Source organism: Pinus tabuliformis, chromosome J (genome assembly GCF_031772625.1).
Source record: "Pinus tabuliformis cultivar Carrire ecotype Pingquan chromosome J, CPIR1, whole genome shotgun sequence".
Lineage (NCBI taxonomy): Eukaryota > Viridiplantae > Streptophyta > Pinopsida > Pinales > Pinaceae > Pinus > Pinus tabuliformis.
In genome coordinates this window covers 917,101,298-917,245,476 of record NC_142295.1, presented here as the reverse complement: position 1 = coordinate 917,245,476, position 144,179 = coordinate 917,101,298, and the positions used below count along the sequence as shown (strand labels likewise).

Sequence of the window (144,179 nt, the reverse complement as noted above, 5' to 3'; positions counted from 1 at the left end):
TTTCTTTGATCGACACATTCTTCGTCTCCGGAAGGAGAAACTAGGAGGGACATAATGAACACCACCCAACAAAGAAGAAGAAGATGTCGTATTTGAAATTGCAAAGCATTGACAGAAACGCATGTGCAACACCAAATGTGAAGAGCAGATTCACGCACACCGTCACGCTCTGTCCAGCAGATCTTGTTTCCAGGGGAAACGTTTCGCTGGGAATCAACCATCCGAGAGGTCCCCATGACCATGCAAACGATGACACGAAAATGCACACCATCAACACTATCAAAATGGTTGTGGTTTGAGAAATATGTTTCCCATGCTTCATTCCTATCGCCAAAAGGATTCTAATAATGGCTTGCAATTTTCATACTCTATATCACAATTATGATTCACCATTTTGGAATGGAAATGATCTAACTAGCTACAAACAAAGCCCAATGGAAGAGAAATGAAGGAGAAGAGCAAATGGGGATAACCTGTGAAATGAACATTTGCATTCCTGATTCAAGAAGAAACACTCTTCGACCAATTTTGTTGATTGAGTAGATGGAAATAACAATGGATATGATATTGACTACACCAGTAATAACTACAGAGTAAAGTGTAATAACCAATAAATTTTTTAGATTACTTCACCAAATAGTCAATTTTTTCATGTTAAAGAAAGGGAAACGAGATCAAATTGGAAGGAAAAATTTTGGCCTTCAACAAAGTGAAAAAAAATACTATAATGCAATCATTTTTAAACAACTGATAACCATAAAATTTTCGGATTCCTTCACAAAAAAATAAAAAAATTCTTCACAAATATCTTCTTTGAGTGCTATATATGCGTCAAACTCCTCCATCCTCCTCCCTAGTTGAGAATTATCTCTTTTGTGTTGGTCTCGCCCCTAATATTTTCCCTTATCTCTCAACCACAATGGTGTTGTTCTAAGTCATTGTGGTGCCATATTGTCTGCCCCTTTTGTCATTTACTTCTCCCCCTATCTCTTCCAACTACCCACGTAACTATGTTTAGACAATCCTTGTCCCTCTTTCCAAAGCGACATGGCTTCTCATCCTTATTCCTCAGCTTCATTAATTCAAAAGACTAGTCCATTTAAGACACACCAACTAGCCTTCAATGGGTGTTAAAAATAGTTCAGATCTCTGGCTACAAGGAAACCTTAACATCCCAAGCAAGTAACCTCCTGAGCTCTAGAATCAGTGTCCCTTGACTCAACCCATTTTCTTTTTATCAAATATATACATTGTATACATAAATGTAAAATAATAAGGGTTGTCACACTTGATTCCTTGTTTCCTTCACCATCATCATTGATTTCACTCCCCACCATATTTATGACCACCACATTATAAAAAAATATGTGATATGCAACACTCAACGTGAAGCTCATGGAAAATTGCATCATCCAAAAATTCAATATTCCATCTCTTCTCCATTATTGTATGATCATTTTGTTTCATGCGGGTTGTATAATTTCACTGATACACTTGGGTTCACCACCCGCTAATGTTCTACTCGTGTTCACCATGACACATGAATATAAATACAATAATCTCAAAACATATTGTCTTTACTAATCCAACATGCAATGTAAGCTAATTAGTACCTATCCATATATGATAATTTTATATCACAAAATTGATATATCTATATCTATCTATATATATATATATATATATATATATATATATATATATATATATATATATATATATATATATATATTGTAAATAAAAATAATAATAAAAAATATGCTAATTTTTTTAAATTTAATATATTAATTATTATTTGTTTGATTATCAAAACCAAAGTATAATTTTTCAATTTAACAATCCTATGGACATCTATGGCTCGTTATAAATCCTTTAATCACTTTTAATAAATCATTCATACACATTAAAATGTTCAATTTCAATCATTTAAGTCTTAATTAAACTATGATGTTGTCTAACCATTATTTTGGGTGTACAAAATGTTGTAGGATGCATGATGACTAATGCAATAGAGTAAAAAAAATATAGTGTGGGGAAATTCATATAAGACCCATCCATACATGGTTGGAATTTAAAAACATACTCATCCATCAAATTTGACGGTTTTCATACTTCTCCATCAATTTCACGGTTTCAACTAAAATTGTTGATGGTTTTACAATTTCTTTTTACTCTATTTGATGGGAAATTTTCCCATCAAATTCCATCTCGAATCTATGTTTAATCCATTACATGATATGAAAAAAATATCCAGTCATGAGTGTCACGACATGACTATGCTGGTAATTTGTTTTCTTTAAGGCTAAGAGAAATATGTAATGGGATGTGTCATGACTTATGCAAAAAATGAACAAATATTTTAGTCAATTCTACAGGACAAAATCTAATATTCGGTAAAAAGCACTACAAGAAAAAGGTCATTGGTGGGGGTCATGCATGCGACGGACCTTTAAGGTTTGTCACCAATGTCACATATGGTAAGGATCTGTAAAAAAGTGTCGTTGTAAGTGCATATAGTGATGGTCCTTTAAGGCTTGTCACCAAAGCCATTTTTAGTGACACTTTTGATGAGGGTTGTTAAAGGCCCATCACTAATTCTCTCTTTGGTGACACTTCTAGTGATGATCTTTTGTTGACCCTCACCAATGCTCTTTTTGGTTACTTTTGGTGACGGTCAAAAAATGTTCGTCACCATTGATCATTCCAATGATTTTTTTATGAGGCTATGTGCATGTTACTATATTTTTTGTCAAAAGATAACCATTTAAGACCATTGTTGTGGAGTCTTTTTCATTATATTTCCAATTCCATAGTGGTTAGAGTTAGTCAATTTGTTAAGAAGTAATTAGGGTGTATCATTTCCCTCAAGTAATGAGAATATAGTTTTCCTATGGGTCAATATACATGATTCATCTTTATTAGGTTTATTACCTAACAAATTCCCTTTAGATAAAGTTCCACTAGTGTGTGTGGGAACTATATTATTTAATACATAATCAAGCTCTGTCAATTCTATTAATGAGAGAAACCTAGCACTCCTCAACACTCTTGGCCCACACTAAAATTCCTTGGCACCTCACATGTCTTGGAACATCTTTATACCTAGAACATCCATCCATGACTAGGACACCCAAGCACATGTTGGCAGACCCTATCATAACATAGCACTCTCCTAGCATGTATTGGCATGCCTTATAGTCCCTACCATGCCCTAGAATACTTTGGCATGCATTAACATACATTATTGGCACACATTGGCACTTGGCATGTATTGGAACCAATTATTAGTGTGCATAGCATGCCCCCTTTGCTTATTAACCATCTTATGTGTTCATTTCCTTGCATTTTAGCTTGGTTCTTCCTTTTGTTGCCTTGAAACTCCTTGACACATATTGGCATACCCTAACACCCTGGAAATCCTAGAATGTCTTAGAATTTGGCATGTATTGGCATGCCCTGATATTCCCTAGCATGCCTTATCAGTGCTTAACATAACTTGTCACTCCCTCCTTGGCATGCTAGCTTGCACTCGTTGACACTCCATGGCACACCCTCATATTCATTAACTTACATGCATTTTGACCCAGTTCTCCCTTGTGTTTCCCTAGTACTCCCTAACACTCCTAAGCATGCATTAGCACTCTCTAACACACCTTAACACTCTTCAACATGCCCTACCACTTCATAACATGTGTATCACTCCCTAACATACATTGGCACTTAGCACGTGTTGGTGCTTGGAAAGTTTTAGCATGTCTAGCATTCATTGATATGCTTTGGTATGCTTTGGAATGGTTTAATATTAAATTTATTTGAGAACAATTATTGGAAAGTAGATGAGAAGTAACAGAGGAATATTTGGCGCTTTGGAACCTAGTGTTGGTGTGCCTAGCATTCCCCTCTTGGAAAAGGTAAATTGATGACTTATTAACCCTCTTATGTGTTCATTTCCTTGTAGTTTAACTTGTTTCTCCTTTTTGTTGCCTTGATAGTCCCTAGCACACATTGTCACACCCTTGCACATCTTGGCATGCCTTAGAACTTGACACATCTTAGCATATTTGACATGCCTTCGAACTATCTGGCACATGTTAGCATTCCCTAGTATGCCTTGACACTCATTCCCTCACAACTATCCCTACATTTTTTCACGACTTGGGAACACAATCAAGTCCTTAGCTATTGAAGTTCATGTGACATTGCCCTGCTTCAGCTGCAACAACTTGACCAATTGCACCTACTATAGGTAGATTGTGCCTTGTTCACCTAAGAACTTCCTATAACGCATCTTAGATCACTCATGCCGAAGCTCAACTTATCCCACTTAAGAAATTACCAAGACAAACATCACATCTAGCCATGTCCATAAAAAAACTAAGCAACATAGCTTACACAAGAAATATTTCACATGTATGTCCAGTTCATATAAACAGTAAAGAATTAACTGAGAGTTTGCAAGAACCAAAAGATGCACAAGACACACAAGATATAAGTTGGCACAATTCGAGTGCCCAAAACTTATACACAACAATGTACAATATGAAATTGTCTAAAATAGTTTAAAACATGAGAATTCAGCCAAAGTGTGCCACATATCATATAAAAATAGTAGATAAAGGAAAAAAAAATATTGTGCCCAACACAAAGTCTCCCTTTGTATAAAACTGCTCTGTCAAGCACTTTATTGCAACCGTAGGCTTGCCTCTTGCAATCCTATTATGAAATTCTTCTAACACACTTCATCCTTGGCACACTTGAATTCACTGACACTCCCTGGCACACACTCTTATTTGTTCATTTCCATGCATTTTGACCTAGTTCTCCCTTGTGATGCCTCAGCACCCCCTAACACTCCTCATCATGCATTGACATTGTTTGGCATGTGTTAGCGTGCCTTTTCATTCCTTGGAATGCCCTAACCCTCGCTAGCTATCATGCCCTCACAACTACCCTTACTTAATTTGCATCTTGGTAACCCAACAAGTCCTCGCTTGACTACAAGAGCTTGACCAAGTTACGATTACTACAGCTAGACTATGTTGTTTAATTGTGTAGCTTGGGAGGTACTCCACAAGCCTAGTGAGATGGGCTTGTGAGTTTGGTCACAAAAGGATTTGTGGGCAAAGAACCCAAGTCAAGGGGTTTTGGACCCAAGATGAGGTTTAAAATCTAAAAGAAAATTAAAACGTAAAATTAATATTTCCTAAGGTCTAAGTGGATAAAACCCGTAAGTTCTAGAGTGTTCCTAAGAGGCCTGGATAGGAAAAGATATTTAAGGAGGCATTTATACAAAGGCATGAACATCAAGTGAGAAGGACCTTATTTGATCAAGGAGGCGAGGAGAGATGTAGTCCTAAAGTAGGTCAAGTTAGAGGGTTGAGTAAGGGTTTCTAAAGGGAGGCCATGATCATCCACGAAGAGAAAGATCATCATGAGAGGGTTCACAAGAGTGTCTTACCTTAATGGGTTTGAGATAGGAAGTATGATGGCATACTGTTGGTTCTCTTTTAGTAGATCGAGCTCAAGAAAGGTGGCTCATGAGAATTTGGGCATGCGATTTCAGTGGTGTTTCTGTGTGAAGGCTGCATCAAATTATGAAATATCAGAGAGGGTTGAGACCCTGTCTTGTGGTGGTTAGTAGGCCGCAAGTTTTGTGATGAAGATGAACGCAAGTGGAGGAGCCCTGCACTGGAATTTAGGGCTAGAACAGAAGTAGCCACAGGTGTAATATTGACTAAGGTAATCGTAGTTTTAGGGTTGTAGAGATCTAAAGTTCAGGTCAAGATTCAGTCAAAGAAATTCCCATAATCTATGGATCCATATGAGCTAGGTTGAGTCTCTTATGGAGGCAAGAGTTGTTGTTTTTTCTATGGGTGGATAGGGTTTGTTCTAAAGCAATTAGAAAAAAGGTATAATGCCTTATTTAGGGTGGTTTCCTAGCATGTTCAGTCCATAAGGTATTCCCTTAAGACTGTGACAAATATGCATAGAAGAAGAGGGATCGTGACCCTTAGAGCGAGGTTTATCTCTACAATATAGACCAAAGATTTGGAAGATGGTTTGTAGAAGTATGTATGGAGATAGCAGACCCAAAGGAGGGTGGAACTTGAGTAGACAATTAAGCAGAAGAAATGTTCCATATGAGGAATGGATTGACATGAAGAGGAGTTGATTTTGGTGGACTATCCATAGAGTTTTGGACAAAGATCTAAAGTAGCCCATAAATAGTTAGTCAATAGATTGCTAGTGGATTATTTGTGACCCTAGTTCAGTCATCTACAAATTGTTAGAAGGATGATAAGAGTAGTTCAGATTTGTTTATATAACAAAGAAATTTATACACAAGAATAGTGATTTTGAGAGGATTCAAATCACTATTAGGTGGCATATTTGAAGAGCCCTAGATGAGGGCAGCATTGTGGGCCCTAGATTAGTAAAATAATTGACTGTGGTTGGGAAAATTGGTGGAAATCCAAGTAAAGTTGAAGGGTTGTTAGGTGGTTGTCAAATAAATGCCATAAGTCCTGTACTTGTGAAGGATAACAAGACTAGTAGAAGGGTAGGTGTATTGGGCCTAAGGACATGCAGACTTTGAAGGACTAAAGTAGTAGTAAAGTGACCTAGAAAAATAGCCCTAGTTCATTGTATTGTAGAGGATTGAGTCAGTGAGAAGAAGGGAAATATCCATATCCCTAGACTTTTCATCTTGGAGCAGTAGTATGGAAAAATTGGGTAGACCAAAGAGTTGTTCAAAAACGAAGTTGTGAACAGTTAATCAAAGACCCTAAGTGTTGCAAACCTTGAAGGAAAAAGGAGGTAGATAGAGGGAAACGTTTTTTGAGCCGAGTTCGATAACCTAAAGGAGTTGATTTCATTGATAGAGGAAGATTGAGGAGTTGCAAAATGGGAGGCAAGAGGACCTACCAAATGTGTTCAGGACATGTGGACTGAAAGGGTTGTGTGTGGCCACCATCAACAAGTAGGTCAAGTGTTGTCTTGTTCAAGGTAGATTGGTTGTCAAAGGATTAACACCAAGTCCTAGTTGTATTCCTTGTATTAGTGTGATTGTAAAGGGCCATGATCCCTAGTACGATAGCTCTATCCTATCTTAGTATAGTTTGTAATATAACGAAGAAGGGTTTGAAAAAGTTAAAAATTGTCATGTGCACTAGTTGATTCCCTACGTGTGTATATTTTGTTATGCAAAGTAGATGCGTTGGGGAACTTCAGTGTGTTTGCATCAAAGATTCTAAGACCTACCCCAGATTCTCATGTGTCACGGAAATTCAACATATGACTTGTTGACCTAACAACTACATGTAACTCATCTTAGGATACTCATGTCCAATCTCATCTCATCCCACTTAACAACTTAACAAGACAAGGCTCATCACATCCAACCATGGTCGTAACAACTAAGCAACACAATTTATATCATGGCATGCCATAGCACATGGCATGTATTAGAATTACTTGGCACTATGTGACATGTGTTAACATCCCCTACATTCCTTGGCATGCTTTGAAACTCCCTAGCACATTGTAGCACTTCCTGACATGCCTTGGTAATTTAGCATACCTTGGCACTACCTAGAATATAACCTTGTCACTCCCTCCTTAACACACCTAGAAATAGTTGAAACTCCATGTAACACACTCTTATTCATTCATTTCCATGCATTTTGACCTAGTGCTTCCTGATGTTTCCCTGAAACTTCCTAACCCTCCGTAGCACGCACTGGGACACCCTAACACCTAGCGCATCTTGGATTGTTTCCCTAACACTCTAGCATTCTTGGAACTACCTATCATACCTTGTCACTCTCTCCTTAGCACACCTAGAGCTTGTTGACACTCTTGGTCACAAACTCTTATTCATTCATTTCCATGAATTTTGACCTAGTGCTCTCTTGTGTTTCCCTAACACTCCTTAGCACTCCTTGGCATGTTTTGGTACACCCAAGCATCTATGACAACTTGGCATGTCACCCTGGCATCTAGCATGCCTTAAAAATATCTAGCATACCTTGACACTCCCTCCTTAGCACACTTGGAACTCATTGAAAATTCTAATCACAAACTCTTATTTTTTCATTTCCATGCATTTTGACGTAGTGCTCCCTTGTGTTTCCCTGACACTCCCAACTAACACTTCCTTGCATGCATTGGCACATCTTGGCCACATGTTGCCCTAACACTCTAACATTCCTTAGCATTTCCAAGCATGCCTTATCAATCCTCCTTAGCACACTTGGAACTCGCTGACACTCCCTGTCACACACTCTTATTTATTCATTTCCATGCATTATGACCTAGTTCTCCATTATGTTTCCCTAGCACTCCTTAACACTCCTTAGCACACATTGGAACACCTTGGCACTTGACACATCTTAGCATGCTTTCCTAGCACTCTATCATGCCTTGGCACTACCTAACATACCTTGTCACTCCCTCCTTAGCACACCTATAACTTGCTAACACTCCCTATCACACACTCTTATTCATTCATTTCCATGCAATTGAAACTAGTCCTCCTTTGTGTTTCCCTGGCAATCCCTAGCATGCATTGGCGCCACATCCTATAACCTAGCACATCTTGGAATGCCTTGGCATGCCTAACATTCCTTGTAACTTTCTAACATGTGTTAGCACTTCCTAGCATTCCATGCACACCTTGTCGCTCCCTAGTTGTCATGCCCTCATAGATAGCCTTACTTTTTTGCGACTTGGGAACCCAACCAAGTCATTGAAAAAATAGTGTTGTGCTTAGCCAAAAGTATCCCTTTGAATGAAACTACTTTTTCCATCCCCTTATCGCAATCATAGGCTTTCCTCCTACAAGTCATTTTCTAAAATTATCCTAACACACTTCGTCCATGGGACACTTGGAATTCACTGACACTCCCTCGCAAAATCACTTATTACTTCATTTCCATGCACTTTGACCTCATTCTCCCTTGTGATGCCCTGACACTTAAAAACACTCATCAACATGCATTGGCACTATATGGAATGTTTTAGAATTCCTTTTCATTCCTTGGCACACTCTGGCACTCCTTAGCTATCATTCCTTCATAACTACCCTTATTGTTTTTTAGACTTGGGAACCCAACCAAGTCCTACCTCAACTACAACAACCTAACCAAGTTACATTTATTACAACTAGACTATGCCTTGTTCACCTAAGAATGGCCTATAAATCATCTTAGGGTTCTAATGTCCAATCTTAACTCACCCCACTTAACAAGTTACCAAGTCAAGGTTCACATCCAACTATGCCCATAAAACAACTAAGCAACATAGTTTACATCTTGACATGCCATAGCATCTGGAAAGTCTAACAATCCATTGGAACTACATGGCACGTAATAGCATCCCCTGCATTCCTTGGCATTATTTGGCACAACCTAGCGCACCCTACAACTCCCTGACATGCCCTAGTAGTCTAGCACGCATTGGCATGACTTAGCATATAACCTTGTCACTCCCTCCTTAGGATAATTGGAACTCGCTGAAACTCCCTATCACACGCTCTTATCTGTTCATTTCCATGCATTTGAACTAGTTCTCCCTTGTGTTCCCATGGCACTTCCTAACTCTCCCTAACAAACATTGGCACATCCCGGGACTTGTCACATCTTGGCATTTCACCCTGACACTCTAACATTCCTTGGCACTACCTAGAACACCTTGTCTCTCCCTCCTTATCACACCTAGAACTCGTTGAAAATCACTGTCACACACTCTTATTCATTCATTTCCATGCATTTGAAACTAGTGCTCCCTTGTTTATCCCTAGCACTCCATAACTCTCCCTGGCATGCATTGGCACACCCTAGAACCTGGCACATCTTGGCATGTTTCCCTGGCCTCTAGCATGCCTTAGCACTACCTAACATACCTTGTCACTACCTCCTTAGCACACCTAGAACTCACTGACACTTCCTGTCACAAACTCTTAATTGTTCATTTGCATGCATTATTTTCACCTAGTGCTCCCTTGTGTTTCCCTAGTACTCCCTAACACTTCCTAACATGTACTATCACACCCTAACATCTGGCACATCTTGGTTTCATGCTGCTTTGGAACACTAGCATGACTTAGCACTTCTTAGCATACCATTTCACTCCCCCCTTACCACACATGGAGCTCACTAACACTCCTTGTCACACACTCTTACTCATTCATTTCCATGCATTTTGACCTAGTGCTCCCTTGTGTTTCCCTAGCACTCGCTAACACTCAACACACATTGGCACACCTTGGCACTTGGCACATCTTGGTATGCTTCCCTAACACTCTAAGATGTCTTGGAATTGCCCAACATATCTTGTCACTCCCTCCTTACCACAATTGGAACTCATTGACACTTCCTTTCCATTAATTTGAAACTAGTGCTCTTTTGTGTTTCCATGACACCTTGCCCTAACACTCTCTAACTTGTGTTCATGCCACACCCTGGCACTTGGAACATCTTGGCAAGCCTTAGCACTTGGCATGTATTGGCATGTGTAACATGCCTTGGAACTATATAGCATGTGTTAGTACTTCCTCGCATTCCATGCTACACCTTGGCACACTGTAGTTGTCAGGCCCTCATAGATAACCTTATATTTTTACGGCTTGGGAACCCAACCAAGGCATTAGAAAAATAGTGTTGTGCAACCCAAAGTCTCCCTTTGTTTGAAACAAATTTCTCTAGCCCCTTATCATAACCATAGGCTTTCCTCATGCAAGTCCTATTATGAACATCTCCTAGAACACTTCATCCTTGGAACACCTAGAATTCATTGACACTCCTTGACATACACTCTTATTCATTCATTTCCATGAATTTTGACCTAGTTCTCCCTTGTGATTCCCTGACACTACCTAACACTCCTTGGTATGCATTGACATTGTCTGGCATGTGTTAGCATGCCTTTTCATTCCTTGGCATGCCCTGGCACTCCTTATTTATCATGCCCTCACAACTACCCTTGCTTTTTTGGGGACTTGGGAACCCAACCAAGTCCTTCCTCTACTACAACAACTTGACCAAGTTACAATTACTACAACTATACTATGACTTTTTCACCTAAGAACTGACTATAAATAATCTTAGGCCACTCATTTACAATTTCAACTTATCTCACTTAACAAGTTACAAGTTTCAAATTCAAGGATCACGTCCAACCGTGGCCATAAAACAACTAAGCAACATAATTTACATCTTAACATGCCATAACACCTTGCACGTCTAACAATCCCTTGGAACTATGTGGCATGTGTTAACACCCCCTACATTCCTTGGCATGATTTGGCACTCCCTAGCACACCCTACCACTCCCTGACATGCCCTAGAAAGTACAATCCCTCATCTCCCAAGGTGAAAGAGAAAGGTTTTGTCTTGACGGTGATGAATCCTCCCGTCCTTTCTGCAACTATCTCGATTTCCCCTATTATCTTGAAGACTCCGGCTCCAAACCTCACTATGACTGTTTCTATCATCGTTGATAGGGCTTCCATAGAGCATATATTTGATCAACCACAACTCTACTTATCCACTACTCAACGACATCGCCCAAAGGTACTCTCTCTTCATTTGTATCTTTATCTTCTTTTGTTAGTTGCATTTTGGATTTGGGAAAAGATTGAAATATAAAAAAACATGCACTCCCTGTATATATGTTATTGAAAGCAATTATAAGCTTGTGTGGCTAGGGTCATGTGGTAGATATCAACTTCTTCAATGAGTCCTAGAAGTCACATTCCTTGGGTAGGTGACTTCAAGAACAAACCGAATCTGCCTTCCGTTGCAACTAATAATTGGGCATGGTTAGCTTGATAGGAAAAAATGGTATTGTAGGAAAGTCTTATTCATTTTTTATAGCATGATTAGATCCATAGATCAAATGCCATTTGTACATGTTTATGTAGAAATTTGATGGTGATGAAAAAAAGTCTTGAAGTCAAAACATAAAAATCCTATTGAGCTTAGATAACCCAATATGGGAGTGCCGTCATTTTGCTAAAGTTCATGGTTCTAACAAATAAAATGCAACATATGAATATCCAAGATGAATGTTGAATCCATAATTTGAAGATGTTTATGAAGACACCAAGTATATTCATGACCCTAGAGAAATATGTAGGGAAAATTCTTTAGTCACATGTACCATTACTTTTTGTTGATTATTGTAGCCTTGCAATGAAACATTTTTTGATATAAAGGGCATTCTTGGGTTTGTTTGATATGGCATGCTGTAGCTAAAAGGAAAATATAGCAAGAGGTTGTATCTCCTCTAGCTGTTCATTGATGAAAGGTTGTTTAATGAATGTGGTGTCATAAGTCCTTATATTAGTAGGTATAAAGTATAAGACCAATTTGGATGCATTCATTATCAATAACATTTTCCTAGAGAAACAATGGGAACATTATTTGGGTACATAAGTGTCTTGATATATGGAAGTATGTTCATAAAATGCATTATTATTCAATGTTTATAGTTAGGTTGATGTTAGACCCTATAATACAATAAGTTCCTAATTATTTTGTGTGGTCCTAATGTTTGGCCAAAATGTTTGATTGGTCTCCAATTCGTATGTTGTTTGAGATGAAAATCCTATAAGTAAATCATAATGGAGGATCATATATGAATAATTTGTTGTAGAGATGCTAGAATGTTTCTACAATGAATAAATAGTGGTTGGTTATTATAGTGGTTGAAGATGAATTGAAGCAATATTCTTTATGCCCAGTGTTAATGGTATATATTTCTTAGTTGGAATTATGAGTTTTCAACATGGAGGACATAATGATGTTATAGACATAATAAATATTTTTTGGAATTTCATCCAAAATCATGGCAATGTTATTCCTTGTGGTAGCAATGGAGATTGGTTGGAGATGGATAAACAAGGTACACCTTTTGTTATATTGAATCAAAACCAAGACCATGTGGAAAGATGAACCAAATCTTATATTTGAGGAAGTCTAACATGTTGTGTGTAGATTATGTATATTGGTAATTGATGTTTTTGAGCTTGGTCTTAGCTAGAGTTGGTACTTGGGAGGAGTACTGTAATAACACACAACATTATAAAAGCTTGTACTTATTGCCTGCATGATATGGAGCATGTAAATAGTATGTAACCATATATATCTATGCATTATGTAAAGGGTGTATCATTGTATGACTCTTGTAAGAAGGCATACCCATTATCCATGTGTCCCTGATGATTGGGATAACTTGTTTAATATAGTGCACAACCTCTGATAAAGTATGGGCCATGTGTCAGTTGAATTCTCTATGAGTGGATTATGTTGGTTGTAAACTCTATGGGGCATGATAGGTCTAAAAACCTGAAGTTTCCTATACATTTAGGTGGAGTTCATTGAGAATATGAATGAACCATGTACTTAAAGGAGATCTTAGTGGGTTGGTAGTTGCAATAGTTAGGCACCCATGTATTTTAGTGGATTGCCACTCCCTTATGTGAACTTAACAATTTGGTAATGTCTACATGATCGAGGAATGATACGAAAATGTTGAGTTAGATCATATATATACTTTATTGATCAAGAGTGTCTATGATGCATTGAACCAATGGAAGATGATGATGAAGACTTACCTAACAAAGATAAAGACATGTCCAACTCACTAAGGGTGAAATTTGGGATTATTAAATCCTACATGTTATATAGAATATTTTGTGATGCTTATGATCATACATGAAAGGTTTGTGGTTTGTTAATGTATTGATCATTTTGATGTAGAGTTGGTCTCAACATGTTTATTCTTCTTATGTGTTTTTAGGAGGTTGTTGGATCATGGCTTGTTGAAATATTTTTGTCAACAATTTTCTTTTAGTTAGTGCATAATTGAAATTTCCTCAACAAGTTTTTAATCTACTAAGATAACACGTCTATCTCAAAAAAAACTCTTATTTATTTATATATGTACTATTACATTGTTAAATAAACTGAACACACGTAATTTTGGTGTATAAAATATATTCACTCTTGTATTATTTAGATAAAAATTTCAAATATTAAAAGTTTTATTTTTTTTAAATATATATAAAGTAAAAAAAGAAAAATTAATCTTACATGAATTGCATTCTATCACATGCATCCATAGGTTATTCATCCATAGTACCTATGCAAACCCATGAAAAGAGAACTCTATGGTTAGGTATATCATGATCCAGACAATTTTCCTTGTTATTGCTCAAACAAGCCTTGTTGGGAGAAATAAGTGGGAAACAATTAGCGTAAGCCCACAATCCACATGGATTCATATGTTGATAGAGCGGGTTCACTTTAACATATTGATGTTACTTTTAGAGATGGTGTACCAACTACCCTCTATAGAATAGAGATTGAAAATTTAACAACCCATAGGTTTTTTATTGTTTTATCTAGATGGGAAAAGAGAAAAATATCATGCATGAAAAATAGTATGTAGGTCTCTCCGCCATGAAGGAGGCATGTGAACAAAATGTAGCAGAAGAAAACAGGTGATATATGCATTATTTTCATCGACAATATCTCCTCCCTCTACTCTTATCAACTTTCATTTACACCTTTTGATATAATTGCTAATTTTAATAGGTTAAAAGATTAGATAGATAAACAACATAACAACTATTTTGACATTAACTCACATTAAGAGGAAAAAATAATTATTTCCCATTAAAAGGGAAAAACATCCCTTTATCTTAACTTTTTAATGAATTTTTTGAAATCTTCACATCTTTGATCCAATTCATGGCGGTAATTTTTTTTTCCCTCCTATCACCTACTTTCAAACCCTTTGTTTATGCCGTTATAGTTTTTATCTATGGGACATTTAGGAAACTGTGGATTCCTTTTTATGGACACCCAACAATTGAAAATCTGAAAATCTTCGCTCTATCTTCACTATACTACACCGATATTGTGTTTGATTGCTGAGGAGCCTAGCAAAGCAGGTGTCCTCAACAAAATATGAAGCATATGCTAGGGTTTTGAACACTCACAGTGCCTGGTAAGCAAAAGGAATCCGATCCCTCTCCTGCAAGTCCTGCAATTCCTTCCCCTTCTACAGTCATGGGTTCAACTAGCCCAACTAGGCAGTTGAGGTCGGTGTAATGCATTGAGCAAGGAAGTTTAGAATGGACCTAAGGCCTTGTTGCTCTTTAGCTAGTCAAAGGGCATATGGGCATCATTTCTGTCTGCGACCGAGGGCTTCAAGGGAAGAGCTTCATTTTAAATCAGGTTCATGGAAAAATCCACCACTCTAGTGGTGGAATAATTTAAAATAAAAACTCCACTGCGTGTTGCCAAGGCCTTTAGGGATGGAACATGAGGTATGCATTCAATATGCCTATTTCTTTGCACTTTTCTGCATGCTTTTGGGGGGGTTATATATATATATATATATATATATATGAGACGGGCATTGTATTTCAGAATTTTATAATTTGGATTTGATGGCCTCCTATTATCTATTACTAGTGATGTTGGTATTTATTGAGGATGTTACAATTTTTTTATCTGTTTGAAGGGCAGTAGAAACATCAAATCATATCAAAGAAAGACCATATAGGGATTATAAAAGCCACAAAAAAAGATGTATGATAAGACTAATATGTTGAACCATCGAGATTATATGAGCCAAGATTATGATGCCAAGACAGAGACACACTGTGTGATGATGTAATATGATTGAGATAGGCTTAAGCAATTGAACAATGTGTCATTCCACTGATCATTGTAGAGAGAACTAGATGAAGGATGCAGAATATGAGAGACAAATCAAGAATAAGCCACCGTTTCTTGAGACGTAAACCATTCTACAATGTCTTGAGTGAGCCTTACATGTCAATAGACTCAATTTATCAAAATCAATGTTTTAGGCCTTAACATAGATGCAATAATTTCATTTATCAAGGGTACCCATCTTGTATTGAAACCATCTTGAAGTGACTTTCACGAGGGTCATGATGCAAGACAACCATCACTAGGTACATACTACCAATGTTATTACAATATGCCATTTCCTGTAGGCTATACTCTAGTATCACTTGACTTCAAGGCACATGCCAATATTAAAGTGATGTCTAAGGTACTGTCACTTAAGTTTACTGTTATGACAACCCATTCTAGATTTGAAAAATACTTTAACATAAAGTCAAGATGTTTAGATGTTCATACAGATTATTGTAACAAGTCATTGTTATAAGAATTACTTGTAAGCTATCATATGGCAACTTCCATAGCACTGTTGTATAGTAAATCAGACCCAATATAACTACAATAATTGTATATTTGAGTTCAAGTACTCCCTACAACTTGCAATATCTTAGCGTGGCTAAAAGGTAGGACCTTGAATAAGAAGGTAACTCTTGTAAAAAATTAGATAGGTTTCCAAAATTACCAAAGCCATCAACTCCCTCTTCAAACATTTTCCTGGACATTTCTTCAATATAAAGCAATGTTAGTCAATAACGTATGTATAAACAAAAGAGAAAATATTATGGTACTTATCTTAATAGAGAAGGAAGCAATCAGCTCTCACTTAACCATATAACAAATGCATATAGATTGACAATATTTCAGATCCTTCTAGTGATCACATTGATTCTTATTGGAGAACGACCCAACTAGGGTTTCTTAAAATAATTACTGATCATACCCTATTCCAAATCCTAACTTCTTGAAGCTTATTCTTCCTGCACCTTGATGGTCCTCTTGATCACATGCTCATTCAAGAGGTTAGTGAACAAATAAAATATTTGTGTAGGAAGAATAAATCTCGACAAGAGTAATGTCATCAACACAATTACTTGGAAATACTTTCCTACTAGTTGCAGGAAGCTATCTTCTCCCTCTTGATCCTGCCTTCATAGAACATTACTAGTGATCACATGTCAGCTCTATCATGTATTATGATTTCATCAGCAGCCAAGACCTACTCATTAAATTATTGATCTTGATTATACCCTCTCCTAGGGTTTCTCTAAATTATATAAATAGCTCAAGGGCTGCTTCCTAATTCCTTCTCATGTCAGGCCTTACATCAAAGGTTACTCCTAGGGTTTCTGTCAAACCCTACACAAGTTATCTCTTGAAACCCTAATCCAGTATGAAAGATCAAGATTTCTCTATGGTTTCCTTCAAACCCTAGCTTTCTTTTAGGTCTCTGCACTCTGCTTTTTCCTCTAGGTTGTCTGTTGGGACGATATTTATTGACTTTTCTTCTAGCCCAGCTCTGATACCATGTTAATTTTACTAAGAGTGGAATTGTTCTTTGCTTTGATAATTGCATTTATATCATTTACATATTCATATACCCCATAAATTTGTTAGCTACATATGCAATTTAATAGAAAGAACAACATTATCAACATTGCAGTGGAGATAAAAAGGAACATCAGAAGAAAAGCACAAACATTGAGACAATAGGATTGGCCAGAGATCAGGGTGAAACCCCACAAGGGGGAAAACCCAAAATTCTTTCTTCTGTTTCTATTGGATTTCATCAATAGTTCAGATGAGTTACAATGTATCGATATCATGAGACATAGTCCTACTTACCAGATTACCTAGGGCCCATATTTGACTTGTTCATAGCTTCGCTTGTGAACAAGTCATATCGACATAGCTGCCATGTAATGTTGTCATCAATAACATGTCATATTAAGATTGGGACTGCAATAAGTATATGCTATTATTGCTCCTGTACAATAAAGATGTCAAGATAATATGAGAGTGAAAAGGTCAATATTGTGAGTCAAGCCAGAATTTTCCCATTTCTTCATATATAATGATTAGGGTTTCTGTGATGCCATACAACAGTAGTGCCATATATTGCAATTGAGATGCTCGTTTCCAAACACAATTGTGATAACTGTGAATACAACCGAGATTTACATGCCAAACATAACTGAGATTCATGTTCGAAATATAGTTGTGAATACAAATGATATTGAAGTACCAAACATAATTGAGATCAAATATGACTACACATATTATACTGATAAACCACAGCCAAGAACCATAACTATATGCAAAATACAATGTAGGAGTGTCATCAAGATGCTAACAGAAATCTATACAATGTGAGGCCAACTGAAATGAAATACAATAGTGTTGTCATAGAGTGAACTGCAAAGATGCTATAGAGCTACCATAGAGCGTACACAGAGATACCATAGTGAGGATGACAAGACTACTGTGATAGAGAGAAGGAATATTGAACCATAAATAAAATCTGTCGAGACTGTAAGATGTGAGTTGTAGAAGTTAAACCAAGATCATTGTGCCAAGGAATATGAACGTTTTAGTATAGTGCGAGAATCATAGTGATGCCATACTATGTGAGAGAGAGAGACACTATGCCATGTGTGCTAGAGATGTTATACCATGTGAGAGACAAAGATACATGACCATGTGAGCCTCAAAACAGACACTTACCATGTGAGTCTTGTAGTAGAGACTATACAACATATATCCTTCTAATGCGAGCTTCAAAACAAAGACTTGCCATGCGGTGGCAAGTAAAAAAATCAGAGACACTAAGATGCATGTGCCAAGAAAAGACAAGAAAGGAAGACCCTGTGCCGAGACCATGTGTCATACAAGTGAAGATTGAAAATATCAGAGTAATTTTTTCCTACCGAATACATCAACTCGATGGAATTGGCACTTGGCACATCTTGGTATGCTTCCCTAGCACTCTAGCATGGCTTGGCACTACCTATCACACCTTGTCACTCCCTCATTAGCACATTTATATCTCGTTGACATGTCATTTCCCTGACACACTTTGGTATTCCCTAGCTGTCATGCCCTCATATATAGTCTTACTTTTTTTGCAACATGGGAACCTAACCAAGTCATTGGAAAAACAATGTTGTGCCCAACCCAATGTCTACCTTTTTCTAAAACTGCTTTGTCCAGCCCCTTATTGTAACCATATTATTGCCTCCTAAAATTCCTATTATGACCTTCTCCTAACACACCTTATCCTTGAGACACCTGGAATTCGTTAGCACTCCTTGGCACACACTCTTATTCGTTCATGTCCATGCATTTTGACCTAGTTCTCCCTTCTAATTTTCTGGCACTCCCTAACACTCCTCAACGTGCATTGACACTATTTGGCATGTGTTAGCATGCCTTTTAATTTCCTGGCATGCCCTGACACTCCTTAGATATCATTCTCTCACAAATACCCTTACATTTTTTGGGACTTGGGAACCCAACCAAGTCTTGCCTCAACTACAAGAAATTGCCCAAGTTACGCTTACTACAACTAGACTATGTTGTGTTCACCTAAGAACTGACTATAACTTGTCTTAGGCTACTCATGTCCAATTTATAATTGTCACATTGTCACTCCCTCATCAACACACCTAGAACTTGCTAAAGCTCCCTGTCACACACTCTTATTCATTAATTTCCATGAATTTGAAACTAGTGCTCCCTTGTGTTTCTCTGGCACTCCCTAACACTCCCTGGCATGCATTGGCACACCCTGGCACTTGCCACATTTTGGCATGTTACCCTATCCTTTAGCATGCCTTAGCACTTCTTAGCATACCTTGCCACTCCCTCCTTAGCACACGTGGAACTCACCGATGTTTCATGTCACAAACCCTTATTCATTCATTTCCATGAATTAATTTCACCTAGTGCTCCCATTTGTTTCCCTAGCATTCCTTGACACTTTCTAGCACACATTGGCACACCCTGGCACTTAGAACATCTTGGCCGCATGCTGCCCTGGAACTCTAGCATGACTCAGCTAGCTGCCTACCATACCATGTCACTCCCTCCTTAGCACACCTAGAACTTGTTGACACACCTTGTCACACACTCTTATTCATTCATTTCCATGCATTTTGACCTAGCACTCCCTTGTGTTTCCCTAGCACTCCCTAACACTCCTTAGCATGCATCATCACACCTTGGCACTTGTCACATCTTGGTATGCTTCCCTATCACTCTAGCATGCCTTGGCACTGCCTAGCATACCTTATCATGCTCTCCTTAGCATGGAAAATTTTAGGGGCTAATATTCACAAGTGGGCTAATTTTCCATGATTTTTCCAAAAAAAGGATTCGCCAATTTCCATTTCCTCTAAAAATGATTTGCCCAAATTTTACAGTATAAAATTATTTTACCCTAAAATTGGCCAAAATTATATGAGCTCTACCTATAAAGTAATTATAAATTTGGATATTTTTATAAAGATATCAACAAACATTTTATAGTTTTCATATTAGACACTAGTGAGATTCGCCAAGATTTATAAACTTTAAAATAAATTTCCATCCTTACAATTTTCTTTACTCCTTAGCACAATTGTAACTCGTTGACACTTCATTTCCATGCATTTGAAACTAGTGATCCCTTATGTTTCCCTAGCACGTGGCCATCACACTCCCTAGAATGCATTCACGCCACACCCTAGCACCTGGCACATCTTGGCATGCCTTAGCACTTGACTTGTCTTGGCATGCCTATCATGCCTTGGAACTTTGGGTGATTGCTTTCCTAGATTCAAACCTCTCCATTCAACTCCTCCATATTTCACTAAATCAAGGGCCCATGATGAGAGCATTTCTCCCCTGATGAACTTTTCACAAGTAGGGCTTTCAAATCACAATAAAACAAGGTCAAATTCACATGATAAAAAATATAAAAACATGAATCCTTTTTAATGACATGGCCTTCATTTTCCCATAGTGGGTGACAATCATGCCACATGGATGATATTGGAGTTTCAATGGTATGTAGTGGGTGAGGGAAATAGCAGTATATTCTGTCTACCACTTGATGCATACATTCAAAATCTTGCTATGCATACAAGGAATGTCTCCTCGGAATTATCGTAGTAGCTCTATGGTTTGATATGGCAGCTTGCTCATATAGGAGTCATTATCTCATAAATAAGGTTCTTGTCTGGATTGGTTTCATGGTAAAGACAATAGCTCCAACACAAGGACATATAACTTTCTATAGAAACTCGGGAAAAAATCCCCCTATTTTTTGGTTAATTGAGATCATTTGCATATTTCGTGGTTGGTTATCCAAGATACAAAGATTTTTTGTTATATAGAATTTCATTATGTTCCTTTCTAGTTTAATTTTTTGGGTTTACAATCCACATGGAAATAGTATCTTCATTTTGATACTATAAATAGAAAAGAAATAGGGCTAGAAGAAAGAGCACAATTAATTTTCCTTCCTCTTGGCAATGAAATCAGTCATTAAACTAGGTGATAACTTTAGAGCCTAAGGATATGTTTTCAAGTTCTGGTTAACCTTGCAGTTTGTCACTAGGTAGTTCTCTTTGTTTACTTCTATCCCCTTTAGTTTTCTCTCTTTTGTCTCTCTTTCTGTTTTATTTATTTGTTTGGATTTTTTTAGGTGGAAGCTATTCCTTTGAGGCCTCATTTTGAACTTCTAGTCAACTTACTGTGTTTAACCCATTGTTTCCTTTGGATAGTGCTTAGAGAAGGTATTTTTTGTTTATTTTTTCTGTAGGTATTCTTTGAGTCTCCTCTTGTGTTTCCTATGTGGGATCATTTTGTTTTCATCCTTCTTTAGTTCTTGACTCCTTACCTCTCTCCTTGGCTCCTCGTGTAAACTTTCTTTTAGTGATTTGTGCTTAAGCTTTTCTCCCTCCTCATTTTTAATGTTATAAGTTGGTCCTTCTACAACTATGGTTCATCTTAGCCATTCTTGAGGTTGCAGGGAAAGGAAGAATCAGTTCAATCTCTCCAACTCGTGGGCCCAACATTTGGTAGAAAGGTTTGTTGTTGTTTATGTGCACTCCACCCCTCCTTAAATTTGAAAGGAAATTGAACAAGAAGAGTAAGAGGCTAGAATTGAATGATGTTTCATCATTGATGTTGATGTAGAAGAAGAGGTTGGTGAGTGGGTGCCAGATATTGGAAACACCGGGACTAAATAAACAAGATACTTGAAAATTGTGGACATTTAAACCATAATGAGAAAAGTTCTAGTATAATGCTCAAAAACCAAATAGGAGACCCTTTTATACATTGATGAAATGCAATGGAACTCAAGGAAGCTAATTGAAAAAGTGTCAATCCCAGCTAAGAATTTGGAAGACATTGAGTTCTTTGCCTTCTATGAGGAGAGTGATATACCTAACACTATGCACGTCGATTTTTTGTCGAAGTAGATGTTCTTAATATTTTTATTTACTATATATGATAGTAGTAGGCTAGTTATGATCATAGGTGTTGTTAGCTCTGGTTTAGTTTGCAAATTGTTAAACTATTTTTGGCTACATTATCTTCTTGGTTTTGTTATCTAGTTCATACAATTTATATGGACAAAATTTGTATTGTTATGCTACTGGGTTGCTTTCCCTGGTGGCAGACCAGTAGGTATCAAATATGATGTATGCTTTTTATTGCTCAATTAATATAAATGATTTTCCCATTTTACAAAAAAAATGACACGGTCTTCATTAATTGCAACTTGCTACTTCCTTTCCTTCACTGATTGAACCACATGAAGAGCTTCCCATTTACCAATTCCATCTTGACCTTTATAACTCATCCCAACAACTTTTAACACATGCAATGAAATGATTATTCTTCCCACCATGAGCTCCAAACCACAATTTTATGAGGATTGAGAGTAGGACCCCTTAGTGTGGTCAATGGGAATCCCAAAATTTCCATCTACAAGGTGACAATAACCATAGTAATCAAAGATATGCTGACCTTCAGTAGGATCATCTTTAGAGTCAACTAACTACACATTTTCTCCTATACTAGTTATGGTTTCCTTAGCCCCTTCCTCCCTCCATAAATAATATGGTATGATTTTATTTTGTGTGCCCAAGGCTAACATTCATCGCATTACTACATATGATTTACAACTTTGCGTTATTTTTTGGCAGGATATTTTATTAGATTTTGCCAAATTTTTTTGTATATTCAATATTCTTTCTTGGATCTGTTGAGTTGTGGTTTAGTGATTGAGATAAAAACCATCAAGTTATTCTTTGATAGTTTAAATAGAGCATAGTAATATTAGTCAATTAGGTATAGTCTGCGTCGTTGAGAGAAGTGTCTTCCTTATCACCTAGGATAATTTCTCACAAGTGATAGGTTGAGCCTGTTAGCACTCAGGTTGTTCCCTTTGACTCCCAAGCGAATACGGCCGAGGTAACCACTAACCAATCTTTGGGTCACAGGTTCTAGCCTACCTATGACCAGAGAGGGCTCTCTCTTTATGATTTAACTTTGTTTGTATACTATTTTAGGCTAGTTATGATGTTCAAGGTTTTGTTTTGAGTTTTGCTAGGTGATGATTTCAGTCAAGATAGATATATGTTTTTCAGGGTGTTCTAGGCCATTGGGCATGGGGTCAGTGATGTTTAATTGCTTGATATGTCTGTGTTGATACAATGGTGATGCTACAGAGCCAGATAAGTGTCCAAGGAACAATTTTTTAAAACCTGTAATTGGGTGTGATGTGATCAGGGCATGAAAGGCAATTAAGGGTCTTTCAGTAAGCTGATATGGAGAACAGTGGGAATATTACTTAGGAGCACTGAAGAATTCCTGCATAATATTCATATACGTAGAATTGATGTAAACATGAGCAATTAAGAATTCATGCTCATGATTAATTCTGAAGAAAACATTTCAAACAACACAGATTGAGTAAACAAACATATCCTGTACTATTATTTCTCTCTGTTATTAGATTGGTGAAACATGCATATGATTCAAACAAGCATAGAAATATAAAACATGGAATAAGGAGACTTATTGTTCCATTAGACAGCACAGGAATTCTGCAACAGCACGCAGAGCATCATTGAGACATCAAGAATCCAAGAAACACTGAGCTTTTCCAGCCTTTTGCATTAGATTATCTGAAAATATACAATACATTTGCCTCAGAGTGAAAATCACCAACCCCTAATACGTTGCCAGGGGAGGTATATATACAAAATTTACATCAGAAAATATCTAGCTAGTGAGTTAATGGCTCATTAATATTGTGCCAACTCCTGGAGCGTTGTAGCTGAGAAAATAAATGCTGTAGTAACTTCTGAGTGTATTAGCTGTCCAAAATGGTCAGAGAATGTTGACTTTGTGACCGTTGGAGTCGGCTGAAGATGTGCTGCCCAAAATTTGCGCATTTCCTATGTTTGGCTTGCTGTCGCTGTCTTTGTGCTGAGTCACCCTTTTCGGCTGCCTTGTGTGCTGTCTTCATTCTGCTTTTTGCTCTTTGCTGAGTGGAGGCTGACTAGGATTGATCAACTGAGATCACTGAGGCAAAATTTGCAGCATTGCCTGCCACCAATCCTCTTTGGGCAGCTGGTGTCTTCGAATTTTCACCAAGGTTTCATCTGCCTCTGTATATCTATAAAAATTTGGAGGAACTTCAAATAAGTGATTGATTTCATGTTCAATAAAAAATAGATTTTCAAGCTTGTCATATAGGCCCTGCCCTGTTGGAGGCCCTGTTTCCTCAGAAGTGCTGGCAGATGCAGTAATTTGATTTTCAACAAAATTTGTCAACCTGGTAGCATATTGCTCACGAGGGAGCAGTCTTCCTGTGCCAGTTAGTAGGCTGGGCAATCCCTTTCCTTGCAGTGCTCCTATTTTGAGCTTGTATTCATCCACCTCAGCTTGTATTTCATGGCATTTTCTCTCTACAGTTTGTACAAAATTTCTGAGAGTCAGCACCTTTTTAGCTGTAAGGACAGCATCCGTTCTGCTAACGATATTGAGGGCGGCCAGTTCTTCCTTAGTCTGATTGTTCAGAAAATTTATCATTCTACTGGCCTGCTCAGGCCTGTTCCCTAGTACTGTCCTGGCCTTTTGGATCTCAATTTGTGCTTGGCCAATCAATTCCATTTGTTCATGCACAGTCTTGATTGACTTCCATTGTCTAGTAATGGATTGGTCAATCCGGGCCCACAAAATTATCTTTATTTCTGCCAGAGCGTTTTCTAGTTTGAGCTCCTTTTCTAAGGCCTTTATTTTGTCTTTGAGGGCCTTAATTTCTCTGGACTGCTCTGCTACAGTCATCTTTGACTTGTCATATTTGGCCTCTAGTTCTGCCAATTTTTCCTTGGCCTGTTTGATCTCAGTAGCTTGGAGCTCCAACTCTTTGATAGCCTTTGTCAAATCTTCCATGTTCAAGCTGGACTCAGGAGTTGTTGTTGTTGCTACTGCTTCTGTTGCTGCTGTAGTAGTTGCAGGGGCTACTGCTGCCTCTGTAGTGGTGGCAGTGGTTGAGGTAGTTGGAGGAGGTTGGGATGTGGATTCTCCCTATTTGTCCTGCAGTGCCCCTTCTAGCTCCTTCTCCAGATCAATAACCTTTTGATTGAGCTGCATGATTAGATCAAGTTGCTCATCGGCTTCCTTTTCCTTCTGCAAATCTGCTGTTTGGGGGTGCTTAGTGGGAAGCAGTTTCAGCCTTTTCTTCAATGCAGCAAGATCATCATCCTTCTTTTTCATGAGGGCCCTCACGCCCTTTGGGTCCTTAGGATCATGTCCTAGGTCTATGATGATGTCCTCTAGTGATTTAATCCTGTTGTCCTTGGCCATGGAGGACATTCTCTCGAAATCCAACTGAATGTTGGTATTCTTCAGTGATTCTTTTAATTCATGGGCCATTGTGGCCCTGTCTACCAAGGTGGCATAGACCATTTCCCCCATTTGTTTGTGCAGCTCTATCTGGTCCATGGGGTGAATGTCCTTTGCCATGACTTCCACCCTTGTTCTTACAAAATCTGCAGCTGATTTAGGCTGCGGCACCTTGGGTTTGAAGTGACTGAGGATCATCTTCTCCTCTTGTATGTCATACACTGACATCAGCCTCTCTTGCTTGGCTGGTGTCGCTTTGAGGAATTGCTTATATACTTCTATTCTCAACAGCTCATTTTGTGCTTTTATTTCTTTGAAGGAAGCCTTGGTGCTTGAAGGCTTCTTGCTGTGTTGAGTGGAGGAGGACACCTCCATGCCAAGCTGTAATCCCTGCTCTTGCTGAAAAGAGCTTGTGGCCGTTTGCTGACTGTCTTCCCCTTCTTTCCTTGGGCTCTCAAGGACTTCTTCACTTATTTCTTCTATGACTGGGGAGTCAACCTTTTGCCTCTTGGCCTCAGGTTGCTGGGAGGATCCACTAGCAGGAGTGGACTCTTCTCTGTCTCTCTTCTTGCCCCTCTCCTCATGTGCAGGGGTCTGCAATATAGGTGCTGTTGGTGGTTCTGTTTGTGGTGGAGGTGTTTGCTCTTGTTGCTGCCCAATTGAGGAGGCAGGGTTTTCTTTTGCTATCTCTTCTTCAGCACCCATTATTCCTTTACCCTTATCTGTGCCTGATGCCGCTGTCTTTGGCGCCTGGGTGGCTGGTGCAGTTGTTGTAGTTGAAGTTCCTTCTCCCACTGGATGCGGTTGCTTGAAGACTACCTGCTGCACAGAATCCAAGTCAAGAGTTTTTTCCAAATCCTTGACATTTTTTTGCATTATTTCTTCTTCAGTTAGTTTCTCAATTAAAGTATCTTGCAACCATTCTTGCTGATTGGCATACTGCTCAATATGTGGAAATTTACAGTGCTCATAGCCTAGCAGCCTGTACTTGACCCTTCTAGCACAGATGAAGCCTTCAGGGTCATAAGGGACCCACCGGAAGCTTTTTGATAGCTTGTATTTGTCTTTGAGGATTTGCTCAGCCTCTTGCCATCCCTCTTTTTTGTTCATGATAAAGGGGCCCAGGTGGTGTTTAAACTTGAGGTGGGCTTTCTTCTTAGCACTATGAAAGTGGGTGAGGTCAGAGTGAATAAGCTGCCTATAGTACTCACAGGAAAACAGTCTCATTGGTACATATTTTGGGAGCCTGTATGGACAGAGCTCACAACCATAAATTCTGATGACTGTATGATCTTGGTATAGGTACCAATCACCTATTTTATAATTTTTAGACAGCTGCAGAGTTTTCTATATTTCAAATGAGACTCTGGGAGGAGGGGACCTCATCAATAGGCAAGAAACTGGGTATACAAATTGATCAATAAATTCACAGTATGAGTATGGTGAATCTTGGACTTGGTGATAAACTGATGTCCAGAAGATGACAGACCTTCTTTCCCCCTTAGAATCCAGCTTTTTGATAGGGCATTGAAAGGCCTCAGATTGATAATAGATGAACAAATGGTATATGTATGATGAATATTTGAATATGCCCTCCCTGTCCACTTTGAAAAGCTGGTCATGTATCTTGTTGGCTATGAATTTAGCAAAGTTATACTTGTAGGCAGGAGGCTGGCTTGGGCTGTAAGCTGCTAACAACACCAGCACTGTCTCATCAACATGCTCACTGGTTTTATAGCCCAACACATAAGAAATCATGTCAAGCAGAAGTTTGCCTACATCAGTAAAATGGACATACAAGAAAGGAGGAGGCCCTGTGGGCTGGCAGTCAGCTCTCATAAATATCTTGGTGATCTTCTGAATGTCATCAGTGGAAAGCTTGGCACCTTTATCCAGCAGATAATTCATGGAGAAGGGATACAGCAGCTGAGTTTGTTTGAAGTTGAGAATCTGGTTGATGGACTCAGCATTGATGTGGAAGAGTATGCTCCCAGATGGAGACTTGACAACTCTATGATTTGGATCATAGTTCTGAGCACATAAGCGGATAATTTCCAGAAAAATGTTAACAGATGGGAGAAAGTAATAAGGCAGATTTGATTCCCATATCCCATATGTGTCATTGTTATTCAAATACTTATCCCTCAATTCCCGAAAGGTCTACAAATGGTTTCTGCCACCCACCAGGTCTTGAATGAGGTAGTCTCTATCAGCAAGAGGCAGGGCCTCAAGCTCTTTGTTGGGTGGATTCATGGGTGCAACACTGAGAGCTGTGGGTGCAGGTGCAGCCATTGTATAGCTTTTGGGTGCTGAGTTTAAAATGCATTTATGAATGCAACAATGTGGGTGCAATAACTTGCAAATCTTTCTAGAAGTCAAGTGGCAGATTGAATGCAGGCAATGCCAGATATGTTCTTCAAATTGGAGTAGGTGAATTGAGCAGGCTTGCCTCTGTTCTGCTCTGGTGAATTCACAAGGATTGTGAATAATGAGGATGAATTACAGAGGGAGGGCAGGACTATCAGCTAATGAAATACAGTTCTTTGATTATGTACCCAGCAAAAGGGAACAATGCCGGGCAATTGGAGGGTCAATTTGCAAATTAAGGCCGAGAATGGCTTTTCAATAGTGAATTTTGAAGCAGGGGGCAATGTAGGTGGTTTTGGGCCAGCAACTATTGAATGACAATCTTTAATTTAGGATTTACCAGGTATTAATGGATAATATTGCAGAGAAATGGCATGAACACGGGTAAAACAGGTGAATTTCGGCAAATACCTGGACCAATAGCACTGAGAGCTGCCGGGTTGAACAATGGATGAGAAATGGAGCTAAATTGGCAAATGATGGTGTCCCAAGCTTTGAATTTGCAGCGTAGAGGCAATTTTGGAGCGAACGAAAAACAACGGCTCTGTCTCTTTTCGAATGAAAATGACATAAAACGGCTAAAATGCGCGTTTATAACGACAAATTTGGAAAATACAGGCGTTTGGCGCTTTTCTGCCGATGACGTCAGCATGACCTCATGGCGGGCCCGGGTACGGATGGTGACGTGGGTGCTGAGCTGGAGGCCAGCATGGTAGGACACGGTGGCGGGATGTGGGGGCGATGAGGTGACGTGGAAGGTGACGAGGCGCGGTAGCGGGGGCCGAGGGTGTGACGTCATGATGATGCGGGGGTGACGTGACAGGGGAGGCGGGTTGAGGGAGGTGGTTTCCGGTTTCCCCGCACCGCTTTTGGGAGAAGGCGGTATAGGGGAGGGGGGCTTCGAACACCTCCGCCGGCTGCCACGCGTCCAGCGTACGGGAGAAAAACCACCCGCTCCTCGGACGCTAAACCGCGGCAGGTTCAAATTTGAAATCGCTCGCCCAGCGTTGGATTGAGGGCGACGGGAGATCGACGGCCGGCAGGCGCCCCGACCCAGCGTGCAAGTTTAGGTGGGGACCCGCCGGCTAATAAAATATTCATTTAAATATTTTGGGTTTAAAACTTTGGTTAGGGGGGTTTCGTGGGTTTTGAAGTATATATAGATTAATGTGTCGGGGTCCCACAATATGTGACCTTAGGTTTGAGCGCGGGGGGGGGGTTTCATGGGTTTTTTCAGAAAAAGGGGAGATGAGGGTTTAGTGTAGGTTATTAATCTAACCAGGGGTTAGAGTAATCCCAAAGCAAGGGTTGACTATAGTCCCTGGTGGACTAATGTCTCCCATAGAAGTGCTATTTAGCTATAATGCTAAAAGGGGGGGATATTTATACATTTTTTGGGTTTTTTGCATATAATGCTATAATAGTAGGGGGAGGGGTAGCACTTAGGGATTTATATAATAAAATTAGAAATTAATATGAATTGGGGATATGAGAGAGGGGTAAAGAGCTAAGTTTAATGAGTAAACTTAGTTTTTAGAAGCAGATGGGAGTGAAGAGAGATTTTACACAAGAAATGTGGCTTCTTTTCAAAGAGAGAAGTCACTTCTGACATGAAATTTTTACAAATGAGGAGTGTAAGGAGGACTGATCAGGCAGATCCTGAAGTGCTCAAGGGATGTTAGTAAGAAACTTTTGAAGGGGATGAGGGAAGTTAGTGATGGTTTGATAGTTTGCCAAATAGGCCATTGCTCTTGCCTTTCTCCTGCTGGTGAGATCATATGTGAGTTTTCTCATGTTGTATGCTTAGATCTTGTATTCTGCAACCTTCAACTGCCTACCCTGCCTAATATGCCTAACATTTTTTCTTCCTTTGGATGGGTGCACTTAGCCTTGCAAACCCTGATCATTCTCTTTTCTTTTTGCTGCCCTCCTATCTAAGTCTGCCCTTATGACTTCCAAGGGCCCAGATTAAGCAGTTGGGCTTCCTCCTTTCTCTATCCACCTAGTCATTTGTCAAGCTTAAACTGTTTGAGCAGGTACTTCCTTTCTAGTCTACAACATGCAATTTAAAACATGGTGAGGCCCAGCTTGAGCTGTTGGACCACCCATCAAAGTAGCAGTGGCAATTTGGACTAGCCACTTTCATGGTCTTTGTTTGGGGTTCATTTGTTTTATTTTTTCTTTGACCAATTCATTTTCTTGCCTTTTGATTATTCTTTTAAGGCATACCCTCTTTACATTTTTTAACTGTCTGCTTGCCTTCACAAAAATGGAACCTTAGTAGCATGGAAGGTGAACATTTTTGGCACTTCCACTGTCAATCATGAGAAATGAAAACCTATTGGTATAGGAGGCTAACAGTGGCTCCACTTGGGGATGGCTTTTCCAGATGAAAAGCCAAGAATAGCAGGTCAGAATGCCTAATTTCTCCATTCTTGCAGCAGTCTGAATTTTTCTGTTGTTGGAGACTATTGATTAGGATCTTGGATACTTGCAGGCAGTACCCAGTGAGCTGATTTGCTGTGAATTTGCAGATCTGTTTTTTACCTGTTTCTCAGAATTTCTCCTCATCACTTGATAGTTACCCTGTGTTTTTCTTTGCTTCCCAATGCTGGGATCAAAAACTTATTCCAAAAAAGAAAATAGTGCAGCACCCTGGTCTTTCTCAAAATGTGCTCCACTTGGTGCTTTATTTATCTGCTGTAACTGAAAATATTTGGAAAATACAAATATTTATGTACAATATATGCCTGTTCAGTGTTTGATCAAAGGGAGTCAAAATAATGCTTGAGCATTCTCCCATTGACTGGGCCTTCCTCAGTGTTTGAGCCATCCAGACTCCTTAGGAAATAGGTATTATTACCTTGTATAGCAATAATGATATAAGGTTCGTTCCATAAGAAATCAAACTTACCATGTTTGCCTTTGTCCTCCCTCCTGGAATCCCATCTTAGGACTTTGTTTCCTATGAAGAAATCTTCAGCTTTGGTTCTTTTGTCAAATATTCTTTTGAGCTTTTCTTGCAGTACTTGGGTTCTTTGATAGACTTCCTCTCTCGTTTGCTGTAAGTGAATTGTCTGATTGATTCTTCTTTGAATGTCATTGGGCTCAGCTTGTATTTCTTGCAGCAACTTGATCACAGGAATTCCTAGAGATGTAGGAAACTTTGCTTCTAGCCCATAGACCAGTTCATATGGACTCATGCCAATTGATCTCTTGGTGGTCAGCCTGTCTGCCTATAATGCATTTACCAACTTCTTATGCCAATTCTTTTTGTTTTCTTCCAAAACTTTCTTAATGATATTGATGAGACTTTTATTGGAAGACTCAGCTAGGCCATTACCTTGAGGATAGTAGGCAGTGGAATGTCCTAGGGTCATGTGATACTTGTGACAAAAGTTGATCATTTTTTTGGATTTGAAAGTAGCAGCATTGTCTGTAATAATTTTATCTGGACAGCCAAACCTGGACAAGATGTTGGTTTCTAGGAATTGTATGATAATGGAGTCATTGGCTTGCCTACAAGGGATGGCTTCTATCCATTTGGTAAAATAGTATGTGGAAGTGAGAATCCACCTATGCTGGCCAGAGGATGGAGGGTGAATTTCACCAATGAAGTCTAGACCCCATTGCTAGAATGGTCTCTCAGTTGAAACTGGTTTAAGTGGTAAAGGCAGCAGCTTCCTCTTGCCCTAAAAAATTTGGCATTTGTGACAAGACATTACAAATTTCTTCACATCAGCAAACAAGGAGGGCCAATAAAATCCAGCCCTTAGGATTTTATCAGCTGTGGACTTCCAGTATAAGTGTCCTCCACAGTCACCTGCATGAAATTCTTTGAGGACATTGTCAATTTCTTCTAATGTTAGGCAATTGAGTAAGATCCCTTCATGATTTCTCCAAAATAAAACATTGTCAATAATACAAAACTTTGATGATTTCATTTTCAAGAATCTTTTCTTGGTTCTGGACAACCCTGGAGGAGCTTGCAGGTTTAATAATACAAAACATATATCAGCATACCAAGGGGATTGCATAAAGGCTTGGTTGATCTGTGGAGTCGCCATCTCCTGTTCGTCGTCCAGTTCATTAATGTCAAGGGCTTGAAAATTAGTTTCAGTCATTAGTTTGGCTAGGCCTTGTCCTTTTATCAGTTTGGTAGGTTTAATCTCAATGTCATATTCTAAGATATTTGCAATCCACTTGCCCCTCTTGCCTTCAATTCCTTCTTGGGTTAGAATGTCTTTGACCACTGCATTAGGAACATAGGCAATTATATGAGAGTACAGGATATAGATTCTGAATTCCTTGATGGCCTTTACCAATGCATAGGCTTGTTTTTCCATGATCTGATATTTCAAGGGAGAATCCCTAAGGGCTCTGCTAAAAAATGCAATGGGTTTTTCACAGCCCTGGTCATATTTTTGTAATAGAACACCAGCAATTGTATGCTCAAAAGCAAAAGAAAAAATGATAAAATCTTGATCAAATCTAGGGCTTGTTAGGACTGGTGTGTTTGTCAATGCTCTTTTGATATCCTCAAAGGCTTGTCTAGCTTCCATGGTCCATTTGACCTTGGAATCCTTTTTCAGCATATTATTTAACAGTCTTATGAGTTCAGCCAGATTGGGAATGAACCTCCTCAAGAAGTTGATCTTTCCTAGAAAGATTTGTAGTTCTTTGATGTTTCTTGGATGTGGTACTTGTAGGATAGCTTGAATTATGTCTGGGTCAATCCTAATACCATCTTTTGAGATTATATGCCCCAAGATTTTACCTTCCTCCAGCCCAAACAGTGATTTATTTGGGTTTAAAAGATATGACATACTTTCTACAAATTGTGAAAACCTGCCTCAAGTGTTCCAAGTGTTCTTGATCTGATTTTGAAAAGGCAGTGAGATCATCGAGATAGATAACTAGGAAGTCATGAATTTCTTTGGCAAAGGCAATATCCATTGCTCTTTGGAACGTGGCCCCTGCATTTTTGAGCCCAAAAGGAATTTTGACATATTTGAATGTTCCCCAAGGTGTTGTGAAGGCAGTTTTGTCTTGATCATTCGGGTGTACTAGGATCTGATTGAATCCTAAGAAACCATCTAGTAAGGAGATCCTTGAGGCTCCCACTACCCTTTGCAAGATATGATCCATTTTAGGTAAGGGATAATGGTCTTTGAGAGATACTTTGTTCAGATTTCTTAGGTCAACACACAATCTGATTTCCCCTGTCTTTTTCCTAGTAGGGACTAGGTTTGAGATCCACTCTGAGAATCTGATTGGGGCAATGATCCCTGCTTCATACATACTTTTAACCTCTTTTTCAATAAGGGGGGAGGAGGACTGGATTGACTCTCCTAAGCTTCTGTTTGAAAGGCTTTTGGTTTTCTTTTAAAGGTATGGTGTGCTGGATAACTGATGTATCATAAGATTTAAGGTCCTCATAGCTCCAGGCAAAGACATCTTGAAACTCTTTGAATAACTCAATGTATTTTAGTTTTTTCTCAGGTGGTAATGCTTTGGATAACTTAACCATTTTGGGATTTTTAGGGGTCCCAATGTTACAATCTTCTATTTCAGCATTCAATGGTTGCATTTTTGGTTTTCTTGAGATATCATTTGAATCAAACAGATCCTCCAAAGGGGTTAAACTTGTGGGCAGGAAATTATCCTTTAGCTCAATTACCTCATCTTCTGTTTCAGCCATTTCCTCTTCATCTGATTTTTTCAACTCCCGTATGGTTTCCTTGTCAAAGGTGGTAGGATGTAAAACCAGATCAGCTGTTTCAGCTGATATTTTCTGCGCAATTGTGCATGCCTGCGGTTGATCATCTCTAGTGCTAGTGTCAATGTTCATGCCAGAAAATTCTTCCTTTAAAGTGAGGAAGTTATTTATCTGTGTGTTACTCTCGAAGACTTGCCAATTCTTGATGTTGTCCAGAACTGAAGGTCTGTGTTTGATTTCAGCAGTAAACGTATGATTGGTTTTGAAAGGCAATTTACAAGTGCTGGCAAAGGTTGCCAAGCTGTGAGCATGTAGATTGAGTTCTCTGGAAATTTTAGTCAACTGTGATTGTGAGAAGCTCTCAAGTACCTGAATAGCTGCTCCCTTATATGCTCTCAACCTTAGATCATTTGTGGTAAAGTTTCCTTTCATCTGTTGTATGACCAGATCTGAATCTCCTAAAATTGAGACTTTGGTTGCACCTAGATTTTTTATGAGTTTCAGACCTAGCAGGAGGGCTTCATATTCAGCCATGTTGTTTGTGCATCGAAAGTTTAGTCTGTATGCATGGCCCTCAGCTTGGTCATTGTGCATATTGTGGATCCAGACTCCTGCCCTAGCTCCTAGCTTATTTACAGAGCCATCAAATTCTAAATACCATAAGGTTTCATGATCAAGATTTGGATTGAGGTTACTAGAAAGTTGGACCATGGGTAGGTTGGTTTCTTGCAAGTTACTTGCTACATCATGTTCTTTTGTCTCGCCAGCTATACCCACAGTCCCTTGGTCTTTGAAAGCACATTGCTCATCTAACTCCTCGGTCTCTACTGTCATCAATAATTCAGAACAAGCTTTGTTGCAGATGTCGGCATTGTAGAGAATAAATGAATCCATGTCTGAGTGTATTGAATAGATTGGAAAGTTTTGGGGTTTCTCTTGACTGCTTACCACATATTTCATCAAAGTTTCACGGTATAATCTCTTTGGCTGCCCAAAGACTGAGATAGTTGCACATGACATATCTAATTTCAAAGATCCTTGAAGTTTGGCCCCCCAGGATCTGGACAAGAGCATGCCATACTTAGGGGGTATGTCAGCTACTACTACATCCATCAAGATAGTTTTGGTTGGGTATTGAACCAGGGAAACACATAAGTCTTTAATCAGGCCCAAGCACCTGACTTGGCTTGAATCAAATGAGAATAGATCTTTGTAAGGTCTTGTGATGTCTAAGTCAAGTTTTTCCATTACAGATTTGGGCATTAAGTTGTGTGAAGCCCCAGAATCAAACATTGCATTATGTAGGACCTTATCATGAATGTTTAGACTGACATAAAAGGGTGGAACCCCTCCATTTTCTGTTTTTCCATTAACCTCAGGTCCGAATACCAACTCTGGTTGGTCATTGAGGACATTCACAACATCTTTATTGTCTGATACTTGGATTGACTTAATAATCTGCTGCCTGTATACCTCATGTTTGGCTAATTCCGAAAGAGGAACTGATATCTTTAGCTTACTTATTTCTGTTTCCAAGTTAAAAGGTTTTTCCATTTGAATTTTGGCATTTAGTGCAACAGATTTTTCCTTTTCAGCTGAGTTATCAGTGATCTTTTGTTCATGGTTGATATTGTCTTGAGTAAAATTGGTACCATGTTTGCTTCCAAGGCTATTATCTGACTTTACCTTTGCTGGTTGGAGTGAGGCTGGCTGGCTTTCAGGTGTCTGATGCTCTGAAATATCCTCCACAGTGACTTCTGTGGTGTTTGAGTTTGAATTGCCGGCTGATTGTGGGGGAGTACTCTTATCATTGACCTTTTTTGGTTGCTTATTTTCCTTTGGTTTGAGGGATGTAGGTACATCTATCGTTCTACTCCTTAGTTTGTACTGTTTGTGTACCTCATACACAGCTGCATCATAACCTTCTTTAAAATCAAATGATTCTCCTGACTTAGTATGGAATTGGTTGTCGTTGTAGACCTCTTGGTCTTCTTGTGTCAGAAAGACTTGATTTTCACTGTCCAAACCCATTAGGTTGATGTGAGGGTCCTCATTAGGTTCACTAGATGTGGAAGCCTCAGCATAGTTTTCTTGGAAAGGAGGTCTGACATGCTGGTCAGGATCAGTCCTTACAATATTAGGATTTTGATTCTTTCTGAAGTTTGGGTTTCTAATATTGCTTGTTTGACCTTCCCATGATGATTTTCTTTCTATGGTTTCCACCCTGTCTCCAAGTCTGTCCATCCCTTTGATGATTGCATCTAGCTTTTGTTCAAATGATGAGGGGTCCTATTTAAAAGTAGTTCTTCTTTCAGTCCTTGCCCGGTTCCTCTTAGCAATCAGATTTGCCTCCACACTTACAGCTATGTTTTGCATGTCTACTAGGGTTGCAGGGGCTCCTTCTCTCAGTTGATATGCCATGTCAGCACCAAACCCATCCGGGAATTTAATCAATGCTAGATCAGGTGGGGGCCTAAGATTTTGAGGAACGACATTATAAATAGTGTTGAATCTAGTGCAATAGTCTAAGACAGTTTCTTGTGGGCCTCTCCTTATGGTATCATATTCAGATAAAATGTGTAGAGGGTCCTTTTTCTTTTCCCATCTGTTCAGGAAGGACTGATAAAGGGCACCCGAATCAGCTATAGAATTTGCAGCCAGCGCCCTGAACCAAGTTCTTACTTCACCTGTTAAACTTTGGACAAAAATTTTCATCCTTACATCATCATCATCTATCTCATAGTTTTCAAAGTAGTCTTGCATTTTCTTGGTATGCTGTAAGGCAGTGTATGTACTGGTTCCATCAAAATAAGTAATCTTGCCTTGGTAGTCCTGAGGCATGGCCCCAGGATTACCCGGTAAGTGAAGGGGTGCATAACGATTCGCCATGTTTGGAGGGATAAGTGGGACAACTGGTAGAAAGGGAACAACTGGGATAACAGGGACAACAACAACAGTTTGTGTGTTGGGTGTAGACAATATGTTTTGTGAAGTGGATGATGAAGAGGGGGAAGAATGAGTTGTATGAAGGTGGACTGATGGTTTAGCAGGGGTTGGAATAGAACTTTGCTGAACTGCCTCAGGGCTAGATTCAGGAGATTGTTCTGGTTCCTTCTGGTTCCTAAGAGTTTTATGGATCAAATTTGGATTATCGAAAACAGGTGGGGGATTTGGGTCAGGATTTGACCTGGTGTGCCTAGTTCTCTTTTTAGGAGCCAGCTTCTGAACTTGTTTTTGGTATTTTTGAGAATATTTTTAGAACTGTTTAAGGGACTGTTCAAGTTTTTGGAACCACTGTCTAGAAACGGACAGCAATTAAAAATACGCTCTGGTCCCCAGCGGAGTCGCCAATTATGTTAACACTCAGGTTCTTCCCTTTGACTCCCAAGGGAATACGGCCAAGGTAACCACTAACCAATCTTTGGGTCACAGGTTCTAACCTACTTATGACTAGAGAGGGCTCTCTCTTTATGATTTAACTTTGTTTGTATAATATTTTAGGCTAGTTATGATGTTCAAGGTTTTGTTTTGAGTTTTGTTGGGTGATGATTTCAGTCAAGATAGATATATGTTTATCAGGGTGTTCTAGGCCATTGGGCATGGGGTCAGTGATGTTTAATTGCTTGATATGTCTGTGTTGATACAATGGTGATGCTACAGAGCCAGATAAGTGTCCAAGGAACAATTTTTTAAAACCTGTAATTGGGTGTGATGTGATCAGGGCATGAAAGGCAATTAAGGGTCTTTCAGTAAGCTAATATGGAGAACAATGGGAATATTACTTAGGAGCACTAAAGAATTCTTGCATAATATTCATATACGTAGAATTGATGTAAACATGAGCAATTAAGAATTCATGTTCATGATTAATTCTGAATAAAACATTTCAAACAACACAGATTGAATACAGGGTGTAAACAAACATATCTTGTACTATTCTTTCTCTCTGTTATTAGATTGGTGAAACATGCATATGATTCAAACAAGAATAGAAATATAAAACATGGAATAAGGAGACTTATTGTTCCATTAGACAGCACAGGAATTCTGCAACAGCACGCAGAGCATCATTGAGACATCAAGAATTCAAGAAACACTGGGCTTTTCCAGCCTTTTGCATTAGATTATCTGAAAATATACAATACATTTGCCTCAGAGTGAAAATCACCAACCCCTAATACGTTGCCAGGTGAGGTATATATACAAAATTTACATTAGAAAATATCTAGCTAGTGAGTTAATGGCTCATTAATATTGTGCCAACTCCTGGAGCGTTGTAGCTGAGAAAATAAATGATGTAGTAACTTTTGAGTGTATTAGCTGTCCAAAATGGTCAGAGAATGTTGACTTTGTGACCGTTGGAGTCGGCTGAAGATGTGCTGCCCAAAATTTGCGCATTTCCTATGTTTGGCTTGCTGTCGCTGTCTTTGTGCTGAGTCACCCTTTTCGGCTGCCTTGTGTGCTGTCTTCATTTTTCTTTTTGCTCTTTGCTGAGTGTAGGCTAACTAGGATTGATCAACTGAGATCACTGAGGCAAAATTTGCAGCATTGCCTGCCACCAATCCTCTTTGCGCAGCTGGTGTCTTCAAATTTTCACCAAGGTTTCATCTGCCTCTGTATATCTATAAAAATTTGGAGGAACTTCAAATAAGTGATTGATTTCATGTTCAATAAAAAATAGATTTTCAAGCTTGTCATATAGGCCCTGCCCTGTTGGAGGCCCTGTTTCCTCAGAAGTGCTGGCAGATGCAGTAATTTGATTTTCAACAAAATTTGTCAACCTGGTAGCATATTGCTCACGAGGGAGCAGTCTTCCTGTGCCAGTTAGTAGGCTGGGCAATCCCTTTCCTTGCAGTGCTCCTATTTTGAGCTTGTATTCATCCACCTCAGCTTGTATTTCATGGCATTTTCTCTCTACAGTTTGTACAAAATTTCTGAGAGTCAGCACCCTTTTAGCTGTAAGGACAACATCCGTTCTGCTAACAATATTGAGGGCTGCCAGTACTTCCTTAGTCTGATTGTTCAGAAAATTTATCATTCTACTGGCCTGCTCAGGCCTGTTCCCTAGTACTGTCCTGGCCTTTTGGATCTCAATTTGTGCTTGGCCAGTCAATTCCATTTGTTCATGCACAGTGTTGATTGACTTCCATTGTCTAGTAATGCATTGGTCAATCTGGGCCCACAAAATTCTCTTTATTTCTGCCAGAGCGTTTTCTAGTATGAGCTCCTTTTCTAAGGCCTTTATTTTGTCTTTGAGGGCCTTAATTTCTCTAGACTGCTCTGCTACAGTCATCTTTGACTTGTCATATTTGGCCTCTAGTTCTGCCAATTTTTCCTTGGCCTCTTTGATCTCAGTAGCTTGGAGCTCCAACTCTTTGATAGCCTTTGTCAAATCTTCCATGTTCAAGCTGGACTCAGGAGCTGTTGTTGTTGCTGCTGCTTCTGTTGTTGCTGTAGTAGTTGCAGGGGCTACTGTTGCAGGGGCTACTGCTGCCTCTGTAGTGGTGGCAGTGGTTGAGGTAGTTGGAGGAGGTTGGGATGTGGATTCTCCCTGTTTGTCCTGCAGTGCCCCTTCTAGCTCCTTCTCCAGATCAATAACCTTTTGATTGAGCTGCATGATTAGATCAAGTTGCTCATCGGCTTCCTTTTCCTTCTGCAACTCTGCTGTTTGGGGGTGCTCAGTGGGAAGCAGTTTCAGCCTTTTCTTCAATGCAACAAGATCATCATCCTTCTTTTTCATGAGGGCCCTCACGCCCTTTGGGTCCTTAGGATCATTTCCTAGGTCTATGATGATGTCCTCTAGTGATTTAATCCTGTTGTCCTTGGCCATGGAGGACATTCTCTCGAAATCCAACTGAATGTTGGTATTCTTCAGTGATTCTTTTAATTCATGGGCCATTGTGGCCCTCTCTACCAAGGTGGCATAGACCATTTCCCCCGTTTGTTTGTGCAGCTCTATCTGGTCCATGGGGTGAATGTCCTTTGCCATGACTTCCACCCTTGTTCTTACAAATCTATAACTGATTTAGGCTGCGGCACCTTGGGTTTCAAATGGCTGAGGATCATCTTCTCCTCTTGTATGTTATACACTGACATCAGCCTCTCTTGCCTGGCTGGTGTCGCTTTGAGGAATTGTTTATATACTTCTATTCTCAACAGCTCATTTTGTGCTTTTATTTCTTTGAAGGAAGCCTTGGTGCTTGAAGGCTTCTTGCTATGTTGAGTGGAGGAGGATACCTCCATGCCAAGCTGTAATCCCTGCTCTTGCTGAAAAGAGCTTGTGGCCGTTTGCTGACTGTCTTCCCCTTCTTTCCTTGGGCTCTCAAGGACTTCTTCACTTATTTCTTCTATGATTGGGGAGTCAACCTTTTGCCTCTTGGCCTCAGGTTGCTGGGAGGATCCACTAGCAGGAGTGGACTCTTCTCTGTCTCTCTTCTTGCCCCTCTCCTCATGTGCAGGGGTCTGCAATATAGGTGCTGTTGGTGGTGGAGGTGTTTGCTCTTGTTGCTGCCCAATTGAGGAGGCAGGCTTTTCTTTTGCTATCTCTTCTTCAACACCCATTATTCCTTTACCCTTATCTATGCCTGATGCCGCTGTCTTTGGCACCTGGGTGGCTAGTGCAGTTGTTGTAGTTGAAGTTCCTTCTCCCACTGGATGCGGTTGCTTGAAGACTACCTGCTGCACAGAATCCAAGTCAAGAGTTTTTTCCAAATCCTTGACATTTTTTTTGCATTATTTCTTCTTCAGTTAGTTTCTCAATTAAAGTATCTTGCAACCATTCTTGTTGATTGGCATACTGCTCAATATGTGGAAATTTACAGTGCTCATAGACTAGCAGCCTGTACTTGACCCTTCTAGCACAGATGAAGCCTTCAGGGTCATAAGGGACCCACCGGAAGCTTTTTGATAGCTTGTATTTGTCTTTGAGGATTTGCTCAGCCTCTTGCCATCCCTCTTTTTTGTTCATGATAAAGGGGCCCAGGTGGTGTTTAAACTTGAGGTGGGCTTTCTTCTTAGCACTATGAAAGTGGGTGAGGTCAGAGTGAATAAGCTGCCTATAGTACTCCAAGGCAAACAGTCTCATTGGTACATATTTTGGGAGCCTGTATGGACAGAGCTCACAGCCATAAATTCTGATGACTGTATGATCTTGGTATAGGTACCAATCACCTATTTTATAATTTTTGGACAGCTGTAGAGTTTTCTGTATTTCAAATGAGACTCTGGGAGGAGGGGACCTCATCAATAGGCAAGAAACTGGGTATACAAATTGATCAATAAATTCACAGTATGAGTATGGTGAATCTTGGACTTGGTGATAAACTGATGTCCAGAAGATGACAAACCTTCTTTCCCCCTTAGAATCCAGCTTTTTGATAGGGCATTGAAAGGCCTCGGATTGATAATAGATGAACAAATGGTATATGTATGATGAATATTTGAATATGCCCTCCCTGTCCACTTTGAAAAGCTGGTCATGTATCTTGTTGGCTATGAATTTAGCAAAGTTATACTTGTAGGCAGGAGGCTGGCCTGGGCTGTAAGCTGCTAACAACACCAGCACTGTCTCATCAACATGCTCACTGGTTTTATAGCCCAACACATAAGAAATCATGTCAAGCAGAAGTTTGCCTACATCAGTAAAATGGACATACAAGAAAGGAGGAGGCCCTGTGGGCTGGCAGTCAGCTCTCATAAATATCTTGGTGATCTTCTGAATGTCATCAGTGGAAAGCTTGGCACCTGTATCCAGCAGATAATTCATGGAGAAGGGATACAACAGCTGAGTTTGTTTGAAGTTGAGCATCTGGTTGATGGACTCAGCATTGATGTGGAAGAGTATGCTCCCAGATGGAGACTTGACAGCTCTATGATTTGGATCATAGTTCTCAGCACATAAGCGGATAATTTTCGGAAAAATGTTAATAGATGGGAGAAAGTAATGAGGCAAATTTGATTCCCATATCCCATATGTGTCATTGTTATTCAAATAGTTATCCCTCAATTCCTGAAAGGTCTGCAAATGGTTTCTGTCACCCACCAGGTCTTGAATGAGGTAGTCTCTGTCAGCAAGAGGCAGGGCCTCAAGCTCTTTGTTGGGTGGATTCATGGGGGCAACACTGAGAGCTGTGGGTGCAGGTGCAGCCATTGTATAGCTTTTGGGTGCTGACTTTAAAATGCAGTTTATGAATGCAACAATGTGGGTGCAATAACTTGGAAATCTTTCTAGAAGTCAAGTGGCAGATTGAATGCAGGCAATGCCAGATATGTTCTTCAAAGTGGAGTAGGTGAATTGAGCAGGCTTGCCTCTGTTCTGCTCTGGTGAATTCACAAGGATTGTGAATAATGAGGATGAATTACAGAGGGAGGGCAGGACTATCAGCTGATGAAATACAGTTCTTCAATTATGTACCCGGCAAAAGGGAACAATGCCGGGCAATTGGAGGGTCAATTTGCAAATTAAGGCCGAGAATGGCTTTTCAATAGTGAATTTTGAAGCAGGGGGCAATGTAGGTGGTTTTGGGCCAGCAACTATTGAATGACAATAATTAATTTAGGATTTACCAGGTATTAATGGATAATTTTGCAGAAAATGGCATGAACACGGGTAAAACAGGTGAATTTCGGCAAATACCTGGACCAATAGCGCCGAGAGCTGCCGGGTTGAACAGTGGATGAGAAATGCAGCTAAATTGGCAAATGATGGCGTCCCAAGCTTTGAATTTGCAGCGTAGAGGCAATTTTGGAGCGAACGAAAAACAACGGCTCTGTCTCTTTTCGAATGAAAATGACATAAAACGGCTCAAATGCGCGTTTATAACGACAAATTTGGAAAATATGGGTTTTTGGCGCTTTTCCGCCGATGACGTCAGCATGACGTCATGGCGGGCCCGGGTACGGATGGTGACGTGGGTGCTGAGCTGGAGGCCAACATGGCAGGACACGGTGGCGGGATGTGGGGGCGACGAGGTGATGTGGAAGGCGACGAGGCACGGTAGCGGGGGCCGAGGGTGTGACGTCATGATGATGCGGGGGTGACGTGACAGGGGAGGCAGGTTGAGGGAGGCGGTTTCCGGTTTGCCCGCACCGCTTTTGGGAGAAGGCGGTATAGGGGAGGGGGGATCCGAACACCTCCGTCGGCTGCCACGCGTCCAGCGTACGGGAGAAAAACCACCCGCTCCCCGGACGCTAAACCGCGACAGGTTCAAATCTGAAATCGCCCGCCCAGCGTTGGATTGAGGGCGGCGGGAGATCGACGGCCGGCGGGCGCCCCGACCCGGCGTGCAAGTTTAGGTGGGGACCCGCCGGCTAATAAAATATTCATTTAAATATTTTGGGTTTAAAACTTTGGTTAGGGGGGTTTCGTGGGTTTTGAAATATATATAGATTAATGTGTCGGGATCCCACAATATGTGACCTTAGGTTTGAGCGTGGGGGGGGGGGGGGGGGGGGGTTTCATGTGTTTTTTCAGAAAAAGGGGAGATGAGGGCTCAGTGTAGGTTATTAATCTAACCAAGGGTTAGAGTAATCCCAAAGCAAGGGTTGACTATAGTCCCTGGTGGACTAATGTCTCCCATAGAATTGCTATTTAGCTATAATGCTAAAAAGGGGGGGATATTTATACATTTTTTGGGTTTTTTGCATATAATGCTATAATAGTAGGGGGAGGGGTAGCACTTAGGGATTTATATAATAAAATTAGAAATTAATATGAATTGGGGATATGAGAGAGGGGTAAAGAGCTAAGTTTAATGAGTAAACTTAGTTTTTAGAAGCAGATGGGAGTGAAGAGAGATTTTACACAAGAAATGTGGCTTCTTTACAAAGAGAGAAGTGACTTCTGACATTAAATTTTTACAAATGAGGGGTGTAAGGAGGACTGATCAGGCAGATCCTGCAGTGCTCAAGGGATGTTAATAAGAAACTTTTGAAGGGGATGAGGGAAGTTAGTGATGGTTTGATAGTTTGCCAAATAGGCCATTGCTCTTGCCTTTCTCTTGCTGGTGAGATCATATGTGAGTTTTCTCATGTTGTATGCTTAGATCTTGTATTCTGCAACCTTAAACTGCCTACCCTGCCTAATATGCCTAACATTTTTTCTTCCTTTGGATGGGTGCACTTAGCCTTGCAGACCCTGATCATTCTCTTTTCTTTTTGCTGCCCTCCTATCTAAGTCTGCCCTTATGACTTCCAAGGGCCCAGATTAAGCAGTTGGGCTCTCTCCTTTCTCTATCCACCTAGTCATCTGTCAAGCTTAAACTGTTTGAGCAGGTACTTCCTTTCTAGTCTACAACATGCAATTTAAAACATGGTGAGGCCCAGCTTGAGCTGTTGGACCACCCATCAGAGTAGCAGTGGCAATTTGGACTAGCCACTTTCATGGTATTTGTTTGGGGTTCATTTGCTTTATTTTTTCTTTGACCAATTCATTTTCTTGCCTTTTGATTATTCTTTTAAGGCATACCCTCTTTACATTTTTTAACTGTCTGCTTGCCTTCACAAAAATGGAACCTTAGTAGCATGGAAGGTGAACATTTTTGGCACTTCCACTGTCAATCATGAGAAATGAAAACCTATTGGTATAGGAGGCTAACAGAGCCCTTAATAAGTATATTGTTGTATTAGAATTAAGCCCCAAAGAATCCATTTTATCTCAGGTACCATCTTTAGAATGAGGGGATTTTCCTAGTAGATTTCCTTAGGATATATATATTTGATGGAAAAAAAGAGCATAGCAATATCAATGATCAAAGTTCAACCTTCAACATATATAAAATTCTAAATTGATATGAAATGTTGATTTAATTAAAAAGTTTCCCTTCTTTTTTGTAGGAACTTTTGATATTCACAACAACTTTATTTTGGTTTGAAAAACCTCCACTCTATATTTGCAATCCCCTACCCATAATAATCAAGGCCAACATACTCGCCCCTACTGTTGGGCACCATACTATCCTATTTCCCATAAAAAACACTCATGTATGGATGATGGAGCTAATCACACCTATGCTATGAGACTATAAAACTTGGAGTGTTGTACTTCTGTACTGTAATATATTTCCATAGATATTTCCTAGGAGACAACTCTCCATAAGATTTTTTCTACCTATGGTTTGTGAAAATTGTAAATATTCTTCAATTCCCACTGACCTTTCTCTTTTGGCATGTCTATTGGTTTCCACTTATTCTATGGGCTCCCCTGGGTTTGTTTTTTCTCTATCCATAAGAATCTAAAAACCTTCTCTTCTGGTTTCTCTCTAAAATATTTTTGGTATGTATGCTAAAGTATGTAAAATGATTGGAATTTCCTCAATAACTGACTCAGCCATTGCCAACATGCCTCCACTGGAAAGCCATGTATTGCACTAGTTGTTTATTCTTCCCTCAATTTTTCCCATCAACTGTTCCTAGTCCTTTTTCCCATAACCATTAGGCTTAAGTGGGAACCCCAGATATTTAAATCCTTTGTTAAAATTAATACATTTAAATGGAAAAATATGCAAGACTTGTCTCTCTACCTCAACATTTAGACTAGTAAAGGAAATGTCAAATTTTATAACATTTATTTTCATACCTGTAGTTGTACTGTTTAGATCCATAATTTCTTTCATCTTTCTTTCCTCCCTCAACGTTCATTTAAAGCATAATATAACATCATCCTTGAATAACAAATTAGATGAATATAAATCCCTTCCCATCTTAAGTCCATACATTGTCTCTCTGCTTTTGGCTTCTGAAATTGCTCTATTTAAGCCTTCAGCAATTATGAGAAAGGGAAATGGTGAATGTGGGAATCCCTGCCTCAGCCTCTTTGATGGGTTAAAAAACATTGAATATGAACCATTTATGAACACACCGAAGGATGCTGAAGTCAACAACCCCACTATCCATTTCAACACAGGCATGCCAAATCCAACTTGCAAAAGTACCAGTCTAATATAACCAGTTGGATCTATTGGGAGCTTTAAATAAGTAACTCATAACCATAGTCGGGGGATTTTTTGTTTTCATCGTATGAATACCTTCATGTGTTGCTCATATTGCGTCATGGATTGGCTACATTCCAAAAACCCATATTGTTCCTTAAATATTCCTTCTAAAAGGATCCTTTTGATTCTAACTACTGAAATTCTAGACAATGTCTTATAAATACATTTTACAATGAAATTGGCTTGAACTGTTGAAAACTTTCAGGGTTATCCTTTTCCATAATTAAATCCAAGAAGGTAGCATTGAATGACCCAGGAGTGTTATTGATGCTCCTGACCTCCTCAATCACCCTTACCATATCTTCTTTTAATAGCTAGTAGAATCCTAAATAAAATTCCACTGGCCATCCATTCGGCCTAGGGCTTTTATCTCTTTTCCTGGATGCCATGACCACTTTTAGCTCATCCTTGGAGACCCCTTCCATAAGAATTTGATTCCCCTTCTCTGCTACAAGTATTGGAAACTATGATGAGATTTTTAATATCTCAATAATATTTGCTTTGTTAGGATCTGTGAATAGGTTTGGAAGTAAGACACTCCCATGTGTGCTATCTCTAGGAATGTCTTGGCCTTGCTACCATCTTCTTTCTTCATCTCCCATATTGTATTGACCCTTTTCTTGTGATTTGAAAATTTATGGAAAAATGCAGTGTTTTCACCACCTTTTCTCTAACCATACTCCCCTACTTTTTATTCTCTAGCTTGCCTCCCTTCTTTCCAATAAGTTTTACCTTGCATTTTCCAACGATTTCACTCTTTCCCTTTCTTCTTCTATGAAGAGCCCCTTGCATTCTACTCATATAATGAAGATAGGTTGTCTTCCGTCCCCTTCAATTCCTCATTAGATTATTTGAATTTTTTTGAGGCCGATGCCATTTTAGCTTTTTTTCAATTTTTTCAGTGCATGTAGAATCCCTCAACGTAGGATCAAAACCCCTTTCTTTGTCCTTTACCAACTTGATGCATTCTTCATCTTTTATCTATTTAGGTTTAAACATAAAGGGGGTAGCTAGTGTAGTATATTTTTTATCTATCTATAGAAGGACAGGTAGGTGATCTGATCCCCCACCTACTTTAACCCACATTCTAATTTTGCCTACCTCGATTAGAATATCTCAAATACTAGGAACTTGTCCAACCTCTTTGGGTACCAACTTCCCTTATTATATTATTTCTCCAAGTGGGAACCTTCTTGATGGGTTCGACATCAATCAACTGAACCTCCTCAAGATTATGTCTCAAAATAATCAACAAGTCTATCTTATCTTGCAATTTGTCCCCAGACCTTAGAATTGCTTAGCTAAAGTTTAAGTCACCACCTACAATGACTTTATCCTAATTGATTACTTCTTGAAAAAATATTTCATCCCAAAATGGCTTCTTGTCATCATAGTGTCCATAGCAATTAATTACTCTTATTTGTCCTAATTCCTGAAACATGAAATCTATACATTACCTGCTGCAAATAGTAACAGCCCTGGTGAAAATCTATGTAAAAAATATATAAATACCACGGATGATGGGACATGTATTTCAAGTTGAATGGTGGGCAAGACATCCTAGTGTGTGTTCATTTGGTTGTTTATGGCTAAGGAAATTGGCAAAGGAAATGGCTAAGGCATTAAAGAGGCAAAAAATGTATTTTGGCACATTTATTTATGAAAATAATGGAAATTGGGAGAAAAAGAAGGTGAAAGGTTACAGGTTGCATGTGAGGAGGAAATTGAAGGAAAATAATGGAAAATGAAGAAAATAGAGGCCTCATTAATAAAAAGGCTTTTGAGGTTCAGTGAGCAAGACTTGGTTAATTTAGCATTGGAGCTCTCTCATTATTCTCTCTCTCTCATACTCTTGGACACTTAGAGCTTTTTTTGAGCACTTTGGCATTGGAGAAAGAAGTAAAAGAAGGCAAGAGGAAGCAAAGATCAAGAAGGGAAAGGAAAGATCAAGCAGCTACAACCAACTTCATTGCAGGTATCAACTTGCATGTGTATTTTCCTTGCTAGATTTGGCATGCATGGGATTGCATGTGTTTCTTTTCTACCATGGCATGGGTTTTTCCAGGTGTGACATTATTTTTAGCCTAGCCTTGCCATTTCTTGATATCTTTGATGAGATGGGTTCTCTCATGTGTTTTGTGGGGGATGGCCGGATTGGATTCGAAAGGCGAGTGGGGTGGATCTCCGAATTGACAAACACATAGTGGTAGCGGTCCCTGAACTAGACTAAGGATGCATGAAGCCGCTATCCTAGTAACCCTTGAACCCCACTGTGGGTTGCATTAAAGCCAAATTTTGTGCCTCGGTGGGCCTAGCAATCCTTGCCGGTGAATGGTGGGATATACGGTAAAGCCAAGAGGTGGATTTTCTCTCTGTTGGGCCTACTAATTCTGGGATGGAATGCACGACAAAGCCTAGAGAGTATGTCTTGATGTAGGGCCTAGTCATCCTTGGATCAAACTACGGATGCATGGTAAAGCCTGAGAGACTAGGAGGAACTCAAATTCCTCACGGTGTAGGCAGAGAATTTCGGTGGCATCCACATTGATTGGTGTTTTTGATGTGTTCTAAGAGTCCCACATTCATGCTTGGAATATGGCACAGGGGTGATTGGCTGAAGAGAGACTTGGCTCAACCAATCTATGGTTGGGTGGAACGTGGTAGTCCCATCACTGTTGGTTCATTGCATTTATTAATGAAAAATTCATTCCCTTGATTTTCATGTGCAAATGTACTGATATATATATATATATATATATATATATATATATATATATATATATATATGGATTTTGGTGACTTATATGTTTATTGAATTTATGTTCCTATTATGTTGGTTTAATTGCACATTTACCCTGGAGGGTGTTACAGAGTGATATCAGAGCATGGTTCAAACACTTGGACTAGATGGGCTCTATCATAGGTGAAATGAAGAACAAAGGTTAAATTTTAGACCTTTCTGTCATAACTTTTCTTCTGTGGTATATTAGAAGTTGAAAATTTGTCCATATTGAAGGTAAAACCCATTGATAATGTGGTAAAAAGTTTCAGATATTGGTTCACAATACTTTTGGAATTATGATCTAAGGAAGATGACCTTCGTGAATGCACCTTTAAATAGGTCATGTTGGAATTTCTGCAATAACTCATCTTCTGTAGGCTTTCAGAAGCTGAAAAATTGTCCACATTGAGGGGACATACCATGGATTATGTGGTAGAAATTTCAGATATTAGGTCACAATATTTTAGAAGATATGAGTAGAGGGAGTCGGGTCTTCTGAATGCTCCTAAAATCAGGCCTAAAACAGGTCACGCTGACTTTTTGTTATAACTTTTCGTATGAGAACTTTTAGGAGTTGAAATTTTTTCTACAATGAGGGGAAATCCCACGGATATTCTGATAAAAATTTCAAACATTTATTCACTAGATTTTAAGATATATGACCAGTGGAATTCGAGCTTTCTGGATACTCCTAGAATTGTGCACCAAATAGGATTGCGTTGGTATTATGTTATAACTTTTCATCTCTGAAATATCATAAGTTCAAACTTGAACCATAGTGAGGGAAAATACCACTGATAATATGGTTTAGTTTCCATAACTTGCACTACTACAGTTTAGGATATATGCATTGAATCATTCACTATATTAGTTTGAAAGCAAAGTGTTTGATGAAATTCTTAAATGGTTCAATGATTAATTGCATACAAACTGCTTGATAAAATGCCCCAATGAGTATGTTGTTTGTGGTTGAGGACAATATTGATGTGTAATATTATTGCTGTATTTGATATATGCTTACTTGTATGCAAATAGTTTGCTATATTAGTTTGCATGTAAAGTGTTTGAAGAAATGCTTACACGCAAATGTAATAGTATAGTAGTTGTTTGAAGAAAATGTAAAAGTATGGTAATTGTTTGAATAAAATTTTATTTTTTAGATGGGATAGTATTGTAGTATGATAATATGGATGCAGCTGATCTATGCCTATTTTCATGCAAATAATTTGAAGAGTCGTATGTAAGGAATTTGAAAGGTTGCATGCAATAATTTGAAAAGTTGCATGTAAGGAAATGGAAAAGTGGCATGTTTTTAGTTATTATGTTACAAGTGGAATAAGTGGAATGTTTTGACTTAATATCATACAAAATGTATGAGAAATAAAAAAAACAATTTCTTTTCAAGTGTGGTTAAATTTAGTAGTGCTTCGGATATCTCATTTCCATAATTGGACATTGGAGATCGGGCCATTATAGTAGCTTCCTCCTTCTACCTTAGTGTGGACCATAAATAGTAAGGGGGTATGCTTATAGGTTGTTGGTATTGGTGAATGCTGATTTCAAATTAATAGACACGATGTCTTGATTTTTGGAACATGTGACTGACTGTGTATGAATTATATGTTGCTTACATGTTGATTTCATGATACCTACTTACATCCTTGTATGTTAGGTTACATTTTTTAATATTTGATTACATGTATCAGCCTTGTAAGCTGATTCCAAGAATTGATCACTTATGTTTGACTACATGCATTTATGCATAGGTGTAGTTGATTTGGAATTGCTTATGCATACTATTGGTTGCATGTGGCAATGTGTACAATGGAGTAATGGTTGTTGTCATGCATGAGGTCATGGTTTGTGTACTTGATATGGTCATGCATTGATGACTGGACTCTAGCTAGAATGATGTGTATATGGTTTTGTACTCATTTGTTATGTGTGTATATGTAGTTGTTATTCATTTATGGTCGTCGCTATGATATGCATGTGTAGTAGGTCAAACATGTCCTGTGAAGTCATTGTATGCAATTTAGGTCATCATGATGCTATTAGTTGTTATGATGCTAATGAGGTAGTTGAGATAGAGCAAGGGATGCAAATCATCATAATGAGGTTGCAACATTAGACTTTGGGATAAGAGCATATCGTCATACAGGTAGTGTATGTTTGGCATGCAGGTATGTAAGTTAAGGATTATTATATGCATTAGGGTTATATACATTAGGTTTATGAACATGTATTTGATTTTATGGTTACATTCATGATAGATGTTAGATGATTAGTGTGGTTATATGCACATGTGTCGGATAGTCAAGAATGATAGTAACCTATAGTTGTATGCATTGCTATTGTTGTTTTATATTAGATAACCTGATGATATATAGCTTATTGTTGTTATATGCTATTAACTTCATGATTAGGGTTATTTCATTGAGATCTAGATGTTATAATTTGGATTGGTCATATGCGTGATGGTTATGTTCATTGCCTTGAAGATCTTGATGTTAGATATTGTGTTAACCTGGTTTGACCTATGCATATGGTTATGGTTGTGATATTCAGGTATGAGCTGACATATTTGTGATATGGTGTCGTACTAATGTAGATTGATCATAGATATGTGATTTTCATGAATGAACGACAAATGTTTATACCCTTATGATGTGAACATATTAGTTAATTAGGGATATTATGATTTATATTTGAGTAGATATGTTGTGAAGTTGTATTGTGCTAACCTAGATTGATTGTGTAGACAATATAGCCTCCCCTGAGGTACACTAAGGTATGAGGTTTCTTATGTAGTATACTTGGTGCTTCATTCTTGATTATGTTGTCTATTTGATGTTGAATGTTTGGTGTCTATTATGTCGTCTAGTTAATTTATTTAACATGGTATGTTGCAAGTTGGTATGAATGTTTGATGAATTGCATAATATGATTATGTGTTCAAATGATCTTGTTTTAGGATGATTGTACTAAAATATATGTGTTGAGACAGTTGATATGTACTTGAGCATAGTAGGTGATAGTTGTAGTATTATGACTGATGACTATGAGTTGACTATGGATTATGACATGATTGTTAGTCTTGGTAACAGTTGATTTCAAATTAATAGATATTATTGTCTTGATATTTGGAACATGTGGTTGACATGTGTGAGCATGATGTAGGGAGTTGCATGGCAAGAGAGGTTGCCATGAAATCTTGAAGAAGGCTCAAGTTGAGCTTTCCCTAGGAACCATGGGGATTGATTCATGGTGTTTGTTGTTAGTCTTGTGATTTTGGTCTTTTATAAATTGTTGAGATTGATTTGCGGCTTTGTTTATGTCTAGTGTATGGCCATGCCACTTTGTTTGTTCTCTTAACCTAGACCTTATGTTATCTGGAAATTTTGTTATGATCATGATTATGTTGATGTTTATATATGTATACATGTATGTATGTAGGTATGTCATTGTTTGACAATATCATGATTGTTTTATGCTAACATTTATATATGTATGCATGTATCCATGTATATATGTTACTGTCTGACAGGGTTGTCAGGGATCATCGTGTGGAGGAATGATTTCTTATGTAGGAGAACAACATGAAGAGGTTCCTGGTCTTACGAGGAATCAATTGGGAAGACTATTCACGAAAAATATATGAGGTCAGTATCATGTGGATATGATTTGATATTGTATACTTGTATTATGCCTATGTTTATGTTATGACAAGTAATGTTGAAGGATACATCAGCAAAGTGAAAGCAGTGTGGTTTGCGACATGCTAGGGTAAGCATGGATAAGACACGAGAAGCAAGGTTTCTTGGTAAGGACAGTATGGTTTTGGATGTGTGGTACTACTGTTGTGCATATATTGTATATGTTGTACATGTTTCATATATGATGTGTGCACATGCGGTGTTGTGTATATATAGTGTGTGTACATGTTGTTTATGCAGTGTTATGTACAAGATGGTATAGATAGTGTTGTATGAATGTTACATATTCAATACTGGGTATAGATGGTGCTATGTACATGTTGGATATGTGGTATTGTGTACATATTGTACTGTGTGCATGATGGATATGCAGTGTTGTGTGCATATGGTGCTATGTGCATGTTGGATATGCAGTGCTGTGTACAGATCATGTTATGTACATGTTGGGAATGCAATGCTATGTACAAGTGGTGTTGTGTGCATGTTTTGCATGTGGTGTTATGTACATAGAGTGTGGTATGCATTATTGTATGAGTGGTGTTGTGTGCAGGTGGTGTTGTATACATGTAGTTTCACGTATATGTTGTGCATGTGGTATTGTGTACATGTGGTATTGTGTACACATTGTACATTGGTGTAGTGTACATGTGGCATTTTGTACATGTTGTCCAGGTGGCACCATGTACATGTGATGTTGCGTACATGTTGTGCAAGTGGTGCAGTGTACAGGTGGTACTGTGTACATGTTGTACATATGGTACTGGTGCACGTGTGGTATTGTGTGCATGTCATACATGTTGTGTTGAGAGCATGTGGTATTTTGTTATGAAACCAGCTCACAAAAAGATAGAAAAGAGAGATAAACGCCTTAGAATTTAGCCTCTTCGAGAGGGCAACCTCCTTTACATTACACAAATGAAAAATTCTTGGATGATACAAATGACAAGACCTCCTTTCTATATATAGGAGTCTAAGGGGTCATAACATAATCAGAGACAACATAAAAATAATAATGTAAGGGCACAATAATAACAATATGGGGACTACATGGGTACAACAATATAATAAGGGGGTTGTACTAATAACAATAAGGGGTTACACTAGTAGTATAGGGGCCTAACATGCCCCTCTCCTTCAAAAAGTGTTGTCCTCAACGCTTGAGTAGTTATTGATGCTTCTGTATAAAATTCTTGTTCTTCCATGTGAAATCTTTAACAGGTAAGTTCTTCCACTTGATGAGATGCTTTGAAATTGATCGATTTCGTAGCTGTCGACTTCTCGGTTCTGTAAATGCTTCAGGTTCCAATATGCTTTTTCCTTCCTTGTCAAGTTCTGGTAATATTGTTGGAACTGGGATATTCAGAAACTTTTGAATGAGTTCCCACCCTGCTTCACCATTCTTCCATTCATACCTTCCTTTATTTATCAAATTTGGTTGGATAATTGTACTAACCTCTACCATTTCTGCAACCATATGTTCAATTTCACTCCTTTGGGCATATGGATATCTATAAGGCTTGACGTTTAGAGGAACACATCCTGGAATAAAATGAATAGCATGATCATGATCACGAATATGTGGGAGACCTTTGGGAGTCTCAAATACCTTGGAATGATTGTCCAAGACATTTTGGAGATATGGAGAAATACATGATTTCGATGTGTGAACAGTTAGTGAACATAATTGTGCAATTACGCCTCGTTGTTCTTTCTTTAGAAGCTTTGTCATTCCGTTAGAGTTGATTATCTTTCCTGGTTTCCCTGTGATACCCCTTAATTCAACTTCCTTTCCTTCCAAAGAAAATTTCATAAAACGTTCTTGAAAATTAAAAGCTATTGTACCCAAGGATTGTAGCCATTGGACTCCTAGTACAACATCAGCACCACCCATTGGAACGGAAAACATTGGGCTATTCAATACATATTCTCCCATGGATAGCTTGATATTATGGCACTTTCTAGAGAAATTTATGGTTCCTTCATTTACAACCGTCACTTGACACTGTGGTGCTGGATCTAGGAAGTAATTCAAGTCCTTGGCTATATTACAATTAATAAAATTATGGGTACTACCCGAATCAATCAACACTATTACCTTTTTCTTCTTGATATGTCCTTCTATCTTTACAGTTTGAGGAGTGGTAATTCCGACGAATGCATTACAAGATATGGTCATATTCATTTCTTCTTTCTCTGGGGTTGGTTCTTGGTGAGTATCCTTTTCTTTTGATGTTTCTTGATACTTTTCTTCCTGATATTTCACTGTTTGAACCTTCTTCTTCTTGATATGTCCTTCTATCTTGAGATTTTGGGGAGTGGTAATTTCTTCCAATGCTTTACAAGATATGGTCAGATTCATTTCTTGATGCTCGATGTGATCTTTCACTTCTTGAACATTTTTCTTCTTGATATGTCCTTCTATCTTGATAATTTGAGGAGTGGTAATTTTTGCCAATGCATTACAAGATATGGTTGGATCCATTTCTTCTTTCTCGATGTGATCATTCACTTCTTGAACTTTTTTCTTCTTGATATGTCCTTCTATCTTGGTAGTTTGAGGAGTGGTAATTCTTTCCAATGCTTTACAAGATATGGTCGGATTCATTTTTTCTTTCTCTAGGGTTGGGTCCTGGCATATATCCTCTTCTTTTGATGTTTCTTTATCCTTTTCTTCCTCCTCCTCATACTCTATGTAAAATAATTTCTTCTGAGCACACTTATGACCTTTAGTGCATTTTCTATCACAATTGTAACAAATCCCTTTTTCTCTTTTTTCTTCCAATTGCTGTGGTGTAACCCTTGTAGGTTGTGCAAGGCTAGGAGAAAAAACACTTCCATCCTTATAGTTGTGAGGGGTAGAATTCCTTGTTGCCATAATTTTTCGTTCCACTTTGTAACAAAGACCTTTTTCTCTTTCTTCTTCCAATTGTTGTGGTGTTGCTCTAAAGAAGGTGTTGCTCTTTGTATTCTCATAATGTGCTATAATTTCCTCCGTGAAAATTGACCACATAACAAGTTGTTTATGAGAACAAAGCCCTTTATACCATAAAAATTGATCTTGTTCTAAATATGAAGATGAAATACATATCTTTTGTAATAGTGGTACACCATGTATATCAAAATATTTCTCCATCTGTAGTATCCAATTTACCGGATCCTTGCCATCAAACTTCCTCATCTCGCCTTTTCTTGATTTTAGGAACTCGAACTTGAAACAACTTTAGCTCTGTACTTTTAGATATTTAAGTTTTGAAATGGCAACCTATAGTAGTCCTCTGTGTCCTCTTTCCAATTCCACCAGTCTGATAGAATTCAGATTCTCCAAGAAATAGTTATGCACAATCTCCCAAGATGACCTGATTATATACCTTTTCAGAAGAGCGAACTTGTATGAAGTGCCACGTGTCACTATTTTTACCTTCGGGTATAAAAACCATACAAAGGAAACTACAATCCGTCCTCTTTCTGTAACTTCTTATGAAATTGCAATATGATGCTCAAAACAAAAGTTATGATGATTTTCCCAAGGTCACCTGTTTGGAATGTAATTCAGGAGTCTGTAAAAAGACCAACTTCCTCAGATCATATCTCCACAAATATAGCATGAAAAGCACTGAAATTCAGACCAGTGGTTCAATGAGATTTCATCTCAAATGGGTTTTTTCATTCTCTTCTTAAACGTCGCAGAAAAAGAGTTATAGCGAAAATGCCACGATGACCTAATTGGAGCAGCGAAACCCTAGAATCCAAAGCTCTGATACCAAATGTTATGAAACCAACTCACAAAAAGATAGAAAAGAGAGATAAATGCCCCAGAATTTAGCCTCTTCGAGGGGGAAACCTCCTTTACATTACACAAGTGAAAAATTCTTGGATGATACAAATGACAAGACCTCCTTTCTATATATAGGAGTCTAAGGGGTCATAATATAATCAGAGCGGACATAACAATAATAATGTAAGGGCACAATAATAACAATAGTGGGCTTCTATGGGGCACAATAATAACAATATGGGGACTTCATGGGTATAACAATATAATAATGGGGTTGTACTAATAACAATAAGGGGTTACACTAGTAGTATAGGGGCCTAACATATTTATTATGTATGTGCATCATGTATTCATGGTATTGCGGCATGTGTACTCGTTGTGTGGTACTCTGTGTATGTACATGTATTGGATGGTATTTCACATCGGGTATAGATGGATGCATTGTATTGTATATGCTAGGTGTAGGTGTATGTGTTGTATGTCAGGTGTAGATGAATGTATTGCATGGTGTGGTATTCCGTGTGGTTGTATGTGTGTGATCCACACTATGTTTCTATGCACATGGTTGAGGAGAAGGCATTGGGATATTGTCGGGTTTGGAAACTAATCCAAGGTGCATACAGGATAAAGACAAAGGCTGAAGTAAGGATCAATGAAGGATAAGTATCAGTATTGTATTTCATTTTTATTATACATGTGATTTATGATTCTAGTATATGATAATTATATGTGATTTATGACTTTTGTTTATGATGGTTACATATAATTTATGATTTTGATGGCTATGTTTTGAGCTAACCTGATCTGATATCTTTATACAAGTTAATCTGGTAAAATACGCTAGTTTGACTTGTTGTGATGGGAAGTGAACAAGATTGCAAATATACCTTATTGATGAGATATCAATGAGGTATGATGTGAATTTATTTAAATTTATTTTAAATCTAATGGAAGTTATGTTCTTGGTACAGGAATGCATGAACATGCCCAGTTGAGTGGCTAAAATCGACTGCAAGAATTAGCAACAGCAGCAAAGGAATTGAAACAGGAAGAAGTATGTTGGTAAAGCACTTCAGGAGTAGGGACATTGTGGGACACTGGTACCCAATAATCTCCTATGATTTCCATGAGAATTCTATGACCGGTATGATGTGTTAAGGCAGGTATATGCCTTGGTTTTTGTATCTTCCGATACAAGGAAGCCTTGCCAGGGGATGGACTACCTGGGATGGGGATGCCAATAGAACTTGGAAGGTGAGTGACTGCATGGAAGGGGCGACCGGATTTCCTGAGGGACTGTGTAGCAGAGAAAGGAAGGTCACAGATGGATTTTTTTGGTCATTAGCATTACTAGATTGAATCAGATGCACATTGGGAGTGCGCCCTGGAACAATGAGCCGGTGACTATTCACTAAGAGGACAATTGACGCGAGATTATAGCGCTAGATATTGGGTGCAGATCTAACTTTGCAGTGGATTATGGACTTCTTGGAAAGGAGGTGAATCCTGGTATTACTTGAGGGTGGAGGTGTGAGCCTTTGGATTCCCTTGTTGCAGATATAGGCATCATATATTTTTATTTGCTGGTTGAGAAAATGTGTATGTGTATATGTGATTATTGTAAATACCGTAATGAGCTATGTTATAAAGCTCCAGTATGTGGTATATTTTCATGTTGTCATGATGTTTTTATTTTGAGTAGATCTTTCATTGTAAATACTGCAACGACCTATGTTATAATGCTCCATGGGTAGTATGTTTTATTTGCAGCAATCATGTTGGTTATAGGTGTCATTGAACACAGAGGATGGTGTTCCCCTAAGGGGGATGGTTCTGTAACATCCCTGGTAAAAATTCCATGTAAAAATATATAAATACCATGGATGATGGGAGACGTATTCCAAGCTAAATGGTGAGCAAGACATCCTAGTGTGTGTTCATTTGATTTTTTATGGCTAAGGAAATTGGTAAAGGCAATGACTAAGGCATTAAAGAGGCAAAAAAGGTATTTTGACACATTTATTTATGAAAATAATGGAAATTGGGAGAAAAGGAAGGTGAAAGGTCACAGGTTGCATGTGAGGAGGAAATTGAAGGAAAATAATGGAAAATGAAGAAAATAGAGGCCTCATTAATAAAAAGGCTTCTGAGGATTAGTGGGCAAGACTTGATCAGTTTAGCTTTGGAGCTCTCTCATTATTCTCTCTTTCTCTCTCATACTATTGGACACTTAGAGCTTTCTTGGAACACTTTGGAATTGGAGCAAGAAGGCAAAGAAGGAAAAAGGAAGCAAAGATCAAGTAGGGAAAGGAAGGATCAAGCAGCTACAATAGGATTCATTGCAAGTATCAACTTGCATGTGTATTTTCCTTGCTAGATTTTCCATGCATGGGATTGCATGTGTTTATTTTATACCATGGCATGGGTTTTTCCAGGTGTGACAGTATTTTTAGCCTAGCCTTTCCATTTCCTGATAGCTTTGATGAGATGGGTTCTCTCATGCGTTTTGTGGGGGATGACCGGATTGGATTCGAAGTTGAGTGGGGTGGATCTCCTAATTGACAAACACATGGTGGTAGTGGTCCTTGGACCAGACCGAAGATGCACGAAATCACTGGCATAGGAACCCTTGAACCCCATTGTGGGTTGCGGTAAAGCCAGATTGTGTGCCTTAGTGGTCCTAGGAATCCTTGCCGGTGAATGGTAGGATATACGGTAAAGCCAAGAGGTGGATTTTATCTTTGTTGGGCCTAGTGATTCCTGGATGGAATGCACAGTAAATCCTAGAGAGAATGTCTCGGTGTAGCACCTAGTGATCCCTAGATTAGACTACGGATGAACGGTAAAGCCTAAGAGACTAGGAGGCACTCAAATTACTCACGATGTAGGAGGAGAACTCCGGTGGAATCCACATTGATTGGTGTTTTTGATGTGTTCTATGAGTCCCACATTCATGCTTGGAATATGGCATGGGGGTGATTGGCTGAAGAGAGACTTGGCTCAGCCAATCTATGGTCGGGTGGAATGTGGTAGTCCCATCACCGGTTGGTTCATTGAATTTATTAATGAAAATTTCCTTCCCTTGATTTTCATGTGCAAATATAGATATGGATTTTGGTGACTTATATGTTTATTGTATTTATGTTCCTATTAAGTTGGTTTAAATGCACATTTACCTTGGAGGGTGTTACACAAGTGAAGACTACAATTAGTCTTTCCACCTAGTAACTACCCCACCTGATATCCCATTTGGATGAAGTGCTAAAACATCCTATTCCCTAAGGATTTTACCTAATGCTTCTACCATCTTCTTCCATTTCCCCATTGTTTCTTGCAATAGAATGACACCTGGCTTTGTTACTTCCACCAGTCTTGGTAGGGATAAGCTTTTTGATGGGTTGTCGAACCCCATAAAATGATCACAGATTAACCTTGGAGGGTTTCTTTCCTACTTTAAGGACCCATTTCAAGGATTTTTGTTTCCCTTGTTGAATCTCCTTCAAGGCTTTCTCTTAGGCATGGTACAAGAAATATTTTCTCCCTGGGTTATTTGAAGGCAGTTCTCGAATAGGGTTATCCCCTAATACGTCTGCTTCACTCTCATCCATTGTTCCTTCCCCCGATTTCTAGATCTAAGTTGATATCTTAAAGAGGTTTGTTTACTTATGAATTCATCAAGGTTGGAATTTTGAGGTATTGTTTCACTGGATGAACTGATCCCATACCCCATTAAGGCTTATTTTTCAAGAGAGTTATATGTATTATCATTTGACTTAACATTTTTTCTTCCTGAAGATCTTTAGCTTTGGTATCCAACGTTTCCTTTTTTGGCTTCTTCTATGCCCTATGAATTCTTTTGCACATGCCCTTGATCAGGTTTAGATGCTACTTCTCCCAACTCCCCCTCTATAGGGTTCAAGTTCCCCTTCACTTCTTCACTCCAACGAGGGACTTTCTTTCTCCACACTTTTTTTCAAACCTCAAAATGCATTATTCTGCAATGTTCCCTTAAGAATGGAATCTAACAAATTTGAAGAGTATTTTTAAATAATCAATAATTATTCTATGCATTTGTACGCTTATTACCATTTCATTGCAGTCCAGAATTCCTTCCCTTATGTCTACCTCTACAAGGATTTTTGCCACTACTCTCTACACACTTGTCTTATTTGCAATATTCACAACCAAAGTCTTCCCAAAGATGTCACCAATACTTCTGAGAAATTTAATATTTATTGAACCAACATTCTAGGGGTAGCCTTAAAATATTTTCCTAGACTAGGAATTTTGATATAGGCTCCACCTTTGGATCGAAGCATGGATGCCAGTTTGACAATGTGAATATGGATGAACCCCAATACCACTTTTTCCTCATAATTCTTCCCACATATTCCTCCACTCTCATTATGAACCCTAGCCATCCCTAAGGCATCATGTCAAACCTGGGAGAATAACCCAAAAATGGAGCCTAGTTTTCCCTTCACCATTTTATGAGTGTTCCTTCTATTATCTGCCACCCATAGATTTGTCTAATTAAAGCGAGGCCTTGATATTTTTCAATTTGTTCAAGGTACAAATCCTCTCCAACCACCATCCTTACTGCTTCCTTCCTTTTCTTAATACATTTAATTCTCTTCCCTCTTCCTTGCTTCTACTCACTAACCCCACAAAACGACTTAATGACTCCAAATCCATAATTCTACCCAAAAATCCTAAGTTTCCATCTGCTGCCCCGAGTTTTTTTTCTAATTGTGTTTCCCCTCTGTAATGAAAAGAATAATTCTGAATTGGACTATTTTGAGGGTTCCTAAGTTCTACTCCTAACCCTTTTTGAATATTATAATGTGACAAGAGTGCCATTAACTTCTACCTCCTCGGGCTTGTCTCCCATGCACTTAGTATTAGTCCCCTTTTTTAGACTTCAGGTGTGATGTGACTAGCATGCAATAACACTGCTAACCCTACAGTCCTTTCCAATGAGTCCCTTTTGGGTTCCATTCCTAAGGTTCTCAGGTCCTGTTTCTGTTGTACTATTCACCCCAAGCTCTTAACCCCATGGGTTGAATCCTGAGGTTTGGATGAGAGTAAGACATCCAAACCTTTGTATGGGTTTTCTGAGTAGTCTAGGAGTTGAACTGCCTCAGATTTCATCTTCGGTACTTTCTTAAGATGGTTATCTCAGTTATTTCAATGTAAGGGAGTGCGAAGGTGAACTTGGTTGGAGGAAATAATATCCTAGTCTCCAATAGAACTTTTTCTTCATGGTTTTCTTGGGATTCAGACAAAGATCAACTCTATAATGGAACCCAAATTGTATCTTCAAATCATACCTTGCCATAATTTACTCATGCTAAAAAAATATTAAAATATGATTCCAAATTCACTTCCGTTGGTTCACAATCTTGATTTTATATGATCCCTGCACCATAAGATACCACCTTGTGGTGATGTTATATCACTGAACTAATTGTCTAATTCATAGCATTGATGTGTGACACTAAAATAGTGTATGGAGTTGTCAAGGCCAATATTAGGGTATTCATAAGTCTTTTGAAAAACCCTTTAGAAATCATGAAGGCAAACAGATTGATATTATTAATTAAAGCATTTCTTTCAAATAAGAAGCATTAAAATCCAACAAATCCTGGAAAGCATATACATTGAACACATGGACATCATATGGAATGTGGTGATGATTAATAACAACTACCTTATTTTACCAACGAAGCTAAGGTTTTATTATGCTAATGTAGAGTTATTTAGTATTCATTGATAGCTTGGTTCTTGTAGCAGATTTATAATTGTTGCCTGTTGGTTGGTCAGATCCAAAGTTTACTATGTAAAATGTTGTTATTATTTTACTATTGCTGAATTTATTGCTTGTTATACTGTTGTACTTATATTTACCCAATTTTTTTTATTTTTTCCATAGTAACTAGTTGCGCTAAATCTTCTTCTATAGAAATATTAGCTTATTGTTAGTGTTGTCTCTTGGGTTAATAATAGTTTGGGGCTCATAACAGTGGTGTACAAGGCCCAAATAACAACATAATTCACATTAGATTTTAGTTTAAATAAGATATTTCAATTTTCAAATTAGGCTCTTTACAGTGTATTGGAGCCACTTCCTTTGCCTAATGGGTCAACACTAGCAATATCTGATGGAAGACTTCTAAATGCAGAGAAGTTATAAGAAGAGAGGTAAAGTATTCACTAAAAGCATTGATGAATATATAGGCTTATGTGAATCTTATAATAAAGATTCTCTTGAAGAAATATTCTCAGAGCATGTTCAACTTTATGAAGAAAATCAGAGAGAACTTTGAAGATTTTATAGGAGAGAAATCTGCAACTGACAAGGAAACTATAGATAATGTTGATGACCATAAGGCTGAAATTAACATCCTTGTCCACAACTCTAATGCTCTAGAATTTGAGGGTGCTTTATCAACATTATTTTCAATGTTTTTTAAGGATGATGAGGAAGAAGAGGATTCAGCTGAACCATCAAGGGTTACAACATTGCATACGTGAAATACTGTTGCTGAAATGATCAAGTTTTTAATTTTAATCTTAAACCTGCATCTAAGGTAGTCCTGTTACCCCTCATTTCAGGAAGGGTACATAGAGATTTTTGTCATTTTGCATATCACCATTGTAAGCCCAAGAATACAAGTTAAAGCCTTGTAAAGTTGATGTGAGTCTTTTTATTTAGGTGTTCTAGGCCTTGTTATGGTCGAACATTGCTAGTCCCTTTGGGATAATAACAAGGTCCCTTTGTCCTAGATAAGATTGGAGGATTTTGGATGGATCTCATTGGGACACATGCTTTATGAGACCCTTGGTCAATGTTGCAAACATCAACATCAAGATAAAATTGGAAAGGGTTTGGAAAATGAAAATACATAAAAGTCAGGAAAATATTGGTAAAAATTGGCAAACATTGGTCACGCCAAAAAATCACGATTTTTCCATTTTATCAATATAAAATAAGGGATGTTTGCAACATTGCCCTTGGCTATGTAGGGGATCACCAGTGTATGGTCCAATGTAGCCCGCATCAAGGTGCAACTATGTCTTACTGCATGGTTAAGTGTCATTGAGTCTGTATGTGTGAAATCTCACAGTTTCAGTTCACATTTCTCAAGGTAGTACACATTTCTTGATGCATGTGATCTTGGAAATAAAAAATTTAACTTGGTCTCAAAATGCTTGGAATGAAGAGAATATGACATCCCACATTGAAATTTTTCCAAAATGTGAAGATTGTTAAAAAACAAGTAGTGAAAGTTGGTCCTGTGGCATGTGGGGGTTCCAAGTGGCAAAATAGGGGAAAATATTGACATTTTGCATTCAATATGTCAAAGGTGGTCTACAAATTTAGTAGGATAAAACCTAGGTGACAGATTCTCCAAATTCTCTATGGTGGTAGAGATCCCCGTTATTGCATGATGACATGGCATGCATGGGTGAATTTGTGACAGTGCAGGGGTTGGTCTAGCCGATGGGGCTAGTGGCACATGGAATAAAGTAAAAAAATCAACTAAATAAATATCAAAGAATGAAGGAAAAATAACTAAGGGTATTGAGGATCTAGCCAAGGTGGCCAAGTCAACCCTCTTACTAGCCATTAAAGTCTATTCAAGAAAGATGATACAACATCAAACTAGTTGTTTGAAGGTCAAGCTAGTCATTGCAACTCAAATGGACAAGAAAGTAGCCATTAGAAGGTCAAGTCTTCATCCAAAGGACCAAATTGAACCACCAAGGGACCAAGTTGAGTCAAGTCTTCATCACATATAACATTTCATATCAATCAAGAAGATAAGGTTTTAAGAGGTTCTCTTGTTCATGCCCTCTCATGTCACAAAATTCAACAACATGGTTGTCGTGTGTCACAAATTTTCCCATTACTCACTTATGCCTTACTAGCCCCCTGTATCTTACACTGCTACTACCATTCCTTGGTATATCTGTAGCCTTTTATGATTATAGGCTTGAGGGTGTGTTGATTGCTAGGTTGTCTTGAAGAGAGCAAGAGTATATGAAAATGTTGTTCTTACATAAAATGTCTTTGAGGAAATCTAGCCTTTTTGTGAAAGATCGTTGCCTTTAAAATAGGCTATGATGAACTGAATGGAAAATGATATGCAAAGTATAGAGTATAGAACACATATGACATTATTGGTTTGCTTTTGTGCTTATCAACATATAGAGCACACACATCATAATCAAGTAGAAGAAGATGGTATTAATAGCTTGAGATTCAAGAAGAATGACATTTTGCAATGAAGATAACTTATCCAAAGCCATGACCATAGTGGCTTGCTTTGACTCAAATGCTTCCTGAGATGAAAAAATCATAGAGGAGCTTTGTGCTAGGTGATTATGAGTTTCCTAAAGCTCCTCTTGTTAAGTAGTGAACTCAAGCTAGTGCTAGTGAGCATTATCAGCAAGCTACTATACTGATACTTGATTTATTCAAATGCTTCAATGTGAGTTTGTGTAAGAGTATCAAGGCCTTGCAAAGAAACACTTTGGCCATCTAGTAACAGTTTCTGTTGACCCAATGACAAAGTCACTATTGAATATTGTCTAATTGAGATGATATAGTGCTAGCCACTTCAGTGATTTTCTTGTGTTTGTGAAGTTAATTTTTGAAGGAACCCTATGTCTTCTCCTAATATTACATAGAACTTTTGAAGATCAACCATACTAGTATCCACAATCTTCTGCATATCAAACTACTACTCTTGCAACTTACATTGAGTGCCAATTATCTGATGAGCCGCTAAAAAGAATGGAATTGGACTGATCCATAACATTGGTGATTTTAGGCCCACGGGGATTTGGATTGACGGTGAATGGGTGTACTGATAAGGCACTACTTGCGATAGGTCACCGGATCAGACCCCCGTGGGTGCTTAGGTAGTATTATATAGAAAAAAAAACATTTGTGATTTTATCTTTTACAACCTTTGATCTTGAGCTAATAGTTATGCTTGAGAATCAATAGAGTCTAGGGAATTATGGTTTTCATTAGAGTGCTCCAACAGAGAATTTGATTGCTACTCTATTTTATCCAATTTCTTCACTATCCGATGAGTGGATGACTTCAACTCATTCACAACCCTTTCTGCATCTTTCTTGAATGCATTGCTTTGAAAATGATGGCACATAACATTTGCGTCGATGAAGAAGGATAGGTACACTTTGTGGGAAGAATCATCTAATCCCTTGAGACAGTTGAGCATAAGAGTTGAAGTGGGACATTGTGAAAGTGGGCACCTACTAGATTTTCTCTAAAAGCAGTTAGATATATGCCACGTGAGTCTTGATTTCTTCTCGTCATCATGCATGATATGTTTGAAACTGGAAAACAATTGATTGTAAGCCTTCTGCCAACATGAATTGGACAATAACACTTTATCTTTCTTCACTAATATATTCCTTGCTTTGTCTACCAACTCCTTTCCCTTGATATTGTCTAATCTACTGAGGTCTTAATAAGGTAGAAGTTATTACATTTAACCTTTCCCTGAGACCATCCTTTTAATAATATCATAGTATTGTAAAGGATAATAATAATAATATTGATGATTAAGTCAAGATTGAACTATTAGTGTTGATTAATGATAATTTAAGTGATTTTTCTTCAACTAAACTTGATTATCAATTGATGCAAGGTGATTTACTATTTTTGGAAAGTCATACTTGAGATGCTAGACATGGCTTTCAATTTTTAGAAAGTCACTCCAAAATTGTCAGAAATGAGATTTTATTTAAGGAAATTCATCCTTCAGCTGCGAATTTTCAACATAGTCATCCCGATAATGTAGATTTTCATTATCATGATTGTAGAGTATTCCAAGTTGAGATGAATCCTGCACAAATCTCTGAATTGTAGAATGAATGAAGAAGCCACCATCAGGGGTTGATATTATCTAGTACAAATTTGTTGTGAGATTCTTTGATGTCAGATAAAATTCATGAACCTAGCAATCAAACTTATCAAAAGATGGATTCAAGCCAATACTTATGTACCACTTTCCACTAAAATATTCTTCCAATGAGCCATGTTTTAATTGCAAGAAAAATGATGAACCTTTTAAAGCTTAAGTGGTCCTTTTGAGCACCATATGAAACATATCTAACTGCTTGATACCAGATTTTTGTCAACAAATAACCTAAGAAATTAGTGTTGTCAACGTTATTAATGAAAATAAATAATGCACTTGGTGTTTGAATGTGTAATAACAACTTCCAAATTGCACATATATCAGTTATAATACACTATGGATTGAAAGTGCATATGCATGACTCTACTTTGTTGTGGCAACACGTGGAATCATTTGTAATTTTTCCCATCCATACATCTTTTTCATAATCTTAGTGGACAAGATACATGATGTTTTTTCTATCCTCATTAGAAAAAACAAACTTCCACTTTAGTCTCCAAAAGGTGAGCAATGGAATAACTCCGAGGTAGTTCCAAATCCCTGAGAGGGTCGAGAGCACAAGATACAAGGAATTCCCAAAGTTTGCAGTATCCAATTCACTTTTTCCTAGAATCAAACTGAGTGTTGATCCTCAATGTCCTGCTAGTAGTCTCTTGAGACAGGCAATCCAAAAAGATGCATTTCACTTGTCTCTGGTTTACCACAAATTTAGCAAAGCCCATCTATCAACATGCTCTTATCCAAATAGGTCTTGGGTGGCCTTGGATGGTTGATGACCAACCATGCAAAGACCCATAGCCAAACACTATGAAGCCTGTGTATCCACTTATCCTTGAGATTGAAGAGTTGAGAGAAATAAGAATCAACTCAAACCCAAAACAACTAACAAAAGCACAATATAAAAGTGAAAAGGACCCCATAAATGATAAGAAATAAGGAACCACTAAATAATCCTCCTAATGGTTGCCACAAATGCCTAGTTATATTGTAGAAGTACAATAGAACTGACCAATGAGAAAGATAAGATTCTTATAGTAGTACTTTGCAGCACACTGGGTAGTCAACTTTGATGCCCTGCTTGACACTAATCCAAGGTAACTTAATGTTTGTGAAGTATTTAACCCACCTATCAACATGATTTATAAACATCTGAGACCTTGCTGCCCAGTGAGACATTCTTATACCCAGTTGCAACCAATCGTTTCAATGGCAATTTTTTCTTAATTGTGGTCCCACACCTCATCTTGACTAAACTATGGCTCCTTTTGTCTCTATACTTGATCATAATATTTAAATATAATTATATTTCCACCATAGCTAAATAAAAAAAGTCACCATAGATTCTAGATAGACATTTCTTTTCAATGTTCTAACCGTGTGGATAATTGATTATTTTTCATGGTAGGCTGTTAGAGCTTTGCCAAAAGTAAAAAGCCTAATTAGTTTATGTTAGAACTTAGAACCTAGAAATCTCATGGAACATTGGAATGCCTGATAGCATTGTGAGGGAAATTTGTATTATACATGAAAAGAAACTTCAAAACTCTGTTACTTCTATTTCATAGTGATAACTAGAAGCACATTACTTTTGAATTAGAAAAGAAGAGTGTAGAGATCACATAGATCAAAATAATTCCTTTGAGAATCACAATGTATTCAGTTCATGAAGAAGAAGGAGCCAAATATGAAATATTTTAGCAACATCTATAAAAATACTTTAGTACATTATTCCTAAGTTCAGATAGAAATGACTATTGGTATTCCAAATTTGTAGTGATTAAAAACTATCTTGTTATGTTGCATGGCTCATGTAATGGAACTAAGCAAAACTAGGGATATATGATGTAAATATTTATCAACCTATGGTCAACTTGGAAATGGATTTATAAGAGAGGCCATTATATTTTTGTTTTGACATAGTCATAGACATTTTGATCTAGAGATTTAAATAATATTTACTAAAAATGTATTATAATTTACAGGTCGGAAATTGCTGAATAAATGGGTAATATTATTATGAGGCCTACTTCTAATTTTTCAAAGGTTAATGATTTCAAATGTATATATTCTAATGAATTTGAAATAAATGTGATTGAAATTTAGAACGAGGTCTTTCTTTTCTTCTTTAGTTAAATATTGTGTTGTTTCGTAACACTAGAATTTTTTGTTGAAAATAGCAATAAGAAATGCTAAAAATAACATTGCTATAGATAGCATTTCAGGATATATTCCAATTTTAATTTGTCCTTGAATTAAAATTGAGAATTAAAATTCGAATTTAGTCTCACCAGCTGTTTGAAAAATAATTAATTAATTCATCTTGAGTTAATTAGTTGGTGAAATTCAAACATGAAGTCTTTGTGAAGACATGCAACAGTTATCCCTTTGATTGAGGAAGTTATCCCTTAATTAAGGAGATAAGGATGAGTTGTAATTAGTTATCTCAATTAACTGAGTTAAGTCAAGTTAAATTAGTTTCAAACAGTTTGTGGAACTAATTTTGAGTTCAGTCAGTTAATGCATGCATGCATGCAACTAGTGTTCTCCAGATAACTGAATATTCTCTCATAAATAACTCATGCATGTCAGTTCAGACAAAGACCTAGTTGAGATTAAAGGCAGGGACAATGTACTATCAATTGCTAGAATATTCCCATGTGAATATCTCTTGCATGTAGAAGGAATTCATTCCTTGAGGATTGCGTAGTTACTATAGAGGTCAGAGCAGTGTGTGAGGTGAGAATCACACAGGTGGTAGCTGGAGGACCCAGGAGAAACTGCACAAGGAAATAGGAGGCTTGGAGGACTGAAGGAAGGCATATGTGTTGTCTATTCTGTCTATGAGCAGTAGTGAGGGATTGTACTGAGAGCTGGATAGCTTGAGAGCTAAAGCTTTGTGTAATCTTGAGATATTTCCACTTGTATGATAATACAGATAGCGGGGTTTTTAGCTAAGGATTTCCCCATAGTATTCTTCTGTGTTTCATGTGTGATTGAATCTTCTTCTCTGTTATATGTGTTCTGGTTGATCTTGCTCAAAATTGATTAAGCTTCCGCAAGTTTGATTGTAGAAGTAGATTAAGTATTTTGCTTTAATACATTGCATAATCAGTTTAATCTACAATGAGAATTTCTACATGGTATCGGAGAAAAGGTGATCAAAGCGGAGAAAAATATACAAATAAGGGAGAAGTTCGAAGTTTGAAGTTCTTGATTGTAGGTACAAAATCGATTTCTTATCACATCTCAAAGTTCACCAATGGCGTTCAATGGCTTGAGACTCGAGTATGCCCTAGATGGCAGCTCGAATTACATAGTCTGGAAGGATCGCATGGAAGCGGTATTAGAGGACAACGGTTTGAAGGACTTCATTGATCAAGAAGTCCCCAAGCCAGCAATAGCTAATGCCCAAGAATTGGCAGAATGGAAGAAATGTGTGGCGAGAGCGAGGAGGATTCTTCTGGAGGGAGTTCGAGACCATATTGTCTCAAGTTTCCATGGGAAGGAGACTTCGTTTCAATGTGGAAGACATTGAAGGATCTATATCAGAACAACAGAGACCAAGGGAAGCTATCACTGAAGACAAGCTTCAGAAAATCAAGTGTGAAAAGGGTGACACGATCTCTACATATCTGAAAAATCTCACCACCTGCAGAGATGAGCTTGGAAGTGTAGGAATCATGACAAATGATGATGATATGGTGAGTCTTGCTCTTCTTGGTCTTCCTAAGAGCTGGCATAACTACAAAGACTCAGTGAATGGAAGAGAGAAACTACCAAATTGGGAACAACTATGGTCGGATCTGATGCAAGAGGAGATCAGAAGAAGCACCAGAGATGGTTCTTCGTCAAAGCATGATGATGAAGAAAATCTAGCCTTAGCAAGTAAGGCACAAAAAGGGAAAGGGAAGGCTTCCCATTCTAAATCAAGTTCTTCCCATGGTGGGAAGAAGATTGACAAATCTAAAGTGTGATGCTTTAATTGTCATGAGGTGGGCCATTATGCAACAAATTATCCATTGAAGAAATCCAAGAAGGGATCCTCGAAAGGATCTGATGGTGAGGCACTGGCCTCACAATTCGAATTGGATTTTACCCTCATCGCATGCATGGTTTCAGCAATGGTGGGTTGTGTTTGGTACCTGGACAGTGGAGCCTCATTCCACATGACCGGCGACAAGAGTTTATTCAGTACCTTGGAGGAGAAAGACCTCTAGATGTGCATTGAGATAGGCGATGATGGAAGGTATCGTGTTTCAGGTGAAGGTACGGTTGTGTTTCAGAGGGAGCATGGAGCTCCTCTCACCCCCACTTATGTAAAGCATGTGCCTGAATTGAAGAAAAACTTGGTATCGGTCACGATGTTGGAAGACAAAGGTTATGATGTAGTCTTCAATGAAGGAAAGTCATTCCTAAGACACATAGCCACAGGTCAGACCAAGAGGATTGGGATTCGAGTGAAGAATCTATACAAGTTGGAGGTAGATGACTATGCTGCATTGAGTTCCAAAGAAGAATTGGTGCAAAGACAAGATATTGGCGAGTTATGGCATAGAAGGTTGGGCCACTTGCATCATGGGGCCTTGAAGATAATGCAGCTGATTTATATCGGACTTCCCAAAGGTAAACTTGAGCAAGTGGACACATGCAAAGGTTGTACCTTGGGTAAGTATGCAAAATCTTCCTTTCAGGATCAAGACAGTCGAGATGAAGCAATCTTGGAGCGAGTTCATACAGATGTGTGTAGACCATTCTCGATAGCCTCCACTGCTAAAAAAAGGTACTATGTTATTTTCATTGATGATTTTTCTTGTAGATGTTGGATCTATTTCATGGAGAAGAGGGATCAAACCTTCTCAAGGTTTTGTGAGTTCAAAGCCTTGGTTGAGAAAGAATCAGGACAAAAGATTAGGGCATTGCGAAGTGACAATGGTGGAGAGTATGTCTGTCAAGAGTTTAAGGACTTCTGTGCAGTAGAAGGAATTAAACAGGAGTTGACAGCACCTCATAACCCACAGCAAAATGGAGTGGCCGAGAGGAAGAACGGAACGATTATGGGAGCAGCTCGGGCGATGTTGCATAACCAGGCCTACCACTTCATTTGTGGGCCGAGGCATGCAACACAACGGTTTACTTGCAAAATAGAAGCCTGCATCACATACTTGGGATGAAGACACCAGAGGAAGCTTTCTCCGGGAAGAGACCAAATGTGAGTCACTTCAGGATCTTTGGCTCATCGGTTTATTGCCATGTGACCAAGGATGCCCGGAAGAAGCTAGAGCCAACAACAGAGTTGGGGATACTTGTGGGGTACACTGATACTCCCCACAACTATCGGGTGTATTTTCCTACCAGTCAGAGGACAATGGTTCGCAAAGATCTTAAGTTCGATGAGCTAAAGGCCATGTGAATTTCCCTTGAGAGGGAGCTCAAGATGCAGGTAGAGGAGGAACTTTTGGTTCCAAAGGAGGAGGAGCCTCATACTGATGCAGAGCGGCCGCATGCAGAGGTTCCAGGAGTGGAGACATCCACTCATGCAGAGTCTTCTAGAGATGGGCGGAAACGCACAAGGGAGGCTGACAGATTGTTGATGGATGTGAGAGAGAATGTGGGAGAGCCATCTTCTCAGCACAGACAGAGGAGGTCACCTGAGTGGTACATTGGTTACATGGCCCTTGTTGGGGAATGTGTAGAGACTGAACCATCTTCCTTTGAGGAAGTAGTGCAGCAACTAGTTTGGGTTGATGCTATGGTGGAGGAGTATGACTCCATAGTTCGTAACAGTGTTTGGGATGTTGTTCCAAGACCGGAGAACAAGTCAGTTGTGAGTCCCCGTTGACTTTACAAGGTAAAGCATGCTGCTGATGGTAGTGTGGAGAAACATAAGGCAAGGTTTGTTTCCTATGGTTTCTCACAGGGGATTGACTATGATGAGACTTTTGCTCCTGTAGCAAGGTACTCATCTATCAGATTGATGTTTTCACTATTAGCATAGATGGGTTGGAAGATCCATCAGATGGATGTGAAGACTGCATTCCTCAATGGCAAGATTGAGGAAGAGGTGTACATAGAGTAGCCGTAAGGATTTGAGACCTTCGATCGTGAGTCGCATGTGTGCCGACTCAAGAGAGATTTTTACGTGCTGAAGCAAGCACCTTGTGCTTGGTACACCAAGATCATCAACTACTTCATCAGGTTGGGCTTCACAAAGAGTGAAGTGGATGTGAACTTATACCACATCATGGTGGAAGGTAAGCAGTTGATCATTGTTCTTTATGTTGATGATCTGATATTTGATAGGTGATGATCAGTTAATCATGTCTTGCAAGGAGGACCTTGCAAGAGAGTTCGAGATGAAAGACATGGGTCTCATGCACTACTTTCTAGGCATGGAAGTGTGGCAGAAGGATGGGGAAGTGTTTGTTTCTCAAGGCAAGTATGCCAAAGAGATACTCAGGAGATTCCACATGGAGAAGTGAAAACCCATGCAAACTCCTATAGCAAGTAACTGGAGGAAGGAGGATGCTACTTCAGGTGAGGTAGTAGAGGTTATTGTGTATTGGCAGCTTGTGGGTTCACTGATGTACTGAGTGAACACACGACCAGATTTGTGCTACGCAGCGAACCAGCTGAGTCAAGCTATGGTTCAGCCTACCAAGCTGTTTTGGAAGGCAGCGAAGCATGTTTTGAGATACCTCAGAGGCACATCTTAGTATGGCTTATGGTATAGACGGTCAAAGGGAGTGAAGCTACATGGCTTCACAGATGCATATTGGGCAGGGAGTCCATCAGATTGGAAGAGCACATCAGGAGGAATTTTCAACCTTAGTTCAACTGCAGTTTCTTGCTACAACAGGAAATAGAGGTCAGTTGCACTTAGCTCAGCAGAGGCTGAATACATGGTTGCAAGTCAAGCAACACGTGAGGCCATTTGGATGCAGAAAATTATAGTTGGTTTGTTTGATCAGAGGATGGATCCAAATATGATCTATTGTGATAATCAAAGTTGTATCAAACTCTCTGAGAATCCAGTTTTTCATGATAGGTCCAAGCACATAGACATTCGGTATCATCATCTCATAGACTGTGTGGTGAGGAGGATCATGTTGTTGCAGTATATTTTGACCGAGGAGCAAGATGCTGACATTTTGACTAAGGCATTGTCAAAGTGTAAATTCGAGTTCACAAAGACAGGATCGGGGTGACATATAATCCCTTTCTTATTGAGAGGGAGTGTTGAAAATAGCAACAAGAAATGCTAAAAATAACATTGATATAGATAGCTTTTCAGGATATATTCCAATTTTAATTTGTCCTTGAATTAAAATTCGAATTTAGTCTCACCAGTTGTTTGAAAAATAATTAATTAATTCATCTTGAGTTAATTAGTTGGTGAAATTCAAACATGAAGTCTTTGTGAAGACATGCAACAATTATCCCTTTGATTGAGGAAGTTATCCCTTAATTAAGGAGATAAGGATGAGTTGTATTTGAGTTGTAATTAGTTAGCTCATTTAACTAAGTTAAGTCCAGTTAAATTAGTTCCAAACAGTTTGTGGAACTAATTGTGAGTTCAGTCAGTTAATGCATGCATGCATGCAACTATTGTTCTCCAGATAACTGAATATTCTCTCATAAATAATTCATGCATGTCAGTTCAGACAAAGACCTAGTTGAGATTAAAGGCAGGGGCAATGTACTATCAATTGCTAGAATATTCCCATGTGAATATCTCTTGCATGCAGAAGGAATTCATTCCTTGAGGATTGCATAGTTAGTACAGAGTTCAAAGCAGTGTGTGAGGTGAGAGTCACATAGGTGGTAGCTGGAGGACCCAAGAGAAATTGCACAAGGAAATAGGAGGCTTGGAGGACTGAAGGAAGGCATATGTGTTGTCTATTTTGTCTATGAGCAGCAGTGAGGGATTGTACTGAGAGGTGGATAGCTTGTGAGCTAAAGCTTTGTGTAATCCTAAGATATTTCCACTTGTATGATAATATAGATAACGTGGTTTTTAGCTGAGGCTTTCCCTAGAGTATTCTTTTGTGTTTCATGTGTGATTGAATCTTCTTCTTTGTTATATGTGTTTTGGTTGATCTTGCTCAAAGTCGATTAAGCTTCTGCAAGTTTGATTGTAGAAGTAGATTAAGTATTTTTCTTTAGTACATTGCATAATGAGTTTAATCTACAGTGAGAATTTCTACATTTCTGGCATTTGTATCTTGAAGATATTGCCCCTCTTCTGAGTTTCATTAATTATACTTGCATATTTTTATCAGTTTTAATTTATTGAAAGTTGTATAATTTACAATTTATAAAGTTTCAAGGTCTAATTTTTTATAGTCTAATTCTTTAAAGGGTGCTAGCTCAATGGAAGAGTACCTGCTTTATAAGCAGGAGGTTGGTGGTTCAATTCCATCACGCCCTGATATTCATATGGAATGGTGATGATCAATTTTTGGTGACAAAATCTCTTTTGACCATCACTAATGAGCTTATGATGACATTTTTTGACCCTCACCAAAATATGAAATGGGGACAATCATGAAAGGTCTATCACCATAAATAACTGTTATTCATATGAAATAGTGATGGTCACTATCTGTCATTATAATCATTATTCGTGACGGACCTTGAATGTCACCACAACACCTGTATTTTTTACGATGCAATGTTCAATTTTTTGTGACAGAAACTCTTTTGACCATCACTAATGAGCTTATGGTGATAGTTTTTGACTCTCACTAAAATATGAAATGGTGACAGTCAATAAACGTCGCCACATATATGACAAACATGAAAGGTCCATCACAACAAATCGTTGTTGTTCATATGAAATGGTGATGGTCACTATCCGTCATTATAATCATTATTCATGACAAACCTTGAATGCCACCACAACACATATTTTTGGCGACGCCACTTTTGGTGATGTTCAGTTTTTTGGTGACAGAGGCTAATGTTTTTCACCATTTCTCATATGAAATGGTGACAGTCACTATTAATCATTATAAATCATTATTGGTGACAAACCTTGAATGTTACCACAACACTTATTCTTTTGGCAACACCACCTTTGGTGACATAGGCTCTTTTGACCATCACCAATGAGCTTATGGTGATATTTTTCGACCCTCACCAATGATGTTTTTCTTGTAGTGAAGGATCAGTGTATATTGAATGCCTGGCCTGAGATGCCATCAAAAGCCAAGAGTGCAGTGGCAAGAGTTATGAATCTATTGGTGATGGCGTCACTGGCCACTACTGAGATGGAATTGGACAGGGAAAATTTCCTGTCATAGGGTTATTTTCCTGCCAAATATGATTAAAGATTTGTTTACAAAGTAAATATTTTGGAAACCAATATTTACAGTGATCTTGACCCATTAATGCAAGGGGGGTTGTATATGCCCACTATTGGATAATGTACTTACTTAGATCTATGGTGGGCATATACAACCCCCGCGCATGAATGGGTCAATAACACAATAAATATTGGTTTCCAAATATTTTTGGTTTGATACTTTAAATTATCAAAATTAGTCAATTCAATGGGTTGTTTTTATTTCAAATTCCAACTCTCCACTATTCTTTGTCACCCAAGGGAACTACAATCTGGCTATCTGTCATACATGTTTAATTATTTAGTGGCATGGATTATATTCTACACAAGGGCTCCTTATACTTTCCACAAAGGGAGAATAAGGATAAAAAAATTTAAACAGATGGTTCATGCTCCTGGATAGCTCAAGAAGCCTATATCACCTTAACATCTTAACATCCTCAACTCAACTCAAGTGTTTTTCCTCTGCATTAGAATTATTTCATTGAAGTGGAGTCATCATCTATAAGTTTCTGCGTGGACATTATAATGGTGGGAAAAGATAATTTATCAAATTCCACTTGGATCGCAGTGATAGTAACATTATTAGCCATTAATGTTTATCTGCAAGGTAAGTTGATCATGCTTCTCTCTCTAGCTGCTAAAACTCTAGAATAAGATTAATTATTTGTTCTGACTTCGGGTGACATAAACACATTGTTCACTATTTCATGTGCAAAGGATAGACTATTGTAGTGTATATTCTCAAATACTTAGGCAGTATGAATAACTTATTGTTTTATGCCTATGTATGTTTTATGTAAAGGATTGATTAGATCCTTTTTTAGCTAGAGAGGATTAGGGTTGACATCATTACTTAAAATAATAGCTAGATCAATTACAATTATAACATTAAAGCCTCCTAGCAAGAAAATACTATATTCATTTCTTAGAGTGTAAATATCTTGTTATAGGATTTTGGAAGGATAATTTTTAGCAATATTTATTTTCTTATAAAAATTAGAATTGATAGATGCAAATTGTTATATACAGCTTAGTATTACTACGTAAATCTCCATCCATGTATATTAATTAAGATGGTCTTTCATATGAATCCAAATGTGAGGAGAAATGTTATTTTTTATGTAACAAGCTATGCCTTCAATCCATTAATGTAAAGACCTTAGATTCTTAGTGTTACGAAGTTTGAACTAGAAATATAAAATCGATTTTATTCAGGATGCAACTCAATATAGGCCCTTTGCTATATGGAAGATCATGTAAGTTCCATGTAAGGATCCAAAGTATATTGGATTCCTGTTTATTATTATCGGTTTGATCTCTATCCCTAATAATATCTTTTCAATTCACACACACACACACACATACTTTCTATCTAAATTCTCTGGGTCAATTTAAAGGAAAATTATTTTTTAAGATGTTAAGGCATTTTTCTGTTAGGTTAAATATAGAATTTTATGGGAGGTCTTCTACATGGATAGATAATAAATTTATGCATGAATAAAATTAGGAATATATACACACCCATGATAAATAAGATGTTGATGGGAACTATTTTGGATAAAGTATAAATGCATGGGTTGAGTGCTTTTGATATGTTATTTGTTGTTGGTCAATAAAAATTACATGTATGGATTTTTTTTCATGTGTTATATAGATTTTCAAAGTGATATTGGTGTTATTTTGGAGTTTTTGGAGGCTGAAGGATTTAATGAATCACATCATTGAAAAGATTTTAAGGTTATCTTGTCTAAAAGTGAAAGGAAATTTCCATATTTACATGGAGGATATGTCAACATCACCACAAAGATAAAGTCAAAGAAGATGGAACCTCTACTTGTTAAAAGCTATTGACTACTAATGTGGGACTCTAATCAAAAAGTTGTAAGCACATGAAGTTTGAATATAAGTGGCCACTAAGAAAAAATAAGACATATAACACTACCATGTGAGGCTATTACCATTTTATTATAATATTGTATTTGTTTTTTACCATTTTATTATAATATTGGATTTGTTTTTTACCATTTCATTATTACATTGTTTTTTTTAAAGTATAATTGAACACAAAATCAAGTGTCCATTATTATATAGGTTTGTATTAATGTAATAAAAGTGAAAGACTTCATATACCATGGTAGTGATAGGAATGTTAAAAAAACTAGTTACATTTTCTTTGTCCACTATGTGTACCCAATCATATAATAGAAAATATTAATTTCGATACATTAAGCTAATGCTTATACATATCATCCGTTAAATATGGAAAGATTAAGATTCACTTTTAATAAATAATCCTAATACGCATCATAGACATTAAAAGGGCTATCAATATATGTTGTGTTATACATCCATTAATTTGTGGGGACAGTGTATGTCACCCGTTGAATTTAAGCAAGTACAAAATCCAATGAGTGGCATATACTACCCTGCGCATTAACTGATGGATAACACAATATATATTGGTTTCCCATTAAAAAGTTCAGGATCAGATATTAAAATAAAACCTCCATAAGTCTTAATTTACTAGTACTTAGTGGAGAAAATGGGGTGTGATGCATGATGACTAATGTAATATAGGACGAAAAATCTAGTGTGTCTCCGACGGAAAAATTTGTATTTAATCCCTAATATGACACAATAGAAACATCTAGTCATGAGCAACGCGGTGCGACTGGGATGGTGATTTGTTCTCTTTAAGATTCAGAGAAGATGTGATGGGAGTGATGGATTATGAAAAAAAAAGACGAAGATTTTAGTCGATTCCATGGGACAAAATCCGAATATTCGAAAAAAAGGACCAGTTTGTGGTGAAAACTTGGCCTCAAATGAAACTAAAAATGTCATGAGTGCGACAACACTAGTCACGATGATCTGGGATGGAATTTGACGAGTGGGTTCGTTTTGAAATTTCAACCGTAGTGGTAATCACTGCTAACATGGAATTTTACTGGGCAAATTGTTGGTTATGGGGTGATTTGTTCAATTACAGATTTGTGGGAGAGTTAATATTTTTTAATTTAAATAGCCTGGTCATATAAATTAAATAGCTTTTTTTACAATACCATAGGCTCATACCATGACTCTTCAATACCACATATTCAATATAACAAATAATGATATAAAATTGCTATTAATTAATTAATTTGACATAAATTAATTAAAAAAATAAGTAACTTAGAAATAAGTATTTTGAGATTTGATGATTAGAAAGAATGTAAACAATTACCTTCCTTCATTCTTATTATATATCATATTCCAAAATATACAACAAAGTTGAATTTAACTGTATATACCATAAATATGTATTTGTATCTTGTCCATCAAATTCACAAATATACAATGAGTTAAATTCAACTCTAAATGCCTAAAATGTGTATTTACAAAAAAATTTAGTAAATATTGTTTGTTCAAGTGCAGGTGATGAAGGCGCGACGAACCAATGTCCATACAGAGTAGTATGCAAGTCCTAGTGGCGTTCACACAAATACAATGAAAATCCTTAAAATTTCACTTTTACACATGATGCCGACATAATTTCCTGCTATAAGATTTTATTGGTAACTACTAGATATCTTAACAATATTTATTTAAGATGGTGTATAAGCCCAAGTCATTGATTAAATGAATCTATTTTTCTATCCAGATATAAAATAATAATAATAATAATAAATGATGGTACAACTTTCCTTTCACACTATTTCTCATTTAATAAAAAGAGAAAAACAACTTTTCTTTCACATTATTTCTTTATATATATAGATAGATATATATACTTTGAGGTTTTAGTGATAACTGCTAAATATCTTAACAATATTTCTTTATGGTGTATAAACATTGATCATTAAATAAATAAATTTAAATATTTCTTATGTAGTAGTAATAATAATAATACAACTTCTTCTCTTTCGCACCATTTCACTTTTAAGGAAAAGAGAAAAACAAATATCCATTGTGTTTTGAATATAAAGCCATCCAAATGAAAGTATCAATTGTCGTTAGGATATAAATCCATAAAATTAAAATTTGTAATGTTAATAACGCAAGGTATATTGTTTAATGAAACAAGTGACAAGAGTATAAATGTAACCACTTTCAATTTTAAGAAAAAGATAAAAACAAGTATCCACATGGCAAATCCCTGCCAATCATGTCAATTGGTAAAAGTCATTAATTCTTCACGTGATAAAGTTCTGCAAAATTATTTGTAGGGGCGTTCCAGTAAAAAACAACCTAATTTTCAATAGCTAAGGTTTTCAATTCCCTTAGCAACTTGCAGTTGCACTTGGAGTTTTTTAATCAGGGTCCTGAAGACAGGTAACAATACGATAAGAATTTACCTAAAAGAAAAGCAAGCGATAGTAAACCAAACGTAGCTTCACGAAGAAAATAATAGACCTAATCACTCCATGCACTCTTTAGACAGGGTCCACGCACTCTTTTGGCGTGCTCAACTAAAATATTTTTGACCGAACTTCTCTCTTGGCAGCCCATTTCAAGGTTTTCTGTCCTTAACAAATTTGAGGTTAAAACATTTTTAAATTCTCTTGGTAAGCCTGCTTGAGGGTTCATTGCAAGTGTATAATGAAATTGGCAAACCTTTGAAAGTTATGCATCTAAATGTTTCCCACGGAGTCTAGAAACTTAAAATTAAGTATTAATTGAAGTACCAAGTAATTTTTTCTACAGAAGGACAAAATTGTAAGTAATGTTTACATTTTTCATGAAAAATATCATCTCCATCACACACGAAGCTTTGGGATTTGACCAAACTCATCACACCTGAGAAGAAAAGTTTCTGGTAACACTCATAAGAATCACAGAATATTTTTTGCAAATCCTCACTTAAAAGGCCAAATGATCATTGTCCACTAAAGTGATAGTATGGTAGCATTGGAAGAAACTACAAAGATGTGCACTATTTATTATGAGCCGTCACCAATATAAGTAGAACTCATTATGTTGTACCAAACAATAATGAGTCGGAACCCAGATGTACTCTATTTATTATGAGCCGGCCAACCCAAGGAAGCAACCAAAAAACCAACTGGTTCAGAATGAATTTCTTCCGAACTTTATTTTTGGCATTTCTATTTCATCATTCATATATTTATGCCTGTATTCCATTATGGGTGATACATGCCCACATCTCAATTCATAGAGGATGGTTTTATGTGAAAAATCCAAACAATGGGGTTTTTTTTTAGTATGAAGGAGTTGCAGCAGAAGATGGTCGCAAACCAACAATTTTTAACACTTTCACTCATAGGAAAGGTCTATCTCATCAAATATCTTCAATCACCCCTTCATTTGGATTCTACCTGGTTCCTTTGGGAATTTTTAAGGCCAAGACTAGAAATGAGTTGTTTTTTTTTCAATTGTATTCTCACTGACTACTTTTGGAGGACGTAATGGAGATGTAGTTTTTGATCAATACCATCGTTACAAGGTATTATTATGGAGATGTAGTTTTTGATCAATACCATCGTTACAAGGTATTATTATGTGCAAAATCACTATCACAATAGATGTCACTCGCACAAACCCATACATTGTGGCTACTTGTAAGCCACCCTCAAGCTTTAGGTAACATCTTTCTCGAGAGATGAGAGGAAAGATACAGGGGACTATAAAGGAGGAAATGTTTAAATTCCTCTTCGAATTCCATGTGGAGTTTGGGCTATGTATCTAGGATAAAGGTTGTGGTAAGGTGGTGGCATAAATACATATCTACGGGAAACAAATGGAAAGTTAGATTTTCGGAAAATGTTAGATAAACTTGATCTTATGATGGAGTTGAGGTTGTGTCAATAGTTATGGTTAACTATTGTAGTTTTGAGCAACTCGTATTGGTGACTCATGGTATTGAGCTCATAGTATTACATGTAGTTAAAGCCATTAAAAAGCTTGTGTATTCTCCATTGTATTGAGCCATGGTTGAGCGGTGAAAGCTCAAGTTGTTGGTTGGCTTGGATGTGTTTTATTCGAGGACAATAATAGATCTATTATTGGATGGATTTTCCGATTGACGTTTTCTGGGTAAATCATGGTGTACATGATTTGAATGTTAGTTGCTTGTTTGTTATATTTATTTCTCTTAAACCCTAACAAATGGTATCAGAGCATGGTGTGCAATGTATGAAAGCACTGTCTGATACTTCTCATGGAATTGTTTCCATAGATGGACTGTCCCCCAAAATGGACTTTGGTGCACAAACTAACAGTGCTGCTAAAAGAAATGGCTCATTGCACAAACCAGTAGGGCCGGTTGAGAAATGGTTCCATGTGGAGAATGATGTGAGTGCATGGGATTGGTATGATCCCATTCATTGTTTTTTGGTGCCAACAATAATAAGGGATTTTTGATGAAGTCCCCGAAGCCACAGTGTTGTTTCAGAGCCAAAGGTGAATGAAGCCTAGTGACTATAGTGTGGTTTCACAAAGTTAAGGACAACACAATTGCAATCTGATTTAAGTAGGCTTGCATGAAGCTGCATATAAATTTGAGCAATGGATGTGGTTGAAAATAATAGAGGTTGGAAACCATGAACGACATTAGGGTCTGTGTTGAAGAGCTGGGACGATGGTTGGGCTGTTGTGGCAGTTGAAGAAGAGTACAAATTAGAACCTTTGTTCTCTATAATGTTTCAAGAAGCAATGAGGGATATATATCTAGATATTAAATCTTATCTCTGTGAGTCCGAAGGAAATTAAGGAAGTTGGAGACATCCTTACTGATAGAAAACGATACGCCGACACAACATTTGCTAAGATAGGTGTCGTCGTCATTTGTCTCAAGAGAAATAAATTTGTTGCATGTAGAATGATCTCTACAATATTTTCTCCCAAAAACTTACCGCCTCATGTGGGTTATTTTAATTATAATCGTCACAAATTTTTTACACAATGCAATGATATTATATGGCCCTATTGCAATCGTGGATTCATTCGCACAAAGCGATCTCTGTCAATACAAACTTTATCATTTGGCATCCATATCGATATCAGATCGATGATACGGTTGGGTTCTATAGATTCATAGAAGAGAGGGATGATCGTGGCTTATGTAGGAGGACATGCGGGCCATGGCGGTGCCAAAGCTGGTAGTGGTTCTTACTATTGCATTAGAGGTGCGACATGATTGAAGTGAGTAGTTTTTTTTGTGAGTTGGTAATCATGGCTTTGACGACTTCTGGAAAATGGGGAAAAGGAACCCCACGGCTGAAGTCTAATCTCATTGCTATTTGGGAGATTAGAAAGTATCATAACAGCGAAGGAGTACCTGATGGGTTTGTCTGAGGACACTGAACTGTGCACCATCAATGTCATATGACATTCCAATCCCTTTTCTCTGTGTCAAAGAGGGTGATGTTTGAGCAAGGAATTGATTAGAGGGCTCAAATGAACATGATATTGTGAGAGTTGCGCTTTGCTCGTGCCCACACGCTATATTCACAACAAAGTTCACGAGGGTCATACTCATGGAAGCAAAGTAGGTGGCCTAATTTTATTATTGTAGTTGTGATGATGTTAATGGATACAATTTCATTGCAATGTAAGGAAATGAAAATTCAATGTATAAGTGTGTTGAAATTATACATGCTATTAGATTGGGTAATGTGTTGCCCATTCTTCAAGTTGTAATTTGGATTGGGTTGTGTGCTTCCCCTTGTTTAGCTTTACAAGTGTGAGTGGTAGGATGTCGTCTAGTTGCATGAATGCAAGAATGTGGAGAAAGCACAAGCCCTTTGAGAATGAGAAGGGTTTTCTCTATGGTTTAGCGAGTGGAGCACGATGATGGGTGTGGATTGGAACCCATGAACATTGAATGAAGATGTTAGTTATGATGAAAACTAACATGGGATCTGGAGTGTGTGAAGAAGAAAGGATGCACATAAAGTGTTTGATGGAATAGTTCATTAAAATGATAGTTTTATTGGTGAGATGCAGTGTGTTGGAAGTAGTGGTTTTGTGTGGCATGCAAAGGAGAGAATCTTGCATGAAGGAAGTTATGTGTGGTGAAATGAAAGAATGTTGGCTTAAGGTTAGGATAGCAACAAAATAAATAAATTATATTGGTGTCAAAATTTTTACATGTAAATGGGCATACGATTGTAAGACCTGGTAAGGCATGTGTACCCTGGTAAATAATCATTGGTAAAGTTTGGATGTAGACCTAGGTGATATAGGGGATCATGTGGGAGCATGTTGAGCTAGGACAACATGTGAAATTCTCAAATACCTTGACGTTGACTCCATAGGGCCTGGAGGTGAGTGCTAGCTACCTCACTTGGCTAGTTTGGCTAGATTTATCCAAGCAAAACCCAAAAGTCAAGTTTAAGGGGGATTGTTAGATAAACTTGACCCTATGGTGGAGTTAAGGTTGTGCCAATAGTTATGGTTAAAAGTTGTGGTTTTTGGCACCTAGTATTGGTGACTAATGGTAATGAGCTCATAATATTACATGTAGTTAAAGCCATTAAAAGGCTTGGGAATTTTCCATTATATTGAGCCATGGTTAAGCGATGAAAGCTCAGATTGTTGGCTAGCTTAGTTGTGTTTTAGCTAAAGACAATAATAGATCTACTGTTCACTGATTTTTTCCAATTTGAGTTTTCCATGTAAATTATGGTGTACATGATTTGAATGTTAGTTTCTTATTTGTTATATTTATTTCTCTTAAGCCCTAACATAAAAGAAACTAAGACAAACAAACGAAAATGCCGCGGTGTGAGTTTGGAGCAGATGTCACATTGCAGGAGCATGGAAATATATGATCTATGTGAAGTCAAAACATATACGAGATAAAATACAAAGTTTGTTAATGTGAGCAGGGTAGTAATATTACTGCAACATTGCCACCATAAACTACGCATGTGGCTAATGGGAGTAATAGTACTCGAAAAGCACCACCATAGAAACATCATTATCAAAGTACTATAATACCACTATAAGATCGATCTCAACATTTCCTTTTTTTTTTATACTTCAAACTCCTAATCCAAGGAAAGCTATCACATGGAAAGGTCATGATTCCCTTTATAACCTCATGTAATTTTTATTTTTCTTTTACATGACAATTTATTTTCTTTACTACTATTAGTTTCATAGAAAATAAATGGCCACTGCAATATAGAACATGTTAGGCATCTACTTGGATTTTCTTATGATTCATATAACGCATGTTAGGCATCTACCTGGATTTTATTATGCTTCATATAATTCAATAGTATGAAGGTCGTTATCTACATGTATTTTTTGTATTTTTCATATACCCATACAGAATGAACATATTAACACATTAAATAAATTAGGACTAGGAAATGAATTCATTAAATACAACAAACACCATCGACTCATTTAATGAAATAGTTAGTTACACCTGGCTCATTCAATTGGGTTAGATATTTTCTCCCAAAATTCCCTTGACTTGGGTTCAATTCGATTATATGAAAATCTCCCCGAGGTCCTCAAAAAATTATTCAATTTCATTGTTGATCTCTTTTTTCATCTTTCCAATATGCATAATTAATTACTACAACTTTCCCTTGCTTGTATGATCATTGGGGTGAATATTGGATCAATGCTCAAATGCTAATGTTTCCATTCATTTCCAAACTTGTGTGTTCCATTGAGACATATAGCCATAGGTGAACGAGCAAAGTGACAATGCTTTGCATGCAATAGACGAAGTTGGAATCCAGTAAATAGAGTTAGAGTGCTATGCTTAATTGTTGCAAATCCTGTGAATGAAGATAGTTTCCAATCCTGATAGATGAATGTTGAGTGAGTGTTGTCCAGTTACTCTTTCAACTAGTAGGGTAATCTCTGGTTGTGTGTCTTTACAGTATTATATGAAAGTTAGATTTGTACTCTGTAGTTGAGTTTTGGTTTGGAAATACTAATAGTCTAAGGATACCCATCCATACAAAAATAGAGTGTTGAGCTTACACATTCAGCCATTCAATGGCCTTGGAGTTATTCCCTTGTTGGCATTGGTCAAGCAACTATAATCAAATTAGGAAAGAGCTGAACCTAATATGGAAATAGAGTTCATTCTAATAATTTTGGTTGCATTCTTCTTGGTTTTGAAGAAGAAACCAAGCCAACCCCTGGTTATAATGTATAAAATTGGGTTGTAACTTATAAGATGTCTCTGCAACGTGATTTGAATTCTCCTATCTATTTGACTGACTATATGTTCTCCTCAATTTGTAGATTGATAGGCCATGTAAAACACTCGGGCGTCAGGAGGACATGTACAAAGCATTGGAAACATCCTTCACAAGACCTCTAGGGTCTCTCCATTGCCTTCCATCATTTCTTCCTGAAAAGGTGTACTTAAAATCTACATAACATGCTTGAATAGGTGATCAAAATGGTTGAGTGAATGCCTTCAACTTCTAGTTCACAATCATATTGTTGGAGTGAAAAGTTAGCATTTAGAATTGTAGATGAAATGCGATGGGCATATGTTTCACTTCACTTATTCATGTAAGAGAGTTTTATAATTCCTATTTAGAATTCTCAAATCATATCATTTTCTTGTCATCAAATGATCAATTTCTTTCCATATTGTAAGGAAACCACATATTAAACTAGTTTTTATAGAGGATTCCCTATTATAAGGGAACCACATATAAAACTAGTTTTATAGAGGAATATCACAAGATTTGAAAACCGTGGAGCAGAGGATTTCACTTCTCAATATTAAGAATTAGTTAAATAAGATTACATTGGGGACATAAACAATAAATGACTACAGTGAGACTGAACTGAATTGGACTAACTGAAACTAAATTGGGACACTTGGATGGACAGATGTGACACCTAACAAGTGGTTGAAATTATATTCTCCAACACTCCCCGTTAATTACAACCATATAAAAATTCAATTAGTATGTGTGTTGGTCTATGTCTCAGCTAGGCTTAAAATTTTAAAAAACTAACTTCAACTACATTTACTTTTCTTCTTCTCTTCTTCCAGATCCATAGCTTCTAAATTGTTTGAGCATTTTCTTCTTGTTATATCCTGTAGCTTAGTTTTTTCATTTACAGGTGCAATCCTTCCATTGTTCTAGGTTGTCTAAGCATGTCCTGGAATTCTTCAAAAATCATTTTGTATGTGGATTGATGCAACATGTCATATTTTGTTGTGTTTTTTTCATCATCAATATGGTGCAACATAAGATGATAATATAATTTCATCTCTTTAGGACTCCAATACCTGAAAATTTCAAAGATGTTTTCATCATCCAAGCTATCTTCAATGTTCATTTCTGCAGCTTCTATGTAAACTTTATTAAGGCATGGTGTTGCAAGCCATGCTTCAAGGAAATTTAATTCCTCTTCATAATTGTCCTCCTTACCAACACATTGCAAATCAATGGTAAATGTAAAAAAATTTGTAGAAACACATTGGTTTTGTTCCTTCTGCTCTGCAAAGAGAGATTTCTTTTGTTGCACTTCTTTCTTTTCCTTTGCCTTTGTCTGTGTTTTTTCTTTGTGAGCTTCCTTCCTTGCCTCTGCCTCTATCCATGTCTCTGTCTCTTTCACTTCTTTACTAACATGTGTTGCTATAGACAAGTTGTCTTCCACTCGGTTTCCAGATTCAAGTGAGATTATCTCACCAAATAGGATCATGTCCATATGATGTTTTATTTGCATCATCTGCAACCATTCATCTTAAAATAACAAGCCTTCATCAAAATTTACATCAACAAATTGAATTGCTAGTTTCACCATAACATTTGCTACTCCAATGGCAACTTCACTATCATAAGTAAGCTCTCTTGCTAGATTCACCAAATTGTAATCAATAAGTTCTGTTGATGGCTTCACCAAATTTTCGTCCACATGTGACTATGCACAATGGCATTCAAGAGTATCTATGTGGTCCTTCTCCGGTTCTTTTGCAAGTTTTTCATGGACATCATCCATTTATGGTTGAGCACAGTGGGATTCACCAAACATTTCATCTTCAAGTTCAATACTCCCCCTTATACCATTCCTTTCATGGTTATCCTAGGCCTCCTTGTTTGTCTTGGCATCTGAAATGAGGGGAAGTATGGAATTCTTTTGCCTTTTCACCTCCAAATCTAAAAACATCTCAAACATCCCCTGTTGTCGCTTTAAATTTCTCAGCCTCTTGGCTTTCACCATTTGTTATGGGTCAAAAAAAACAAATAAACTTGCAGACATAATGACTATTTTACTAACTTCTACAAACATGACGAGCATACAATTTCTCCATAAAGACAACACTTCACAAAATATTTCACAAACCCTTTTGAAAAAAATATAGTTGTTTTTTTCATAGACCCCAATGTCCATTTCAAAAAAAAATATTATAGCGTCCACAACCAATTTTCCCCCTTGTGTTTTAATAGAACCCTCTTTTTTTTAAATATAAGTGCTCCTTTTTTATAAACATAGATCATTGAATCAAACTTTATCCATACACATGTAATGAACCTTATACAATATTCACAAAATTCCAACGTGAAGCACTTTATATAAATAAGACAAAGGAGCTTTGAATATTTTGTTCCAACCTTTAACCCTTTGCGTTGGAATATCAAAGTAAAATTTCTTAGACTTTTCATTGAAGCCCTCTTTCGTTTTTAACAATTGACCTTTTCAAGTTTCCAAACATTTTATTGGCCGTGGCTCATGCACGTTTCACTTGACTTTTTTTTCTTCTTCGTGCTTCCAATTAACATGCTGCAACGAAATTTTGCTAATCTCATTTTGAAAAATAAACATTTCCTCGAATATGCATCAACGTACTTGCATGGGGAGAAAAAAAAAACCTTTGAATACTTGTTGTTTGTCATTTAGCGGAGGAATAAAACAAACGACCGAGATTACCTTAAAAAGTCTGCAATCTTCCTCAGTGCATTTGCCGAAGGTGTATGGATGAAGGTCAACGCACTTTGTATCTATGGATGGATACGTTGAACACTAATTTCTTTTTTAAAAAAAAATCGCAGCCTTCTTCGGAACGAGCTCTCTCTACCTTCTTCGCAAGAGGCTTTTTCAAACTTTTGCCTCTCTCTCAAAGAGTCTTATGCAAGTTCACCACTACTCTCACTTGAGTCTTATGCAAGTTCATCACTACTCTCACTTCTCTTAAGTTGTTGCTCTTTGAGGAAGTCTTAGGTAAACTAGCACTGATACCATGACAAGATTTGAAAACTGTGGAGCAGATGATTGCACTTCTCAATATTACGAATTAGTTAAATAATATTACATTGTGTACATCAACAATAAATGACTACATACTAAACTAAACTGGATTAATTGAAACTGAACTACGACACTTGAATGGACATATATGACACCTAGAAAGTGGTTGAAATTAGATTCTCCAACAAAATCTATAATGGATTGATAGTCAAAACTATTTTGTAAGAGATAACTCTTTTTTTTAATTAGAGGTTTTCATAAAAACTATGTAAGAATCATTGGCTAGGTGGGTAAATCAATGTAGATAGGTATAAATGTAACCTTACTTTCTGAACTAAGACCAAGAATGTTGTTAATAGTTATGAAATGAAAGATGGATTTGATCAATTGAAATTGCAAACACAAGCTATAGTAATTTTTATGTTAGCCAACTTTTATAAAGAAATTGCAAGTTGTAGACTTACTCATTGATGAGCCTTGATATTGCAACAAGACTGTTGCAACTCCCAAGGCTACCTACTTTAATTATCAACCCAGGGTTCGTACGAATTTAAGAGGCATCGACGCTATATGTGTAACATATAATGTGTCATTCCTTTGATGTCATGATGTAATGGAGTGAATGTAATAAAATCAGATCCTAAACTAATTGCCGAAAATGAAATGCTCGAAATGGAAACCTTAACCTATTGCAAGAAAAAAAATACAAGGAAATAAACCCATTTTAATTGAATAAAGTAAAGATAATGAACTAAATTTCAACCATTACATTTCAAAGATTTTCGATCCATTAACAAAGTTCATTGGATAAGAAAATCATCATTGTATTATCTAATTCATAAAATTGTCTATTAATCCAAATCGTTGAAATGTTTTACATGGGTAAAAAGGAAAATCCTAAGTTGTCTTTAGTTATCTCTACTCATTGATTTAGAGCTTAGGGGTCTTGATTGAACCCTAAGGGACAATAAGCAAGCTTCTTGAGCAAATATGGGCAAGTATATACATGTTGGAAGAGTACTACATGAAACAATAAATTTACTACAGGAAACTATAATTCACCGAATGACCAAGAAAATCAAATCCAAATTGGATGGGACAATTTTATTTATTGAATAGGATGTCTTAGGTCTCCATTCCAAGTAAAATCATTCAAAAACACTTATGTTAATCGATGCTAAAAAAGAGCAGAAAATTACTAGTCTAAAATCTAGAAATTTGAGAACTAGTGAGCTAGTAAATCTATCAAATCCCTAACCTAATCAAGTGAAAATTCAATGGGGTAATTTTCGTTATTAACTATAATGATTTATGATTTAATGGAAGTGGAATCAACTCGATTGAAGCTTGTTAGCATGCTCTAAAAAATAGCAAAATCTATTGTTATTTTCTAAAAGGGATTTCCATAAATCTAGATTTAGGAATAAACAAACTAATCCAAGTATCTCAATGATTACTATGACCTTCCAAAGATGTTCCAATGACAAAACGATGCTTTTGGTCCTACAAAAAAACTTACTTCAACCATTTAACCCAGTCCTACAACAAGAAATCATTAATACTAAATGCAGAAATAGAAAACAAGAACAAGAAATGCATGTGAATAAGAAGTGAAAAGAAGAAAAGTAAATGATACAAAAGCGCTCTAAAGCTCCTGGGATGGCCAAGCCCAAGGAAACTTACAGTCTTATGAAGGAGACCAAGATATAGAAGCTGAACATGGCACCAATATTCATTATTTCCATCAATACAATTACACCCTCTAAGAAATGACAGTGAAGCTACAAAAATTCGAGTTCTCTCTACAAGAAGGCTAAGAAAAATCAACCCCTAGAGGAAAATTCGACTTGGTACTTATACAAAATGATTAAGAATCACTCCCCATGAAAGGAGGAAGCTTTCCCCCCTGAAATGCCTTGTTTAGTGGATCTGGTTCTCGATACTAGAAATCTGCATTAAATGGTAGGGAACACATACCTAAATTTTCTCAATCATTGGAGCTCCACAATCTGTGCCATAATTCTAGAATATCTTGTTGATTTATTATTTAATATTGATTCTCGTGTAGTAGGGAGCAGGTCCCAAGATTATCTCCTCCTCTAAATCTCCAAAATTTGCCCAATATTCTCACAATATTCTACAAAAATAAATAATATTAGGCACAAATATGCAATTATCCATAAAACTTTCTAATGAACATACTAAAGTTAAAAATACATTAGCTAATGAAAAAAGAGACGTTTAATTTGTTGAAGGATGGTCAAATGGGTCTTAATTTAAGTCTAATTTAGAGGCATGTGCCTTAATTTATGTAATTTAGAGGCCCATTGTACCCCCTACTAAAAGTGTTTCTCATCACCTGAGAAACTTAGTGAGCTCATTGTGCCTCATTCATGGCCTTGGTGGCCTTTCTCTTGTGCATTCCTTGGTCATTTCTCTTAAGAATATTGGTTGTAAGTTCTGCAAAGACAAGCACAAAAACGTAGTTGTTCTTTTCATGATTGTTTAATAGTCTCTCAAGCAAAAAACATAGCTTTCATATTTGCAAGTGAACTTTGTTGGCTTGTAGGTCCATTTAATTCATATCCTCTCCCTTGAAACGTTCATTTCATTTTCGCTCATTTTTCCAAAAACATTTGTGCATAGAAAAAAATCACAATGTTTCTTGAAATCATTTGCCTACCTTCTTCCCCTTATTCAAGATGGGTTCTTGAATATTTTCAGTTTGGCAAGGTCTTCCATATCCTTTTCCCCCCTTCTGTTACCCTTTTCCACCATTTGAACGCCTCTAAAACCTTCAAAACACCTTTAGATGAGAACTAGGACATCCTGTAGTAATTCTTGTAGTAACTACACGAAACCCTACAGTCGTCTATAGTAACTACAAGAAACTCTGTAGCGGCCTATTTAAACCTGTTTTGAGCATAAATGATAGTCTAAGTCTAGGGTAGTGTAGGTTTGTGAAAATGGATGATTCTGGGACTCAGAGAGAGTAGTGTAGGTTTGTGAAAATGGAGAGGATGTGCTCTGTGTGTTTTTTCAAAAAAATTTAGGGTGAAACAGAGTGTAGGGTTTTTTCTTGAAAAATATTAATTTTTTTCTTATGAAATGGGATGGATAAATGATTGATAGATAGTGGATATGAAGTGGATGTAGGGCTTGAAGTGCTTTGATGAATTGGCCATTGCACAAATTTCCTCTTTTAACTGTTGTCTCAATTCCTCGAAATCACCACCCTTTATAATTTGGCTTTTCCACATTGCATGAGTGAAGGAGTGGGCTACAATTAACTAGTTGAAGGTGGTCGAGACTTCTAACCCATCCTTAGCTTATAAAATCTCATCCTTCATGCATTGAAAATAAGTTTCTAATTATAATATGCTCAAGAGAAGAGGTCAATAATATTGCATATCTGTACCTAGTAGATGGTCGTTATGTAGGTTTTAACCCTGTACAGAATTTACCTGCATACGAATTTTAAAAACAAAAAATAAACAATGGCAAGAGCATAAAACATAAAACAGATATACACAGAGATTTTCCCCTGGATCCCAAAACTGTGAGTACCAAATTGATTTTACATTATGTTCCTTTCAATGTTACAATATATATATATATATATATATATATATATATATACAGGCTGAAGCATCCGTAAACCCAAATCTATTAACCCTGGATTAGAACATAACCGTTGTTCCCTTAACCGGATCTACAAAATACCATGAACACTAAACCATCATGCCCAAAGCCATGTGCGAAACCTATGTACAAAACCATAGGTAGGTCTGTCCATCTAATATAGGGTCCAAAAAAATTCCCAAGGTGCTACCCCGAACCTCGTGCAGAGGGGCTACCACCCCCATGTGACCTCCCCACACGTGGGGTAATCATGGAAAAAATATAACACAACCCAACATGTTGGAGAGCCATGCACGCTGCTTCTGAGTTGATGATCGATCCATGGTTCTCTGGAGGTGATAATTTCCTTTGTTTACTTTTGCAAAAGTCTTCATAGCTTAGCAATTCTAAACCTCTATCTTCCAATTACCACAAGGTAAGCTATCTTAGTCAAATCCAGTCTTCTTGGAGTGCTGATCTTGGCCATGGGTGATGTTCACCTTCCCTATACCTTATTCCACCATTAGACACCTTTCCCACACTTGATTTCATCTTTTGTACCTTCCTATAGCTTTCAACCTATTTCCTGTAGTACTACAAGAAACCTTGTAGCACTTTATTTAAACCCATATCTCCCAAATGGTATACTATATTGACCTGAAATTTTTTGAGCTTGTTTCCACCATCCTTATTCACCTCTCCATAGAAAACGTTTGGCCAATGGATGTATGAATCTGAAGAAAAAATAAAAATGGTTGACATTGATGGAGGTTTATTTCCTGGAAACCGTGCATTGGAATTTTCTGAAACTTCTTGGTCATGTTACCATCATCCATATACATCTCCCCATGAAAACAAATTTAAATGGATGCACGAATATCGAGAAAATTAAAAAATGGATGTAGGTGATGGAAGTTGATTTCTCGAAACATGTGCACTAGAATTTTCTGAAATCACTTGAGCATATTACCATCATCCATATACATCTCCACCTAAAACATATTGGTAATTAGATGCATGGTTTTCAAGATATGACAAAAATAATTTTCTACTCTATGTTTTTCTGTTTCTTGTAGTAAAACAGAGCCTTCTTGTAGTATTTTAGGACAACAAGGAAAATGAATGGGAAAAGCTTGGGAATGATGGGTGTATGGTGGAAATATATGAGGGTGATGGATTGGCATGGCCTTGGTCTTGTTGGATCATTTGAGCAGAGGAGGAGAAAATCAAATTTTGACTTTTTTTTACTAGGCTTGTGATGAACTTTTCTTTTGGTGGCTAACTTGTTTTTGTTGCTTGCAGAGGTTGGAGAGCATCTTAATTCATGATAGAGAGATACATGGAGCAAATATTTTTATTTTTTCTTCTTTTTTACTTCTAGGCCTACTAGCCACCTCAATGAGGTTTTCAACTAATAGGTCTACCTAGGCACCTCAAAGGAGGTTTTCACCTAGGATATTTTCTTCTTCTCATTTTTTACTTTTTTGTTTTCCAATCCATTGACTGCCTCATGGAAGTTTTCAATCAATGAGCCAATCTTAGGCGCCTCAAAGGAAGTTTTCACCCTATATTTTATTTTTTCTCTTATTTTTCCTTTTTTTATTTCTTTTCCTATCTCACTCTACTTGAAAAAAATCATTTTCAAGTGTATGAATACTTCCAATGGAGCCACTTGCATAACTGGATGACAAATAAAATCATGTGTAGGCTCGACACATATTATTTGACATGTACCTAAATGTAGGAGACCAAATTATTTGACTTTGATGATATCAAGCACAGTTGAAGAAGAGAGTATTGTTGCACTTAGTGACTGTCTGGAACCATATTTCAATATAGTTGTGATGCCCCTGGTTCACTTGCTGATTTAGATCATCTTGGATGTATTCTTTTTCCATGAAATTCAAATCTTCTTCTTTTTGATGATTATTCTCTTGAACAAATAGAGGATATGATGGTAAACATGAAGGCACTTTCCCAATCTCTGATTTTGATGTCTGCTCTTTGTCAACTTCAGCCCATGATTCTTTGATCTCCTTATTTGAATCTTATTTTTCTGCATGTTATCCTTCAATGATATCAAGAGAATATTTTTTTTGTTATACTCTTCCTGAGCTAAGATGAATACAATTTTGATCAAGAGAAGATGTTTGGAGCATTATAAGTGGGCTGAGCTATTTCATTATGTGGGTTCGTAAATGGTGGTACAGGTAGTTGAGTGGGAGTGGATATTTGAGATGGATGTGGTTGGGGTTGGGGTTGTGGTGGAGGTGAATGTTAGAGATAACATGGAGTTGGGTATGGAGGATATTGAGGAAATATTCTGGATATTGTGGATGACTCCCATAAGTTCCTTGCCAACCTTGTTGCCAAGGTTGGTTTTGGGGTTGAGATGGCCAAGGTTGCCAAAGAAATGGTGTGTTCCAATTACTTTGAAATGGATATGTATAAGCTTGAAATTTTGAATTAAGTTCTTGCATCATATCAGGTTGAATAGGTTGCCATGATCCTCTTAGAGCTACATAACATAGTTGCATTGGGAATTAACTTGCTACGTTGTCCTTTTGGTAAACTTCCTTCAACCTTGGTAATGATGGACAATATTTAACATCATGTGATTCTACATGGAAAACACAAATATCAACATCTTCTTTTTCTTCATCTTGCATTCTTAACATTTCTACTTGTTTGGTCACATTTTTAAAAATTTATGTTTTAAAGTCATTAAACAAATTTCCAAGTTTAGCTTATCTTACCGATCTTGATGCTGATTTACTTACTTTTGCCCTTCCTCTTAATATATGTTTGCATGTTTCATAAATGTCTTCAAAAGATAATCGGTATACATTACCTCTACTCATAATATCAAAGAGCTCAATCCACTCATCCCTAATTGTTCAAATTAAGAGGATTTTAGTGTGTCGGATCCTAATTGATGTAGTTTTTCCCTCTTAACATTATACATGAACCTTTATATTTGATCTTCAAGGCTCTCATTTTCTTTTTGATTCATTCTAAAGATTTATTCTTTAAGATCATGATCGTTATATTTTTCTAGAAATATCTTTGCATATCATTCCATGATCTTATTGAATTAGTCCCTAAACTCATGAACCATTTAAGAACTCTATCATTCAATGTTGCTAGAAAAAATCTCAATTTTTGAGTGTTTAGTAAGTAACCATAAGATCTACAAATAATTTCAAATTCAAAGAGAAATGTTTATGGATCTTTTGACCTTAGATTCAAAGTTTGGATGAAAAGATGGAGGGATGTTCTTCATGTGCACACTAACATCGATATCTTGAATGGGAAATCCAAGAGGATCTTCTTCATTGTCATAATCTCCGTCCATTTCTTCTACCTTCTCTGTCACCTCTTATTCTTCTACCTGCAAAAATGAATTGTGATGTGGGCCTTACTGCACCACGTGATCAAATGGGGGTGGTGTTGGAGATTTTATTTTATTTTTATTTTTTTTATGATTGAAGGAAAAGACTAATGCAATAAAATTTTCTGTTTTTGAAATGAAAGATGTCTAATGAAATTTTTGTGTATTTTCATAAAGTAAAAAGAAATGAATCAACTGGGGAAGAAAATGATCCAGGTGGATGTTGGTGGCCACCCACCTATTCCACTTGGACCCCCACAAATTTCTCTCTCAGTTTTTCAGTTTCCTTAATTGTAGCACAGTTTACTATTTTTAGTAGTTTTTCGGGTCCTGAACTTCTGGAGCAATTTTGAGGTCCTAAATGACTTTTTTGGGAAATCTGGGAGCAACATGGGTCCATGGACCGATGTTTCTCTTCCCAATGTTATATTTCTCAGATATATCTTTCTAAAGAGCTATTTTACGTGCCAAATAGAGATCGTATGCCAAATTTACGACCATGGGAAGTTGATGTACCAACTTACCTAAAACGGGGCCCACAATTTGGCGTTTCACCTTCTAGGGTTAGGTTTTGGGACGTTAAGGGTTTTCCATTATTTCTCAACAATAAATAGGCCTTCGAGCCTCATTGTAACACAGTTCAGAGGCATGTAGCCGCCACATCTCTTCTCAGGAATAAACTACGATCGCCCTAGCTGGTTGATTTCCATTTATGTTTGTAAGCATATTTCAGTATTTTACATTAATGAAATGAAGCATTATTTCCATTGCATCTTTCTGTTTATGGTTATCTCTATAATTTTTTGTGTTTCTATTTAAATTTGGATCAGTGGTATCAAAGCGGTCTGCTTTTTTTCTTTGTTTTTCTTTGCATGTCCCCAATGAGGTCGGGATATAAGGAGTTAGGCCTTGAACTAGTCCAACCTTTGCCTCGCAAATCCTGACGGCCTCCCATGGCAGATGAAAAGAAATATGAGGGGGCAGGAGATCCTATCAAAATCTTGCTTGAAAAATCCCTCGAGTGAGAAAGGAACACGATGATCGATAACTTTTCCCAGATCCTTCAGCGGCTACCTAGGGGTGACGCATTGGATTTCAACAGCTACTCTGGAAACACCACACCGTTTAAGATACAAGTTAATTTTGAAATCCCCATATTCGAGGGTCAGATAGACGTATATGTCATCGATAAATGGTTAAATCTCCTATAGGGTTATTTTTCTATTCATGATTTTTCCAGTCGGGAAAATATTATTTTCTCTCTTCTCAAAGCAACCCCCCACGTCAACGACTGTTGGGAAACCTATTGCGAGCAGAAGGATGAAAGTAAAAGCTCACTATTTTTAGCCACACCCACTTGGAATTCATTTCGGGATGCCATTAAGGAGCAGTACTACCCTATCAAAAGCTATGAAGACAAATACATAAAGTGGACCACGCTGCGACAGGGAAGGGAACAAGATGTGCCAGGGTTCACAAACATTTTTCATACCCTTCACACAGAGTTGGGTATCAAGGATTCTGAGCTACATTTGGTACTCAAATACCGCGACTTCCTACACAGGTACATTCAGAAATAGATGGAGTTCCTGAACATCTCCTTGCTCGGCATGACGTACCAATATGTTGTTAAAATAGAGCAGAAGTTGAAACAAAAGAAGCGAGACTTTGGATCTGCAAATTCGAAGACCAATGGACAAAGCCAAGGCGGGGTGACCCAAGACAACCTGTCGAAGTTGCAAGAAAAAAAAACACCACGAAGTCGAAGAAGGACACATGAAAGTGGTGTGAGTTCCAAAAGAGTCCCACTCATAACACAATTGAGTGTCGGACCAAGCAGTCACTACTGGTCGAGTTGAAGGCTTCCGAATTAGATGCATGTTCCGACCCTAAGTCAGAACCCAACAAGGGGAATGGCAAAGGGAAGCAGATCATTGATGCGGAGCCCAACGCCACTGTTGCCACTGCCAAGATCTAGAAGAATGAGCCAGAAGATCCAGAGGAGGGGGAGCGTCTTTTCCACTCACAGATGTGGGTGAAGGGTTTGCCGCTGCAATTCATTGTCGACAGTGGTAGCCAAAATAACCTCATTTCAGCAGAGGTCGTGAAGCAATTGGACCTACCGACTACACCACACCCACAACTGTACAATATAGGGTGGCTTCACGAAGGACGAGATCTCTGAGTCCGCCAGTAGTGTTGTCTTCCCTACAACATCAAACCCTTCACAGATGAGGTATTATGTGATGTTACACCTCTGGATGTTTGTGATATATTATTAGGCCAACCATACTTGTGGAGGAAACATGTTATGTATGAGTCAAGGCCTCATGCTGTCATTATTTCTTTGGGTAATTCATTATACAGTATACTAAAGGTAGCCCCACCTACCACCACCTCTTTAATCATTGCTAAGAAAGGAAAAAAGCTCATCTCCCAGACTAGGAAATTCATTTTGTCTGGTTCGCTCCCAAAGTAAGGGGAAGATCGTCGCTACATCCATGACCCCTGCGAAGGGTTCCTCCACGCAGCAATAGCAGCAACAGATTGATACGGTCATGAAAACAGACAAGAACATCTTCTCCTCACCCACAGGGACACCGTTGCACTATCAAGTACCATGCAAGTTTCAAGTGGGAAACAAAGTCTGGTTGCATCTGCAAAAAGAACGCCTTACAAAAGCCCATCAAAAGCTCAGACCACTCCGACATGGTCCTTACACTAGTACCAAGGCTACGGGAAACAATGATTTGGAGCACAAAATTCCTCCATTCCTTTGCTTGCATTGAGTGTTTAATGTAGACCATCCTCTACCATGCTTCCCACCATTACTAGACACATCCAAGACTGCAGAACAGCTCACGAGGGACCAAGTCTATCAAATGGAGGAACTCAACGCAATGGGGACCATTGCTTCCTAAGGGGGGAGGAATGATCCAGGTGGATGTTGGTGGCCACCCACCTATCCCACTTGAACCCCCACAACTTTCTCTTTTAGTTTTTCAGTTTCCTTAATTGTAGCACAATGTACTATTTTTAGTAATTTTTTGGGTCCTAAACTTCCGGAGCCATTTTGAGGCCCTAAACGATGTTTTTTTGGAAATCTGGGAGCAACATGGGTGCATGGATCAATGTTTCTCTGCCTAAAATTATAGTTCTCGGATAGATCTTTATAACGAGCTATTGTACGTGTCAAACGGAGATTGTATGCCACGACCCCGGGAAGTTGATGTACCAATTTACCCAAAATGGGGCCCACAATTTGGCGTTTCATCTTCTATGGTTAGGTTTTGGGATATTAAGGGTTTTCCATTGTTTATCAACAATAAATAGGCCTTCGAGCCTCATTGTAACATAGTTCAGAGGCATGTAGCCACCACATCTCTTCTCAGAGATAAGCTACCATCGCCCTAGCTAGTTGATTTCCATTTCTGTTTGTGAGCATATTTCAGTATTTTACATTAATGAAATGAAGTATTATTTCTGTTGCATCTTTGTGTTTATGGTTATCTCTGTAATTTGTTGCGTTGCTATTTAAATCCGGATCAGAAAAAAATGCATACTTTGACACCTCCATGACAACGACGCCAAAAAGTAATGAGCCTCAGTATTGCAACAATAATTCTGCAACTCCCAAGGCTACCAACTTTAATTGGCAACCCGAGGTTTGTAAAAAATGAAGAGGTATCGGCACTATATGTGCAACATACAATGTGTTATTCCTTTGATTTCATGATGTAATGGAGTGAATGTAATAAAATCATATCCTAAACTAATTGTAGAAAATCAAAATGCTCGAAATGGAAACCTTAACCTATTACTAGAAATAAAATACAAGAAAAGAAACCTATTCTAATTTCATAAATTAAATATCATGAACTAAATTTCAACCATTACATTTCAAAGAGTTTAGATTCGTTAAATAATTTCATTGGATAAGAAAATCATCAATGTATTATCCAATTCATAAATTTGTCCATTAACCCAAATCGCTGAAATGTTTTGCATGGGTAAAAAGAAAATTCCTAAGTGGTATGTATTCTTATCTAATCATTTATTTATAGCCTAAGGGTCTTGATTCAACCCTAAGGGACAATGGCCAAGATTTTTGAACAAATTTGGGCAAGTATATACACATTGGAAGAGTACTACAAGAAACAACATATTTACTACATGAAACTATAATTCACTGAATTACCAAGAAAATCAAATCCAAATTCGATGGGAGAATTTTTTTTATTGAATAGGATGTCTTTTGTCTCCATTCCAATTGGAATCACTCAAAAATACCTCTGTAACCCATGCTAAAAAATAGCAGAAAATTACTAGTCTAAAATCTAAAAATTCGAGAACTATTGAGATAGTAAATCTATCAAATGTCTAAGCTAATCAAGTGAAAATGAAATAGGGTGATTTTTGTTATTAACTAATTTTTTTTTTGATCTAATGGAAGTGGAATTAACTTTATTGAAGCTTGTTAGCATGCTCTAAAAAATAGCAGAAATCTACTATTATTTGCCACAAGGGACTTCCAAAAATCTAGATTTGGGTATAAAGAAACTAATCCAAGTAACTCAATGATTACTATGACCTTCCAAAGCTATTACAATGATGAAATGATGCTTGTGATCTTTCAAAATAACTTATTTCAACCATTTAACCCAATCCTACAACAAGAAATCATTAATACTAAATGTAGAAATAGAAAACAAGAACAAGAGATGCATGTGAATAAAAAGTGAAAAGAAGAAAAGTAAATAATACAAAAGGGATCTGAGGCTCCTGGGATGGCCAAGCCCAAGGAAACTCACAGTCCTATGAATGATAGCAATATTTAAAAGCTGAACATGTCACCAATCTTCATTATTTCCATCAATACAATTACATCCCTACAAAAAATGATAGTGGAGCTGCCAAAATATGAGTTATTTCCACAAGAAGGCTAAGAAAAATCAACCCCTAGAGGAAGATTCAACTTGGTACTTATACAAAATGATTAGGAATCATTCCCCATAAAAGGAGGAAGCTTTCCCCACCAAAATGCCTTGATTAGTGGATCGGGTTCCCAATACTAGGAATCTGCATTAAATGGCAGGGAACACATTCCTAGGTTTTCTCAATCACTGGAGCTCCACAATCTCCAATCACACTAGCCAATCATGTGATGGTTTTTTAGTTGAAATATTTATCCAAGTTGCAATTTCCAATCTCTCCACTCACAAATGGAAAGGTAGGAAATGGAGAGAGAAATTTAGAAATGCAGGAACACTATAAAACAATGACAATTCACTGTGTAGAAAAACATCTATACATGGAAAAGGTAATTTTTTTCTATTTCTTGTGAACATAGTGAATGCTACATTCAAAGCCAACAACCTTTTATAACTTCCACATCCTGTTAAGCAATATGACAGACATTGATTAGAGAATTACTAGAATATTGAACCATTATGTCTTATTCGTAGATTGTTTTGATGGATTGAATTACAAAACCTATGGAGTTGAGTAGCATGTTATCAACCAACCATAAGAAAAAAAGAGGACGAAAATGTACAATTGAGAAAAAAGAGGATGAAAATGTACAATGGAGAGATAATACCTAGGAACTTGATTATGGATTGAATTACAACACCTATGGAGTTGAGTAGCATGGCATTAACTAACCATCGAGAAAAAGATGGTGAAAATGTACAGTTGGGAGATAATACCTAGGAACCTCATTATGCATTAGAAAAAGAGTCTTCAAATATAAGATAGACTATGAAACGTTTCGTGTGAAGAGGGAACCTTTGTATGCCAAGTGTCGTGAGAAAGAGCCATGCTTTTCCTTCTCCAGTTATCATCCATTTCTCTACCGAATATGGCATTGGTTTTGCCGAGTCACCCAAGTATGAATCAACTATTTAATGTTAGTGCAGGTTGGAAATTTGAATCTATTGTTGGAGTGGACATGGATAATGTAACATTTGGTTTTACTGATTCGAGTAGGTATTTAGTATTAGTGCAGGTCAGAAATTCGAATTTCTTGCTGGAGTGGACATGGATAACGCAATGCAAGTTTGATGTCTCTCTTAATGGGTAAGGTTCAATTTTCTACATCTTGGGCTCTATAAGACATCTTTATTTCTCCAATAAGTCTAATCCGAAAATACCAAGTATGTAAGATGTAAACACATGATTATGAAACTATAACAGAATATAACTGTACAGAAAGACCAAATATGTGAGATGTAAACACATGATCACTTAATTATTAGAACTCGAGAACTATAAATCTTGATTAACTGAGTGCCAAATAAAATCTTGGTGCAACGTACCTGGTCACTCTCGTTGAATTCAATGGAGAAGGTATATTAAGCTTTTACCATCATTCACCCTTAAGTTGGGGTTTTGGTGTTTTTTATTTTACTTGAATCTCCTTAGTTAATGCAATGATTTGGTTTCCACATTACATTTAACCATCTCACTACTCACCCAAATATTTTTACTTCATTTCAAATGGTGATTACTCTTATTTCCTAGAAGGTAGGATTTCCTTCGATTAAGGGACCAATGACACACTAGGATAAGCCTCCTCTAGTGATACACAACTTGTCTATCACTCCAAAGCAGTTTTCTATGGTGATACAGACCATGTATCAAACTTTTTATTCTATCATGACATAGGCTATTTTCTATATTATAATAGCTTCCCTCAGCACCAGAAAAGTGTGATTCCTCCATGCATTGCTATAAAGCACTCTTCTACAGAAAACATGAATAAATCCTCCCTGTATTGCCAATAATTCAAGTTTTTACATTAGAATAGCTTCCCTCAGCACCAGAACAATGTGATTCCTCCATGCATTACTATAAATCGCTCTTCTACACAAAAGATGAATAAATCCTCCCTGTATCCCCAATAATTCAAGTCCTTCATCAAAGAAATAGTCGTGCAAAAACAAGCTAAATTAGAAAGGGAAGTCTTCGCACATTATAGTCTTAACCTTGTTGCAGACAAATCTAAATTTCTTACTCTCATCAAGCATGGGAGTCTCCACAATCCCAAGGTAAGAATGGTCATTCTATTATCATAAGAAATTATTTCAAGTACAAGAGCTTTGGAAATCTTAGGTCATATTTGGTTGCATTATAAGGAGAAATCCCACAGTGAAAGAGAAAACTAACCAAAGGACCGAGGAGAACAAAAAACATGGGTGGTCGACCATGGCATTTTTATGTGCATTACTTCATCAAGTGAAGAGAAATGTGTAGAATGTTTATAATACCTAATAGATTTGTTAATTATCACATGTAAATATTTAATGGGAGCTCCATTTATATATTTGATTTTGGTGATCCCAACATTGCAACAACCATATCAATAGGCCTCCATTTCCACAATTATTTTATGCATCCAAAAGAATTTTGTAGTCACCCACATTAGTAATATTTATGTATGTTCTATCAACATTAACAATTTTATTATCGACCAACTCGTCTCCTTCCTTCTCTATTTTAATTGAAAATAATGATAACAAACTAATGAAATATCTGTGAGATAACACCTTTTTGGTAATGGTAAGGCCAATACCACTAGATCTTCCTACTAATATGACATGCTTACCAACAATAGTTTTCAAACGCGGTGAAGGTTTCCAACACATTGTTACTCCAATAAAAGTAATTAGAATAATAATGGTGATTAGATTCATATAAATGGCGATTGTGAGGAAAGGATCAACATCAATTTGCTTAATAGCCTCATGATAACATGAGTCTTTCATAACTAGACCTATAGGAGAATAAGTGAGTCATTGGTAAGGATATGGTGAGCTTGCCTTGGTTCACTGTAAGAATAGAAAATTTCTTGAGATCTTAAACACGAGAATCCTATAATAAGGTCTCCCTGTAGTAGTTAAATTTCTTTTCCTTTCTAGCTCACTAAAAGGTGTTCATGTCTAGTGATATTGTAGGTGGTACTTGAAAGGATAATTTCATATCCTAGCTTATATAGTAATCCCCATATGATGTCATAATAATTTATCTTGAAATATTCTCCACTCTTACTTCCATTATGATTATCAATGCTAGGTAGGGTCCTTTAGATCGGCCCAAAAGAAAATCAAATCAAAGAAAAATAAGAAAAACTATAGTTGTTAGCGTCTGTCATAAATTGTACAAAATATGCTCAACCATGTTACCCAAAGGCAATAAAAAGATATAGTCCTAGCCATATAAATATTTCTTTTGATTATGAAATAAAGCCAATGCTACCCATGTCTCCATTACTTTTAGAACTAGGTGTGAAAATTATGAATAATTTGAAACTTCACCACCAATGAGGTCCAAGCTTAGTCACTTATTTATGACCAATATGATACCTTTATTAAGGTTTCCAAGGTAGTAACAAAATGAAACTTTCAAACCTACATGGAATTAGGTGTAAATACCATAAATCCAAGCTACATAATAAAGATGACTTTTCCAACCTTTAGCAAGGTTAAGAGTCTAGGCTAGTCATCTTGTGTAGACGTTCAAAGGGATAATTTATTATAGAGTATATTTTCACATCTTATATTTCGGTGTTTTGTGAAAATTAAGACCCACGTAGCCTTCTTATAAAACTTAGAATTTTAACTATGAAGTCTAAAAATCAACCTAGTATCCTAACTCCCAATTGTGCCTTCATAAACACTCTTCAATATCCGAGATTATTTAGCCATGATAAAAAAATCATTATCAAATAATCATACACAAATAGTAACATCATAAAAAACAATAGACCAAATACATATACAATTAAAAAACATCAAATTACAAACAATTGCATAGACTTCTCTATATGGAGTTACTTGCTACTAAAGAAGGATGTGCACTTTTCCTCCCAACCATAGCTTCAACTACAATTGTTCTCACCTATAGTTGGAAAACCTATAGTAGATCCATGATACCACTAAGGGAAAAATTAGAATCTCAAGAATAATTCTCAACTATGAAAGATGCCCTCCTTTATAGGAAAACTAGGGCACCAACACTTTATCAACTAAGCTAGGATCTCCACAAATTATCCATATGTCATTTATGTTGGTTGTGGATGCAAAAAGGAGTCCCTTCTCTACCAATGCAGTCCCTCAACAACCTCCCCTCTTAGTGCTTGTTATCTAACCCAACCAACATCATATTTGTAGCCCCCTTCTTCCTAGGTTTGGCCTTCCTAGCTCAAATTAATGGTCAAATCCATAATTTATCATGATAAAACACTCATCAATGGTCTCCATTTGGATTCAAAACCATTTGGGCATGGATTTTGGCTACCATAGATATTTCAATCTACCATAAATTACCAAAGAAAACACACTCATGAATTAGCTCATTTTTCACTCATTGGTGTTATCTTTTCTTTTCCAACTCTCATTATACACCTCCAAGCCTTCAACACACAACAAAATTTCCCCTTTGACCCTCACATGTATTCCCCTACTCAAGTCAAAGAATACATGTGATTTTATGGCCATTCCTAGGGGATTTCATGGGTTAGAGCATGGAACTTGAGTCTCTGACCAATTTCAACTACCCATTGAATCACCATAAATCCATAATTTTGGATTGTTGGTTGCCAAACTATCCATCTCCCTTGAAGAATTGAGTTTTAGATATGTTGGAAAGAGGGAAATAATTTCAAATTTAGATTTTGCATTTTAATAAAAATGGGTTTTTGGTTGTGGCTATTTACTTGACAGGTGAGGATCTTTCCCAACCCTCTTATTAATTCCCATTCATGGTATCATGGCCAGTACCAATGCTCCACCCTTTCAATTAGATGGCCACCAATTCTTCATTACTTAAGAATAATACATTAACATCATTCACAATATGTGTATTATAGATTAAAATTCACAAGACACTAAGCCACAAATATAATTGTAGATTGAGGAAAATCGTGTGTTACAATTATAGTGTAACATCCCTGGGTTAAAAATCCATGTAATAAAGCAATAAAGACAAAAATGACCAAGGTCTTGGGACACTTATTCTAAGCTGAATGTTGGGCAAAAAATCCTAGTGTGGGTGTTCATTTAGTTTATTATGGCTAAGGGAAATTGTCAAAGACAATGGAAAAGGATTTGAAAAGGAAAGAGCCATTAATTAGCATTTTATTTATGAAAATAAAGGAAATTAGGAGATGTTAGCTCTACTACATGTTGCTAGTATTCAAGGAGCAGAAGTGAGCTCAGTCCTTGGTTTTGCTAAAAGGAGGCCTCTACTAGTCATTCTCACCTTCTCCGTTACCTCTTGCACTCTCCTTTCATCTCCATATCCTACGCCCTTTCGTTAAAAAACAAACATATAAAACTACATTTTCTTAAGCCTCGGGTGCTTAAACCTATGAATCCACGCCCACACGACCACCCACCTTCGTAAACCCTCCGCCATAATCATAACCATCGGCCAATGCACCCTGATCCAATGGTCCCCGCCATATTCAATAAATAACCTGCCCGTTTGTTTCCCACCGTCCGATCGCCTCTGCCACAATCGGACGATGATCAATTCCCCCGCGCTCACAAAACAACCGCACGATAACACGCGATGAAAAGTGGTTTTCTTGCCCCTCTGCTACCACGCGTCGCCCTCCGAGTGGGATCCCTTGCCCTTGTACGATTACCGCCCGACAATCCACGACAGTGCGATCAATACCACCCGATGCCAAAACCGCTCTCGCTGCCCGATAAACTCCGCACATCTTCGACGCCCAATGACTGTTGGATCTGTCTGTCCGAGATCCAATGGCCTGTGATCACCCCACTCCCGCCTCCTCCAATATCCCTGTTGGCTCATCTCCGTCGTCCATCCGCCCAATCCAATGACCGATATTGCTCCGCCATCCGACTACTCTGCCCATTATGCAATCCCCGTACTATAACCAGTCTATACTCCCAAAGGGACAAAGGGTAATCAATTTTCGGTACCAGATGCATTTCCTCCTCAACAGCTACGTTCCACGGAAAACATGGCCGAGAAGGAAAAGGACAGAGTCGAGCAGGTAAATGCATTCATCAGTTATGGAACTTCATCCCATATAACACTCCACCTGCCCGAGAAAGACAACAGAGCACCTGAGAAGATCAAATCATTCACTAAAGCAGGAAAATTGCACCAAAGACTCCATCAGGCAGTTAAATCGGTTGGTGGTCAATTATGACCTCCTCATACTTAGAATGGCCAAGTGCCTTTGTAATAAAACTCTATAAATACCCAAAAACAAGAGGTAATCAGGGTTGATGGTTGTTGCTTTGATGTAAGGTTCAACTTCCGGAGACTGTAACTTTTTTGATACTTGCAGCATCTCATCTTCATTTTCAGCTAATACAAGCTTCTTTTGTTGTTAATTGCTAACTTTCCATTTCTATTATGTTCTAGGATATGCTTGATATGCAGTCTTCCTGAACTCTTGATGTATATAATTAGAGGAGCTGTCATCCTACATCTGTGTTTGATCTTTCATGTATCAGTGAATGTGTTAATCAGGTTTCTTCTCACTTAGTGACAGAGAGCTATCATCCTGTCTGTGCACTAGGGAATTAGATTTGCAGACCTCTTTACTAGTTGTAGCCGGCCATCACATGGTCTTGTGCATCTGCTGGTGTGGTCAGTATTCTCCATATTCACCCAATACTTAAACTATGAGTAATTGGTGGTCTAAAGCCTTGTAATCTGGGGGTGTTCACGCATGTTTGGAGTCAAGCAAAGTAAAAGCAGTTATCTGGCTTGAACAAGCATCATTCCTTCCATTCATCCATTTCCAATATTAAGTTGTGTTTGTAATGTTCCTGAGCATCTCCGAGCTACAACCTAGGAGATTTTCTTGGGGTGATAACATTAATTGGCACCGTTGTCGGGGAGAGGAGATTGAAGCTCAGCTTCCCTGGGAGAACGACATAGTTCCATGCTTTGATGATAGACAAATTCTAGACACATTTCTGGCTGTAATCATCTATTTGGCGACTCTACTGGAGAACCAACCTGGTGGCGACTCCACATTATAGTTCTGGCTCAGTTTGTGAGGCATACCCGGAGAAATCCTCAGAAATCACCAGCTGACCTAGTGCCTGACCCTGAGAAGATTGCTAAGCAAAGGAAAACATCATAGAAAGGAGCATCAGGATCAGGTAAGCCTAAGAAAACTTATGGGTCTCTGAAAGAGAAGGTTATAACTGAGGATATACAGTTTGAAGATTTAGAACCTAGCATTGTTAGTGAAGAAATACCTTCAGAGATTCATAAAGCTCCTTGTTCAGTCAGTTCCCCTTTGGATCTTAGTCCAAAGAAAGCCTCCCCTACAGTCCAACATTTTCCTTCATTTTCTATTTCATTACTGCCTACCATTCAATCTACCAATATCCTTCCACTCATCCCAGTCATGGCAGGCCAACAAGCACCCACAAAGATGGAAAGAATCATAGCTACTAGGTATGGACCCTTGGTCTTGTCTGTTCCTTTGAATGCCATGCCCGTAGGAGAATATCAGAAATATATGCCCAAATTCACTGGTACAAAGGGAGTAACAGCTGAAGAACACCTTAAGTCTTTTTATAGTTATGCTGATAACTTAGATATCAATGAAGATGATGTGTGGATGAGAGTGTTTGTCCAGAGCCTTGATGGAGAGGCTAGAAAGTGGTTCAGAGAATTGCCCCATAGGTCCATAGCGGACATTGAAGCACTAGATGATGCATTCCTGAAGCAATGGGGAGATAGGAAAGATCTGCTTTATTACCATACAGACTTTAGAAACCTAAAGAGGGAGAATGGGGAATCATTTCATGATTTTAATAAAAGATTTAACTGTATGTATAGTAAGATACCAGTTGAAGTGAAGCCTACCCCACCTCTGCCAAACTAACTTATGCTAATGCTTTTGACTCTGATTTTTGCCTGCTTTTGAGAGAAAGAAGATGTGCCACTGTAGATGATATGCAAGATGCAGCACTGGAGGTAGAATCATGGCTGCAGAAAAACTCAAAAGTCACGCCGACAGAAGAAGCTAGAGAGGTGAGGCTTCTTCTTCCTCTGCTTCATCTTCAGAACCTAAATTAGATAAAATGACTAAAATGATAGAGTCATTGGCTGCTGAGATATCTAAGTTGAAAGTTGAGTAGAGTTCTGGGAAAGCAAGGTTTCAAAACACATTTTCTCCAAGAAATCCAAATCCATTCAGAAGAGCAAATGAACAGTTGCAAATCATTCAGAGGAGTAAAGAAGTAAATGAAGAACAAAAAGTTAAGGCTCCTTTCCAGAATGTAGTCATGGAGGAGGAGCAATTTGAGGAAGAGGATGAAATTCGTTGCATGGAATATAAAGGCAGTGCTGCCTTTTTGACATTGGCTGCCTATGAAGGATCATTGTTGTAGAACCAAAATAGTCAAGAATGGGACAGAGAGGTTGTTCTATAGACTGATGAACAACAAAGATACAATCTGAGGTCAAAAGCAAACAATTTCAAGGAGAGTCCTGCCCAAAAGGATGCTGTCCAGACAGAGTCACAGAATATCACATAGAAAAGACCAGCAGCTGATCCAATCATCCTCAAAGCGCCAGCTCAAGAGGTACGAGGTCCTGAAAAGTCCCCTTCCCCTTTCAGTTTTGAGTCAGAAGTCCAGAAGTTAAAAATATCTATGCCTCTTATAGAACTTGTAAAGAGTGAAGTTTTTAGAAAGCCTATCCTTGAGGCTCTTGAGCTGAAAGCCTCACAAACCCCTACTGACTATGTCAATTTGCAAGATGATAAGCCTGCAGTTGTGCTTAGCCCAATGACTGAACCTGCTGATGATAATTCTCCATCATTTTATTTCTCCTTAACCATTCATGACAAAATCTTCCACAACTGCCTACTAGACAGAAGGGCCAGCCACAATTTGATGCCCAAAGCTGTCATGGAAGAGTTAGGCCTTGATATCACTAGACCATATCATGACTTATTTTCATTTGATTCAAGGAAGGTAAAATGCCTAGGATTAATCAAAGACCTGGCCATTACCCTAACTCAGCTGCCAATGAAGAGCACGATGATGGATATTATAGCAGCAGATGTCCCTCCCAAGTTTGGCATGCTGTTGTCCAGGGGGTGGATTAAGAGATTAGGTGGGACATTACAAAATGATTTATCTTATGCCACTGTCCCAGTCTTTGGAGGGGAAAGCAGGAGATTGTACAGAGAAGCACAGCTGGCCTACATCATCAGTGATGAGAGGAATCCTTCTAATCATCCCATATATGCTGTGGACACTGATTTTGGAGCTTGTATTCTCCAAATTGAAGAATCCCAGAAGGCCTCAATGCAGATCAAGAAACCAGTGAATCAGGCTGAGGGAGAGCAAGGAAGTCAGGTTTGGGAGATGTTCTTTGATGGAGCATGTTCCAGGGAGACTGCAGGAGCAGGGGTGGTGCTGATATCTCCAAAACAAGAAAGCACACATCTGTCTTTTAAGCTGGATTTTCAAGTCACAAACAATATAGCAAAATATGAGGCTCTGATATTGGGCCTTAATGCAGCTAAAGACAGAGGGATCAGGAATATAGAGGTGTTTGGAGATGTTGATCTTATCATTCAACAAGTGAATAAAACATTTCAAGCAAAGCACCCAAGGTTGAAATCATACAGAGATGAGGTATGGAGACTTAAAGATTCTTTTGATAATTTTTGTATCTCATATATCCCTAGAGCCAAAAATCAGCTTGCTGATTCCCTTGCTATGTCTGCTAGCATGTTTATCCATCCCATGCCTCCCAGACTAGTTTATCAAGTTCAAATGAGATACAGACCATCCTTGCCTGATAATTTCCAGCATTGGAAAGTTTTTGAAGATGATGATGAAGTGAATAGGTTTCTGCAAGTCATTGATGAATTCTCTAAAATTCAAATTGACCGAGAGAATGAAGCCTTGGAAGAAAATCCCCAGTCCCAACTTAGAAACAAGATTGGTAAAGATAGCATTGTCCAACTGCCCAGCAATCATATACCTAAGGGTCTAGTTCCATTAGAAAAGTTGTTTGACAAAAATGATGTGCCTTATAAGGCTGCCTAGAAAGAAGACCAATCTGCAAACTATAAGCATAACATAGGGAATCGAGATCAGCCTAGATACATAAATCTGTCCACTCATCTGTCTGTTACCCATAGTGTTGAATACTGCAATTTAATGAAGCAATTTGCTGATGTCTTTGCCTGGGAATATAGTGACCTGAAAACGTATGACAAAAAGATTACCCAACATAAAATCCCTTTAGAGAAAGACACCATCCCTTTCAAGAAGAAGCTGAGACCAATAAATCCTTTGCTCCTCCCTTTGATTGAAAAAGAAATAAAGAAGTTACTGGTTGCCAAAATCATAGTCCCTCTCAGATATTCAAGATGGGTAGCCAACCTAGTAGTGGTGAGGAAGAAAAGTGGAGAAATCAGACTCTGTGTTGATTTCAGAAACTTGAACAAATGCTCCAAGAAAGACAATTATCCTCTGCCCAAGATGGAGCATTTGCTACAGAAGGTCTCAGGGGCCAAAGTGATGTCTTTCCTGGATGGATTAGGCTATAACCAGGTTGTTGTACATCCAGATGACCAAGAGAAGACTACATTCACCACTCCTTGGGGCACTTTTATGTACTCTAAGATGAATTTCGGGCTAATGAATGCTGGAGCCACCTTTCAGAGAGCTATGGATATAACATTTGTGGGAGAGAAGGATAAGTTTGTCGTTATCTACCTAGATGATATAATAGTATACTCCAGCAGCCATCATGACCATTTGCAGCATTTAAAAAAGGTGTTCTTGAAGTGCAGAAGGTTTGGGATTTCAATCAATCCTAAAAAGTCACAGTTTTCTTTAGAAGAAGGCAAGTTGTTAGGACATGTTGTTTCTACTGCAGGTGTCAAAATTGACCCAGAAAGAGTAAGAGCAATATAGAATTTGTCTGTCCCAAGGTCAATGAAGGATGTCCAGTCTTTTCTGGGCAAAATAAATTTTGTAAGGAGGTTTATCCTAAATTTTGTAGAACTTGTAAAGCATATTACCTCCATGTTGAGGAAGGGGTCGGAGGTTAAATGGACTGGTGCAGCAAGAAAATCCTTTGAGTCCATTAAGAAAGCTATTATGGAGGCTCCCACTTTAAGAAGTCCATATTACAACAAGGAGTTCCATATATTCTCATTTTCCTCTGAAGACACCCTTGCAACAGTTTTATTGCAAACATATGAAGAAGGCTCAGAGCATCCAGTGGCTTTTTTCAGCAAAACATTAAGGGACGTTGAGCTGAACTATGATATCATTGAGAAACGGGCATATGCTCTTATAAAGTCTTTGAAAGCTTTCAAATTCTACATTCTGCATTCCAAGATAATTGCATATGTGCCCTCTACTTCAATAAAAGACGTCCTAACGCAACTTGATGTTGATGGAAGAAGGGCTAAATGGATTGCAAAGCTTATTGAGTTTAATATAGAATTGAAGCCCACCAAACTGGTCAGAGGTCAGGGCCTTGCCAAGTTATTGGCTGAAGAAAATGGCAGAACGCTGGACATAAATCTCATAAGCACAGATGCAGAAAAAAATCAAACAACAGAAGAAACAGCTAAACAAGGAAAAAATCAATCATTGGCAGAAAATCTAGCTTCTTGTGATTGGTACCATGCAATAGCTCAATTTTTGTTGAGGCTAGAAATGCCTCCAGGCCTTAGTTCAAGCCAAGCCAGAACTATTAAGCTCAGGGTAGCTAAATATTGCATTCATGAAAATCTGCTTTACTAGAGGGACCCCTCTGGAATTCTCTTGAGGTGTTTGGACAAACAACAATCCATTGAAGTCATGCAGTAGTTTCATTCCAGCATGTGTGGAGGGCATCATTATTGGAAAACTACAGCCCACAAAATCTTCAGAGCAGGGTACTATTGGCCCACCTTGTTTGCTGATGTCTTTTCATTTTTTAAATCATGTGACAAGTGCCAAAGATTTGAAGGAAAACAGCAATTGAAAGCCCTGCCCTTAAAACCCATACATGTTAATGGCCCTTTTCAGTAGTGGGGCTTGGATTTCATCGATGAAATCAATCCACATTCCAGTGGCCAGCACAGATGGATATTAGTAGTCACTGATTACTTCACTAAATGGATTGAAACCATCCCTACCATAAAGGCTGATCATCATGTGGTTATGAGGTCTTTAACAGAGCATATCTTATCCAGATTTGGTTGTCCACATAAATTAGTCACAGAAAATGAAGCAACCTTCAGGGCAAAAGAATTGGTGGATATGTGTGACTCAATGGGCATTAAGCTGGTTCATTCCACCTCATATTACCCTCAAGGCAATGGTCTAGCAGAATCTTCCAACAAAATCCTGATAAGGATAATTAAAAAGCTATTGGAAGACAACAAAAAGAATTGGGATTCTAAGCTCAAATATGCACTGTGGGCTGACAGAGTGACCACCAAGAAGTCCACGGGGAATTCTCCATTCAAGCTGGTATATGGCACTGAAGCTGTATTCCCAATTCAGTTAACCCTCCCTGTGGCAAAATTCTTGCAAGAAGAGCAAGATGAGGAAGAAGACATGGAAAAAAGGATCATTGATTTAGCAGAGGTACATCAAATCAGAGAACAGCTGGTTGAAAGGTCAACAACACATCAGCAGAAGATCAAGGAAGTTTTTGAAAGAAGAGCCAAAACAGATAAATTTCAGGTTGGGGACTTAGTTCTTAAGTGGGATGCACTAAAAGAGAAGAAAGGCAACCACGGGAAATTTGATGCCTTGTGGACAGGGCCTTTTATCATTTCTCATATCCAGGGGAACAATACCTTCATACTGCAAAGTATAGGAGAAAAAACAGTTTTTGATGGCCTAGTTAATGGGCGGTTTTCGAAAATTTATGTTGCTTAAGGTCTTCTGGCTTTAAGATTGTAAATATGTTGTTTTATCAGTTTTAGTGTAAGCTCAGTTAGACTCCATGCCCAATGGAACACTAGGAAATTTTGCTAATTAGTTTTCACAGGAAAGGCATTGATCTGCAAGTTCTTGAGACTTCACAGGGAGGATCTCATCCCCAGAAGGAGCCAGTATTAGCTCTGCTACATGTTGCTGGTATTCGAGGAGAAGAAGTGAGCTCAGTCCTTGGTTTTGCTAAAAGGAGGCCTCTGTCGGTCATTCTCACCTTCTCCGTTACCTCTTGCACTCTCCTTTCATCTCCATATCCTACGCCCTTTCGTTAAAAAACAAACATATAAAACTCCATTTTCTTAAGCCCCGGGCACTTAAACCTATGAACCCGTGCCCACACGACCACCCACCTTCACAAACCCTCCGCCATAATCATAACCGTCGACCAATGCGCCCCGATCCAATAGTCCCCGCTGTATTCAATAAATAACCTGCCCATTTGTTTCCCACCGTCTGATCGCCTCCGCCATGATCGGACGACGATCGCTTCCCCCGCGCTCGCAAAACAACCACGTGATAACATGCGATGAAAAGTGGTTTTACCGCCCGACGATCCACGGCGGTGCGATCAATACCACCCGATGCCGAAACCGCTCTTCCCACCTGATAAACTCTGCACATCTTCGACGCCCAACGACCGTTGGATCTGTCCGTTCGAGATCCAAAGGCATGTGATCACCCTCCTCCTGCCTCCTCCAATATCCCTATTGGCTCATCTTCATCATCCATCCACCCGATCCAATGACCGATATTGCTCCGCCATCCGACTACTCCGCCCACTGTGAAATCCCCGTACTATAACTAGTTTATACTCCCGAAAGGACAAAGGGTAATCAATTTTCGATACCAGATGCATTTCCTCCTCAACAACTATGTTCCACAGAAAACATGGTCGAGAAGGAAAAGGATAGAGCCGAGCAGGTAAATGCATTCATCAGTTATGGGACTTCATCCCATATAACACTCCACCTGCCTGAGAAAGACAGCAGAGCACCCGAGAAGATCAAATCATTCACTGAAGTAGGCAAATTGCACCAAAGAATCCATCAGGCAGTTAAAGCGATTGGTGGTCAATTATGACCTCCTCATACTTAGAATGGTCAAGTGCCTTTGTAATAAAACTCTATAAATACCCAGAAACAAGAGGTAATCAGGATTGATGGTTGTTGTTTTGATGTAAGGTTCAACTTCTGGAGACTGTAACTACTTTGATACTTGCAACGTCTCGTCTTCATTTTCGGCTAATACAAGCTTCTTTTGTTATTAATTGCTCACTTTCCATTTCTATTATGTTCTAGGTTGTGCCTGATATGCAGTCTTCCTGAACTCTTGATGTATAGCATTAGAGGAGCTGTCATCCTACCTCTGTGTTTGATCTTGCATGTATCAGTGAATGTGTTAATCAGGTTTCTTCTCACTTAGTGACAGAGAGATGTCATCCTGTCTATGCACTAGGGAATTAGATTTGCAGACCTATTTACTGGTTGCTACCGCCCATCACAGGGTCCTGTGCATCTGTTGGTGTGGTCAATATTCTCCATATTCACCCAATCCTTAAAGTGTGAGTAATTGGTGGTCTAAAGCCTTGTAGTCTGGGGGTGTTCACGCATGTCTGGAGTTAAGAAAAGTAGAAGCGGTTATCTGGCTTGAACAAGCTCATTCCTTCCATTCATCCATTTCCAACATTAAGTTGTGTTTGGAATGTTCACGAGCATCTCCGAGCTACAACCTAGGAGAGTTTCGTACGGTGATAACAGGAGAAAAGGAAGGTGAAGAGTCATAATTTGCATGTGGGGAGTATAGGTTTTAACTGTGTACAGAAAATACTTTCTTACGAATTCTAAAAACATAAAATAAACAATAGGGAAAATATAAAACATAAAACAGATATGCATAGAGATTTTCCCTTGGATCCAAAAAACGAGACTACTAGATTGATTTTTCATTATGTTCCTTTCAATGTTACAATACATATATATACATGTTGAAGCATTCATAAACCTCAATCCATTAACCCTATATTAGAACATAACCATAGTTCCCTTGACTGGATATACAAAATACCGTGGGCAAAAAAACATCATTCCCAAAACCATATGCAAAACCCATGCACAAAACCATAGGTAGGTCCACCCACCTAATATAGGGTCCAAAAATATTTCTCGGGGCACTGCCCCAAACCCCGTACATGGGGGTTACCGTCCCCTTGAAACCCTCTGACAAGGAGGCCTGCACCCCGCCTGTGAACTCCCTGCATGTGCAACTAGTAGTCGAAGGAATATAACACACACCCAACATTCCCCTACTTGTTTTTTTCTTTCCCACACAAGAGGTCAGAAGTGAGCCTGGTCATTGGTCCAACCCTAACACTCCCATTGTTTCTCTACACCAAGAAAAGTTGTTAGTGCTCACAAGCTTTGTCAATGCAGCTGCAACATTCTTCAAAGTGTCCACCTTTACCAGCAACACCTTTTTTCCTCAACCATATCCCTCACAAAGTGATAAAAAACATAAATGTGCATTGTCTTTGAATGATAAGCAGGGTTATTTGCCAAGAAAATTTCACTTTGGTTGTCATAGTCTTTCCTTATAGTTCGTTGTTCTAACCCCATACTTCACACAATATCTGCAACCAAACTGGTTCCTTGCTTGCATGAGTGGCTGCCATGTATTCTGCCTTTGTAGTTGAAAGTGCCATTACAAACTGTCTCTTACTCATCCAATTGACTACACCTCCAAATAGGCTAAATGCATACCCACTTGTAGATCTTCTCTGATCTATATCTCGAACCCAGTCTGCATCAACAAAGCCACATATGTCCAAAAATCCATCCAATCCTAGTCTTCCTTGGTAGCACAGACCATAATCACTAATGCGATGCAAATACCTAAAAACCCGCTTCACTGTTGTCGAATGATCCTTCCCTAGTTTTGACATAAACCTGCTCAATACTCCCACTGCATGTGCAATGTTTGGTCTATTAGAGACCATTGCATACATCAAGCTACCAACTGCACTTACATATGGAACATGAGACTCGTCCTCTTCCGCTTCTTCTGTCTTGGGACATTGTTCAATAGATAACTTTACACCTACATGAATAGGAACCTTCATCGGTTTACTATCCTGCATATTAAACCTCTGTGATATTGTCTCTACATACTTCCTCTGGTTTAACAAAGCTTCCTCTTATCATGATCTCGTTTAATTTCCATGCCCAAAATATAGTTTGCAGCACCAAGATCCTTCATGTCGAATTTGGAGGACAATTGGGTCTTCAAATCCTGGATAATTTCTTTGTCATTTCTAATCAGCGACATAACATCCACATACAAGACCAAATAAATAACACAGTCATCAATTAATTTAAAATACACACAATGATATGCTTTGCTTCTAGTGAAGCCAAGTCTTCGTATATATGTATCAAATTTCTGATACCACATCCTTGGTGACTATTTTAACCCATACAAAGAGTTTTTTAACCTGCATACCAGTTCTTTCTTACCCTTCACCGAAAAGAATGCATCAGAGTTGAGTTATCCATCATTCCAGATGGCACCATTGTTTAACTTTGTCCACCTTCAGTTCAACTCAGTTGTCTCGCATTGTTGATTTGTAAGTCAAAGGTTCCTATAATTGTTTCAACTAAAATTTGAGTCCATTTCAAATTGTTCTAGTAAATATAATATCTGTTAACTTGAAACATTAATGTATAAAGTAGAAACTTTCAAGAGAGAATTACAACTACAGCCAATATAAAAAAATTGTATTCACAAGCTTGGTTGGTCTTTCTAATCTGTTTCAAAAAGAGGCCATAGATCTCAAACAACATTCCTATCATTCCTATATTTATTTTATGTTTATTGATATCGATATCCCCTTTGGTTAATCCCTCTGCTAATATTCAATGAAGGGATAAAATTATTGGTTGAATGACTTCAAAAGATGATAGACTGTAATGGTCCAACATTCATTGTGATTTTATGCATTTTACAATACTAAGTGGGGGCTATAATTTTGCAGAATTTGCAATGGAGCAGTAGGGGATGTCTGCCGATGTGATTCAAAAAGCTTTTTAGAAACACAAGTAGGGTTGTTTTCTCTTGTTACAGAGGCATAGCGTACAGATCCATAAATTGTAGTAGTTGGGTCTTGCTATTTAATAGGGGTGATTTGTGGTGGGATACTTTATGTTGCCAATTTGGGAGATTCCCATGCTATTTTAGGACTACAAGAGAATTTTTTGTCATGCAGTTGTCAATGGAGCACAATATAGGTATTGAGGCTGTGAGGCAAGAGCTACAATCTTTTCATTCATATGACTCTCATATTGTAATTCTAAAGTGTGTGCTTTGGTGTGTAAGGCTATTATTCAGGTACATTTAATCTCTGCTTAATTTACTGTGTTAATACTCGGTATGTTTATGTCTTTTCTATCTGGTTTATACATACATTTAGTGTGGATTTTGGTTGGATGTAAATTTTTTAATGCTTATTTATCTGTAATACTTCAACTTTCTTGAAGAGTTTTCATGTTCTATTATGCTGCTTCCTTGTAAATGATTTCGTTGAATAAATCAATAGTGGAGAGGTTACCTAGATTATGTATTAAAACAATTTAAACATATGTCCAATTTGTAAATCATCATCAAATAAATGACACGTTATAGACACTCTTATATTTTGTTACTTTTGTGTATTTATTTTGGCTAGAAAAGGAAATTTTCTTGATTGTTAAATCATAGTAAATCTAGATATCCACCCAGTTATGCATGTAGTCGATAATAGAACAAGATATCAACATGATAATTCACTCTTTTTTTCAAACTAGGAAATACAGATCTCATCCAAATTTATTTGAGAGAATTGATTTTCTTAATGGGTTACCCACTATCACCAATTGTTTTTTCTTTTGGTTCTCATAAATATTCCGGGAGATTAGGGAGTTTCACCCATAGATCCATGGCAATGATAGGTGAATTTTTTGGGTCAAAGTATGGGAACCAAAGTTTTAAAAAGAGGCAAGACCTGTTGTAGAACTAGGGATCATCCTTCAAAGTTCAAGATGTGTTCTATCAATCATATTTTTGAACTATATGATGTAAAACCTTCTAAAACAAAGACTAACAGTGATAACTTGGGTCCAATTTACTTGTATCGAAGACACTACATCTTCTTAGGGCCATATGCCATTAAATCTGCCGATCAATAGGGGCTGCATGATTATAGATTTTACAACGATCATGCCATTATGTGTTGATAATTTTTCTTAAATCAATGCCTATATATGCAATTTCAAGCACTGACATAACTCACATAATTCTTTGAAGGGTGCTAGCTCAATGGAAGAGCACCTACCTTACTAAGCATGGGGTTGGTGGTTCGATTCCACTGTGCCCTAACATGAATTTATCAATGATATTGTAGTTTTTTTAATTAAATAGTTTTTATATTGATTTATTTCAATGGAGAGATATTTTTCTAGATTCATTATTTTATGTTGTCTCTAAAGAGACAAAAGTGATACTGTATTGTCTTTAAATACAATTTTTTATTTTCTCTAAAGAGACAATAGCAGGGATTAAATATATATTGTCTCCATAAAGACAATATGTCTTTAATCCTAACTGTTGTCTCTGGATAGACAAAAATGAAATTGTCTCCTAAGAAACAATATTGTTTGTGTTATATATCGTCTTTATAGAGACAATTGTTTAGGACAATAATTTGAGACACTCACTTAAAGACAACATTTAAGAGAATACAAAAGGTATTTTTTTGTTGTTGTTTCGAGTTAAGATAATTTACCCAAAAATTGTCTCAAATATTGTCTTAAACCCCCCTTTTGTGTAGTATTGTGACAAAGGCATCGCTAAAAACTTATGGTATATCTCGGCATTAGAGGCAGGCTAAGAATTATATTTGAATTCTAATTACATCGATTGGTGTGTAAACATGATACATCATATCTTAATTATATATATTAATAATTTTTGGGGTTAGCATTTATTGAGCATTATACATGGGATGAAAGAAAAGAGAGGACGATGTGTCTGTTTAGACCGGTTAAAATAAGAAGAAAGATGTTGTTGTTCACGACGATGAATATGCTATTGTTGACTATCAGTCGATTCATGACGCCCCTCACCATTGAGTATTATGGAGGACAAGCTATCTAACTCTCTGTAAGTTATGACACTGTTTACAAACAAAAAGAACAATTAAAATGATAATAAATCCAAATTTATAGGCAATAAGAAGGGTAAGCAATCAAATTGAGATGAGGAAGATGATGATGATGACGGTGGCACTGGTAACGGTAATGGTGATGTAAGGAAAAATAAAGAAAAGAGGACTAAACCTACAAGTGAAAACATGAGGATGGAATCGAGAGCGAATGCATGCAATGGAGGCAGTAATTCTGACTTCAATAAAGGAAGAATGTGAGACTTAAGGAGAAAATCGCGTAGCTGAAAAATGTGGCAGGAAATTATCATAAACATTTGAACCTAAATGTAAAGATGAAAGTTACATTATCAATAGTTTCAAGAAGAGTGGACAAAAACAATTGAAAATTTTGGATCGCAGGTGCCACAGATATTTCAACATTTCAACTATTGAAATGGCCATGGAATATTATTACATTACAACCAACTTATCACTATACACCAACCAGGGTCTAAAAGAGGTCATGCTATCTTTAGATTGTTGGTTGGCTTGAAGCATCACTCGTCCTCAATTAGAATGGAAGTGTTAGAACCAAAGGGAACAACAAAATTACTCACTCATAGACATTACTCAATCACAGACAACAGAAGAGATAAAACAAATAACTGGAGAACGAAAATAACTAGAGAAAAACAAAAATCACACTTATATTACACAATAGGCCTGGGCCTTGGCTTGCCTTCCTTGGCCAAAGAAAATACAAATTTATAGAACATGAAGAAGCATCTAGAATTCTACATGTGAAACATAGTGAGGTTACAAGTCAATGAAGGTGGGTGGGAGTCGGTTTAGTGTCGGTGTGATTGTCAGAGAGTGGTTGCCGCCGGCGAGGTCGACACCAGAGTCTTTATGATGGCTTCACATTTAACATTCTCCCACTTGAAGCTGAATGAAGAATCCTGAATCAAGTCACACTGATTCCTACCATGCCTCTACATAACTCATGTTTATTTCTTGGTAGAATTTTAGTGAGCATATCAATAGGGTTCATTTCTGTATGTATCTCTTTCAAGGGTAACTATCCTTCCTCCAACACATGCCAGATCCAATGGTACCTTAATTCAATGTGCTTGATTTTTGAGTGAAATGCTAAGTTTTTCGCCAAGTGAATGGCACTCTGACCATCACAATATAGCACATACTTATCATGATTTATTCCTATCTCCCATAGGAAATGTTACATCCACAACATCTCTTTATAACAAGATTCTGTTGCAGCTATGTACTCTGCTTATATTGTAGAGAGACCTACTATTATTTGTAGCCTTGACACCCAAGACACTGTTGCACCTGCAAATGTTTACAAATAACCTATAGTGTACTTTTTGGTGTCCATATCTCTAGCCATATCTACATCTGTAAATCCTTCAAGCATAGTCTCATTATGACCAAAACATAAATAATAATGACTAGTACCCTTGAGATATCTCATAATCCATTTTACTGCTTACTAATGTTGTTTTCCTGGACTGTCAAGGAACCTGCTCACTACTCCCACTGAATATGCAATGTTTGGTCATGTGCATACCATGGCATACATCAAGCTGCCAACTGCTAAAGCATAAGGAATCCTACTCATCTCTTCCTTCTCCTTTTCATGACTAGGACATAATTCAGTACTCAGCTTGAAGTGGGTTGCACGGGGTGTACCAATTGGCTTGGAATCCTTCATATTAAATCTGTCAAGCACCTTCTTGATATATTTCTCTTGTGACATCCAAAATCTTTTGTTTTCCTTGTCACACATAATCCTCATGCCTAATATTTGTTATGTTGGTCCCAAATCCTTCATTGCAAATTTGCCGCCCAAACCTTTCTTCAACCTATTGACGTTATTTTTATCATGCCCAACAGTCAATATGTCATCCACATATAACAATAATATGATATACTTTCCTTGATCATACCTCTTGATATAGACACAATGGTCAGCTTCCAACCTATGAAACCATGTTCCAACATGAATGAACCAAATTTCTTGTACCATTGTCGATGTGCATGTTTCAACCCATAAAGACTCTTCTTCAACCTGCAAACAAGGCCTTCTTTTCCTTTTTCTATGAAGTCTTTTGGCTGCTCCATATATATTTCTTCCTCCAATTCACCATGAAGGAAGGCAATTTTTACATCTAACTGTTCACATTCTAAGTCTAAAGCAGCAACAAGACCAAGAATGACTCTAATGGATTACATTTTAACAACAGGTGAGAATATTTCAGTGAAGTCAATACCTTCTTTTTGGGAAAATCCTTTCACCACCAGCCTTGATTTATACCTCTCCTTCTTTTCATCACCTTCATTCTTAATCCTATAAACCTAATTGTTTTGTAGAGCCTTTCTTATTTTTGGGAGGTTTACCAACTCCCAAGTTTTATTCCTAGCAAATAGTTCATTTCTTCTTCCATTGCTTCCTTCCATTCTTTACTGTGCTCAACTTTACAAGATTTTTGAAAACAATTAGGCTTACCTTCATCAGTCAACAAAATATAGTTTGAAGGAGGATACTTTTGTGAAGGCTTATGAGGCCTAGAAGATCTATGAACCAAATGTGGTGGTGAATTATCAGGTTGAATCTCCTGTAAAGGTTCTTGCAAGATACCTTCTTCTTGGTGTTCTTCATTTTCCACTTGTTGTTCTTCCTTCTCCTGAATTTGTTGTCCCTTTTCTTGCATTGGTGGGATGTCTTCATGCTGCTCTTCAAACCTTTCAATAACTTTCTTGACCTACAACTCACCTACAATCCTCTTAAACATTTATGACTCATTAAATATAACATCCATGCTTCAAATAATTTTATGTTTGACTGGATCACATAGACAATAACTAAATTCTTCATTCGCATATCCTAGAAAAATGCATTTCATAGATTTATCATCTAGCTTAGTTGTATTTCCTTTGGGAATATGTACAAATGCTTCACGTCCAAATATTTTCAAGTGAGAATAATTCAACTTCTTACCAGTCCAAACTTTTTCAGGGATACCTCCATCCAAGGATGTAGTTGGAGATCTATTTAAAATGTAGCAAGCGGTCCTGACTACTTTAGCCCAATTTTTTTTTCTCCAAACTCGAATTAGACAACATGCTTAACACCTTTTCCATAATGGTGCGATTCATCCTTTCTATAACACCATTTTATTGAGGAGTACCAGACACAATCTTCTCATGCTTTATGCCAAACTTTTTACAATATTTCTTGAATGTATTTGAACAATATTCTCCACCATTATCTGTTCTAAAGCACTTGAGCAATTTTTTAGTCTCTCTTTCAACAACAACAACATGGGATTTTTGAAATATCCCAAACACTTCACTTTTAATTTTCATAGGATATGCCCAAACCTTCCTGGATGCATCATCTATAAATGTTACAAAATATGATGCTCCTCCTAATGATTTGATGTTAACAAACCCAAACAAATCTGAGTGTATCAATTCTAACAATTTTGTCTTCCTGTCATGGCCACCCCTAAGGAATGAAACCCTTCTTTTTCTACCATATATACAACCCTCCAAAGATCAAAATTGTAGGATTTCAAACCTGGCAATAAATTTTTACCAACAAGGATTTTTAAGCCCTTCTTGCTCAGGTGACCCAAGTGCTTATGCTAGAGATTTGTTGAATTTCCTTCTTTTCTGACAACAACGAAATCTAATTTTCCTATCAATGCCTTTAATGTGTATAATGTTCATGTCTTGGGTCCTTTGGCCACGACCCATGCTCTTTTGCTAATTTTCCAGCCTCCTTTTCCAAATATTTTGGAATAGATTTCATCATCTAGTCATCCCATAGAGATCAAACTCATGTGCATTTTTCGTACATGCTTGACCTGTTTAAACAATATATATTTTCCATCCTTAATCTTGATCTGGACATCTCCCTCTCCAATAACACTGCAAAAATTATTATTCCCCAAATGCACTATACCATAATCACCAGGATTATATGCAACAAAACTATATTTGCATGGGGTTACATGGTGAGATGCCCCAGAGTCAAGGATCCAATCAAAGCTATTTCTAGATGTATATACATATGCATCCTCTACATAACCAATGAACAACACGTCACCATCTATGGCTACAATAGTAGTCTCACCTTCATTTGTGCTAGATGACTAGTGATTTGTACTGGCCGGTCTCTGATCCTTTCGTCCTTTCTTCCAAAATCGACATTCTTTCTTCATGTGCCCAAGTTTGCCACAATGAAAGCAGATGATCTTGCCCCTCCTTGATTTTGATCAGCCTCTCGATTTGATTGCCCTTGTCGGCCTCGATCAATTCTCCTACCACGATCAACGAGAGCTAGAGCTTCTCCTCCCTGGTTTTCGAAAATTGACTTGCGCCGCAGCTCCTCATTCATTAAACTGTTGCTGACATCGTTAAACTTCAAGGTCCCTACAGTTGTTGAATTGCTCATAGCTACAATTGATTTTTTCCTATTGTCTAGCATAGAACAAATTAACAAAACGGATCTAATTTCATCATCTAGAATGATTTTAACAACGGCAAGCTAATTAGTAATAATATTAAATTCATTCAAGTGCACAACAATTGAAGCACCCCCCCTCATCTTGATATTATAAAGCTTCTTCATCAAGAACACTTTGTTTGATGCCGTGTTCTTCTCATATAGATCATTGAGCTTCTTCCATAATCCTTTTGTCATCTTTTCTCTGGACACATTGAAATACACATTTTTTGCTATATATTGGCAGATTGTTGCAATCACTTTTCTATCTAGCTTATTCCACTCTTCATTTGTCATCGATGAGGGTTTCTTTGTTGCTCCATTAATTAGAAAATATTGATCCTTTAAAATCAATATATCCTCCATATGTGATTTCCATAGAGAAAAATTGGCTCCGCTCAACTTCTCCATATCTGTTACTGCTATCTCCATTCTCAATAAAATTCACCCCTCTACTTAAAAATAGAACTCTAAAATTTTACCTTTTAGCAAAATCAATCTTCTTTAAACAAAATATATTCTTCACATATAATAATGAAATTTTCCATTTTCAAAATATACAACCTTATAAAACATATCACATTTGGGCTTTCAAAATAAAACATGCATCACTTTTCCACTTAATAAAAAGTTTCACATATAATAATGAACTTTCTTTAAAATATCCAAACTTATAAGACATACGCATTTCCACTTCCTTAATAAAGGTGTAAAGAGAACTTATGACCAATGAGAGGAGTCCAACCATTCTTCTCGGTAATCAATTGACCATACCACCTGTGATTCCATCCAGCGTTCTTCAAGGCGGCGACTACAGTCTGAAACACGCAGCAGTGAATTGGTTCCGTGGATATAGTCTGAAACACACGACAATGAATTGGTTACACTCGTACCATTCTGATCTCGCCAACAACATCGAATTCGTGGGTCTATTTAAAGGGGCCGACTCTCTATTTTATAATAGGCCTTATATGCCCTCTCTTGCAGAATTGAAGAGAACCAAACCGCCCAGCATATGTGCCCCATTAAATCGCTTCCAGCAGCTGCAAACAATGCTGAGCAGTGATAATAATGTCCACCAAGAGAACAAAAAAAAAAAAGAGGAGCATGGAGGATATTGTGAAGAAAGTAGCTGGACGCAGTATAATGCAGGTGAGGGAATTAACATGGGGAGAAGACTTGGGTTCTGATACGTTGAATCCTCTTCTACATTATGTCCTTGGTTCAGATGTTGTCTGTAATGAGGACATTGTTCATGATTTTATTACTACTATACAAAGTCTTTGCAGAAGCCAGAATATTATTTTTATTTCTATCTAGCTTCAGAATGACAAGCCAGGATATTATTTTTATTTCTATCTAGCTTCACAATGATGTTGTCCTTGAGTAATTTTTAGAATGTGCATTGAAAAACTTCATTGTTGGGAAAATTGAGCAAAGGATTTGGCACCCAAAATACAGAAGTTGGCGTGTTGCAATCTTTGTGATGACCGAGAAGTTGTAAAAAATGGTTTTAGATGCTTTTCGCTAAGTTTTAAAAAATCATTTGTATAATTTGACAGACATAGGAGCATCATAACACATATTAAAGGAAGTTTTTTAATAGGAGAAATATAGGCCGGTGTTGTGGAAAGTGATAGTGTTGAATTCTCAATTTTCTGATAAAGAGTTTAGAGGTCATGGAAGGTGACCCTTAACGCTTCAAGAAATTATGTTATTATTAGTAGCTTTAGGCTTTGGAAATAGAACTCGATTTTACCTTTCTATAAGGCAACAAATTAAGGATAAATAAGTGTTGGCCACCACAGTGGAGGCCCTGTTGCCATTGATTTCTTTTTTTCGCTGAAGCAAGAGCCAAACCTTTTATTTCATTAATTCAAAGGATAATTTACAAAGTGTACATACATCTATCGAAAGGATCAGGGGAATAGGTTCTCTTGTCAAGGACAAGGATCCTCCCACTATCTCACGAAAACACAAAACTCTAGGGGATAACACAAAAAGCAATCCGGTCAAAACACCACCCAGAGCCAACCCGCGTCCGCGGTCAAACCCGACCCCCCAATGAACATAAAGGAAGGAAAGGACGAGACACACCACCAGAAAATAGAGAGAAGGCCCGATGGGCCCCACTAAACAACACGGACCATCCCAACCGTCCAGCCCGGTTGCCAGATCCGACGGTCAGGAGCAATATCGCTGCTTCGAACCCAACCACACTTTATCGCGCGATGAAGGGCAGTTTCCGCACCTGCCACCTTGCCACGTGTCGTGCTCCCTATGGGATCGCTCTCAAACTTACAAAACCACTTACCACTTTGTAGATGTGTGATCACCGGAAACCCGCCTATCGCCAGGATATCTAACCCGGAAGCGGGAAAAGGATGCCTACTGCTGCACCCCATTAATTGCCCATTCTGCAAACTCGTACCGAGAAATCTGAAGCTGATCCCGAGTTTATTTAGGAGATAAAACCGCGAGGTGCCAACCAAAAACCTGGGAAACCTGGTCGAGATGACTCGGGAGAAGATGAGCCCGAACATGACTCTCCTCCTCTCTGGTTCATCTTGCTGGACTGAGTTAGAACCCCCCAGCATCATCAAATCGTGGAATTCCACCCAGCTCGAAATCGGAAAACCTCCCTGTCCTCCGCAGCTTGATCCTCGCAGATGGCCTTTAGACGACTTGGAGGAATTTCTTGCCACTTTTTCGCCATTCCACATTCAGCACTGCTCACACCTTGATTGGCCAGTAAATTGGCCAATTTATTGGCATTACGTCGAACGTGGTTGAAACTTATGGTTCGAAGGCCCTGTAGATGCATTTGGATTCTTTGATAAACCTGGATAAGTTTCCAATGGTTCGAGACTTTTTCTGGCCTGGAACCACCGCTGATTCTTTTCATTGCGTTGATGGTTATCTCAGAGTCTGCTTCCACAATGATATTAGAGCGATGATTCTGTGATAGAAACTCTAGACCCTGCTCCAGAGCCATCACTTCCGCCATGTTGTTAGTAGCTCTACCTAAATGGTAGTAGAAGATAAATATGATATTGCCCTCATCATCCCTTAAAGCTCCTCCATAACCTGCAGTTCCCGGATTGCCTTTAGAGGCTCCATCAATGTTGTATTTCAGAAAGCCTTTTGGTGGGGGTTGCCAGTAGTCCTTCTCTGTAACCATGGTTTTGTCCTTTCTGTTTCTACCTTGAGGAGTTATCCCTTGCAATCCCAGTTGCCTGAGAATTCTCTACTCTTCATCTGAGGGGGGATTCGAGGGGATATTATTAATAGTAGAACTGACTGTCTCTCTGATCTGTTTCAAGATAAGGTCAAGAAGATGTTGTGCTGAAGACTTACCATTCTTGAAAATTCTTTTATTTCTTTCTTTCCAAACGTTCTAGATAATAAAGCAGGGTGTGAAGGCCCAGGCCAAATTTAGGGCTTCATTCTCCTTGAAGTTTTTTCTCCAGTGGCTTAGGGTGTTTGTGATACTTCCTCTGTCCCTATCTGACTGCTGGAAAATTGAAGAGAACGAATCCCACAGCCAGGTAGTATAAGAGCAGCTATTGAGAATATGTTCCATTGTCTCCTCTTGCTCCTCACAGAGCTGGCATCTAGAGGGCCCCATAATTCCCCTTCTCCTAATATTGTCCCAAGTCAATATTTTCTTGTGATGAACCAGCCACATAAAAATCTTGATCTTCATCCAACCTTGCTGCCTCCAAAGATGCGTCCAGGTCTTGTCTGGAACACTATTATTCAGACCAAGTAGAAAACCTTTAGCTTCCTTGAGATTAAAGGTTCCTCGCTTGTTATTACCCCATCTCAATTGATCCTGCCCTTCTGTTTTTAAGATCATCCTTTGCTTGAGCAAGTCCCCAAGAGCCTTTGCTTTGAATTTTAGGGGGTTGTCCTCCCCGCATTCAATGTTTCTCCAGCTTCTCCATTTTCCAGAGGTATGCGTAAGATCCCAAAAATCCTTAACTCTGATTAACCCTTGGGCATCTGTTTCTTGCTTGAGACCTACAAAATTCTCTGTTAACAGTGTTGGTTCCTGCTGCCATTTGTCCTCCCAAAAAAGAGCAAGATCTCCTGCTCTAATTTCCCAGAAACTATTCTTTTGAACTAGACTTTTGTTCTCCCAAGCTCTGTTCCATATGTAGGAGCCTTTTATATTTCCAGACATTCTTATGAGATCATTGTTGTGCCACGAGCTGGCATATTTCTCTTTCCATATCTTGGCTCCTGCACCCATCTCCACCAGAGTTTGGCTCCTAGAGCTTTACAAAGAATCTCTTGATCGTCCAGGCCAAGGCCCCCCTGACTTTTGGGTTTGCATATTTTTTCCCAGGAAACCAAGGCCCATTTCTTTCTAGTTTCCTCCTTTCCCCACAGAAAGTCTCTTTGAATGTTTCTGATTTGATCTAAGACACCTTTTGGAGCTGGGAGAGTTGTTAACATAAAAACTGGGATGGATTGAAGCACAGCCTTTGTCAAAACTAACTTGCCGGCTAGGTTCAAGGCTTGGAAGGTCCAATTTTTTACTTTATCCTGCATCTTATTAAGGACTGGTTCCCAAATACTCTTATGCATGGGTCTGGTAGTAAGAGGTATTCCTAAATATTTAGAGGGGAGGGAATCTCGTTGGAATCCAAGAATTCTTGAGATATTTCTTTGGATAGCAATGTTAGTGCTAAAGAAGAAGATTTTTGATTTAGAGAGGTTGACTTCCATACCTGTAGCCAGGGCAAAATCTTTAAGGATTTGTTTGTAGGCCAAAGCCTCTTTGACAGTTGGGACGCCTTGCAGTAAGGTATCATCAACAAATTGTTGATGAGTCAGCACAAAACTGTTCTCTGAAGTTTGAAGACCCCTAATTTTACCCATATCCTTGGCCTGCTTGATGGATCACCCGAGCCCTTCCATCATAAGAATAAAGAGGAAGGGAGAAAGAGGGTCTCCCTGCCTGAGGCCTCTAGAAGGATTGAAGATTTCTGAGGGAGATCCATTAACCAGAATGGAAAAGCTGGAGGAGGACACCAGCGCCATAACCCATCTGACCCAGTTGTGATCGAACCCAAAGGCGTAGAGAACCTTCTTGATATAATTCCAATTCACCTTGTCATATGCTTTGGCAATGTCCAATTGCATGATCATCCCCGCCTGTTTTTTGCTGGTTAGCGAGTGCACCACCTCATGTGCTTGAATAATGTTGTCTAGAATCTGTCTTCCCTCCACATAACCTGATTGCTCTTTAGACACAAGTGAGGGGAGGAGAGGTTTGAGTCTATTAGCCACTACTTTGGAAATTATCTTGTAAACCACATTACATAAGGCAATAGGTCTGTACTTGTTTGCAGATTGAGCTGTGTCCTGTTTGGGAATAAGGGAAATAAAGGAGGTGTTGATATCTTTCAAGATAATTTTACTTCTCCTAGAATCCTCAACCACATTCACAATGTCCTCTTTGACAATATGCCAACACGCTTTAAAAAAATCCACATTGAAACCATCTAGACCTGGAGCTTTTCCATTCTGCATATCTTTGAGAACCTCGCTGACCTCCTCCTCCTCAACTGGTCTATTGAGGTTAAAATTGTCCTCTCTGGACACCAGTTTGGGGATATACCTTGTGATTCCCCTGATGGACTGATCCCTATCTGGAGTGTTTTCCCGAGTGATGTTCCGGAAATGTTGGACCAGCACTGCTTCAATATCTTTATGCGTGGTTTGAATTTCCCCTCCCTCATCTTTAATCATGGTTATTCTGTTGTAAGCTCTATTAGCCATAGTGGATCTATGAAAAAATCTAGTGTTCCGTTCTCCTTCCTTGAGCCATTGAATTCTGGATTTTTGTCTCCAAAATATTTCCTCTTGTTTGCATAAATTTTCCCAATCTAGATGGTATTTATCAGCCTGCTCACTTTTGGCTTTATCAAATCCATCGTTTATTAGAGCCTTGTTGAGTTCTAGAATTTTAATTTCCACTGATTGTTTTTCCTCAAAAATGTTACCAAAATCTTTCCGGTTCCATTCCTTTAGTCTAAACTTAATGTGCTTTAATCTTTTATGAAGAAGGTACATCTTAGATCCTTGTATTTGCAAGTCTTCAGCCCACCATTTTTCAATGTTACTAATGAAATCCGGGTGGGAGAGCCAGATGTTTTCGAATCTGAAGGGTCTATTCCTGGGAGAATCTATACCCTTGATTTCCAACTGAATCGGCCAGTGGTCTGAACCTCCAAACGGAAGCACTCTGGCTATGATTTCACTATTTAGGAACATTAATTCCTCTGATATCATGAACCTGTCTAACTTAGACGCCACCAACGCCTCACCTCCTCTTTTATTGTTCCATGTAAAAAGGCCATTGCTTGAATCTGACTCGACCAAATTCATATTGTCTGTAAATGATTGAAATGCTAAGGAGTCTTTGTTGAGCACTCTGGTACCTCCTTTTTTTCCGAGAGAGATTTGATCATGTTAAAATCTCCTCCCAAGATCCAAGGCATTCTAGTTTGTCTACTCCTGAGGTCACTAAGGGCTTCTAACAATTTGAGTTTATCCTCTAAGTGTTGAGGACCATAAACATTTGTTACTAGGAATGTTTCCGAAACCCCAACAGGTTGAATGACCACTGATAGATAATTTCTTGATGCCTCTGCATCCATAATGCTGATCCTTTGGGGATTCCAAAGAGTAAGAATACCCCCCGCTGTGTTCTCCGCTTTAACCTCTAGAAACTCATATCTAATGAGCCATTTGCTGTGTATGAGTCTTATTTTCTGAATGGAACATTTCGTTTCTTGGATGAAAATCATGTCCGACATATCTTGTTTCATTCTATAACTAAGCAATCTTTGTTTTCTTTTACTTCCTAGACCTCTGATATTCCAAGATGTAAATTTCATTTTTAAAGACTTGTAAAGGAGTAACTGGTTAAGTCTTTCATCTTACCCGAATCTATCATTAGCTTTCCACACTCCATCAGAAGTTCCTTCTGCTTTTTCCAGCCTCTCTTTTTACCAGTATTTCTAGGAGCTAGTCCCGGGGTTGGTTTCATTGTTTTCACTCCTTTGTTTTCCAGCTTGTCAGTGGTTATTCCTATTTCTAACCCTCTTTCCTGAGTCTTCCATAAGAACAACTGTTGTATTCTGTTGCAGTCCTCTTGGGGTAGTGAGTCTATCCCTCCCGTGGTTCCCTGCAACAAGAATCCTTCTAGATCTAGGTGTTCCTTTTCTAGAATTTCTTGCAGTTCATGATCTTCCAGATTTGTTTCACTTTGAGTCATTTCCATATCCATTTCTGTTTCAGTCTCATTATTCATAGTTTCTTTCCTGTTACAAATCTCTCGTGTTATGATGTAGTTCTCCTCCTTCTCTTTTTCCTTAGGTCCTTCCTCCATTGCTTGGTCTTCCCTTGTCATTTCTTCCTTTTCTTCTAGTACTTGAAACCTGTTCGTGTTGATCTTTTGCCCCTCGTTGCGTTGTTTCCTTGATCCCTTTCTACCTCCTTTTCCTTTACTTACCACTTTCTGAAAGTTTTCAGTATCCTTCACAGTTTTAGGTTCTCCTTTATTGTCTACTTTACTAAGAGGACAGTCTCTAAACAGGTGACCATGTTCGTGGCATCTACGACATCTGAATGGGATATGCTCATAATCCACCGTTTGGACCCATTCTTCATCGAAAACTTCCAGGATTAATTCATCCGGGAGAGCGCCTGATAGATCCATTTCTACGCAAATCCTAGCATAGGAAGTATATTTACCCCTTCTAGTGGCTTCCAAAGCTTTCACAAAGCGACCTAGCTTATTGCCAATGGCAGCAAGCGACCCATGTTGCCAATAATCAAGAGGTAGGGAATAGAGCCTTACCCAAACTAGTACCGAGGTGAAAGTCTCCCTTTCTAGAACGAAGTTCATTTTCCACGGCCTCATATAGAGGCCTGCTGCTGCAAAAAAGTAGGGTCCTCCTTCGAATATTTTGTCTTTATCTTCAATGTTAGTAAATACCACGGTAAAAAACCCTTTGACCCTAGATGGAGTTCAATACTGCCTTTGGGTTTCCTGTGGTATTTGACCCATGTTTGTAAAGCTTTTTTTAGAGGGCCAAATTCCCATGAACTTGCAGATTATGGCGTACGTCCCCATATGGTCCCTGTGCTCCTGCAGAGCAGGATCATTCAACACAACTCTCGGAGTAATCTCTGTTTTGGGTCTGCACTGTCCCTTTTGATTTTTGTCCCTTGTTCCCTGGCTTTTGTCTTCTTCCTCTTTGTCCTTTGTGCTACTGTTTTCCTTGGACCTGGCCCCATCTGCCTCCTTTTCATTATTTTTTTCCTCTTCTTCACCAGAACCTCTGACTTTACCCAGTGGTGACTTGCCTCTACCGGCAGTTGCTTCCTTGTAGGAGGGAGTGGAGCTCCCTCCTCTGCTACGCTCCATAGGGAGCAACCTTCGAGCTCCTCTGAAACCCTATCTTCGTGCCCTCGAGTTCGCAGTTCTCGTCGTTAACAATCGAATTATAAATCCTATTGCCATTGATTTCAAAGGGGGAGGAAAGGAGAAATAAGAAGAAACGACTCTTAGGAAAATAGGGCAAGGAAAAATATTCCCATCAATGTCGAAAGGGGATATTGTTGGAAAAGTTGTCACTGATGTCAAGTGTGTTGAAGGTTTCATGTACTGCTGCTAGTGTGTCTTAAAGATGAGTATGTATTGTTGTCCCTATGTATTATTGATCATGTAAAGCTTATCAGAGGTATTTTCTTGTAGATTTTTTTATGTAAATGGTTGAAGATATTCCAATGTAAATGCTTGAAGATTGTTGTAAATGGTTACTAATCTCGGAAAAACTCATTTATGTGGGTCAAGTATAGAGGTGCATGAAAATGTTGTGATGCAGGTGGATGAAGATGTTGTGATGAAATTTGTTGTAACAATGAAGTGATTCAAGAAACCCAATGTTTTCCAAATGAAGTGATATTGCTTGAAATTATTTTATCCTTGGTGGGATACAAATAGTAAACAATTTATGTAAATAAAATGATGTGCTTGTCAATGGTAGAATGGTTGGTTTTGTTAGAAAAAGTATTGATATTTTTGTGAGACCTAGTTCATGAATTACCTGTCACAAAGAGACAAAGGAAGAGGAGCATACATGATGTAAAAATAAGGAGGAGGAGAAATTTAAAATATAAGTAGTTGTAAAGAGGGAAGAAGCATAGTTCAGGTGAGAGAAAAAGACCAAGTAAATTGACACATTAAATCTTTTATGTATTAGGGGATTGGTGTCTCCTTTTACGAGGTAGCCTAAAAAAGAATAAGAATATGTTGGATTTTGTAAGTGGAAGTAGGATCTTCCTAAGAAGTTGTAGCTTGTAGAAGAAAATCAAGGTAGGAGCATCCTATAGGTAGAACCCTGCAAAAAGTTGATTTCAGTGGGAGTGGGAGCTTTTAGCAAGTTGTAGATTGCAAAACAGAAAAGAGGTTAAAGCCTTCAAAAGGTGATGTAATAGAGGAAGTAGGATCTTGCCTTTACATCACAACAATAACAAATTTATGGCTTTTCCCTTTATGGGGTTCCACTTATATCTAGTGTCCACATGTGCTTCTTTTGTGTGATGATTCTTATGTTGTAGTTGAATGTTGTTCACATATTAAATATACTTTCTATATGATGTATTCTTACTCATTTAATAGGTCATATAAATATAAGAAAGAGAAGGAAAAGCAGAATTTGATGTCCATGATTACACTATATTGATTCACCCTCCCCTCAATATAGTCATGTTTCCAACAAAGAATTATGGAAGAATGCTCTGAAATGGAAGGAATCATCTTAAACACCATAAGAAAAGGGGAAAAATAAGCACCATGTAGTAAACCAATGATTGGTTTATTCCCTTTCCATCTTGTTCATTGAATGGAAATAACAAATCGAATGAAACGAAACAAAGCTAACCATTGGCTTACTATATGGGGATTTTTATTTGAATGCGAGTAAGTGGATCCTTTGACATAAATTCATTTAATTGACAATCTCTTCTAAAATTTTACTTTCCATAAAACTTTTTTTTAAATGTATGGTGAAGAAAAAATTTGAAACATCAACTATGACGGGTAGGAAAAGAATGAAACCATAAATTTGACATCCAATCTTAAAGGTTATACATGTCATAAATTCTATGGCTAGTTTATAGACGATGGGTGAGATATATTTCGTCACCATCCATTGTTGGGTCATAGGAAAGAATGATCAAATATATTGGCTGGGTGAAAGAGACTAAACCAAGTGAACAATATCTTGTTGTCATGTTGGAGATTTATTTCGCATTCACTATTTATAAAGGTTGGTTACATACATGTGTTCTAAACTAATACAAATGATTTATCTCAGAAACCACAACCCTAACTTAACATATTTCTTTATGCTGTGAGGGAATTCTCCTCTAATACATCTAGTAGAACCTTTGCACTCCTTTATTTAGTCATCAAATTCTATTCCTTCCATCCTTTTCCAAAATCTAGCATCATCCCTTCCATCTTATTTTTCGATAGTAGCATATCTTCTATTATTTTCGGTAGTACTTTTCTAGTAGCCTTTCTCCTTTCTAGCTTTGTCTAGTAGAATTTCCAATCTAATAGTGTTAGCCTAGGCCTATTGTACTTCTAGTTAGACCCAAAGGCTTGTGCTAACTTGGGAGGTATCCTATAGACCAACTCTAAAACAATTAAACAACTTAAAAAAGGGGGTGGGGAGTCTTTGAGTTTTTATTCCTGGCAGGATTGCCACAGTATATCAACTTATCCTACTAAAAATAAACCACGATAGGCCATACCTTGTAAAATAGTGGTTGTTTCATAAGAAAAGGAGGGTTAAACTTGATAAGAGTCATTCTGCTACCAAATTTTTCCCTTAGGTTTTACCCATCAGTTACCACTAAGAAGCCAGAGGTGAATCCCATAGATATTGATGACAATTATCTTTTTCTTGTTTATCATATTTTTCATTTGTAGATTTTGACAATTGTGCCATGAATTTGAACTCAATATTGAATTACGCTATAATTGATTCCCTTTTTGAGGCTTCATTCCCACAAGAGATTTTCAATGTTACTATAATGCTCCAACCTAGAAATTTTCAAGATCAAAAAGCTATGGACTTGGTCAAGATTATGAGTCACCCAATAAAAATTGACTTCTCTCAATCAACAACAAGCATGTTACAAGTTAAACATAGAATGCTCCGTAAGACTTTGGCTTCAATGGGAGTGAAAATCTTAATGCATTTTTTTTTGTATCTCATATGAACCTAGTAGCTCCCGTGACATGTGGCTATCGGTAAAACTCTAGGGTCTATGACCTGCTCTCCTGTCCATAAACTGGTTCACAACTGGGGGGATTTGAACCTTGGATCTCTTAGTTTTCTTAGGACTATTACTTCGATCATGAATTGAACTACCCCCTTGGACACATATCTTAATACAATTAATTGAATTTAATTAAAATATATAAAAACATCAATATATTCATTATTACAACTATATAGGTCTCTTCTTATACTAGCTTTGAAAGGCCATTTTCCCTCCATTTAAAATTGTAACTTTTATGCATTTTCCATTAAAAATCTTATGTAACAAATTTCAAATTCATCTAAATTCAGGAAACATATAGGTGTAAGTGAGAAGGCCTTACAACATAAATATATTCCTATTTGCGCTGAAAAATAGGAATTGTAGCAAGGAGTTAAATTGATGGGTATTTACCCATATTTTCCTTATTTAACCATCAAATATTGACCATATTAATGTTGGGTTGTGTTATATTCTTTCCACGACTAACCTACCTAGTAAATTGGGGGGTTAGAGGTGGGGTCGAGCCCCCCCTTTGTTGTGCTGATTGCGCAGTGGGGGGGTCATAGGGGGGCGGGTAGCCCCCCTCTACGGGGTTCGGGGCAGCGCCCCGGGAAATTTATTTTTGGACCCTATATTAGGTTGGGCGAACCTACCTATGGTTTTTCGGTCCATGGTTTTGGATGTGATGGTTTTCGATCCATGGTATTGGATGCTTCCGCATGTAAAAATATGTATTGTAACATTGAAAGGAATCTAATGAAAAATCAAGCTGGTAGTCCCTGTTTTGGGATCCAGGGGAAAATCTCTGTGTATATGTGTTTTATGTGTTATGCTCTCGCATTGTTTATTTTTCTGTGATTTAGAATTCATATGTAGGTAATTTCTGTATGAGGTTAAAACCTACATTTGGTATCAGAGTTGTTTTGGCTTCAAGGGGACACCTTTGTTGCTGAGGGGTTTCGCTCGGGCCTGTGGTAGACCTTGTTCAGTGGGAGATCTGTGAGATCGATTCTGGTGGTGAAAGAAGATGGAAAGTAGTGGAAAGATAGAGATCGAGAAGTTCAATGGTCAGAGTTTTGAGTTGTGGAAACTCAAGATGGAGGATCTGTTGGTGGATAAAGATCAGTGGATCGCGGTAGATCTAAGTATTAAACCAACGGGAGTGACCAATGAAGAATGGAAGAAGTTCGATCAGAAGGCAAAGAGCACAATACGATTGTGTGTCTCAGATTCAGTATTGTTGAATGTATCAGGGGAAGCTATGGTGAAGGCTTTGTGGGACAAGTTAGGGACTTTGTACCATTCTAAGTCTCTGGTGAATAAACTGTTCCTGCGGAAAAAGTTGTATAACTTGAGGATGAAAGATGGAGACTCGGTGACAGAGCATCTGAACGCATTTAATACTGTGGTAAGTCAATTAGAGTCTGTTGATATTAAAATTTTAGATGAAGATAAGTGCATCAATTTGTTTTGTTCTCTACCAGATTCGTGGGATAGTCTGGTTATTGCAATAGGTAGCAATGCAACTGCTTTGCAGTTTGATGAAATAGTCTCAACCTTGTTGACGGAGGAGATGAGTCAGAAAAATATGGAGAGCCAGAATGGTGATGCCTGGTCTGTACGAGGACGGTCCCAGAATAGAAATAAAAATAAGTCATCGAGTGGGAGATCTAAATCTAGAGGGAGATCTAAATCTCTAGGAAAACCTGTAAAGGTGGTGTGCTGGAAATGAGGAAAGGAAGGGCACTTCAAAAGGGACTGTAAATCTAAAGCTCTTGATAAAGGAAAGGGATTTGATGATGCTCCTTCTGCAGAGGCAAAAACCACCTCAGATGAAGGTGGGGATGTGTACTTTGCTTCTTCAAGTACACATGTAGATCATGAGGCATGGTTGATTGACTCAGGTGCATCCTTTCACTTCACTCCCCATAGAGAGTGGTTCTGTGAGTATGAGAAATACGATGGTGGTGATGTCTTCTTAGGAGATGATAGGAAGGCTAGAATCATTGGTCGTGGAAAAGTAAAGTTGAAGTTGCAAGGTGTAAGGGTTAGAACACTTCCGGGTGTTCTGCATATTCCTGCATTGGCCAGAAATCTGATTTCTGTAAGCAAGTTGGATGATGCAGGTGTAAAAATAGTGTTCGAGAAGGATACCTGCAAGATGGTTCAGGGAGCACTGGTATTGATGCAGGGAGTTCAAACTGGAACTCTGTACAAGCTGCAAGGTAGCACTGTTGTTGATGGGTGCAACAGTTCTGTAGTTCCTGAAAGTGGAGCTGAAAATCTAGTGGTCTCTGGAGAGAAGACCATGCTGTGGCATCAAAGGCTTGGACATATTGGAGAGAAGGGCCTTCAAATAATTCATGGTAAAGGTATGGTAGAAGGTATGAGTAATAGCTCTCTGGATTTTGATTTCTATGAAAATTGTGTATATGGGAAGCAGAATCGGGTTAGTTTCCCCTCTGGTGCTAAGAGGGCAAAACAGATATTAGAGCTTGTGCATAGTGATGTGTTTGGACCTGTGAAGGTTCCATCACTGGGTAAGTCTGTATACTATGTATCATTTATAGATGACTTCTCAAGGAATACATGGATATATTTCCTTAAGAAGAAATCTGAAGTCTTTGACATGTTTAAAGAATTTAAGGCTCTGGTGGAAAATCAGACAGAGAAGAAGATAAAGGTGCTGAGGACAGATAATGGTGGAGAGTTTTGCAGTAAGGAATTTGAAGAATTCTGTAAGAAGTGTGGTATAGCAGGCAGAAGACTACTCCATATACACCTTAGCAAAATGGAGTTGCAGAAAGAATGAACAAGACATTGATGGAAAGGGCAAGAAGCATGCTCAGTGGTGCCGGGTTAGGACAGGAATTCAGGGTAGAGGCTGTGGATACTGCATGTTACCTGGTCAACAGGTCACCTTCATCAGCGTTGGAGGATAAGACTCCATAAGAAGTATGGACTGGTAAGAAACCCTCTCTTTCACATCTGAGGGTATTTGGATGTGATGCATATGTACATGTTCCAAAGGAGAAATGAACCAAGTTGGATAGTAAATCTGAAAAGTGCATCTTTATTGGGTATAGGGATGGTTTAAAGGGTTATAAGCTTTGGATCCCAGTAACAAGGAAGGTTGTGTACATCCGAGATGTGGTGTTCAGAGAGGTGAAAGATGTTATTGAACATGAAGTCCAACCAAAGGAACCTGAGAAGATAGAATTTGAGCTAAAGGAGGAAGAATCAGACTCTACAACACAGGAGGAATCAGAAGATGAAGAGCCACAAACTTTGGCTTTGAGAAGATCAATTCGAGAAAGAAGGCAGCCAGAAAGGTATAGTCCATCTGCTTTCTGTTCAAATTTTGCTTTGTCTGTTACTGATGATGATCCCAGAACTGTGAAGGAAGCAGTAGATTCAGAGGATGGAAAACTCTGGAAAGAGGCCATGGTTGATGAAATGGCATCTTTGCACAAAAATGAGGCTTGGGATCTGGTGGAGTTGCCGGCTGGAAGGAAACCCAAAATGGGTGTTCAAAAAGAAGACAAATGCAGAAGGGAAGGTGGAGAAATACAAAGCTCGGTTAGTAGCAAAATGTTATTCTTAGGTGCCGGGAATTGATTTTGGTGATATTTTTTCTCCTGTTGCCAAGGTAACTTCTATTAGGTTACTTTTAACTGTTGCTGCTGCTTTTGATTTTGAGGTAGAACAAATGGATGTGAAGACAACATTTCTTCACTGGGATTTGGAAGATGAAATCTACATGAAGCAACCTGAAGGCTTTGCGGTGAAGGGTAAGAAAGAGCTGGTATGCAAGTTAAAGAAGTCTTTGTATGGGTTAAAACAGTCACCAAGGATGTGGTATCAAAAATTTGATACATTTATATAGGGACTTGGCTTCACAAGAAGCAAAGCAGATCACTGTGTGTATTTTAAATTAATTGGTGACCGTGTTATTTATCTGGTCTTGTATGTGGATGATATGTTGCTGGTTGGAAATGACAAAGAAATTATCCAGGATTTGAAGACCCAATTGTACTCCAAATTCGACATGAAAGATCTTGGTGCTGCAAACTATATTTTGGGCATGGAAATTAAAAGAGATCGGGCAAAGAGGAAGCTTTGGTTAAACCAGAGGAAGTATGTCGAGACAATACTGCAGAGGTTTAATATGCAGGGTAGTAAACTGGTGAAGGTTCCTATTCCCGTAGGTGTGAGGTTATCTGCTGAACAGTGTCCCAAGACACAAGAAGAGGAAGAGGACATGTCCCGTGTTCCATATGCAAGTGTAGTCGGTAGCCTAATGTATGCAATGGTCTATACTAGACCAGACATTGCACATGCAGTGGGATTATTGAGCAGGTTTATGTCAAAACTAGGGAAGGAGCACTGGACAACAGTGAAGCGGGTTTTCAGGTGTTTGCGTGGCACTAGTGATTATGGTTTGTGCTACCAAGGAAGACCAGGATTGGACAGAGTGTTGGATTTTCATGGCTTTGTTGATGCAGACTGGGCTGGAGATCTGGATCAGAGAAGATCTACAAGTGGGTATGTGTTTAACCTATTTGGAGGTGCAGTCAGTTGGATGAGTAAGAAACAATCTGTAGTGGCACTATCAACTACAGAGGTAGAATACATGGCGGCCACTCATGCAAGCAAGGAAGCAGTTTGGTTGCAGATATTGTGTTCAAGTATGGGGTTAGTACAGGGAGCTATAAGAATAGACTGTGACAGCCAAAGTGCAATTTTCTTGGCAAAGAACCCTGCTTATCATTCAAAAACAAAGCACATTGATGTTCGGTATCACTTTGTGAGGGATATGATAGAAGAAAAAAAGGTGTTGTTAGTAAAGGTGGACACTTTGAAGAATACTGAAGATGCATTGACAAAATCTGTGAGCTCTGAGAAGTTCTCTTGGTGTAGAGAAACAATGGGCATTTCAGGGCTGGAAAAATGACTAAGCTCTCTTGTGGAAAGAAAACAACAAGTGGGAGATTGTTGGGTTGTGTTATATTCTTTCCACGACTAACCTACGTAGTGAATTGGGGGATTAGAGGGGGGGCGGAGGCCCCCCTTCATTGTGCTGATTGTGCAGCGGAGGGGTTTGAGGGGGGCAGGTAGCCCCCCTCTATGGGGTTCGGGGCAGCGCCCCGGGAAATTTTTTTTTGGACCCTATATTAGGTTGGGCGAACCTACCTATGGTTTTTCGGTCCATGGTTTTGGACGCGATGGTTTTCGATCCATGGTATTGGATGCTTCGACATGTATAAATATGTATTGTAACATTGAAAGGAATATAATGAAAAATCAAGCTGGTAGTCCCGGTTTTGGGATCTAGGGGAAAATCTCTGTGTATATGTGTTTTATGTGTTATGCTCTCACATTGTTTATTTTTCTGTGATTTAGAATTCGTATGCAGGTAATTTCTGTACGGGGTTAAAACCTACAATTAAAATATGCACAACATTGAGGATGGATACCTAATTTTTCCAAATGTCAATTTCATGGGTGACTTAGAAATTTACACACACACACAAATATATATATATATATGGAATTGTCTATAAGTGAGAATTTTTGGAGTTTCTATGGGATTTTTGGTGTGGTCAAATCTTGATTTGTGTTGTTGAAATTAGTTTGTTGGCTGCATATATGGATTCAACCCATTCACAAACACTTTGGACACTTCAATTGTGAAGAGTTCATCCATCAAAATTGTAATTTTAATGAATCCATGCTAGATTTTAAACAAATTAGATTTGAAAATAAACGAGAAAACTTTTCAAAAAGTCTGAGTTATAGACAACTTGATATAATATTGCACAAAATAAAATTAAAAAAATTAATATTACACTATGTTGCACCCGCAATACTAATTCTTTAAAATTAGACTTCATTATAAGAATAGAATGTCCCAATAATGTTAAGACTTCAATATAAGTATAAAATTATTAAAAAAAAGTTGGTCTCGTGGTAAAGAAAATTTACTACCACATAAATACTATGAATATACTAAAATATATATGTTTAAAATGTCTACTTTGATCCATCAATATATTATAATCTGTTTGCACTCACATCCACATAATATTTAAATTCCTCAATACACTTGTACACTTGTCATCTGTTTCATTGAATAATACCCGTGGCATGATTATAACTATTTTGGGTATTATGTATATCTTCCAGATACATTGCATTAGGTTTCTTTCTGATCGACGTTTCGAACCAACAATGGTGGTTCATCTTCAGGATGTGAAATATTGGGTATATTTTTAGGTATTTTTTAAGATTATTTTAACTGGACAAATAGCTACATTGATTGCGCCAAGAGGCACATTCTACAACCCAATAGGACCCTGAAGTGTAACTATGTCCGTGCTCAAAGTTAAATTTTAGCTAGTGTCAGCCAACATAAAAATAAAAATATAGAAATCTATAAAAAATTAGAAATATAAATAATGTTTATGTTTGTCTCCCAAAAAATAATAATAATAAAAATAGAAAAAAATAATGTTGGTCCCAAACAAAAATGAAAACAACCATATAGATTAAAAAAACTATACAATTATAAAATGAATTTAGATAAAAAAAATTACAATACAATTATATGCATTTAATAGTTCTTTATCATATATGTTAAATTTGAATGGATCATAAATTTACCTTCAACAAAAAAATTTAAGACATTAAAATTCCAAATTAGGTAATTTTTTAAACATCTTTACTCTTTACAAAAGTCACTGCCATTTATTAAATCGATGTAAAAAGGTTAATTCAACACAATGAATCCAAAATCTTGGACTAAATCTTTTAATATTTCTATTAATTAATTATTTGTAAAGTGAACCCTTAAAAGGAAAACCATATCCTATGAATATATTAAAATCGTTATATATATAAATATTTCCATGTAAAAGTTGTAATATTTGAAAATATTCATTTGATGTAGTTTTACTATAAATTTTGTATCATGTCATGTAAAAAACATCATTAAATTTAATATTAATGTTGAAAGATTGATATTATTATTATTAAATCATATATATAAACTCTAGATATATATGGGAGGGAAGAACAAAGACATAGAGTGATAGAGGTGGACAGATAAAGGGAGTGAGAGAAAGGAGAAGAGAGGGAGGGATAAAGAGATGGAGTTGGAAGGAGAGAAAGGCAGGGAAGAAGAAAGACATAGAGAGAGAAAAGTGGATAGAGAAAGGGAGTCATAAGGAATAGATGGAGAGAGAATTTTTATGCTTGGGGGTGAGATAAAGAGACAAAAAAGGAGAGATGGAGAGAAGGGGGGAGAGAAGGAGGAAGATAGTGATAGAGTTGGAGGGAAAAGAAAGAGAGATAGAGATAGTTGAGGGGGAGAGATAGAAGGAGGTGGGATAGAAAGGGAGAGAGAGGAAGGAAGAGAGAGAGGATGTGAGAGAGAAGGAGAGAGGAAGGGAGAGAGAAAGGTAAGAAGAAAGACACATAGAGAGAAAGGTGGAGAGAGTGAGAGGGAGTGATACTGGAGATGGAGAGAGAGGGATATAGGAGAGAGGGAGATAGGAGAGAAGGAGGGAAGAGAGATAGAATGGGGGAGAAAGCGAGAGAAGCGAAAGAGAGAGAGTGAGGGGGAGGAGGGAGAGAGAGATAGATAAATATGTAGAAAAAGTGTGTATGTTTTAGGGGTGATATAGAAAGACAAGAGAGATAGAGGGAGATAGATATATAGATGGAAGGTGAAGAGAGAGAAGAAGAGAGATATATAAATATGGAGAGAGATAAAGAGAGCATGTGTGTTTGGTGGGGTAGGGTGGGGGTAATATAGAGAGACAAAGAAGGAGAGATGGAGGGGGAAGAGAGGGAAGAATATTTCTTGCACTAGATGCATTGCTTTCATTGTAGATGGTGATTTCTAATCTTTTTTTATTGCTCACACTTAAGGAGATGAACTAAATTAGATGGGAGATTAGGAATGAAGAGAGAGAGAAGGAGAGGAGTGAGAGAGGGAGAGAAGGCTAAGATAGAGAGAGGGAGAGACAAAGATGGAGGGGAATATATGAGGAGAGAGAGAAGAAGAGAGGGAGGGAGAAAGTGATAGGGTTAGAGGGCAGAGGGGGGGAGAGAGAGGGAGAGAGGGAGAAAGAAAGAGATGGGGGGAGAGAAAGGGATAGAGAGGAAGGACGAGAGAGAGGAGGAGACAAAGAGATGGTGTTGGAAGAGAGAGGGAGGAAAGAAGAAAGGCATAGAGAGAGAGAAGTGGAGAGAGGGAGAGGGAGTGACAAGGGAGAGATGTAGAAAGTGTGTTTATGTTTGGGGATGAGATACAAAGACAAAGAAGGAGAGATGGTGGGAGACATAGATATAAATGGGGGGGGAAAGAGAGGGAAGAATATTTCTTACATTAGATGAATTGATTTTAACATACATGGTGATTTCTAATACTACTTAATTGCTTACACTAGATGCATTGATTTCAGTGTAGATGTTTATTTTTAATGATATTTGGTTGCTTGCACTAGATGCATTGTATTCAGTGTAGATTTTGATTTCTAATTCTATTTAATTGCTTGCACTAGATGCATTGATTTCAGTGTAGATGGTTATTTAGAATCCTATATGATTGCTTGCACTAGATGCATTGATTTCAGTGTAGATGGTCATTTATAATCCTATTTGATTGCT

The 144,179-nt window shown here is 37.9% G+C and overlaps 1 pseudogene; it reads right to left on the bottom strand.

The window, feature by feature from the left end:
* Window positions 1-63,989: 63,989 nt before the first annotated feature.
* On the bottom strand, window positions 63,990-106,297 carry LOC149229739 (protein GAMETE EXPRESSED 1-like; annotated as a pseudogene).
* Window positions 106,298-144,179: the final 37,882 nt, after the last annotated feature.